This window comes from Chiloscyllium plagiosum, unplaced genomic scaffold (assembly GCF_037043375.1).
Source record: "Chiloscyllium plagiosum isolate Xiang-an unplaced genomic scaffold, Cpla_swu_hap1 HiC_scaffold_18, whole genome shotgun sequence".
NCBI lineage: Eukaryota > Metazoa > Chordata > Chondrichthyes > Orectolobiformes > Hemiscylliidae > Chiloscyllium > Chiloscyllium plagiosum.
This window is the reverse complement of record NW_028270156.1, coordinates 25,720,149-25,864,327: the sequence shown is the minus strand read 5'-3', so window position 1 is coordinate 25,864,327 and position 144,179 is coordinate 25,720,149. Positions and strand designations below refer to the sequence as shown.

At 40.7% G+C, this 144,179-nt stretch overlaps 1 protein-coding gene across 4 annotated transcripts; it reads right to left on the bottom strand.

Annotated features, from left to right (window-relative positions):
- Positions 1-34,706: 34,706 nt before the first annotated feature.
- Positions 34,707-129,285, bottom strand: LOC122557695 (Wilms tumor protein homolog). 4 transcript variants are annotated; one of them, XM_043705546.2, is made up of 9 exons: positions 128,637-129,285; positions 114,598-114,720; positions 109,677-109,779; positions 69,087-69,189; positions 64,771-64,921; positions 42,471-42,560; positions 41,278-41,370; positions 40,961-41,058; positions 34,707-36,108 (listed from the first exon to the last, which is right to left on the bottom strand). In XM_043705546.2, the coding sequence occupies exons 1-8, from the start codon at positions 129,031-129,033 to the stop codon at positions 40,964-40,966; spliced, it is 1,155 nt and encodes a 384-aa protein (XP_043561481.1). In that variant the 5' UTR covers positions 129,034-129,285; the 3' UTR covers positions 34,707-36,108; positions 40,961-40,963. The 4 variants fall into 4 exon arrangements, with proteins under 4 accessions (XP_043561481.1, XP_087852482.1, XP_043561478.1 ...); XM_087996356.1 differs by having other exon boundaries at positions 41,287-41,370; XM_043705543.2 differs by lacking the exon at positions 40,961-41,058 and having other exon boundaries at positions 128,637-129,282.
- Positions 129,286-144,179: the final 14,894 nt, after the last annotated feature.

Sequence of the window (144,179 nt, the reverse complement as noted above, 5' to 3'; positions counted from 1 at the left end):
ATGCTAAATGGACCATAGTAACAAGGGAGGTGCAAGCTAGGTGGATTGGCCATGCCAAATGGCCCACAGTGACCAGGGATGTGCAGGTTAGGTTGATTGGCAATGCTAAATGCCCATAGTGAGCAGGGATGTGCAGGCTAGGTGGATTGGCCATGCTAAATTTCCCATAGTGACCAGGGATGTGTAGCTTAGGTGGATTGGCCATTCTAAATGCCCCATATTGACCTGATATGTGCAGGCTAGATTGTTGGCCATGCTAAATTGCGCATATTGACCAGGGATGTGCAGGTTAGGTGGATTAGCCACGCTAAATCACTCATAGTGACCAGGGATGTGTAGCTTAGGTGGATTGGCCATGCTAAATCGCCCATAGGGACCAGGGATGTGTAGCTTATGTGCTTTGGCCATGCTAAATAACCCATACTGACAAGGGATGTGCAGGCTAGGTGGATTGGCCATGCTAAATGGCCCATAGTGACCAGGGATGTGCAGGTTAAGTGGATTGGCCATGCTAAATGGCACATAGTGACAAGGGATGTGTAGGCTGGGTGGCTTAGCCATTCTAAATGGCACATAGTGACAAGGGATGTGCAGGCTGGGTGGCTTGGCCATTCTAAATGGCCCATACTGACTATGGATGTGCAGGCTAGGTGGTTGGCCATGCTAAATTGCTCATAGTGACCAAGGATGTGCAGGTTTGGTGGGTTGGCCATGCTAAATTTCCCACAGTGACCAGGGATGTGTAGGTTAGGTGGATTACCCATGTGAAATTGCCCATAGAGACCAGGGAAGTGCAGGTTTGGTGGATTGGCCATGCTAAATTACCCATAGGGACCAACAGCGTGAAGGCTAGGTGGATTGGCCATGCCAAATTGTCCATAGTGACCAGGGATGTGTAGGTTAGGTGGATTGGCCATGCTAAATTGCCCATAGTGACCAGGGATGTGCAGGTTAGGTGGATTGGCCATGCTAAATCGCCCGTAATGACCAGGGATGTGCAGGTTAGGTGGATTGGCCATGCTATATTACCCATAATGACCATGGAAGTGTAGGTTAGGTGGATTGGCCATGCATGCTAAATGGCCCATAGTGACCAGGGATGTGTAGGTTAGGTGGGTTGACCATGCTAAGCTGCCCATAGTGACCAGTGATGTGCAGGTTTGGTGGATTGGCCAGGCTAAATGGCCCATATTGACATGGGATGTGCATGTTAGGTGGATTGGCCATGCTACATGGCCCATAGTGAACAGGAATGTGCAGGTTAGGTGGATTGGCCATGCTAAATGGCCCATAGTGACCAGGGATTGGCAGGTTAGGTGGATTAGACATGCTAAATGGCCCATAGTGACCAGGGATGTACAGGTTAGGTGGATTGGCCATGCTAAATTACCCATAATGACCAGGGAAGTGCAGGTTAGGTGGATTGGCCATGCATGCTAAATTACCCATAGTGACCAGGGATGTGCAGGGTAGGTGGATTGGCCATGCTAAACTAACCATAGTGACCAGGGATGTGCAGGTTAGGTGGATTGGCCATGCTAAATTACCCATAACGACCAGGGATGTGCAGGTTTGGTGGATTGGCCATGCTAAATGGACCATAGTAACAAGGGAGGTGCAAGCTAGGTGGATTGGCCATGCCAAATGGCCCACAGTGACCAGGGATGTGCAGGTTAGGTTGATTGGCAATGCTAAATGCCCATAGTGAGCAGGGATGTGCAGGCTAGGTGGATTGGCCATGCTAAATTTCCCATAGTGACCAGGGATGTGTAGCTTAGGTGGATTGGCCATTCTAAATGCCCCATATTGACCTGATATGTGCAGGCTAGATTGTTGGCCATGCTAAATTGCCCATATTGACCAGGGATGTGCAGGTTAGGTGGATTAGCCACGCTAAATCACTCATAGTGACCAGGGATGTGTAGCTTAGGTGGATTGGCCATGCTAAATCGCCCATAGGGACCAGGGATGTGTAGCTTATGTGCTTTGGCCATGCTAAATAACCCATACTGACAAGGGATGTGCAGGCTAGGTGGATTGGCCATGCTAAATGGCCCATAGTGACCAGGGATGTGCAGGTTAAGTGGATTGGCCATGCTAAATGGCACATAGTGACAGGGGATGTGCAGGCTGGGTGGCTTGGCCATTCTAAATGGCACATAGTGACAAGGGATGTGCAGGCTGGGTGGCTTGGCCATTCTAAATGGCCCATACTGACTATGGATGTGCAGGCTAGGTGGTTGGCCATGCTAAATTGCTCATAGTGACCAAGGATGTGCAGGTTTGGTGGGTTGGCCATGCTAAATTTCCCACAGTGACCAGGGATGTGTAGGTTAGGTGGATTACCCATGTGAAATTGCCCATAGAGACCAGGGAAGTGCAGGTTTGGTGGATTGGCCATGCTAAATTACCCATAGGGACCAACAGCGTGAAGGCTAGGTGGATTGGCCATGCCAAATTGTCCATAGTGACCAGGGATGTGTAGGTTAGGTGGATTGGCCATGCTAAATTGCCCATAGTGACCAGGGATGTGCAGGTTAGGTGGATTGGCCATGCTAAATCGCCCGTAATGACCAGGGATGTGCAGGTTAGGTGGATTGGCCATGCTATATTACCCATAATGACCATGGAAGTGTAGGTTAGGTGGATTGGCCATGCATGCTAAATGGCCCATAGTGACCAGGGATGTGTAGGTTAGGTGGGTTGACCATGCTAAGCTGCCCATAGTGACCAGTGATGTGCAGGTTTGGTGGATTGGCCAGGCTAAATGGCCCATATTGACATGGGATGTGCATGTTAGGTGGATTGGCCATGCTACATGGCCCATAGTGAACAGGAATGTGCAGGTTAGGTGGATTGGCCATGCTAAATGGCCCATAGTGACCAGGGATTGGCAGGTTAGGTGGATTAGACATGCTAGATGGCCCATAGTGACCAGGGATGTACAGGTTAGGTGGATTGGCCATGCTAAATTACCCATAATGACCAGGGAAGTGCAGGTTAGGTGGATTGGCCATGCATGCTAAATTACCCATAGTGACCAGGGATGTGCAGGGTAGGTGGATTGGCCATGCTAAACTAACCATAGTGACCAGGGATGTGCAGGTTAGGTGGATTGGCCATGCTAAATTACCCATAACGACCAGGGATGTGCAGGTTTGGTGGATTGGCCATGCTAAATGGACCATAGTAACAAGGGAGGTGCAAGCTAGGTGGATTGGCCATGCTAAATGGCCCATAGTGACCAGGGATGTGCAGGTTAAGTGGATTGGCCATGCTAAATGGCACATAGTGACAGGGGATGTGCAGGCTAGGTGGATTGGCCATGCTAAATGGCCCATAGTGACCAGGGATGTGCAGGTTAAGTGGATTGGCCATGCTAAATGGCACATAGTGACAGGGGATGTGCAGGCTGGGTGGCTTGGCCATTCTAAATGGCACATAGTGACAAGGGATGTGCAGGCTGGGTGGCTTGGCCATTCTAAATGGCCCATACTGACTATGGATGTGCAGGCTAGGTGGTTGGCCATGCTAAATTGCTCATAGTGACCAAGGATGTGCAGGTTTGGTGGGTTGGCCATGCTAAATTTCCCACAGTGACCAGGGATGTGTAGGTTAGGTGGATTACCCATGTGAAATTGCCCATAGAGACCAGGGAAGTGCAGGTTTGGTGGATTGGCCATGCTAAATTTCCCATAGGGACCAACAGCGTGAAGGCTAGGTGGATTGGCCATGCCAAATTGTCCATAGTGACCAGGGATGTGTAGGTTAGGTGGATTGGCCATGCTAAATTGCCCATAGTGACCAGGGATGTGCAGGTTAGGTGGATTGGCCATGCTAAATCGCCCGTAATGACCAGGGATGTGCAGGTTAGGTGGATTGGCCATGCTATATTACCCATAATGACCATGGAAGTGTAGGTTAGGTGGATTGGCCATGCATGCTAAATGGCCCATAGTGACCAGGGATGTGTAGGTTAGGTGGGTTGACCATGCTAAGCTGCCCATAGTGACTAGTGATGTGCAGGTTTGGTGGATTGGCCAGGCTAAATGGCCCATATTGACATGGGATGTGCATGTTAGGTGGATTGGCCATGCTACATGGCCCATAGTGAACAGGAATGTGCAGGTTAGGTGGATTGGCCATGCTAAATGGCCCATAGTGACCAGGGATTGGCAGGTTAGGTGGATTAGACATGCTAAATGGCCCATAGTGACCAGGGATGTACAGGTTAGGTGGATTGGCCATGCTAAATTACCCATAATGACCAGGGAAGTGCAGGTTAGGTGGATTGGCCATGCATGCTAAATTACCCATAGTGACCAGGGATGTGCAGGGTAGGTGGATTGGCCATGCTAAACTAACCATAGTGACCAGGGATGTGCAGGTTAGGTGGATTGGCCATGCTAAATGGACCATAGTAACAAGGGAGGTGCAAGCTAGGTGGATTGGCCATGCCAAATGGCCCACAGTGACCAGGGATGTGCAGGTTAGGTTGATTGGCAATGCTAAATGCCCATAGTGAGCAGGGATGTGCAGGCTAGGTGGATTGGCCATGCTAAATTTCCCATAGTGACCAGGGATGTGTAGCTTAGGTGGATTGGCCATTCTAAATGCCCCATATTGACCTGATATGTGCAGGCTAGATTGTTGGCCATGCTAAATTGCGCATATTGACCAGGGATGTGCAGGTTAGGTGGATTAGCCACGCTAAATCACTCATAGTGACCAGGGATGTGTAGCTTAGGTGGATTGGCCATGCTAAATCGCCCATAGGGACCAGGGATGTGTAGCTTATGTGCTTTGGCCATGCTAAATAACCCATACTGACAAGGGATGTGCAGGTTAGGTGGATTGGCCATGCTAAATGGCCCATAGTGACCAGGGATGTGCAGGTTAAGTGGATTGGCCATGCTAAATGGCACATAGTGACAGGGGATGTGCAGGCTGGGTGGCTTGGCCATTCTAAATGGCACATAGTGACAAGGGATGTGCAGGCTGGGTGGCTTGGCCATTCTAAATGGCCCATACTGACTATGGATGTGCAGGCTAGGTGGTTGGCCATGCTAAATTGCTCATAGTGACCAAGGATGTGCAGGTTTGGTGGGTTGGCCATGCTAAATTTCCCACAGTGACCAGGGATGTGTAGGTTAGGTGGATTACCCATGTGAAATTGCCCATAGAGACCAGGGAAGTGCAGGTTTGGTGGATTGGCCATGCTAAATTACCCATAGGGACCAACAGCGTGAAGGCTAGGTGGATTGGCCATGCCAAATTGTCCATAGTGACCAGGGATGTGTAGGTTAGGTGGATTGGCCATGCTAAATTGCCCATAGTGACCAGGGATGTGCAGGTTAGGTGGATTGGCCATGCTAAATCGCCCGTAATGACCAGGGATGTGCAGGTTAGGTGGATTGGCCATGCTATATTACCCATAATGACCATGGAAGTGTAGGTTAGGTGGATTGGCCATGCATGCTAAATGGCCCATAGTGACCAGGGATGTGTAGGTTAGGTGGGTTGACCATGCTAAGCTGCCCATAGTGACTAGTGATGTGCAGGTTTGGTGGATTGGCCAGGCTAAATGGCCCATATTGACATGGGATGTGCATGTTAGGTGGATTGGCCATGCTACATGGCCCATAGTGAACAGGAATGTGCAGGTTAGGTGGATTGGCCATGCTAAATGGCCCATAGTGACCAGGGATTGGCAGGTTAGGTGGATTAGACATGCTAAATGGCCCATAGTGACCAGGGATGTACAGGTTAGGTGGATTGGCCATGCTAAATTACCCATAATGACCAGGGAAGTGCAGGTTAGGTGGATTGGCCATGCATGCTAAATTACCCATAGTGACCAGGGATGTGCAGGGTAGGTGGATTGGCCATGCTAAACTAACCATAGTGACCAGGGATGTGCAGGTTAGGTGGATTGGCCATGCTAAATTACCCATAACGACCAGGGATGTGCAGGTTTGGTGGATTGGCCATGCTAAATGGACCATAGTAACAAGGGAGGTGCAAGCTAGGTGGATTGGCCATGCCAAATGGCCCACAGTGACCAGGGATGTGCAGGTTAGGTTGATTGGCAATGCTAAATGCCCATAGTGAGCAGGGATGTGCAGGCTAGGTGGATTGGCCATGCTAAATTTCCCATAGTGACCAGGGATGTGTAGCTTAGGTGGATTGGCCATTCTAAATGCCCCATATTGACCTGATATGTGCAGGCTAGATTGTTGGCCATGCTAAATTGCCCATATTGACCAGGGATGTGCAAGTTAGGTGGATTAGCCACGCTAAATCACTCATAGTGACCAGGGATGTGTAGCTTAGGTGGATTGGCCATGCTAAATCGCCCATAGGGACCAGGGATGTGTAGCTTATGTGCTTTGGCCATGCTAAATAACCCATACTGACAAGGGATGTGCAGGCTAGGTGGATTGGCCATGCTAAATGGCCCATAGTGACCAGGGATGTGCAGGTTAAGTGGATTGGCCATGCTAAATGGCACATAGTGACAGGGGATGTGCAGGCTGGGTGGCTTGGCCATTCTAAATGGCACATAGTGACAAGGGATGTGCAGGCTGGGTGGCTTGGCCATTCTAAATGGCCCATACTGACTATGGATGTGCAGGCTAGGTGGTTGGCCATGCTAAATTGCTCATAGTGACCAAGGATGTGCAGGTTTGGTGGGTTGGCCATGCTAAATTTCCCACAGTGACCAGGGATGTGTAGGTTAGGTGGATTACCCATGTGAAATTGCCCATAGAGACCAGGGAAGTGCAGGTTTGGTGGATTGGCCATGCTAAATTACCCATAGGGACCAACAGCGTGAAGGCTAGGTGGATTGGCCATGCCAAATTGTCCATAGTGACCAGGGATGTGTAGGTTAGGTGGATTGGCCATGCTAAATTGCCCATAGTGACCAGGGATGTGCAGGTTAGGTGGATTGGCCATGCTAAATCGCCCGTAATGACCAGGGATGTGCAGGTTAGGTGGATTGGCCATGCTATATTACCCATAATGACCATGGAAGTGTAGGTTAGGTGGATTGGCCATGCATGCTAAATGGCCCATAGTGACCAGGGATGTGTAGGTTAGGTGGGTTGACCATGCTAAGCTGCCCATAGTGACCAGTGATGTGCAGGTTTGGTGGATTGGCCAGGCTAAATGGCCCATATTGACATGGGATGTGCATGTTAGGTGGATTGGCCATGCTACATAGCCCATAGTGAACAGGAATGTGCAGGTTAGGTGGATTGGCCATGCTAAATGGCCCATAGTGACCAGGGATTGGCAGGTTAGGTGGATTAGACATGCTAAATGGCCCATAGTGACCAGGGATGTACAGGTTAGGTGGATTGGCCATGCTAAATTACCCATAATGACCAGGGAAGTGCAGGTTAGGTGGATTGGCCATGCATGCTAAATTACCCATAGTGACCAGGGATGTGCAGGGTAGGTGGATTGGCCATGCTAAACTAACCATAGTGACCAGGGATGTGCAGGTTAGGTGGATTGGCCATGCTAAATTACCCATTACGACCAGGGATGTGCAGGTTTGGTGGATTGGCCATGCTAAATGGACCATAGTAACAAGGGAGGTGCAAGCTAGGTGGATTGGCCATGCCAAATGGCCCACAGTGACCAGGGATGTGCAGGTTAGGTTGATTGGCAATGCTAAATGCCCATAGTGAGCAGGGATGTGCAGGCTAGGTGGATTGGCCATGCTAAATTTCCCATAGTGACCAGGGATGTGTAGCTTAGGTGGATTGGCCATTCTAAATGCCCCATATTGACCTGATATGTGCAGGCTAGATTGTTGGCCATGCTAAATTGCCCATATTGACCAGGGATGTGCAGGTTAGGTGGATTAGCCACGCTAAATCACTCATAGTGACCAGGGATGTGTAGCTTAGGTGGATTGGCCATGCTAAATCGCCCATAGGGACCAGGGATGTGTAGCTTATGTGCTTTGGCCATGCTAAATAACCCATACTGACAAGGGATGTGCAGGCTAGGTGGATTGGCCATGCTAAATGGCCCATAGTGACCAGGGATGTGCAGGTTAAGTGGATTGGCCATGCTAAATGGCACATAGTGACAGGGGATGTGCAGGCTGGGTGGCTTGGCCATTCTAAATGGCACATAGTGACAAGGGATGTGCAGGCTGGGTGGCTTGGCCATTCTAAATGGCCCATACTGACTATGGATGTGCAGGCTAGGTGGTTGGCCATGCTAAATTGCTCATAGTGACCAAGGATGTGCAGGTTTGGTGGGTTGGCCATGCTAAATTTCCCACAGTGACCAGGGATGTGTAGGTTAGGTGGATTACCCATGTGAAATTGCCCATAGAGACCAGGGAAGTGCAGGTTTGGTGGATTGGCCATGCTAAATTACCCATAGGGACCAACAGCGTGAAGGCTAGGTGGATTGGTCATGCCAAATTGTCCATAGTGACCAGGGATGTGTAGGTTAGGTGGATTGGCCATGCTAAATTGCCCATAGTGACCAGGGATGTGCAGGTTAGGTGGATTGGCCATGCTAAATCGCCCGTAATGACCAGGGATGTGCAGGTTAGGTGGATTGGCCATGCTATATTACCCATAATGACCATGGAAGTGTAGGTTAGGTGGATTGGCCATGCATGCTAAATGGCCCATAGTGACCAGGGATGTGTAGGTTAGGTGGGTTGACCATGCTAAGCTGCCCATAGTGACCAGTGATGTGCAGGTTTGGTGGATTGGCCAGGCTAAATGGCCCATATTGACATGGGATGTGCATGTTAGGTGGATTGGCCATGCTACATGGCCCATAGTGAACAGGAATGTGCAGGTTAGGTGGATTGGCCAGGCTAAATGGCCCATAGTGACCAGGGATTGGCAGGTTAGGTGGATTAGACATGCTAAATGGCCCATAGTGACCAGGGATGTACAGGTTAGGTGGATTGGCCATGCTAAATTACCCATAATGACCAGGGAAGTGCAGGTTAGGTGGATTAGACATGCTAAATGGCCCATAGTGACCAGGGATGTACAGGTTAGGTGGATTGGCCATGCTAAATTACCCATAATGACCAGGGAAGTGCAGGTTAGGTGGATTGGCCATGCATGCTAAATGGCCCATAGTGACCAGGGATGTGCAGGGTAGGTGGATTGGCCATGCTAAACTAACCATAGTGACCAGGGATGTGCAGGTTAGGTGGATTGACCATGCCTAATTGCCCATAGTGTCCAGGGATGTGCAGGTTAGTTGGATTGGCTATGCTAAACGGCCCATTGTGACCAGGGATGTACAGGTTAGGTGGATTGGCCATGCTAAATTACCCATAACGACCAGGGATGTGCAGGTTTGGTGGATTGGCCATGCTAAATGGACCATAGTAACAAGGGAGGTGCAAGCTAGGTGGATTGGCCATGCCAAATGGCCCACAGTGACCAGGGATGTGCAGGTTAGGTTGATTGGCAATGCTAAATGCCCATAGTGAGCAGGGATGTGCAGGCTAGGTGGATTGGCCATGCTAAATTTCCCATAGTGACCAGGGATGTGTAGCTTAGGTGGATTGGCCATTCTAAATGCCCCATATTGACCTGATATGTGCAGGCTAGATTGTTGGCCATGCTAAATTGCCCATATTGACCAGGGATGTGCAGGTTAGGTGGATTAGCCACGCTAAATCACTCATAGTGACCAGGGATGTGTAGCTTAGGTGGATTGGCCATGCTAAATTGCCCATAGGGACCAGGGATGTGTAGCTTATGTGCTTTGGCCATGCTAAATAGCCCATACTGACAAGGGATGTGCAGGCTAGGTGGATTGGCCATGCTAAATGGCCCATAGTGACCAGGGATGTGCAGGTTAAGTGGATTGGCCATGCTAAATGGCACATAGTGACAAGGGATGTGCAGGCTGGGTGGCTTGGCCATTCTAAATGGCACATAGTGACAAGGGATGTGCAGGCTGGGTGGCTTGGCCATTCTAAATGGCCCATACTGACTATGGATGTGCAGGCTAGGTGGTTGGCCATGCTAAATTGCTCATAGTGACCAAGGATGTGCAGGTTTGGTGGGTTGGCCATGCTAAATTTCCCACAGTGACCAGGGATGTGTAGGTTAGGTGGATTACCCATGTGAAATTGCCCATAGAGACCAGGGAAGTGCAGGTTTGGTGGATTGGCCATGCTAAATTACCCATAGGGACCAACAGCGTGAAGGCTAGGTGGATTGGCCATGCCAAATTGTCCATAGTGACCAGGGATGTGTAGGTTAGGTGGATTGGCCATGCTAAATTGCCCATAGTGACCAGGGATGTGTAGCTTAGGTCGATTGGCCATGCTAAATGGCCCATAGTGACCAGAGATGTGCAGGTTAGGTGGATTGGCCATGCTAAATTACCCATAATGACCAGGGATGTGCAGGTTAGGTGGATTGGCCATGCTAAATTACCCATAATGACCATGGAAGTGTAGGTTAGGTGGATTGGCCATGCATGCTAAATGGCCCATAGTGACCAGGGATGTGTAGGTTAGGTGGGTTGACCATGCTAAGCTGCCCATAGTGACCAGTGATGTGCAGGTTTGGTGCATTGGCCATGCTACATGGCCCATAGTGAACAGGAATGTGCAGGTTAGGTGGATTGGCCATGCTACATGGCCCATAGTGAACAGGAATGTGCAGGTTAGGTGGATTGGCCATGCTAAATTGCCCATAGTGACCAGGGATTGGCAGGTTAGGTGGATTAGACATGCTAAATGGCCCATAGCGACCAGGGATGTGCAGGCTAGGTGGATTGGCCAGGCTAAATGGCCCATAGTGACCAGGGATGTGTAGGTTTAGTGGATTGGCCATGCTAAATTGCCCATAGTGACCAGGGATGTGTAGGTTAAGTGGATTGGCCATGCTAAATTGCCCATAGTGACCAGGGATGTGCAAGTTAGGTGGTTTGGCCATGCTAAATAGCCCATAGTGACCAGGGATGTGCAGGGTAGGTGGACTGGCCATGCTAAACTGCCCATAGTGGCGAGGGATGTGCAGGTTAGGTGGATTGACCATGTTAAATCACCCATAGTGACCAGGGATGTGCAGGTTAGGTGGAATGGCCGTGCTAAATAGCCCATAGTGACCAGGGATGTGCAGGTCAGGTGTACTGGCCATGCTAAATGACCCATTGTGACCAGGGATGTGCATGTTAAGTGGATTGGCCATGCTAAATGGCTCATAGTGACCAGGGATGTGCAGTTTAGTTGGATAGCCCCTGCTAAATGGCCCATAGTGACCAGGGATTAGTAGGTTATGTGGATTGACCATGCTAATTTGCCCATAGTGACCAGGAATGTGTAGGTTAGTTGGATTGGCTATGCTAAATGGCCCATTGTGACCTGGGATGTGCAGGTTAGGCGGTGTGGCCATGCTAAATTACCCGTAATGACCAGGGATGTATAGGTTAGGTGGATTGTCCATGCTAAATAGCCCATAGTTACCAGGGATGTGCAGCTTTGGTGGAATGTCCATACTAAATAGCCCATAGTTACCAGGGATGTGCAGCTTTGGTGGAATGTCCATACTAAATGGCCCATAGTGACCAGGGATGTGCAGGTTATGTGGATTGGCCATGCTAAATTGCCCATAGTGACGAGGGATGAGTAGGTCAGGTGGAATGGCCATGCTAAATTTCCCATAGTGACAAGGGATGTGCAGCTTGGTTGTATTGGCCGTGCAAAATGGCCCATAGTGACCAGGGATGTGTAGGTTAAGTGGATTGACCATGCTAAATTGCCCACAGTGACCAGGGAAGTGTAGATTAGGTGGATTGGCAATGCTAAATGGCCCATAGTGACCAGGGATGTGCAAGTTTGGTGGATTGGCCATTCTAAATAGCCCATATTTACCAGGGATGTGCAGGCTAGGTGGATTGTCCATGCTAAATTGCCCATAGTGACCAGGGATGTGTAGGTTAGGTGGATTAGCCATGTTAAATTGCCCATAGAGACCAGGGATGTGCAGGTTAGGTGGATTGGCCATGCTAAATTGCCCATAGGGAGCAGCGATGTGAAGGCTAGGTGGATTGGCCATGCCAAATTGTCCATAGTGACCAGGGATGTACAGGTTAGGTGGATTGGCCATGCTAAATTACCCATAATGACCAGGGAAGTGCAGGTTAGGTGGATTGGCCATGCATGCTAAATGGCCCATAGTGACCAGGGATGTGCAGGGTAGGTTGATTGGCCATGCTAAACTAACCATAGTGACCAGGGATGTGCAGGTTAGGTGGATTGACCATGCCTAATTGCCCATAGTGACCAGGAATGTGTAGGTTAGGTGCATTGGCCATGCTAAAGGGCCCAAAGTGACCAGAGATGTGAAGGCTAGTTGGATTGGCCATGCTCAGTGGCCTATAGTGACCAGGGATGTGCAGGCTAGTTGGATTGGCCATGCTAAATGGCCGATAGTGACCAGGGATGTGTAGGTTAGGTGGATTGGACATGCTAAACTAACCATAGTGACCAAGGATGTGCAGGCTAGGAGGATTGGCCATGCTAAATCGCACATAGTGACCACGGATGTGCAGGTTAGGTAGATTGGCCATGCTAAATGCCCATAGTGACCAGGATGTGCAGGTTAGGTGGATTGGCCAGGCTAAGAAGCCAATAGTGACAAGGGATGTGTAGCTTAGTTGGATTGGCCAGGCTAAATTGCCCATAGTGACCCGGGATGTGTAGGTTAGGTGGATTGACCATGCTAAATTGCACATAGTGACCAGGGATGTGCAGGCTAGTTGGTTTGGCCATTCTAAATTGCCCATAGTGACCAGGGATGTGCAGGTTAGGTGGATTGGCCATGCTAAATGGCCCACGGTGAACAGGGATGTGTAGGTTAGGTGGATTGGCCATGCCAAATGGCCTACATTGACCAGGGATGTGTCGGTTAGGTTGACTGGCCAGGCTAAATTACCCATAGTGACCTGGGATGTGCAGGTTAGGTGGATTGGCCATGCTAAATTACCCATAGTGACCAGGGATGTGCAGGTTTGGTGGATTGGCCATTCTAAACGGCCCTTATTGACCAGGGGTGTGCAGGCTAGGTGGTTGGCCATGCTAAATTGCCCATAGTGACGAGGGATGTGCAAGTTAGGTGGACTGTCCTTGCTAAATTGCCCATTGTGACCAGGGATGTGCAGGCTAGTTGGTTTGGCCATTCTAAATTGCCCATAGTGACCAGGGATGTGCAGGTTAGGTGGATTGGCAATGCTAAATTACCCATAGTGACCAGGGATGTGTAAATTCAGTGTTTTGGCCATGCTAAATTGCTCATAGTGACCAGGGATGTGCAGTTTCAGTAGATTGGCAATGCTAAATTACCCTTAGTGACCAGGGATGTGCAGGCTAGTTGGATTGACCTTCTAAATTGCCCATAGTGACCAGGGATGTGCAGGTTAGGTGGATTGGCAATGCTAAATTACCCATAGGGACCAGCGATGCGAAGGCTAGGTGGAGTGGCCATGCCAAATTGTCCATAGTGACCAGGGATGTGTAGGTTAGGTGGATTGACCATGCTAAATTGCGCATGGTGACCAGGGAGGTACAGGTCCGATGTATTGGCCATGCTAAATAGCCCATAGTGACCAGGGATGTGCAGGTTAGGTGGATTGGCCACGCTAAATGACCATAGTGACCAGGATGTGCAAGTTAGGTGGATTGGCCAGGCTAAGTAGCCAATAGTGACAAGGGATGTGTAGCTTAGTTGGATTGGCCAGGCTAAATTGCCCATAGTGGCCCGGGATGTGTAGGTTAGGTGAATTGGCCATGCTAAATTGCACATAGTGACCAGCGATGTGTAGGTTAGTTGGATTGGCTATGCTAAATGGCCCCTAGTGAGAAGGGATGTGCAGGTTAGGGGTATTGGCCGTGCTAAATGGCCCATCGTGACCAGGGATGTGTAGGTTAAGTGGATTGACCATGCTAAACCGCCCACAGTGACCATGGAAGTGTAGATTAGGTGGATTGGCTATGCTAAATGGCCCATTGTGACCAGGGATGTGCAGGTTATGTGGACTGGCCATGTTAAATGGTCCATTATGACCAGGGATGTGTTGGCAAGGTGGATTGGCCATGCTAAGTAGCCCATAGTGACCAGGGATGTGCAGGTTTGGTGGATTGGCCATGCAAAATGGCCCATAGTGACCAGGGATGTGTAGGTTAGGTGGATTAGCTATGTTAAATTGCCCATAGAGACCAGGGAAGTGCAGGTTAGGTGGATTGGCCATGCTAAATAGCCCCTAGTGAGAAGGGATGTGCAGGTTAGGGGAATTGGCCGTGCTAAATGGCCCATAGTGACCAGGGATGTGTAGGTTAAGTGGATTGACCATGCTAAACTGCCCACAGTGACCATGGAAGTGTAGATTAGGTGGATTGGCCATGCTAAATAGCCCATAGTGACTAGGGATGTGCAGGTTTGGTGGATTGGCCATGCTAAATTGCCCATAGTGAACAGGGATGTGTAGATTAGGTGGATTAGCCATGTTAAATAGCCCATAGAGACCAGGGATGTGCAGGTTAGGTGGATTGGCCATGCTAAATTGCCCATAGGGACCAGCGATGTGAAGGACAGGTGGATTGGCCATGCCAAATTGTCCATAGTGACCAGGGACGTGTAGGTTAGGTGGTTTGACCATGCTAAATTGCCCATGCTGACCAGGGATGTACAGGTTAGGCGGATTGGCCATGCTAAATTTCCCATAATGACCAGGGATGTGCAGGTTAGGTGGATTGGCCATGCTAAATTACCCATAATGACCAGGGAAGTGCAGGTTAGGTGGATTGGCCATGCATGCTAAATGGCCCATAGTGACCAGGGATGTGCAGGTTAGGTAGATTGGCCATGCTAAATCGCCCATAGTGACGTGAGATGTGCAGGTCAGATGTATTGGCCATGCTAAATGGCCCATAGTGACCAGGGATATGCAGGTTAGGTGGATTGGCCATGCTAAATGACCATAGTGACCAGGATGTGTAGGTTAGGTGGATTGGCCAGGCTAAGTAGCCAATAGTGGCCCGGGATGTGTAGGTTAGGTGAATTGACCATGCTAAATTGCACATAATGCCCAGGGATGTGTAGGTTAGTTGGATTGGCTCTGCCAAATGGCCCATTGTGACCAGGGATGTGCAGTTAGGTGAATTGCCCATGCTAAATGGCCCATAGTGACCAGGGATGTGTAGGTTAGATGGATTGGCCATGCTAAATAGCCCATAGTGACCAGGGATGTACAGTTTAGGTGGATTGGCCATGCTAAATGGCCCATAGTGACCAGGGATGTGCAGGTTAGGTGGATTGGTCATGCTAAATTACCCATAGTGACCAGGGTTGTGTAAGTTAGGTGGATTGTCCATGCTAAATTACCCATTGTGACCAGGGATGTGTATTTTAGGTGGATTGTCCATGCTAAATGGCCCTTACTGACCAGGGATGTGTAGTTTAAGTGGATTAACCATGCTAAATAGCCCATAGTGACCAGGATGTGTAGATTCGGACGATTGGCCATGCTAAATGGCCCATAGTGATCAGGGATGTGCAGGTTTAGGTGGATTGGCCATGCTAAATTACCCATAATGACCAGGGAAGTGCAGGTTTACGTGGATTGGCCATGCTACATTACCCATAATGAGCAGGGAAGTGTAGGTTAGGTGGATTGGCCATACTAAATTACCCATAATGACCAGGGAAGTGTAGATTAAGTGGATTGGCCATGCTAAATGGCCCATAGTGACAAGGGATGTGTAGGTTAGGTGGATTGGCCATGCTAAATTGCCCATAGTGAACTCGGATGTGCAGGTAGGTGGATTGCCCCTGCTAAATGGCCCATAGTGACCAGGGATGTGTAGGTTAGATGGATTGGCCATGCTAAATAGCCCATAGTGACCAGGGATGTACAGTTTAGGTGGATTGTCCGTGCTAAATGGCCCATAGTGACCAGGGGTGTGCAGGTTAGGTGGATTGGCCATGCTAAATTTCCCATAGTGACCAGGGATGTTTGATTAGGTGGATTGGCCATGCTAAATGGCCCATAGTGACCAGGGATGTGTAGGTTAGATGGATTGGCCATGCTAAATTACCCATAGTGACCAGGGATGTACAGTTTAGGTGGATTGTCCGTGCTAAATGGCCCATAGTGACCAGGGATGTGTGCAGGTTAGGTAGATTGGCCATGCTAAATTTCCCATAGTGACAAGGGATGTGCAGGTTAGATGGATTGGCCATGCTAAATTGTCCATAATGACCAGGGATGTTTGATTAGGTGGATTGGCCATGCTAAATGGCCCATAGTGACCAGGGATGTGTAGGCTAGATGGATTGGACATGCTAAATAGCCCATAGTGACCAGGGATGTACAGTTTATGTGGATTGTCCGTGCTAAATGGCCCATAGTGTCCAGGGATGTGCAGGTTTACATGGATTGGCCATGCTAAATGGCCCATAGTGACCAGGGATGTGTAGGTTAGATGGATTGGCCATGCTAAATAGCCCATAGTGACCAGGGATGTACAGTTTAGGTGGATTGTCCGTGCTAAATGGCCCATAGTGACCAGGGGTGTGCAGGTTAGGTGGATTGGCCATGCTAAATTTCCCATAGTGACCAGGGATGTTTGATTAGGTGGATTGGCCATGCTAAATGGCCCATAGTGACCAGGGATGTGTAGGTTAGATGGATTGGCCATGCTAAATTACCCATAGTGACCAGGGATGTACAGTTTAGGTGGATTGTCCGTGCTAAATGGCCCATAGTGACCAGGGATGTGTGCAGGTTAGGTGGATTGGCCATGCTAAATTACCCATAATGACCAGGGATGTGCAGGTTAGGTGGATTGGCCATGCTAAATTACCCATAATGACCATGGAAGTGTAGGTTAGGTGGATTGGCCATGCTAAATTACCCATAATGACCAGGGATGTGCAGGTTAGGTGAATTGGCCATGCTAAATTACCCATAATGACCAGGTAAGTGTAGGTTAGTCAGATTAGTCATACTAAATTACCCATAATGACCAGGGATGTGTAGATTAAGTGGATTGGCCATGCTAAATGGCCCATAGTGACCAGTGATGTGTAGGTTAGGTGGATTGGCCATGCTAAATTGCCCATAGTGAACTCGGATGTGCAGGTAGGTGGATTTCCCATGCTAAATGGCCCATAGAGACCAGGGATGTACAGTTTAGGTGGATTGGCCATGCTAAATTGTCCATAGTGACCAGGGATATGTAGGTTATGTGGATTAGCCATGCTAAATTGCCCATAGTGACAAGGGATGTGCAGGTTAGGTGGATTAGCCAAGCTAAATTGCCCATAGTGACCAGGGATGTGCAGGTCCGTGGATTGGCCATGCTAAATTGCCCATAGTGACCAGGGATGTGTGCAGGCTAGGTTGGTTGGCCACTCGAAATGTAGGATTATAGGGATGGGGTCGACGTGGGATGCTCTTTAGAGTGTCAAAGGGCTAAATAGCCTGCTTCCATGCTGCAGAGATACTATGATTTTGCTTTTGTATGTTCAGTGCTAGAAACAGGGGGTTGCTTCTCTGTATTCTGTTTGCAAAGATGAATGTTTTCTTGTATAAAGTTTCATCAGCCACTTGTCCTCCCATTCCATACAATTGTCGATATCCTTTTACAGTCCTGCTCATGGCAGACTATACTTTCAAATTTTGTCCATCCCATGAATTTTGAAATTGTACATTGAAAACCAAGGTCTGGGAATTAATATTTTTCAGGAAGTGCAGGAATAAAGCAGTTAATGTTAAGGTTAATTATCTACTGCACTGACAAATGACCTTAAGAAATGGAATTGGATGTGTGCTACAGCGCCTGTCCTCTTTTCAACATGATTGTAGCAGAGCTTCTACTTCCACTTTACTTTCAGACTCTATCACCATAACCTTCTGTTCCCTTGGCAGTGAAATTTGAGAGCAAACTAGACTGCCATAATGGTAGTCCTAATATGGCAAGTTGTTTAGTATAGTATAGCACATAAAACGTAGAATATTATAGCGCAGTACAGGCTCTTTGGGCCTCGAGATTGCACCAATCTGTGAAACCAATCTGAAGCCTGTCTATCCTACACTATTCAATTTTCATCCATATGTTTATCCAATGACCATTTAAATGTCCTTAAAGTTGGTAAGTCTACTACTGTTGCAGGCAGGGTGTTCCACGCCCCTACTACTCTCTGACATCTGTCCTGTATCTACTACCCCTCAATTTAAAGCTATGTCTCCTCCCATGCTTGCCATCGCTGTCTGAGGAAAAAGGCTCTCACTCTCCACCCTATCTAACCCTCTGATTATCTTATATGCCTCAATTAAACCAACTCTCAACCTTCTTTTCTCTAACGAAAACAGTTTCAAGTCCCTCAGCTGTTCCTCATAAGACCTTCTCTCCATACCAAGCAATATCCTAGTAAATCTCCTCTGAGCCCTTTCCAACGCTTCCGCATCCTTCAATGATGTGGTGACCAGAACTGCACGCAATACTCCAAGTGTGGCCACATCAGACAGCTGCAGCATGAAATATGTATTTGGAGCCAAACCTTGTGAAAGGCTGTGAGATTTTCCTAGGAAGCAGCAGTTATGTTTCCAATAAGCAGAGTTAGAGATGGGTAAAAACAATAGAATGTAATTGCTGTGAACTATTCCAGTAGGAAATTATAGAGTCATAGAGCCATAGAGATGTACAGCATGGAAACAGACCCTTCGGTCCAACCCGTCAATGCCGACCAGATATCCCAACCCAATCTAGTCCCACTTGCCAGTACCCGGCCCATATCCCTCCAAACCTTTCCTATTCATATACCCATCCAAATGCCTCTTAAATGTTGTAATTGTACCAGCCTCCACCACATCCTCTGGCAGCTCATTCCATACACGTACCACCCTCTGTGTGAAAACGTTGCCCCTTAGGTCTCTTTTATATCTTTCTCCTCTCACCCTAAACCTATGCCCTCTCGTTCTGGACTCCCCGACCCCCCGTCTATTTATCCTATCCATGCCCCTCATAATTTTGTAAACCTCTATAAGGTCACCCCTTAGCCTCCGACGCTCCAGGGAAAACAGCCCCAGCCTGTTCAGCCTCTCCCTGTAGCTCAGATCCTCCAACCCTGGCAACATCCTTGTAAATCTTTTCTGAACCCTTTCAAGTTTCACAAATTAGTAACTTTTAATGTGTAAGTTAATTAATGAGTTAATGGCTGCATCTACAATTTTGTGGAAGTTCATCAACATGGGTATGCTCAGGTGGTGGTTCGAAGGGTAAGGCTGAGGAGATGAACCTGAACATGTTAATTTCAGAGACATAATGGGACTAATCCCATCAAAACAAGAGGTCTTAATTGTCTCCAGACTCAGGATGAGGTTAAAGTTAATATCAGTAATAACTGTCAGACAGAATGAAGCATTGAAGTGCATTTTTTAAAGTAAGTGTCATTGAGATTAGAAAAAGAGAGAAACATGAGCCAAAATGACCAGATTTCTCTCCAGGAAACCCTGTTGGAACAAATGGCGGAAAAGAGGATTCAAGGAAGTTATGAGAGCTTTGGCAGTTAACAAAATGAACACTATGCTGGGAAAGAGATTAGACATCAGGCTTATTTCAATAAAGTAGCATTTAATAACTGTAAAGGTGGATTTACAGAAGTTAAGAGCAGGGATAAAATTGTCTCAACTAACATCAGACTTTTTAAGACTGGAGAGGAAGCTTTGTAAGAAATGGAATGGTGGGGGAAGTTAGAGAATACTGTTGATTAGATTTGGCTATGAAAATCTGACATAGAAGAATGTATTGTAGATCCCATATTTCCTCGGATGGTAGACAGTTTGTTTAGTGTGCCAGCCAAGCGAAACCATCTTCAAATGGAGTTTCAGCTTCCAGTTTGATTTCAAGTCTTTGGAATGAAGCTTGAGTTGACAAACTTTGACTCTGAGCTCAGAGTGCTATCAATTGAATTACGGCTAACAGATCTAAAAAACCTAAGAAGGGTAAGAGGAATCAAAGTAGTGGTTTTTTAAAGATTCATGTATGGAATGTGGGCATTGCTGCCTGGCAAGCATCTATTATCCATTCCAGTTGCCCTTGACAAGATACTGGTGAGCTGCCTAATTGATATGCAGGAGTCCATGTGCTGTAGGTAAACCCCCAATACTGTTAGGGAGGGAATTCTAGGATTCCAGCAACAATGAAGGAACAGTAATATATTTCCAAAACAGGACAATAAGTGGCTTGGAGGAGAATTTTCAGGTGGTGGCATTCCCATAAGCTACTCCACATGCTGTTCTAGATAGTATGGTTGTTGTGATGAAATGTAGCTTTAAGGAATGTCCTGTCCTGTTTTAAATCAAGAGAAGTGCTATAAACCTGATGTCAAGGTGCCTACTCCATGGAAAGCTGAGTAAATTGTTTCATTTTTTTTTAATTAGACAGAAGAAGCATGATTGTGTGGACTCACTCTCACACATACCCAAGGTTTTAGTTTTACTTTCAGTTATTGAAGTTGGGGTTTTGGAGCTGAAGCTGCAAGATACAGCTGTCTCTCTTCTACTGCAAAGATCTGAGTTCTCTCTCTGCTGCTAGACTCATTCATTCAGTTTTTCCTTTTCCTGGATTGGAAGAAATGGTAAGGAATATCTGTTTTGCTGAATTTGCCTTTTCCAAGGCCATGTTTATGAGATGCTGCTGTACTGGAACAGTTGATGAGTAATATAGTTTTTGTAATAAATTATTCTGTTAGGTATTTCAAGGTAAAATAATGCAATTTTTTTGTTTGTATTTAAACAGTGGTGTAAGAACAATTGCGTTTTTCTTAAAGCCTAGTAGTTTGAGAAATTAAGTTATATCTGGAACACAGTGCCTTACACTCACCTTTAAATAAGATAAAATTTAGGGTCTGGGTTATCTCTTGAGATGTTTTGAGTGGACCTGATCTGATCCATAACTGTAGGCTTGGAAGGAATTGTCTAAGGATCTTTGGTGAATTTCTGCAGAGTATCTTATAGATCATTACACTGGTGCTACTGTGTATCAATGGTGGAGTGACCAAACATTTGTGACTGCAATGCCAATCAAGTGGGCCGCATTGTCCTGGATGGTGTCAAGTTTTCTTCAGCATTGTCAGAGCTGCACTCACCCAGGCAAGTTATGTGTATTCCAACAACCCCTGACTTGTGCCTTGTAGATTGTGGATAGGCTTTGGGGAGTAAGGAAGTGAATTACTTGCTGCAGTATTCTTAGCTTCTGACCAGTTCCTGTAACTATTGTATTTATATGGCAAGTTTAATTGAGGTTCTGGTCAATGGCAACCCCCAGGATGTTGATATTGGGGGATTCAGTGAAGGTAAAAGTATTGAGTGTTAAGGGGTAGTGGTTAGCTTATCTTTTATTGCAGATGGTCATTGCCTGGCATTTGAACGGCACTATGTTACTTAACACTTTTTAACCCAAGCCGGGATATTATCCATATCTTGTTGCATTTAAACATGAACTGCTTTAGTATCTGGGGAGTTGTGAATGGTGCAGAACATTGTACAATCATTGGTGAGCATTGCCACTTCTGACTTTAGGATGGAGGGGAGGTCATTGATTAAGCAGCTGAAAATAGTTATGCCTAGCATACTACCCTGAGGAACTTCTGCAGAGATATCCTAGAGCTGAGATGACTGACCTCCAACAACCACAACCACCTTCCCATGTGCCAAGTATGACTCAAATCAGTGGAGAGTTTTCCCTCAATTCCCATTGTTTGCAGTTTTTCTAGGGCTCTTTGGTGCAACACCCAGTTGAATGCATCCCTGATGCTAAGGGATATCACTATCACCTCACCTCTGGAATTCAGCTCCTTTGTTCATGTTTGAACCAAGACTGTAACAGGGTCAGGAGCTAAATGACCCTGGCGGAACTCAAGCTGGGTGTCACTGAGCAGGTTATTATTGAATAGCTGATGCTTTATAATGCTATTGATGACATTTTCCATCACTTTACTGATGATCAAGAGTAGACTGATGGGAGATGGCATTTGGCCAGGTCAGATTTGTCCTGCTTTTTGTGTACAGGACATACCTCGGCAAATTTCTACATTGTTGGGTAGTTGGTGATGCTGGAGATCTACTGGAACAGCTTGATTTTGAGTGCAGCAAGTTCTGGAGCGCAAGTCCGGAGAAAGCAAAGCTGGACCATTGACCTGGGCTGAAGATTATTGCAAATGCTTCAGCATTATCTTTTACACTGCTGTGCTAACCTCTTCCATCATTGAAGATGGGAATATTTGTGTCGCTTCCTCATCTAGTGAGCTATTTAATTGTCCACCATCGTTCATGACCAGATGTGGCCGGACTGCAGAATTTAAATCTGATAACATTGATTGTGGGATCGTTAACCTCTGTCTGTCTTGCTGGTTATGCTATTTGACACACAAATGTCGTCCTGTTTTGTAGCTTCACCAAGTTGACAACTTATTTTTAGGTATTCCTGGTACAGCTCCTAGTGTGCCATCCTGCACTCCACTGTTGGAAATTGGAATAAGAATCCTTAATGACCATTTCAGTTGGCTGATTTATACAGGGGATTTAAAAACAGATGGGGGTGACTGAAAGATTGTTCATTACCATATTTAAGAAATTAATCAAAAGAACCAGTTTTGAGAGTGTCAAAGGTAGAACTGAAAATGAGGACCAGCCCTGAATACATACTGAGTTAAAGAAAGAACTTCCATTTGTATAGTGCTTTTCATACTCAGGAATTTTAAAGTATTCCACAGCCAATCAAATACTTTTTATGATCTCGTCCCTGTTGTAATCCAGGAAAGGTACCAGCCAATTTGCACAGAGCAAAACAGCAATGTGATTATGAGTGTAGGAACAAATTATTGCAGATGTTGGAATCCGTACTGAAAACAACAAATGCTGGAAATCACAACCGGTCAGACAGTGTCCATGCTCCCCCCCTCATGGACGCTGTCTCACCTGCTGAGCTGTCCACCATTTGTTGTTTTCAATGTGATATGACCTGTTTCAGTAATATTGTTTGAGCGAGAAAGATACAAATATTGGCCTTTACACTGAGGGGATCTACCCTACCCATCCTTAAAAAAGAATACTCGATCATAAACTAGGACAAATAGGAGTAGGCCAATTGACAATTGAAAGTAGATGCCCACTCTATGTACATTCCACTGAAATTGATGGAATGAAAATCAGGCAGTTTCAGAGACAAGAGGTAAATGATTCTTTCTGCCAGTCATTCAGGTCAGGAGAGAACTCAGTATTAGTCTCATAAACATGACTGAGTTTTTTGAAGAAGTAACAAAGAAGATTGATGAGTACAGAACAGGAGATGTGATCTATACAGACTTCAGTAAGGTATTCAACAAGGTTCCCCATGGGACACTGATTAGCAAGGTTAGATCTCATGGATTACACGGAGAACTAGCCATTTGGATACAGAACTGGCTCAAAGGTAGAAGACCGAGGGTGGTGGTGGAGGGTTGTTTTACAGACTGGAGGCCTGTGACCAGTGGAGTGCCACAAGGATCGGTGCTGGGCCCTCTACGTTTTGTCATTTACATAAATGATTTGGATACGAACATAGGAGGTAAAGTTAGTAAGTTTGCAGATGACACCAAAATTGGAGGTGTAGTAGACAGTGAAGAGGGTTACCTCATATTACAACAGGATCTGGACCAGATGGGCCAATGGGCTGAGAAGTGGCAGATGGAGTTTAATTCAGATAGATGTGAGGTGCTGCATTTTGGGAAAGCAAATCTTAGCAGGACTTATACACTTAATGGTAAGGTCCTAGGGAGTGTCGCTGAACAAAGAAACCTTGGAGTGCAGGTTCATAGCTCCTTGAAAGTGGAGTCGCAGGTAGATAGGATAGTGAAGAAGGCGTTTGGTATGTTTTCCTTTATTGGTCAGAGTATTGAGTACCGGAGTTGGGAGGTCATGTTGCAGCTGTACAGGACATTGTTTCGGCCACTGTTGGAATATTGCGTGCAATTCTGGTCCCCTCCTATCGGAAAGATGTTGTGAAACTTGAAAGGGTTCAGAAAAGATTTACAAGGATGTTGCCAGGGTTGAAGGATCTGAGCTACAGGGAGAGGTTGAACAGGCTGGGGCTGTTTTCCCTGGAGCATTAGAAGCTGAGGGGTGACCTTATAGAGGTTTACAAAATTATGAGGGGCATGGATAGGGTAAATAGACAAAGTATTTTCCCTGGGGTCGGGGAATCCAGAACGAGAGGGCATAGGTTTAGAGTGAGAGGGGAAAGATATAAAAGAGACCTAAAGGGTAACTTTTTATGCAGAGGGTGGTACGTGTATGGAATGAGCTGCCAGAGGATGTGGTGGAGGCTAGTACAATTACAACATTTAAGAGGCATTTGGATGGGTATATGAATAGGAAAGGTTTGGAGGGATATGGGCCGGGTGCTGGCAGGTGGGACTAGATTGGGTTGGGATATCTGGTCGGCATCGATGGGTTGGACCGAAGGGTCTGTTTCCATGCTGTACATCTCTATGACTCTATGACTCTCGTGCTGTGCCAGCCAATAAAAGAGACAAGACAGATAACATTATCTCAGAAGGGGTAGGAAGAGGTGGGTTTTTTTTTAGCTACACACTGTCTTGAATACATTGGATGAACATTTGGCTGTTTCTAGATTGAAGGCTCCATGTTACATATTACATACATTTACCCGTAGTTATAGACTACTCTCATAAACAACTACATGCTCACTCTGTTCTCTGAAGTCCATTGATATCAAGCAATGTTTAGCAGCAGCCTAGGATAATGAATGGAAACACTCCCATAGCTCATTTGTATCTTGTGTCACCACATGTTCTCCCTTGTCTGCAAGAAGAAACAGAGCAACACCATTGTGGGCCTTATTTTAGATTTTACTGCCAAATGAATGTATTGACCTGTAAATGAACAGGCACATAAATAGTTGAAAACTAACATATATTTCCATACAAGTTGCTAACTTTGCTAACTGTTTGTATAGTAGAAAATAATAAATCACTTGGAGCTATGTGCTAAATTAATTGTAATCAATCTTCTTCCACAATGAATCTTTTGCCCTTTTCTCACTAGCTTTAGGAGTCAAATACCTAAACTCCTACTGTTTTTAAAGTTTTGTAATGATGTCTTCAGAGACTCCAGATAGAACATGTTGTTTTGAAAAATACAAATTATAGATACAATTACTAACACATTCTGAATTTACAGAGTTGTTCAACAGAAATCAGCAAACTCATCAATGAACATGCCTCTATCTGAAATGAATGGATTGGCTTCTCCCTCAAACCAACTGCCTAGCGATAAACAAGATATATAGGGGAAAATGGTAAATGTACCTATTGAAACCAGTGATTGTCTCTATGCATGTCATTTTAGACAGGTTTAATCACAAGAGAATGATTATGAATGAGGGAGGTAATTTGGTTCATTTTCACTACAGTATCCAGTAAATATCTGTTGTCCCTCCCCATTGCAGATTTTAATTATGCCTTAAATTATTCCTCAGAAGCTCAATCACTTGATGTTAAGACTTTTGATTTCCATAAGCCAGAAATAATCACACATTTAGACTCAAAAGGCTCCACATTGCAGCTTCATAGAGTATTTTTCTTTCAGCTCTCCATGCTGATGATAGACTGATGGATTGGTACTTGGAACATGATTGAGGGCTCAGTGAATGAGGTACCCAAGGATATGTATTGAAATAACAATTAGCTTTCAGCTCTTTATCAAAATTATAACAACAATATAATAACCCCCTACTTTTGAAAAAATAAATAATGCCTCTGCATCAATGACATTGTTCTAATCATTAACTTTTTTCCTAATCTAAAGATTAGCAATTGATATTTATAAATAAACTGAACACGCTAAGAGTTTTTTAAATAGCTTTTGTTTTGTGAAAATATTATGCTCAGCAATACTTAGTTGGTAGGGTGTTGTGCCTCCATCTAATGTATTTGGTAGATGATGCTGTCAGTGATGAATTGACACAACACATGGGCAATATTGTATCTGCTGCTTCTGGAATTAAAAAAGTTGTGCTTAATGATGACAATGTTTGGTCACTTCTCAGTGACTTGGTGTTTCAATGCTTGTTATTGATGTTGGTGATGTTGTGTCACTAATTGGTAGCACTGCTGGTGTTGATGTTGATTGAACTGAGATGCTTAAAACAATTAAAGGAATTGGTAGGGCAGATAAGATCAAACTATTATAGTCTATTTGTTATAATCACAAACAAAGAAGCATAACCTTACAATTAGATCTGGGTAGTTCAGGGGTACTAGCAGAAAACACCTCTTTACACAAAGAGTTATGGAAAGTTAGAACTCTGCCCCAAAAAGTTGTTGAGGTTAGGTGTTAATTAAACTTTTAAAATTTAAGATTTTTGTTCAACAAGAGTGTTAAGAAATAAGCAGGTCAGCTATGATTTAAATGAAAAGTAGTGCAGGCTTTAGGGGCTGACATCTATTCTTCTATTGCTACATCACAACATTAGAATTGATTTGCATGGTATACAATTAAAGCATGACTTTTTCTCTTCTCTTATATAGTTAAATATTCCATTTGCTTTGTTGACTACTGTTTCATTGTATTTGAACTAAGCTCTCAAACAAATCTAGCTTCACCTTCAACAACTCTGGAATCATCATGAAATACCCATGTCACTAATTTTTCTTCCGATGCATCACATGTAATACTTATGCATATTAAAATTTACCTATTATTATTTCATCTGCTTACATCTCTTATCTAGCTCATTGCTTAGTTCCTGAGATATCTCTGCAGATTCCATTGGCCCTCCTGGTTAGATATTGTATGAATTTGACAAGTTTGCATAAGGAGATAAATTATTCCCTTGCTGAATGAATGTCGTTAAACACAAGTTCCTTTTCAATAGCATCGTCTATGATTAAAATGACATCTAAATCACCTTAAAGCTATTAAAGTATGTTTGAAGTGTAGTCACTGTAGTAATACAGGGAAAAGCAGGAAACCCAAGAGGATCCCTGGGTACACAATACAGAACCACATAACCTAAAGATCACCTCTCAAACAAGTATGTTCTGCTTAAGTCAATTACCTTGAATCCCTGCTGCTCTCTTTAAGAAGCACTTTATCTATCAAATGCTGGCTTGAAATCAAATGGTGGACGTTCCAAGACCAAAACATTCCTGAAAAAAATGTCTAAGAGAGTGGACAGGCAAATATTTTCCTCTGGAATTTCTGCTACAATAGATTACAAAAGAGGTAATCCTCAAGTTTTCTCCTGATTACTATTTTATCTTACATAATTAGTTTGTTCATTGTTGTCAGGGCCTTCTTAAAAATGGACATTGTTTTAAACTGTTTCCAATCTGCTGCCATCTCCCAGAGTTCAGAATCTCACAAAGTCTCTCATAGAGTCATGCAGCATGGAAACAGACCCTTGAGTCCAACTCGTCCATCCAAACAGATATCCTGAACTGATCTCGTCCCATTCGCCACATTGGCTCATATTCCTCTAAACTCTTCCTATTCATATACCCACCCAGATGCCTTTTTAATGCTTTGGATTAGATCCCCTACAGTGTGGAAATAGGTCATTTGGCCCAACAGGTGCACACCAACCCTCCAAAGATTAACCCACCTAGACCCATTTCCCTCTGATTAATACACCAAACACTATGGGCAACTTAGTACGGCCAATCCACCTGACCTGCACATCTTTGGATTGTGGGAGGAAACTGGAGCACCTGGAGAAAATCTGCACAGACATGGGGAGAATGTGCAAACTCCACACAGATAGTCACCTAAGGTTGGAATTGAATCCAGGTCCCTGGCACTGTGAGGCTACCGTGCCACCCAAATATATCAATTAATTACCTACACACTTCCTCTGGCAGCTTGTTCCATTCACACATCACCCTCTGTGTGAAAAAGTTGCCACTCAGATCTCTTTTAAATCTTTCCCCCTCACCTTTAATCTATGCCCGATAGTTTTGGACTCCCTAATCTGAGAAAAAGACCTTGGCTATTTACCCTGTCTATGTCCCTCATGATTTTATAAACCTCTACAAGGTCACCCCTCAGCCATCTTTGGTCTCATTTATTATTTGGGCGATACCATTGATTTTAAATCCTGGTAGCCTCACTAGGAGTTCATTTAATGCCAACATTTTCATTTATCTTTGGATTATTGCTGTTCATGTTGCTTGAATTCTGGCCTTTCAGCATCCCTATGTTTCTTCATTTCATCACTGAAAACTGCACCTTCGCCTTCACTGCACCTTCACTGAGATCTCAATCTCTAGGGTTCTCCAACTCTCCACCTTCTTCTAATAATCTCCTTAAAACCAACTTGTTTTGACTAAACTAGTATCCCAATGTCTCTTTCTTTAATTTGACATCAGTTTGCATTTCATTTGGTTTCCATGAAATATCTTGGGACATGAGGCCAGGTTACAGATATGATATGAATGTAAGTTTTTTCTGTTGTGTATTACATAGGTCTTTGTTGATCAATACCAGAAGAAATGGTAATTTAATAATTAAAATTTAGTCTTCTGTTTCAGTACCATTAGTAGCTTTTAAAGTTGGAATTTCTTCTGTTTACTCTCTCACTGCTTTAAGACTGAGATGATTTATTCTTACTGTCATATTCAAGTTATAGAACATAGAACATAGAACATAGAACAATACAGCGCAGTACAGGCCCTTGGGCCCTCGATGTTGCGCCGATCCAAGCCCACCTAAACTACACTAACCCACTATCCTCCATATACCTATCCAATGCCCTCTTAAATGCCCATAAAGAGGGAGAGTCCACCACTGTTACTGGCAGGGCATTCCATGAACTAACGACTCGCTGAGTGAAGAACCTACCCCTAACATCAGTCCTATATCTACCCCCCCTTAATTTAAAGCTATGCCCCCTTGTAATACCCGACTCAATACGCGGGAAAAGGTTCATACTGTCGACCCTATCTAACCCCCTAATCATCTTGTACACCTCAATCAAGTCACCCCTAAACCTTCTTTTCTCTAGTGAAAACAGCCCCAAGTGCCTCAGTCTTTCCTCATACGATTTTCCTTCCATACCAGGCAACATCCTGGTAAACCTCCTCTGCACCCGTTCCAATGCCTCCACATCCTTCCTATAGTATGGCGACCAAAACTGCACACAATATTCCAGATGCGGCCGTACCAGAGTCTTATACAACTGCATCATGACCTCAGGACTCCGGAACTCAATTCCTCTACCAATAAAAGCCAGTACGCCATATGCCTTCCTCACCGCACTATTTACCTGGGTGGCAACTTTCAGAGATCTGTGTACATGGACACCAAGATCCCTCTGCTCATCCACACTACCAAGTATCCGACCATTAGCCCAGTACCCCATCTTTTTGTTATTCTTCCCAAAGTGAATCACCTCGCACTTAGCTACATTGAATTCCATCTGCCACCTTTCTGCCCAGCTCTGCAGCTTCTCTATATCCTGCTGTAACCTGCCACATGCTTCCTCACTGTCAACAACTCCTCCGACTTTCGTATCATCCGCAAACTTGCTCACCCAACCTTCTAACCCCTCTTCCAGGTCATTTATAAAAATGACAAACAGCAATGGTCCCAAAACAGATCCTTGCGGAACACCGCTAGTGACGGCACTCCATGAAGAAACTTTGCCATCAACTACTACCCTCTGTCTTCTTCCATCCAGCCAATTCCTAATCCAAACCTCCAACTCACCCTCAATGCCATATCTCCGTATTTTCTGCAGTAGCCTACCATGGGGAACCTTATCAAACGCCTTACTAAAATCCATATATACCACATCTACCGCTTTCCCCTCATCAACCTCCTTCGTCACCTTTTCAAAGAATTCAATAAGGTTTGTGAGGCACGACTTGCCCTTCACAAAACCATGCTGACTATCCTTGATCACATTATTCCTATCCAGATGTGCATAAATCCTATCCCTTACAATTCTCTCTAAGACTTTGCCCACAACAGAAGTGAGACTCACCGGCCTATAGTTACTAGGGCTATCCCTACTCCCCTTTTTGAACAAGGGAACCACATTTGCTATCCTCCAGTCTTCTGGGACTACTCCTGTAGACAAAGAGGACATAAAAATCAAGGCCAATGGCTCTGCAATCTCCTCCCTTGCTTCCCAGAGAATCCTAGGATAAATGCCATCAGGCCCAGGGGACTTATCTATTTTCACCTTTTCCAGGATTTCCAACACCTCTTCTCTACATACCTCAAAGCCATCCATTCTACTTATTTGTGACTCAGTATTCTCATCGACAACAATGCCCTGTTCTTGAGTAAATACTGAAGAAAAGTATTCATTCAGTGTCTCCCCAATCTCTTCCGCCTCCACACGCAACTTCCCCCTACTATCCTTGACTGGACCTATTCCTACCCTAGTCATTCTTTTATTCCTAACATACCTATAGAAAGCCTTAGGGTTTTCCCTAATCCTATCGACTAAGGACCTTTCATGTCCCCTCCTTGCTGCTTTTAGCTCTCTCTTCAGGTCCTTCCTGGCTACCCTATAACTCTCAATCGCCCCAATTGAACCTTCACGTCTCATCTTGAGATAGGCCGCCCTCTTCCATTTAACAAGGGATTCCAATTCCTTATTAAACCACGGCTCCCTCGCACGACCCTTTCCTTCCTGCCTGACAGGTACATAATTATCAAGGACACTCAATAGTTGCCCCTTGAACAAGTTCCACATATCATTTACACTCTTGCCTTGGAGTCTACTTTTCCAAGCCACACATCCTAAGTCATGCCTCACCGCATCATAATTTCCCTTACCCCAGCTATAATTCTTGCCCTGTAGTACACACTTATCCCTCTCCATCACGAGTGTAAAAATCACCGAATTATGGTCACTATCCCCAAAGTGCTCACCTACCTCTAATTCTAACACCTGGCCTGGTTCGTTACCCAGAACCAAATCCAGTATGGCCTCACCTCTTGTTGGCCTGTCTACATATTGTGTCAGGAAACTCTCCTGCACACATTGAACAAACACTGACCCATCTAACGAACTTGAGCTATAGCTTTCCCAATCAATATCAGGAAAGTTAAAGTCCCCCATAACAACCACCCTATTACTGTCACTCATCTCCTGAATCACCTTCCCAATCCTTTCTTCAATGATTCTAGGACTATTTGGAGGCCTGTAAAAGACTCCTAACAGGGTGACCTCACCTTTCCTATTCCTAACCTCAGCCCAAACTACCTCAGATGGCAAGTCCTCATCCATCGTCCTTTCCACCGCTGTAATACTATCTTTGACAAGCAATGCCACACCTCCCCCTCTTTTACCCCCACCTCTGACCCTACTAAAACATTTAAATCCCGGAACCTGCAACAGCCAATCCTGTCCCTGTTCTAGCCATGTCTCCGTAATAGCCACAACATCGAAGTCCCAGGTACCAACCAACTCTGCAAGTTCACCTACCTTATTTCGTATACTTCTTGCATTGAAGTATACACACTTCAAGCCACTTCCCTGTTTACAGGCACCCTCCTTGGAAATTGATGCCATGTTCCTCACCTCCCTACACTCCAGGCCCTGCACCCTGAAGCTACAATCTGGGTTCCCATGCCCCTGCCGAGTTAGTTTAAACCCCCCCCAAGAGCACTAGCAAACCTCCCCCCAAGGATACTGGTTCCCCTCAGGTTCAGGTGTAGACCATCCTGTTTATAGAGGTCCCACCGTCCCCAGAAAGAACCCCAGTTATCCAAAAACTGGAACCCCTCCCTCCTGCACCATCCCTGAAGCCACGCATTTAATTGTTCTCTCTCCCTATTCCTCGAATCTCTATCACGTGGCACGGGTAACAAACCAGAGACAACAACTCTGTTTGTTCTAACTCCGAGCTTCCAACCTAGCTCCCTGAAAGCCTGTCTAACATCCTCAGCACTCCTCCTACCTATGTCGTTGGTGCCAATGTGGACCACGACTTCGGGTTGCTCCCCCTCCCCCTCCAGGACCCAAGTTCTACAGCAATTCTTCTTTCTAATTTCCACTTTGACCTTTCATGATATTCTCCTGCTTCATGTCACCTTGTTGGGTTTCACATTTGAACATTGAATATTTTACTTTATATCTCAAAGAAAGCCTGAGATTTATTTACAATAACAGATATTTGATGATATACTGTACAGATTCTGTTTACAACTGTATGTTTTAAAAAATACAGAAACTGAGTATAATGGTTTGTTGAAGCTTTCCATCTTGCATTTATCAATTTGCTGTGAATGGTCTTGATAATTGCATGAGATACTCCACCAAATATGTTTTTTGTTTCAGCAATATTCAAATATTGAACCTAATTCAAAAGGATGCCATCTTGTCCATTTTGGCATTTGCAGCAGAATGCATACTTTGCAGTCCCAACTGGATATGAAAAGTTGCAAAGTATTGGAGTTAACTTATAATCAGTAAAACAGTGTAACTCCAGCTGCTGATATGACTTGTTGTTGGAATAGTTGTGATGCAAACAAACACAGCCTTAACAAAAAAACAGCAATTGATGCTTTTATTGTAGAGACCTTATACGTGTAGCATTGGGACTCATCAACATTTGTGCTCATCTGTACTTGCCAGCTGTGGCTTAGTTGCTGGTGCTTCTGCCTTTAAGTTCAAAGGTGTTTTCTAGTTGCTCCACTATGGGGTCAGTTACCTCAGTTGGCTGGATGGCGGGTGTGTGATGCCAATAGCCTGGGTTCAATTCTCACACCAGCTGAGGTTACCAAGAAGGATTCTCCTTCTCAACCTCTTCCCTCAACTGAGATATGGTAACCCTCAGCTTAAAACCACCAATCATCTGTGTCTGCTGACTTCCTGCTTCACTGAAGGACTACTATGCTGTCAGAGTGCCAACCTTTGAATAAGACATTAATTGAGCTTCTCAGGTGAAACTGAAAGATTCCACCAATCTATTTTGAGTAAAGTAAAATATTTTATGACTAACAATATTTCCTCAAACAACATCACTAAAACAAATTATTTGGTTGATCTCACACAGCAGTTGCCAAGAATAAATTGATATTTCTATTTCCTACATTATAATAGCGACTTCTCTTCAAAGATTGTTGCTGGTTCTCCCTTGATTCCAAGATACTCAGGATCACGAGTTTCTGCCTTGGATCCTCATGTGACTGTGAAAGCCAATTCATAGCTCAAAAAAAAAACTTCTTTGGCTGAACAGCACATGGCGACATGAAATAGTTGTCAAAGACTCTATACAAGTGCTGGTCTTTCTTAAAGAAGCATGATTTCAAACACTTACCTCTGAGCAGCTTTTTAGCGTAGGGCCAGCAGCATTCAGCAGACCCCAGCTTTTTAGTTAATAAGCCATATTCATCATAGAAGCTAAGTGACGCTGGCAAACAATGAACATTGTTGAACTTTCTATCAGATGAAGGGTGGAATCTTGTGCCCTTGACATTGGTGTGAGAGTATTTCATTAGGTGGGAGAGTTGCAGGTAAGAATTCCATCACGTTTTTGCCTCCACCTCGATTCTGTCTGTGGCCGAAGGATTTGTGAGTGGTCTTTTTTTCATTTAACCTATCTTCTAATCAACCTATTCAGTAATGTTATTACACACCTCTGAAGCAGGTGGGACACTACCATTGCACCACAAGAGAGCCCTGAAAGTCTTGGGTAGAAGCCAGAAATGTTGGCCAGTATGGAGATCAAACCTATCTGCTTGGTATTAAAAGCATCATACTCTTAACCATCTAGGTCTTGCTCACTTACCAAACAAGTCCCTAAGTGTGCAATTAATGTGCATTTAAGGACCTCATTCTACAGCCATTGGTAATAATCCAGCTGGTTCACCATGCTGGGGTTGTTTGTAGACTTCCAAGGGAGTAATTGGTCAAAGGCATTCCGTACATCAGGAAAGTAGGTGTTGGGAGCTAGATGAGAGCTATTTTTGTCTTAGATGTCAACCTTCCTACCATCTACTCCCTGCAAACCTCGCACACCATTATTCACTGCGGGACTAGAATCCAGCCACGATCCTTGGCTTTGGGTGGATGGTGTATAATCAGCAGTTACCGCCTCCCCAGTGACCATGCTGTTCAGTCAGACCTGTCAGCCCCTGACTGGCGGAAAGCACATAGTGTACGTGAGTGCCACATCCAGGGCCCTAGATACCAAAGGCAGGCCTACAATGGTCTGTCAGTTGATGAGGAGTACAAGATGTGGCAGGACCTTCCCAAAAAGCAGTGAATGTGCGGTTCTCACTGATTCTCCAGCTGTTGACTGAAACACCCTCCATCCGACCTCCCCTCCCCCACCACCTAAAATCTTTCTTACAAACATTCATTTCGTTTGTCATTGATGTTGATTTGTTTCATGTGACATAAGCAGCCTGCTGCTGAGACCAGGAGGGAGCGGAGTCGTATTAACCAGGGCTGGAAGCATTCAGCAGTACAAAGTGGCATTTAGGCAATAACAAGGGACCAAAAATAGGACATTAACCATTAAATAAAACAGCTGCTGGACTTCTATCGTTTTCTCCTTTGTGATCATCTTTAATTAAGAATGCAATGGGGGAGGGGGTATGGTGGGGAGGGAGAATGCTGCTTACATTTTCAGTGTTATCAGAGCACATAAAAGCAAACAAACCAGATCTGTGACGTACCTATTCTTCTGTTTATTCTCTACTTTTTATAACCCTCCTATTTCTGGGCACAGCAATACATTATCAGATATATACATAATAATTTCCAGCTGGTAGCAGTAAATAGATGAACAAAGAAACATTGGGTACAGTACAATCCATTACACTAAAAAGATTTCATCACATATTATACTTGAAGATTGCTGAAAGTCATTAAGTTACTTATTTTCAAGAGGAATGGTTAATGATAGTTGTGGACCAGCCTTCTTCTTTTAACTACGTCTGTTAACATTACAGCTAATCAGCCACATAACCAGCGTGGCCTTTCGATATATTGTGCACAGTTTTTTAACAGGGTCTTTGAAAAGCATTGCTGGTTAACCTTACCTCTCCTTTAACATAATCTGATTAAAGTACACTTCAAACGGACAAACAACATCATTATCCCACTTAATTGTTTCTCCGTGAATCTTCTGTAGGGTTCGAAAGACAAGTTAACCTGATAGTTTTAATGCCCACCTGCATGTTTGCCATTTTTATTTTCACTTGCTTCGTGTTACATGGTTATCTTACATTTAGATTTCCATTTCTTTAAAAAAGAACAAAGAAGATACAGTGGTATTCAATTTCAACAGGTCCCTATTTACACAATATTTACAAAGGAGTGGTATATTGCTGTACTGTCATACAACCCAAGAACAGTGACTCAGTGAGCACCACCACTGCCCAATGTGCAGTGCCTTGCTACTGATTTCCACAACAATGGCCACATGCTTTGAATCCACCTCTTCTTTCACACTCAGACCAAGGTTGCCAATTCTCCAAGATTGTCCTGGAGTTTCCAGGAATTTCTGGCTGACCCTGCTGTAAATAATCCAGGAATTGAATCATATGGGGTACTACAGAAAGTCTATACTTCCTTTCAACACCTCTGTTTCTTTCTGCTGTCAGCAGTATTTAAGATATTGTATTCAAGGAGGGCAAAAATAAGGAGACTTCATTTGATTGCGGGGGTCAAGTAAAGTTTGAAGGCAGAAGGTGACAAAACCTCTGAGTACATCCAAGCAGAGTTGGCAACCCTAGCTTGAACAATAACTGGGAAGAAGAGGTGCAGTACAACTACATTGGTGGTGTGTGTATCAGGTAGGCATAGAAATGTGGACATTGATTCTGTCCCGTTAACCTGTGAGTGGTTGAACATTTAGAGCAGGGGTGAACAGAAGAAAGTAGACTTCCCCAGCAGTGTGTGTCATCACGTTTTCTTGGAGCTTGTTGCAGTCATGTTCACCTTTTAGAGAGTAAGCTGAAGCTTGGTCAGGTTTCTCTGATGCATGTTATGGTGGCGAACCAGTTCATCGGACCTGGCAAACTTCTTCTGACAGTTTGGCCACCTACAGCTAAAGGGCTTTTCACCTGTTAAAACAGCAGCCCTAATGAACTTTTATTTTTTTTTACATTCAAGGTACCGCCGCTGATATTACTTAAACATGATCTATTAAGGATTAGATCAATTAGAATTTTGATCTACTTTTGAGATCTATATTCTCTTTGAATGTGTTACACAGGACTTTTTGTAGTGGTTTAATTCATGGGAAGCACCCTTGTAGTTTGTTTCTTTGTCAGTATATCTGTACATATTACAATAATTAAACCAAATCGCAAAATTATTGTATTACTGAAATTTCATACTTGTATCATTGGTGTCATTATTCATCAACTCTCAAGGAAAGTAAATAAGGCAAGGATCAATGTCATTATGTGTAAAACAAGAATTTAGAGCATGTACATTTTCTTTTGTTGCCACTGATATATCATTTTCTTGGAATTACAGTGTTTTCAGAAGAGAATACCAATATAGAAAAACAGTGAATAAGAAAAATGATCATTCTGGATATCAAGTCTATTCCTACCCTGTCCATTTATAATTCCCTCTTCACAAACCACATCCTACCCTTTTAACCTCCTGAGGGAATCTGAACATACTAATATAAGGTTTGTCGAACAAACACCATGTTTTTTTAAACATTCCTGCAAATTCTACAACATAATATTCATCAACTAGATATGACTGCTATTCAGTCTGACCCATTGTTTCCTACATCTGAAGCGCAGCCCCTTAGATTTTATCTTGTCCCATAGGTAATCTTAGCATCTTTGCTGATACCTAGCTTTTAAATCACAGAATAATTACAGCACAGAAGGAGAGCCATTCAGTCCACCATTTTTAAACAAGATCTTAAATGGAATTATTTATAAAGTGCTACTCCCTGGGATTATCCCTGGGTTTTCTCCAATTCTATCTTCAACCAGACATTCATATAAGATTTTGTTGACAGTGTTAATTAATTTAACCTGATTTTGCTCCATGATTGTGTCAAAGATGGGAAACTATATAAGAAGGATGACTCGCAATGCACCAGCTCTTACCATACAGCCTGGGTAGATTTTATTAAACTACTAAGGATGTTCCTTCTGATTAGGAAGTCAAAGAAAAGGGAATTCAATGGTTTAAGCACATCACTGGAATAGAGTTTGAAATCTGTTTTTTGACAGAAAATTGTGGGAGTGTGGAATGTTTAGTTCAGGGGGTGGTTGAAGCAGAAACTTCTGTACTGTTTGATAAAACTATATAAATACTTGAAGCAGAAAAATATACAAGACCATGGGCATCAATAAGACCAAGAGAGTTGTTTTGAATTCTAGCAAAGAGCCAACAGAGACATGATGGATCAAATGGACTCCTTCTATGGTTTTTAGAACTTTATGTTTTGAGACATATTGCAAAAACATTTCCTTAAAACCAGGAACTCCCAGAGTGATCTGATTCAGGTTCATAAGATGTTAGAAGGGTGTGGTAGGGAACAAATAAAGAAGCTATTCATTCTGGTAAGAGCTAAACCATATAGGAACAAATCAGAAGGTAGTTTTTCACAAAAGCATTGTGGAAATCTGGAACTCACCTTGAAATAGGTTATGGCTTGTTAGACAAGTAGAGCTAATTTGAACTGAGGTCAAGTTTGTGTTATGTAAGGCATGAAAGATAATGTAGCTAAACTGAAGTTGTGATGCCGATCAGTCAGTATCTAACTGAATGGGTTGAATGGCCTAATCCATTTATTAATGGTATTTTGAAGCCATACTATTAATTTGCAGCATATGGCCTCTACTCAATGAAAAACAATGTCTTCTCTTTTCTTTGAATTTTTAATTTTCTAAATTCTCTTTAGTTTGTATTAACAGCCCAAGTTACACCTACGTATGTCACATTGCTCAGCATTTTAAAGAATCACATCACCCCCTCAATCTGTCTTCGAGGCAAACTAAGTTCATTATTCTGAACTTGTTGTCATAGATCAGAACCCAAGATTCATGAATCATCCTTCCCCTTTGTCTGAACTACACCAGTGAGATTTTTAAAACCAGATGCTGCCGGGATTACATACCATCATTTCAGATTCAATTCCTTGACGATCCAACTTAGGCTAATAGAATGTAAATTAATTCACTGAAATTATATAGTGAGGCCTGGGACAGGGTGAAGAATAAATTTATTGGAATGGTACCAGGGATGAGGGACATTAGTTATCTTGTGTGACTGGAAAATTTGTTTTATTTTTGTCCTCACAGCAGAGAGGTGCAAGGAAAGATCTGACGAAGGGCAAATTTGTGAATGGCTCTGATCAGTAAATAAGCCCATAGGACAAAGGGACAGAAGCAAGTTACCCTGTTGCATCAATCAATGAGATCAAGTCTAACATAATATTTCTCAACTCCACTTTCCTGCCTTTTCTCAATAAGCTTCTATTCCATTACTGATTAAAATCTATCTATCTATAGTACCTCTGTCTTGAATATACTTAACTACCCAGAGTCTACAGTCCTGTCTGATGAAGACTTCCATACTTCACTACCTTCTGAGACAGAAGTAACAAGAAAATATTTTTAGGATTTGGGGGGTTGACAATGAGAGGATACGGACTTAAGGTCAAATGAACTAGAGATGAGATGAGAATGATAAAATTTATGCTGAGAGCTGTATGGAATGCACTGCTTGAAGGGTGGTAGGAGCAGACTCATTGTTAAGATTGAAAAGGGAACTGGTCAAATACTCAATGGGGAAAATTTGCAGAGCTAAAGGAATAGAGTACGAGGTCGAATTAATTGGTTAGTTCTTTCATTGAGACAAAACAGGTGTAATGGACAGGGTCTGTTTCCATACTGTAAGAATCTAATATAAAAAAAAGAGCCATCCTCTTTGTTGTAGTATCATTGACGTTCCCTGTTATACTGACCCTCACAAATGACATTTTGGCAGATTCTGAGTGCTAGAAATCTTGTTTTCAATGAATAAGTCTAAGGTATGTGAACATTCTAAGGTACATACATGATCCCTGTAAGCATCACTTTTAATGGGGAATTGGGGGCTTTGGCATCATGTCACAGCTCTATATAGATTCCAAAGCCTTTCCCTCTGCACCAACATGCTATTTCAACTGTAAGCCAGAAAGAGTACCAACATAACTGTTGTTCAATTTTCAACATCATGGCTTTTGGCCTTTCTGACTGACTCTACCAGGTATGGAGTCAAGATTTATTATAGTTAGGATGCATAAGAATATTTGATGCTTCATTAGTCTATTTTCTTGCATAATCTCAATACTACATGGTGTTTTATAACTAACTTATGGTGTAGACCATTGAAAGTAAAGAAATTGTGTTGATTATGTGATTATGTCATTGCCACTATTTTAGTATTCACCCAGTTATCATATCTTAAAGAGATTGGCACTGCCATTAAAATGTCAGCAACAGAAATTTGGCACAAAAATATTAGGCTTTCGCATAACGACAAGCAACAAGACCTTCAACTCAAAAGGAATGTTCATGAATTTTCATTCAGTTATATTTTTGTAGTCAGTTGGGAAAACATTAACTGAATATGTGGATTGAAATCCAACCAAAGAGCATTAGCTGAGATGTTAGTTTTACATCTTGCATATTATTGACTTCAATGGAGTATAATTGCAATCAATTATTACAGATCCCTCTGTTGGTGGGCCGAGTTATACTGGACACATGCCCTCTCCCAAACCCAAAGACTCTGGTATCTGTATCCATGCGTTAAGGCAATAACCATTTAATTTTGTACATTGGATGAATTTAAGTCAAGCTGCCCATGAATTACATAACTATTAAAGTCCTGCTATACTTTGATATTAAGTTTTATATATATTAGACAGAAGCTATACAGTTTACATGTGTTCATATGAAAATGCTGTCAACAAAAGGATAAGTGCAATAAAATTAAATTAAATCAAACTAAAAACATTTGTTATTTCACAAATCATTGATGCTGTGAAAGATTGGAGCAAATTTTAACCCTTTGAGGACTATGTTACTTTAACTATAATGATAGCCAAAAGTACAATTTACACAGAAAGTTTTAAAATTTTTGAAACAATAATAAAATCATGAAAAATATTTTTTCATTCCTAGGATGAATTCTAATCCCACTTGGGGAAAAGGGTGTCAGGTGGCAGATAAACTAAGCTGGGTCTTAGAATCCAAACAGCTCCAACAAGTTATACTTAGCACTGGAAGGGCACAAGAAAATCAACCCTCCATGATAAACTCGAACATTTAAAACCTAAGTTAGCTAAGTCCACAGCACTTAAAAGCACTGCTGATTTTCAAACCAATTGTGCATCTCCATAAATTCTGTGAAAGTAGTTCTACCTTCAAGGACAAGGGATTCTTTCAACTCAGTTCAGGTAATTCTGCGAAACATTAGCCAAGGGAACATGGCAGAGTGCTTCCACCAAGAGGAAGCTTGCTCACCGTTAACTAATTTAATTCCAGCACAACCTTTTAAATATTTAAAGGCTCCCTAAGCTTTGGATCTTGCCAACCATTTCCAAATTTCTCTGATCTTAGGTAAACAGAATGCCTCCTTATTGGGCAAATAGAACTTATACATGCTTATGAACTGGGTCTGGAGGTGGTGGAATCGTTACATTCTAAACAAGCATAAAAATAACATTTCAGAAAAACTCATCTTGGAGGGTTTGATGGGCTGCTCTTGAATCCTACTGGTGAAAATTTCACTTGACTTGGTTTCCAAACAAAGCATCAAAGATTATAACAAAATTCTCTTCTGTGTGCACTTTCAGGGTTGGTGGGGTGCAGATTAGGGGTGGGTATTTAAATAAAACAAAAACTGGCATATCTGTCTCTCCCCTTACTACAAACACACTTCTCTGTTGACCTTTCATGGAGTGGCATTGATGGTGGTCATGGAGAAGTCCGCAGGCCCAACCATCCTGCCCTCCCAGCTCAAGGAGGCTGCGTTTCGGCCAGCAGCTCCTGTGGGGAGAATAAAGGGAATCAATTGGTGATAAAACTCATTAGACACCTCATTTTAAGAATTATCCTCTTCTTTTTAAAAGGTTAAGTATTTAGATCCAAAAATAACATTTAGTGCTCAAAGGGTTGACGTATTACGTTAGCAGCGTGAATATTAGCTGTTAAAGTATTAAAATCCGCGGCTAAGAAAGTAAAATGTCAAAAAAAAAGTTTACGCACTTGTTTTACCTGTATGAGTTCGAGTGTGAGTCTTTAAATGGTCAGAGCGGGAGAATTTACGCTGACATGTTTTACACTGGAATGGCTTTACCCCTAAGGAAGGGAACAGAAAGCAATTCTAATCAGCTTAGAAAGTATGCATAAAGACATAGTAAGGACAAAGATGTTAAAGTGCTGAACAGGCAAGTATAAGTGCTTGTAATATGCTAACCTAAGCATATGCTTTCTTCACCACTGGTGCGCAGTGATGTATCCCGTTTACAAGATGTTCTGCAGAAACTTGTCAAAACTCCATTGACAGTATCACTCAAACCTGTTATCTTGACCGTCAATAAGAACAAGGGCAACAGATGCGTGGGGGCACCACCACCAGCAAGATCAACTCCAAGTGATGTAATAGACTGATATGAAAATATATAAATGTTCTTCATTGTTGCTGGGTCAGAATCCTGGAAATGTCTTACTCTAAGCAATTTCAAATACATAGAATACAGGCAACCAAAAAGGCAGCTTCTCAAAGGAGTTGAGAATGGACAATAACTGCTGGCATTGCCAGTCATGCTTATACCCCATGGACAAATAGATAAACACAGGTCTGTCAGAGAAAAGACAGTCAAACATTCTCATTGTAGTTAGCATTCTGCATGTAATACACATTGAGATTGACTTCTACATTCATTACCTGCAAATGTTTTCACCACTGTGTATAGTCTATGCATCAAACCTCAGTGGAGACGACCATAAACAGAAAATAGTGAGACTGTGAAATACATTGTTGCCTGCTATTTTGATCGATGATGTTCTCCTCACCTTCAAGAGGGAGTTATATCTATTCCTGACATGCATCAGATGGAAAATGTCCTTTTTATAGATAGCACTTATTCCATGTGATCTCCCAGATTGGCTTCAATACCTGAAAGGGTCAGACCAAGTTTTACAGTGTATTTTCTTTTGTTACTTGCTCTTGACTGCTTTCTCTTGTGTTGTCTCTCCCAGGAGATTACATGGTTGAGGCGGAAATGATGGGCAAGGGGATATCAGAAGAATTTAGCCATTATAATCCAGCTACCATGAAATGTGGGCAGGCCTGATTTACTAGCTGGTCTTTTCTTGCCCATCAACCATGAATGATCATTAATGATCACACAAACTCAGTGGGTTCAATTACTTTATGAATAAAAAGACATTCTTACCAGTGTGTCTTCTCTGGTGTCGTTTAAGTTGATCTGAACGGGAGAATCGTCGACCGCAGTCCTTGAAATCACACTGATAAGGCTTCTCACCTTATCAGAGATGAAAAAAAATGATTGTATGTCAGATTTGTTATTCAGTTGAAGTAGTGAAAGCATCATTTAAAGTGTTTCTTATGGTATCTTAGCTTCTACAGACAATAACAACTTATGTTATAAAGTGCTTTAACATAGTAAAAGGGGCATTAGAAGAAACTGGACACTGCAATGCAGAGACAGCATCAGGGCAAGTGGTCAAAAGTTTGATCAAAGGGACAAGCTCCAAGCAACAAAGTAAAGGAGAGAGATGTGAGATTTAACATAGGAATTTGGAATTCCAAAGTTTAGTGTCTAGAGCTAAAGAACAGCCACCATAATTGAGTAGCCAGAGCTGGAGGAATGTTTCCAAAGGGCTGTAGGACAGGTGAAAGTTATAAAGAAAGGGATGGGACATAAAACTGGTATTTGGGAATCAACTCCTCTGTCTTGAAAAGGCCTGGAGCACTGATTATATTAGAACTGAAAATTGGTCAGTTTCTGTAACAAACTGTAATAATAGTTTGATTTCTGGGCAATAAGTTCAAAGTTCATGATCTCTGGGAATAATAACTTTATTCTCTACAAAAGCTCTTTTCAAACATCTTAGTGCCAGCTGAGCACCAACATCAGATAGTATTAGTGGCTTCACATACCAGAGAACCACAGAAACATAGAATTGCTAAAGTGCAGAAGGAGGCCATAATGCCTGCACTGATTCTGTTTCTTAATACCAATCTCCTGTCTTTTCCCCACACCCCTGAACACCATTTCTATTCAAATAATCATCCATTGCCTCCTTGAATCCTGCCACCTCCTTACCCTATACATATCACTTTAAATCAATGCCCTCTTATTCTTGTTTTTGTTAACAAGCAGAAACTACTTCTCCCTCTATACTCTGTCTAGCCAACTCGATTTTGAAAACTTCTACCAAATCTCTCAGTTGCCTTCTCTCCTAAGAGGGGCACAGCAATTCAGGCAGCATCCGAGGAGCTTCGAAATCGACGTTTCGGGCAAAAGCCCTTCATCAGGAAGGGCTTTTGCCCGAAAAGTCGATTTCAAAGCTCCTCGGATGCTGCCTGAATTGCTGTGCTCTTCCAGCACCACTAATCCAGAATCTGGTTTCCAGCATCTGCAGTCATTCTTTTTACCTCCTTTTTTCTCTCCTAAGAGAACAATGCCAACTTCAATCTATCCTCATGACTGAAGTTTCTCATTCCTGGAACCATGGAGATATGCAACTTGAGGATAGAAACATGCATTGAAAGGCATATTCCTTTATCTTAGATATATCTATGTGTTTTGTAACAATTGATGTGTGACAATGATTACTGAAAAGGAATCTGCATTTGAAGTGTATTTACCTCTCAGTCAGGGGTTTGTAGCATCAAGCCTCACTCTAGAGACTTGAGCACCTGATCAAATCTGTCATGTCAATGTAGTACTGAGAGTGTTCTCCACTGTTGAAGATGATACATTTCACAAGAAACAGTAAATGGAGGGAAGATGTTGTGAAACTTGAAAGGGTTCAGAAAAGATTTACAAGGATGCTGGCAGGGTTGGCAGGTTTGACCTATAGGGGGAGGTTGAATAGGCTGGGGCTATTTTCCCTGGAGCATTGGAAGCTGAGGGGGGCGACCTTATTGAAGTTTGTAAAATCATGAAGGGTATGGATAGGGTGAATCTGTTTCCCAGGGTAGGGGAGTACAAAACTAGAGGGTACAAGTTTAAGGTGAGAGGGGAAAGATTGAAAAGGGACCAAAGGGGCAACTTTTTCATGCAGAGGGTAGTGCGTTTATGGAACAAGCTGCCAGAGGAAGTAGTGGAGGATGGTACAATTATAACACTTACAAGGCATCTGGATTGATCTGTGAATAGGAAGGTGTTAGAAGGATACGGGCCAAATGGGACTAGATTACATCTCTAAGTCTCTATGACTCTCTCTTTGATGGATGTAAACTATCCCATGGGCAATTTTTTAAGAAGAGTACAGAGGTATGTTCTGGATAATATTTAACCCTTGGCCAATGTGGAAAAAGCAGATATTACAATCATTTATTTAATTGCTCTCAAATGGACCTTGCCGTGCAGAAAATAAGCTACCATGTTTACGACATTATGACAAAGACTACACTTCAAAAGTGCGTGTTTAGTTGTAATGCAGTTCAAGCCATCCTCTGGTATTCAAAATCTTTCTATAAATGCACTTTTTTTTTAAACAGATTCATGTAGAGAACTTAAAATACGCCTGGATAACAGATCAGAAACTGCCCATTTAGCCTGATAGCCAATTCCAGCATTCATATGCAACATGAACTTGTTCCAACCTTACTTCGTCTGATGCTATCAACCTATCCCTTTTTCATTCATGCACCTATGCCACTTCCACTTAAAATCTTCCATGCGATTCAACTCAATTATTCCTTGTGGTGGTCCATTAGGAGTTAAGAGTTTAGTCAATTGCGAAAATATGCAAAATGGTCACTGTATGTTGAGGTGAATGGGGAAAATAGTTAGTAGAACTGACTACATATGAATTACCTAAGGGTTAGGGGTCATGCAACATTTCAGTGTCGATTCAGCTTAATTGATATCATGTATTTACTGCATCTGCCACTGGTGCTGAAAATGGTCGATTAAACCCTGACCACAGGGATTCCCCCAGGAATTGCAGTTCTTTGCAGGAAATGGTCTCTGGGCAGAGTTAAGTCTTTGACATTTTAAACAATTTTTTGTGGTAATGCACTACCCTAAGAAATGAAATTCTAGTTTAAAAAGCAAACTATTGTTCAAAATGTCTCTGTGCTTAAAGCAGTCTGAATTAATACGTATCATTAATAGTCCAGTATAAGGCTGCTTTTTAGCAAATCCAAATGTTTTAGATATTAGAATGAAGCAAAAGACCATTGGATTGAATTAAAATTTGCAGATAATATATGTTCTTCCTTAAAAGAATTATTTAAGTAGTCATGTTTTAAAACATCTGGCTTGGGCTGTGTCAGATGTTATGCTTGGCTATAGTTAGCTATATCTCAAATCAACCTGACGTCTGCTCGCTGCAGTCTTCATCTTCAAACAGCTTTTTCTTCAAGCTTCAGTCTTTTCTGATGAGTTTCTGCAGCAACTAAATGTCAATTGTAGGTCAATTTCATAAAAGCGACATCAGCAAGAGCCGATTTCTGTATCCCCAGGCAGAGTCAGCGGAAAGGCCATTAATACATGCATTTGGCAATACTTTTAAATTATGTTTTAGTTAAAACAAAATGAACCATGAGATTTTTGTCAGGTATGGTGTATCAAGGGACAGGAGGTTAATGCATGGAAGTGGAGTTGTGGTTCAGATTAAGCTATGATCTAAATGAATGGAGGCTTAGACCTGAGGGGCAGAATGGCCTATCTCTGTTTCTATGTACTAACGTTCCTATTTCTCCATGAGTAGCTTCACATTTATATATATTTTGGCACAATGCAACAGCTGTAAGAAAAAAAGACAGCATTTTAATTTTCATAAATCGTACTTTAGTGTTAGCCTAGTCCCAAATAAGAAGCGAGGGCATCCAAATTAGAATACTTTTGAAATTCTGCCCTCATTTCAAACATTTCAATTTATGATAGTTAATCCAAAAATAGAAAATAGGAGCAAACATAGCCATTCAGCCAACTTTGCCACTCAACATTATTGTGCCCGACCCTCTATCTCAATGTCATTCTCCCATTCTCTCCCCATACCCCTTGACGTCTTTAACTTCATGAACTTTATTTATTTATTAACTTTTTTCAGTGAATTAGCCTCCACACTGTTGCTGCACAAAGAGACCTTGGAGTGCAGATTCATAGCTCCTTGACAATGGAGTCGCAGGTAGATAGGATAGTGAAGGTGGTGTTTGATATGCTTTCCTTTATTGGTCAGAATATTAAGTACAGGAGTTGGGAGGTCATGTTGAAGCTGTACAGGACATTGGTTAGGCCACTGTTGGAATATTGCATGCAATTCTGGTCTCCTTCCTATCGGAAAGATGTTGTGAAACTTGAAAGGGTTCAGAAAAGATTTACAAAGATGTTGCCAGGGTTGGACGATCTGAGCTACAGGGAGAGGCTGAACAGGCTGGGGCTGTTTTCCCTGGAGCATTAGAAGCTGAGGGGTGACCTTATAGAGGTTTACAAAATTATGAGGGGCATGGATAGGATAAATAGACAAAGTCTTTTCCCTGGGGTCGGGGAATCCAGAACTAGAGGGCATAGGTTTAGGGTGAGAGGGAAAAGATATAAAAGAGACCTAAAGGGTAACTTTTTATGCAGAGGGTGGTACGTGTATGGAATGAGCTGCCAGAGGATGTGGTGGAGGCTGGTACAATTACAACATTTAAGAGGCATTTGGATGGGTATATGAATAGGAAAGGTTTGGAGAGATATGGTCCGGGTGCTGGCAGGTGGGACTAGATTGGGTTGGGATATCTGGTTGGCATGGACAGCTTGGACCGAAGGTTCTGTTTCCATGCTGTACATCTCTATGACTCTAAATGCCTCCTATCTCAGTCTGACTTGGCCTGTCAAATTTTCTGAGACTGTGACTCCTTGTTCAGGATCCCTCGTCAGGGGAAACATTATCGCCGCATCCAGTCTCTCCAGCCCTGTGAAAACTTGCTATGTTTCATTGAGATCTCCTCTCATTCTTCTAAAACAGTGAATACAGACTCAGTCAACAGCCATATATGACAAACCTACCATCCCAGAGATCAGTGTGGGAGCCTTCCAGAGATCAGTGTGGGAGCCTTCAGTATACTTCTTGTATGGCAAGTATATATTTTATTAAAATAAAAGACCAAAACTGTACACTATACTCTCACCCATAATGTATAGATAAATAGCAAAGAACTGCAGATGCTGGAAATCAGAAATAAAAACAGAAATTGCTGGGAAAAGTCAGCAGGTCTGGCAGCATCTGTGGAGAAAAAGCAGACTATGAGGTGGTCATTCTTACTGATACTGTCATGGACAGATGTATCTGCAGCTGGCAGATTGGTAAGGATGAGGTTGAAAATGTCTTTCCCTCTTGTTGGCTTCCTCACCAGCTGCTACAGACCCAGTCTGGCAGCTATGTTCTTTAGGACATCACCAGGTTGATCAGTAGAACTGCTGCTGAACCTTTCTTGGTGGTGGACATTGAAATCTCCCACTCAGAATACATATTGCGCCCTTGCCAACCCCTGTGCTTCCTCAACATGGAGGAGTACCGATTCATCACTGAGGGAGGACAGTACGTGGAAGTCAGCAGGAGGTTTCCTTGTTCATGTTTAACCTGAAGCCATGAGACTTGATGGGGTCCAGCGTCAATGTTGAGGACTCCCAGGCAACACCCTCCCACCCAAGTGTATACCACTGTGCTGCCATCTCTGCTGGGTCTGTCCTGCTAGTGGGACAGGACATATCCAGAGACGGTGATGGTGGTGTTAGGGACATTGTCCTAAGGTATGATTCTATGAATATGACTATGTCAGACCATTACTTGACTAGTCTGTGAGACAACTGTCCCAATTGTGGCACTTGTCTCTAGATGTTTGTCAGGATGACTTGTTGGGTCAACAGGACTGTTCTTGCCATTGTGTTTTCTGATGTCTTGGTTGATGCCAGGTGGTCCTTTCATTTTGATTTCATTGTTGAGACTTTATAGCGATTGATACAACTAAGTGGCATGCTAAGCCACTTCAGAGGACAGTTGAGAGTTAGCTACATTGCTGTGGATCAGGAGTCACACGTAGGCCAGACCAGGTGAGGATGGCAGATTTCCTTCTCTGAAGACAGTTAGTCTCTTGTTGGAGATTGGTCTTGAGCAGCATTAATACTGTTTGCCACTCATCAATCCAAGTCTGAGTGCTGTCCAAGTCTTGCTGTTTATTGACCTGGAATGTTTCAGTATTTGAGGAGTAGTTATTGGCACTGAACATTGTGTAATTGTTCGTAAACATCTCCATTACTGACCTTATGATGGAGGGAATGTCATTGATAAAGTATCTGAAGATGGTCGGGCCTAGAATGCTACCATGAGTAATTCCTGCAGAGACATCTTAGACTGAGATAATTCACCACCAACACTCACAACCAGCTTCCTTTCTGCTAGGTCCATTTTCCATTGTGTTAACTAAGGGAGAGTGTTAACACTTACTCCTATTGATTGCAGTTTTGTTAGGACTCCATGATGTTGCACTTGGTCAAATGCTACTTTGATGTCAAGGGCTGTTACACTCAACTCATCATTTGAGTTCAGCTCTTTTGCTTATTTTTGAATTAGGCCATAATGAGATCAAGAATTCAGTGTCCTGCAGAACCAAATCTCAGCTTCAGTAACCAGGTTCTGAGTAAATGCCATCTGATAGCACTGTTAATGATATCTTTCATTGTCGTAATGATCAAAAGTAATCTTATGAGGCTAGTTAGACTTTTCCTGCATTTTCTGGACAGGACCCAGCTAGCTAACATTCTAAATTGTTGAATGGATGCCAGCTTGGCGAGAAACGTTGCCAGTTGTAGAACACAGTTCTTCAATATCACTGATGAAATATTATCAGGACTAATAGTCCTTGCAGTATCAAGTGCTTTCAACCATTTCTTAATATCATGTGGAGTGAAATTAATTGGCTGAAGAGTGTCATGTGTCATGCTGGACACCTCAGGAGACTGAATCTGAGAGAGATCTCCACTGGAGTCACCAAATTGTTACAGTGCAAAGGATGATCTTTCAGTGCATCATGCCTGCACCAGCTCTTCAAGCAAGCATCATTTACCTAAAGTCAATTTTCTGCTTTTCTCCCACACCCTTACACACTATTTCTATCCAGGTAAGTAACCCATGTCCTCTTGAATGCCTCAATTGAATTTACCTCTTCTACACTTCCAGGCCGGTATTCCATATCATAACTACTCATTATACAAAAAGGCTTCTTCCACATCACCCTTGCATATTTTGCACATCACTTTAAATCTATGCCCTCTTTTTCCTGTTCTTTTTACAAGCAGAAACAACTTTTCCTAATCTACTCAATCCAGCCTACTCATAATTCTGGAAACTTCTATTAAATCCCCTCTCAGCCTTCTTTGCTCCAAAGAGGACAGTGGAGAAAGTGAGGTCTGCAGATGCTGGAGATCAAAGAAGAAGGGCCTGTGCCCGAAACGTCGAATCTCCTGTACCCTGGATGCTGCCTGACCTGCTGTGCTGTTCCAGCAATAAAGTTCCAAAGAGGACAGTGCCAATTTCTTCAATGTATCCTCATCACTAAAGTTTCTTATTCCTGGAACCATTCTTACAAATCATCTGCACACTCTACACTACATTTTCATCTTTCCTATACACTACACTGTTCACAATATTACAGCTGAGACCTAACAAAAGTCTTATACAGTCAGTTCTGCTATTATGTGATAGTTCCAATCTCGTGTAATCCTGTGTTAAAATAAAATTATGTAATAGCAGCACCATTTAAACCAATGGGACCGGAATCTCATTATAACCAACACATGCTTTAGAATTTTGCACTTGAGAAACAGTATCCCCAGTCCATCAATTGCTTTATAGTGATTTCATGTTAATAAAACACACATTATAGCAGAACGACCTGTACATGTCAACATCACCTCCTTGGTCTATGACCCCATTAATATATACAAGGACATGATGTTCTTTTTAACTGCTCTCTCCAATTGTCTTGCCACCTTCAATGATCTGTGCATATATGCACCCAGGTTCCCCTTTAGAATTTTACCGTCTATTTTACATTGTCTTTCTTCTGATCATTACCTCACACTTCTCTTCATTGAACCTCATCTATCAACTATCCACCCACTCCACCAAATTTATAGTGTCCTTTGGAGTTCCACACTGTTCCTTCACAGTTTACAATTTTTCCGAGCTTTGTGTCATCTGTAAACCTTGAAATTGTTCACCAGGATCCAGATCATTTATGTATCTGGGAAAATTAGGGTCTCAATCACTTTTTAAAAATTCACTTGACTGGCCAGATTTATTCTCATCCTTAGTTGCCCTTGAGAAGATGATGATGAGCTGCTTTCTTAAACACTGCAGTCTGTGTGCTGTAGGGAACTCACTACAAACATTTCTTCAATCTGGAAAATATCCATTGACCATTACTCCCAGTTTTCTATCACACCTAATTTTGTATCCATATTGTTACTGTCCCTTTTATACCAAGACAATAACTTTCCCCACAAGTCTGTTGTGTGGTACAATATCAAAGGACTTCTGTTGGCCCAGGTATACTACATTAGCAGTTTTAACTTCATCAAACCTTTCTGCTACTTCCTCAAAATACAGAAACATGGGAAATAGGCGCAGGAGTAGGCCATTCGACCCTATGAGCCTATGAGCCTGCCCTGCCAATCAATGTGATCATGACTGATTATGCAGCTCAGTCCCTTGTTCTCACTTTCTCCCCATAGCCTTTGGTCCCTCTAAATATAAGAGCTATATCTAATACCTTCTTGCACCCATGCAATGTTTTGACCTCAACCGCTATCTATGACAGAGAACTCCAGAGGGTCACCACCCTCAGAATTAAGAAATGTTTCCACTCATTTCAAGCGTAAATGGTCTACCTCATATCCTTAGACTGCAATGCCTGGTTCCAGACTCACCAGTCATTGGGAACATTTCTCTCGTTTGAGTTTAAACATTTTTTCAGATCACCCTTCATTCTTCTAAACTCCAGTGAATATAACCAATCAAGTCTCTCTTCATATGTCAGTCCTGTTGTTCTAGGAATCAGGATTAGTGGTGCTGGAAGAGCACAGCAGTTCAGGCAGCATCCAAAGAGCTTCGAAATCGACGTTTCAGTCTGGTAAACCTTCTTGCACTCTTTCTATAGCAAGAGCATCCTTCCTTAGAATAAGGAGACCAAAACTTCAACAATATTCCTAGTGTAGTCTCACCAAGGACACTGTACAATTGCAGCAAGCTATTCCTGTTTCTATATTCAAATTCTTCACTATGAAGGTCAACACACATATTGCCTTCTTCACAACCAGCTGCACTTGCGTGCTTACTTTCAGTGATTTGTATACAAGGACATCCAGGTCTAACTGTAACTCCCCCTTTCCCAAATTATTGCCATTCAGATAAGCGTCTTCCTCTGCATCGTCAACACAATTCACCCTTCCACACAGCTTTGCTCCATTTGCGAACTGAGAGATTACATTTAGTTGTCTGATCTAAATCATTAATAAAATTGCGAATAGCTGCAGCCCAAGCATTGATGCCACTGATTCCACACACATCCGAGCACTGCCTCCCACTCATAAAAAAACCTGTTTATTACTATTCTTTGTTTCCTGTCTGCCAAACAATTCTTCATCCATGTTAGTACATTATATTAAATCCTTTAATTTTACAAACAAAACTCTTATGTAAGACCTTACTGAAAACCTTCTGAAAGTGCAAGTAACTCACATCCACTGCTTTCCCCCTTATCAATGCTACCAGTTATATTCTTGAAAAATTCCAATTGATTTGTCAAGCATGATATCCCTTTCAAAAATCCATGTTGGATTAACTCTAGCAAATTAGTTTAAATATAATTTCCTCTTTGGAAATCCATGCTGACTCTTCCTAATCAACCCATCTTTTCGCATGTGACTACTGTTAATATCCTAAATAATTCTAGCTGAAATTCAAAATACTTCACTTTTGTTTTGTGCACTGATGTGCATTAAGATTGTGAATATTTTTGCAGCCTCTTCCTCTGGTTTATTGTTGAATGCCCAACGCCGTTCATGACTGTGTGGCAGGACAACAAAATTTTGATAATTTGTTGGGGAAATCGCTTCATACTGTCACATATTGCTTCCACTATTTGGAATGCAATGCACCTTCCGTTGTAGCTTCATTGAGTTGATGCGAGGCATGTTTTCAGCCAATACCTCATGTGCATTGTCAGCCCTACCTTGTAATGTTGTAATGTCTGTAACCAGTCACTTTTGATGCCAATTTCTAGATCAAAGATGTTTTAGCAGTAGTCAAGTCCATTTTATCCAACCAAATTACCCTTCACCCATACACATTAAATTCACTGATTAGAATTTACAAAATACCTCACTGGTTAAATAAATGTTTAGTAGTTCCAAACTTAAACATTACTAAAAGGAGACATGGAGTTGAAACCTTTTGCCTTGTACTCTGTGGGACAAGAATGCAAGATACAAGCCTTGGAAAAGGAGCATCAATTTATACAATATGAGAACAGGTAGGTTGTGCCACTATCAATGTAGAGATGCAGGAGGAATAATTTACTGAGAATCTTTTTGGGATTGAATCATATGTTTTACTGACTAAGTCAGAGTTGCACGATTTCTTTGGAGGCATTTCTGCCACAAGGCTTGGTGAATTTTCTCATTGTAATTTTACCAAACTCACCTCATTAACTGCATACCCTGCACCAATAGCATCCTTCATGTCTGATTCTGGCCCCAACTTACCCCTTTTGCCATTCCCAGAACAACTTGCCACTCAGTGGATATTAGTCAAAAAATGAGCATCCTTAAGCCTATGGCCATCCTTACAAGGCTGCTGTGCACCTGGACAAACACTGGTATTCTGAAGGTGCCCTGCAGTCAAGGACATTTGCAGACGATGTTAGTGAAAGGAAAGATGACACTCTGATTCTCCAAAAGGGATCTAGATGTCCTGCTAGACAGGATGATACAAAGGTGAGGCAGTATTGTCCAATACGATCTTTACAGTCTGGAGGAATGACTAGCAGTGTCAGAAGAAAGTCAGTGACCTTGCCTGCTACATGAGGGAATGTGTCACGTGCTTCTCTGCGCTACTGCACACACTCACTCTATCTCTGCTATCCTACCCACTGCCCAACAACACTCATGTTCTACTATTCTCACTAGTGCCTGCAATATCTCGACCTGACTCACTCTCATCTCCCATAATCTCCAACAGCACTAACCCAGCATGACTTCTGTGCGGCCTACTCACTCCCTTAGAACACTTTACCTTCTTGTACCCACCTTCAGTAACAGTGAAGTTATGTGGTCCACTTTGATCTCATTCAATTCTTCCCTTTCATTACAAGAGGAGAAAATCTATAACAGGGCAGAAAGAACCTGTATGGATGAAGGGGTGCTTGATATTAAGCTCTCACCCCATAAGAGGAGAGAATCCTAGCCCTTACAGGAGGAGACTGGAACTGGTCCAGCAGGGATGTCAAAACATCCATGTTCCACCAACAAAGTAAGCATCACTTTTTATTCAACTGAAGCTCACACAGTAACCTCACTGTCAGTGTCACTCATTGGCACATCACTTCTAAAACCACTGGTCAGAAGAAGAGTCAAACTGTGCTTGAAATGTTAACTCTGTTTCTCTCTTCACAGATGCTGCCAAATCCGCTGAGTTGCTTCCGCACTTTTTGTTTTTATTTCAGACTTTCAGTATTTTACTTTTATTTGCGGGCAATGCATTAGAATAGCCAGAGATTATGGATCCCCACATCTCTGTGTTTGTATAGTTCATGGTTCTCTCCCTTTAAAAGCCTGAACATCATTGGATCCCTGAAGTCCCACCCTCACAGGCTGAGTCACTTACCCCACCCTCTCCAACTGTGGTCACAGCCATTTCTTTCACTGTCGCCTACTTTCGATTTCCAAGATGACAGAGGGTAACTACTCTTCAGGAGGAGATAGTTTTCACCATCCATTTCTATACGTCAGTGAGGTCCCAAACTTCAATGTCCCCAGATTCCAACCCAACCTTTCTGAATATTCCTGCACTCTCTACCTTTCCCATCCAGTCCCTGCATTTGAGACAATCATGTCAAGTGTGGTGTCAAACTGTGACCTCCTTGAAGCCAGGGTGCTCCTGACAGTGAACGAAACCACCCCCTCTCACATGATTCCCCTTCTTATCCATGTTTTACTGTATCTGTCATTGCAGATACAGGTTCCACCCCTTAATATGGACCTACATGGACTTCAGCGAGGAGAACTTCCGTAAGACAATGAGACATGGCTGGCTGCTTACTACACATGCAGTGTGTTTGACATTGAAGCTACTGGCACATGATGTAGGTGTGAGATTGACTTAGTGCACTGCCATATGTTAAGATGACCACCCCCTTGACTGAGGAATGTTGACCAGAAAAGCAAAGCAACATATCTGGTTGTGTGACCACCGACCACCCCCCACCCCCACCCCCACCCCCACACCTTCCCCTCCCCCCGCCCCCGACCCAACCAAGGCGAGGCATGGATGCTGGGAACTTGCAGGTAGGTAGTAAGTGAGTGAACAGGCCAGCAGCCCAGAGATTCAGCCTGATCCAGACCTTCAGTTGGGTGTCTGTTTTGTCTGCAGCAGCCTTTCAATGTTGATGGGCAGTCTATGCTTCACAACACAAGTCTATGCTTCGAGAGCACCCTGCCAGCACCAGTGGTGCCATGATGGTCATGAGGGGTTGACAAATGCTGGATGCCAACGTCTGTGGATAGAGTGTGCATATGACTGGAGCCCCTTGATCATACCCTGAGGTGCTATTTGTCCGTATGCAACATGGAGATTCGTCAGAGCAAGCATAAAGCTGAATTTTTCAGGTACCTGCTCCGGTTTCTCCATCAAGTTTTCTTAAAGTCTAGCTAGTTTAGTACATTTGGTAAGATAGAAAGCAGAACTTTAATAAAATGAGTGTTCCTTTAAGATCCTAAGACACTAAGACTTAGGAGCAAAAGTCGGCCATTCAACCCATCAATTCAACTTGAGATCATGGTTGAACATGGTAATCACCTTTCCCATATTACACTTGATTTCCTTACAGATTGAAAATGTGTCTATTTCCGCTTTGAAATATACTCAATGATCCAGCTTCGACAGCCCCTGCAGTAAAGATTTCCACAGATTCATCTGAAAAATCTCCATATTGTGTACGAACAAACAGCACCTCAGGGTTTCAGCCACATGCACATCCTATCTACAGACATTGGCATCCAGCATTTGTCAACCCTTCATGACCATCATGGCATCTCTTTGAAACTTTTCCTCCTCATCTCTATCTAAATAGGTGACTCATCCAATTCTGCCTTCGATCTCACCTTAGCCCACTTCTCTACAACCGCTATAAGATTCCACTTTTTGTTCTCAGATCAGGCAAGTAGATACTGATTGCCTGATTAACATTCATCAGTATATGTATTCCTACAGTTCCACCTGCTACAAGATACCTCCATTCCTGATTAAGAGCTTTTGCCCGAAACATCGATTTTCCTGCTTCTCTGATGCTGCCTGACCTGCTGTGCTTTTCCAGCACCACTCTAATCTAGACTCTGGTTTCCAGCATCTGCAGTCCTCACTTTTGCCACAATGTGAAAAGGCCCTAACCATTGGAAGCTTGATGCTGAGATAAGGCAGATTAAAACCATCTTGTTTGAAAATAGCTCCTCTGATCGAATCATCGCTCATTGTATATCACAAATGCATAAAAGGACCTATATCCATCACCATTGGCCCTGAACAGTGTCTGGTCTATGCTAGATTATCTTGGAAGGTAAATATGCCTCAAAAGTTTTAGCAACACATAATCTGTCTCATATCGATACTTTGCAGTGAACACCCAGATGCTTTTCACAAAAGAAACAAGCCTTAAAGATATTTTGCCTACCACACAGATGAATAATATGATATAAAGTTTCAGTGTTAGCTTGGTGCTAGGTTCGTCAGCCATACATCCCAGTGACTGGCATATTGTATTCAAGCACATATTCCATTGAACAACAGAGAAGTCGATTGTGCTCAACTAGCCCACGTTTGCAGGTCTCGGAACACCATGTCCAACATTAGATATGCTTCTGCTAATGGACAACATTTATTAAATAATTTGGACTGTTCTAAGAATTACATTGGAAACCTATTTAAAAGGCTGACCTTGTAGTGTGGCTCATCTATATGTGCTACAGCTGAAGGGTATTAATGTGTAAAAGCCACGAGGCAAACTATGAGGCAAAAGGAATTTGTACACACATGGTAAATTTTTGTTTGGGAAAGAGATCGTGGAAACTGCTAATCTGCTGCATTCCAATCAAACCTACGTGCTTGGTCTGACAGATAATGTTCTTGCTGTAATTCTTTGACAATGATAATCTAACACTCAGCAACTTCTCATGCTGATTTCTTGTGACCTAGTCCTGATGAGTATGACAAAAAGCTTTAGGTTGGTTTTAGCAATGTTAAGCCTCATTGATTGTAAAGCATTTTGGCATTACTTGAGAGGGTGAAATGTTTTCTTTCTATTCCTAATTCTACTGAGTTGAAATCATGTTGAATAATCTTATCAAGCGAGAGTCTTTAATCTGTGTGGAGTTGTCTCAGTGGATCAGATGAGGTGATAATCCACTATTACTGCTATGGGTTAAAGGCATGGACAAGGGAAGAGCTTACAGAGTCAGTTGTTTCAGAACTAGATAAGCATATGTTTTCCTTTTCATTTTCTGGTTGTATTTTCATTTATGTTCTATAATGTCTCCAAACTAGACTTAATTTATGCTTATTTCTTTCATTGAAGCCTTGGGGGAGAAATGATGGATGAGCACAGACACAGAGAGAAAGACTGAGGCCTCAAGGTACAAAATGAAAACTCAATGGACAGTGCAAATGTGACTTGATTTCAGTGCAGGTCTTCATGTTAATAGAGAAATATGTTTTTGTTCCACAGTCAATGCAACTGGAAGGATACCAAACTTCCCCTGGAACTGTCAATACATATATTTGTCATAGATTTGAATCATCAACTAATACCTAATAGTTATATTTTACTGGATTTCCTGAAAGCAAATAATGGTGTCAATACCTTGCCATAAATTGTCGATTTTTACTTCCATTTGGCCTATCATATCTGTACTAGCTCTGTGAATAAGCTTTCTACTAAATTCCATTCCTCCTTTTTCCCCAATCTCCTTCTTTTGTTTTTCAGTTATTAGTCCACTGAGTAAAATGATTCTACTTCAAATGATGTTTCTGATAAAGTATTTAACTTTCCAAAGATTCTCAAGTAATTTCCTAACTTCTCCCTTATTTCTATAACATTCACATTAATGTATCCTCTAGATAGGGACTCACTGAGCAAGGAAAATATATTTTCTCAATTTACCTTTAATAAAATATTAAAGGTAATAAAAGCATTCATTTCACAATACATTTGAACAAATGCTTTTCGATATTATCTTTTCTAGTTCGTAAAGGTACTTACTAAAGCTATTCTAGTTACATTATTGCACAACTGAAAATTTGCAGTTTCTTCTAAAAGTTGAACCATCATAAACAGTACAAAGATTAAGTCAGTGGCCAACAGAGTATCATGTTGCAACAACTACTCTATTTGTAAGATCAGTTTTGTAAAAGAAAAATGATAACAACTTGTGCAAAGGGAGGACTAATCATCCCTTGCAGTTAAAATTAAAAATAAACATTGGCATGAGAATGGTCAAAAGTCACAAATAACTCATAGTGGAATGTTTTTCTGACAGCTTCAAGAGGAAATGCCAGTAGCGTGTGGAAAAATATTCCCATAAACTCATCACTTTCTGGAATTGGTCAAGTCTAAATCTTTCGGTGGATGGTAAAACACTTTACTGACTGTGCCCTATGCCCACGACAGTGGATAAATTAGGGAGGGACCAAGAACATCAAATTTAACTGCTATGTTATCATCCTTAGAGTCAATTGGGCAATCTCTTGCTAGCCTCTGCCATTTCTGTTTGGTTTAATTTATACTAAAAATGTTTTAATATTCCCCATAGACTCTGTTCCTGCTAGAGCCTTTCCTTCGTCTCCGCCGCATCTGCTCCCAGGAGGACCAATTCCAATACTGTACAACCCAGATGGCCTCCTTCTTCAAAGACCGCAATTTCCCCCCAGACGTGATCGACGATGCTCTCCACCGCATCTCCTCCACTTCCCGCTCCTCCGCCCTTGAGCCCCACTCCTCCAATCGCCACCAGGACAGAACCCCACTGGTCCTCACCTACCACCCCACCAACCTCCATATACATCGTATCATCCGTCGCCATTTCCGCCACCTCCAAACGGACCCCACCACCAGGGATATATTTCCCTCCCCTCCCCTATCAGTGTTCCACTCCCTCCGTGACTCCCTCGTCAGGTCCACACCCCCCACCAACCCAACCTCCACTCCCGGCACCTTCCCCTGCAACCGCAAGAAATGCAAAACTCCTCCCCCCTTACTTCCCTCCAAGGCCCCAAGGGATCTTTCCATATTCGCCATAGATTCACCTGCACCTCCACACACATCATTTACTGCATCCGCTGCACCCGATGTGGCCTCCTCTATATTGGGGAGACAGGCCGCCTACTTGCGGAACGGTTCAGAGAACACCTCTGGGACACCCGGACCAACCAACCCAACCACCCCGTGGCTCAACACATCAACCCCCCCTCCCACTCCACCAAGGACATGCAGGTCCTTAGACTCCTCCATCGCCAGACCATAGCAACACGACGGCTGGAGGAAGAGCGCCTCATCTTCCGCCTAGGAACCCTCCAACCACAAGGGATGAACTCAGACTTCTCCAGTTTCCTCATTTCCTCTCCCCCCACCTTATCTCAGTCCCAACCCTCGAACTCAGCACCGCCTTCCTAACCTGCAATCTTCTTCCTGACCTCTCCGCCCCCACCCCCACTCCGGCCTATCACCCTCACCTTAACCTCCTTCCACCTATCGCATTTCCAACGCCCCTCCCCCAAGTCCCTCCTCCCTACCTTTTGTCTTAGCCTGCTTGGCACACTTTCCTCATTCCTGAAGAAGGGCTCATACCCGAAACGTCGATTCTCCTGCTCCTTGGATGCTGCCTGACCTGCTGCGCTTTTCCAGCAACACATTTTCAGCCATGTTCAAACAAACCTATACTTAAAAAAATCTGCTGACCTCTTGCCCTTTCATTTCATTGTTCAGTGGGTGATTTTAAATTTATGGCTTCTAGTTTGTGACTCAATGATCAATGGAAATAATTATTTCAGTTTTGAAGCTGTCAGAGCCCTTCATAATGCTGAACCTCTCTATCAAATGTCTTCTTAATCTTCCCTATTCTAATAAAGAAACCTCTAATGGAATTTTTTCATCTCCAGCATCATCACAATTAATCTCTTTTGCACCTTATCAAGGGCAAAGACACAATTGAACAGATAGCCAGAACTAGACACACAGCAGCCTCCCCAGAGGTATGTAGTTTGTTAATTATAAGTCATAATTATCTTATCTGAAACATGCAGCTCGATGAAATGGAGTTTCTGCTCTGAAGGTACCTTTTTAAACCAATCTCAGCTCTAAAGTTTGCCAGATTTTTCCTTATGTTGGTGGCTGCCTCAAGGAATGTATGAACAGTTAAGAATAAAGGAGGCAGCAATTGCAGAATAATAGCGACTTCGTGGGTGGCACAGTGGCACAGTGGTTAGCACTGCTGCCTCACAGCGCCTGAGACCCGGGTTCAATTCCCGCCTCAGGCGACTGACTGTGTGGAGTTTGCACGTTCTCCCCGTGTCTGCGTGGGTTTCCTCCGGGTGCTCCGGTTTCCTCCCACAGTCCAAAGATGTGCAGGGTCAGGTGAATTGGCCATGCTAAATTGCCCGTAGTGTTAGGTAAGGGGTAAATGTAGGGGTATGGGTGGGTTTCGCTTCGGCGGGTCGGTGTGGACTTGTTGGGCCGAAGGGCCTGTTTCCACACTGTAATGTAATCTAATCTAATCTAATCTAATCTTAACAAAGAGAGTATTCAGATTTTGACTTAAAATAGATTGCATGCAAATTCACGCTCGTATCTTTCCCAATCATGTTACATAAGAACATAAGGAGTAGGAGCAGAAATAAGCCATTCAGCCCTTCAAGTCTGACCCACCATTTAACAAGGTCACGACCAATCTGCCCCAGGCCTAAATTTCTCCTTGTCCCAGTTTATGATAGCCCTAAACTCCTCATATTTAAAAAAATCTATCTACCTCTGCTTTAAATACTTTCAGTGCTAGCCTCCACAACTTTTTGAGGTCGAAAATTGCAGATACTCAGTACCCTCTGGGAGAAATTATCTTCACATCTCAATTTTAAATGGGTGTCCCCTTATGCTGTAACGATGTCTTCCAATTTGAGATCTTGTCGCTAGTGGAGACATCCACCCAATATCTATCCTGTGAAGCCCTCTCAGAATCTTGCCTGTTTCAGTCAGATTATCTTTTATTCTTCTAAACTCAACAAATAAAGGCCAACTTGTAAACCCTTCATCCCAGGAATCAATCGAATGAACCTGTTTTGAATTGCCTCTAATGTCAGAATTCAGGGTCCAGAACTATACACGGTATCCCAGGTGTGGGCTCACCAACATCATGTGCAGTTGTAATAAGACTTCAGTATTTTTAAACTCCAACCCATTACTATGAATAGCAAAATTCCATTTACCTTCTTAATTACTTGCTGCACCCAGAAACATTGGTGCTGCACTCTTTTGGAGACATAGAACATAGAACATAGAAAAATACAGCGCAGTACAGGCCCTTTGGCCCTCGATGTTGCGCCGATCCAAGCCCACCTAACCTACACTCGCCCACTATCCTCCATATGCCTATCCAATGCCCGTTTAAATGCCCATAAAGAGGGAGAGTCCACCACTGCTACTGGCAGGGCATTCCATGAACTCACGACTCGCTGAGTAAAGAATCTACCCCTAACATCTGTCCTATACCTACCACCCCTTAATTTAAAGCTATGCCCCCTCGAAATAGCTGACTCCATACGTGGAAAAAGGTTCTCATGGTCAACCCTATCTAAACCCCTAATCATCTTGTACACCTCTATCAAGACTGTTCACTTAAATTTGAGTCTGCCTTTTGATTCTTCCTAACAAAGTGCATTATCTCATTCTTTCCTACATTAAATTCCAACTGCCAAGTTTTTGTCCACTCATTCAACTAATCTACTTTCTTTTGTGTGTTCCTTATGTCCTTATCAGAACATGCCCTCCTATCTATTTTTCTATCTTTGGCAAACTTGGATTCGTTACACTGCCCCCTCCTCCACATCATGAATATAGATAATAAATATCTGAGGATATAGAACTGTTCCTGTGGCACTCCACTAGCTATGTTTTTCCAACCTGAAAAAGACCCATTAACCCAGAATCTCTCTCTTCAATGAGTTAACCAATTGTCAATCCATGCTCATACATTACTCCAAATACTGTGAACTCCAATCTTGTGCAACAATCTTTATATCATGCTATGTCAAATTCTTCTGGAAATCCAAATACTACATCGGTTGATTCCCCTTTATCAACTTGTTATATCCTCAAAGGTCTCTAGTAAATTGGTCAACATGATCTCCCTTTCACAAAACTATGTTGTCTCTGTTTGTGATTATGTTAAGTGTCCCAAGTTTTCTTCCTTTATAATGAACTCTAGCAATTTCCCAACAGCAGATATTAGATCAATTGACTTATTGTTTCTTGCTTTTTATCACTCTCCATTCTTGAACAGAGACCTTAGCAGTTTTTGTCACATTAACAGTTTTCCAATCTGTTGAAACTCTTCCAGACTTGAGTAAGTTCTGGAATATTTCATCCAATGTCTCCACTATCTCTGCATCTACTTCCTTTAAAACCCTTGGATGCAAGCCATCAGGGCCTGGTGACTTGCCTCCCTTTAGTCCCATTAGTTTATCAAATACTTTGTCCCTCATAATAGAGGCAAATTAGATTAAAAAAGAGAAAAACAAGTCTGAGTGTTGGAATGCACTTGATCATTTAGATGACATCACAAATATAATTACTGTGTGCAGTAAAATCGTAAATGTGTTTACGAATGTATTTATGATTTTATTACAGATAGTGGATAGATGAAATGCCCTTCTTATAAGTGCAAAAAACAACAAGTTATGAATATCAAAATATAAATGCATACACACCCTCACCCCAGCTATTTTCTTTTAAATTGATGTGTATAGTATTTCCAGCTTGTCAGCAAGCTTATTCCATTTGATTTTCCCACTAGAGTTCTTACTTCCTGATACTGACAGTATTCTTCATGTCCTGCCAGGACTCATCATTATTGCAGCCATTGATTCTCATCAACCAAATGGTGCTCATAACGACAAAAGATTATTTTCTTCTCTTCTGTGTGATTTTAATATTAGATTTCAGTTGTTGCTCATAGCAAAAGAGTGTTTTAACAGCTATTAAATAAACTCCATTACGTTTCTTTACAATCTTCTTGTAGCAAGTACATAAAGAACAGATCTTGGCCAGTAATATCATGCGATAAATAAAGCTGCCTTTGGGGTTAGGAGATTGGGATTTTATCCTTGGCAGGCATTTAAACCATTAATAGCCATAAGTTTTTTAGACATTTGGCAAAATTTCAAATAGGAAATTTGGATTTGAAGGTAATATGTCCCAAATCTCCCCATTTGCTGGAAACAATCCTGGATAAATATCTCCATTCATGAGGCAACAATAACTCACTTGTACCTTTGTCACTCATGAATTACTTATGGAGATATTTATCGTATTACCATAACATATTCTACTTAGAGTACTTGGGTAAATTTACAACTCAGTGTTACAGCCCAGGAATATCAGCTGAAGTTGTTTTTGATGTCACCTTGCCCTTGAGATGCTGTTTTTATGGAAATATGATTTTTATTTTTATTGGTGATTCCCCAAATACGCATTATAAATTACATCCCATCCTTTTTAGTGAGCGACAGTGGGAGAGTTCTGAGTGGAGTGCCAGGAATTGTTACTTTGTTATTCCTACTGTTTCCATTTTTGAATTACAAATAGACTGGTAAAATGTATAGATGATACTATATTAGAAAGTAGCCTTGAAACATCTAACTGGGACTTTTAAATATGTAAATGGATGATAAATTTAACATGGATTAGTGCCTAATGGATAACTAAATGAGCATTATCAGCAGTTCATAAATTATATTGAAACAGTTAGGGGTAATGTTAAAAAGAAATGTTGGGATTTTTGAAGGCCTAAATTTCAGCATCTCCAGTCACTGTGAACAAACAAACAACAAAGCAAATCACATTCAAACTATGCTGTGTCTTAATCAGAACTATCTTGAATACTGCAAAAAAAGCCCTACATTTATATGGTGCATTACACAACCTCAGGATGTCCCAAAGCACTTTACAGCAATGAAATGCTTTTGAGGTTGTAATGTCTTCAGGTAAGTAAATGTGGCAGTCAATTTACAGGCTCCCACAAACAACGTGATAATGATTAAGTAATCTATTCTCTTTACATGATCAATGCAAGATAAATATTGGTTAGGACTTCAGCAAAAATATCCCTGATCTTTTTGAAATTAATACCACTGTCATTTCCATATAAGACAGCAGTGGGGCTTTGGTTTAATTTCTTATTCATACTGCGTGAAGCATCAGCCAGGATTTCTTGTTTGCAAAACATTAACTAGAATTAGCTTTGAATCCATAGCATCCTAACTCAGAGATGACAGTGCTACCACTTCAATCATAGCTGTATGTGTCTAGGTCTAATCCCTCGTATTAGGGGAATCATCGATTTAATCATTGAATCATTTGACAGATTGCTAACACCAGAGGGCTGGATAGAATGGACAGTTTGGAGGCAAATGAGAAGTGGTTAGGAGTTGCCATGAATGATGCAGAAAGGTAAATGCAGACCCCTTTAATTGACAATAACTTAAACGACACAGGTTCAAAGCAGGAACATTTAGTTCTGATGTTCATAAATTCTTCGGTAATTAAAGAGAGTCAATGCATGTGCTATGGATTTCCAACCAATGAAGTATGCAGCTGATTGCTGTTACCTACAGTGAGAAGTTGACCATAATTGTAAGTCATCAGCCTCCTTTATATTGGGCTAGTGAGCCTCCTTACAAAAGGTCTTTCAAAGACAGGAGTGCTCGACAGAACATTGGTACTGACCATCAGCTGAAAACAGCCAAACTGAATGGAATGTAAACCAAACTGCATTCAAATTATTGGTTCTATCTTCTTTCCCTCTAGATTTTCTGACATCTCTGGCTCCCAAAATTTTGGGAACATCCTGCATCCAATAGCTGTTGATACAATTGTCACAAATGATCTACAGAAGTTATAAAATAATTACACTGCCTGTGCTGGTAAATTATAGGAATCACTTCAGTTTGCTGGTGCCACTCTGCCATTACCTGTATGTTTCCTGCTGTGCATTTGCAGGTGAGAGAGTTTGAAGTAGCGTTTATTACACCCAGGATAGGGACACATGAATGGACGCTTTTCGTTAGCCTCTGTGTTTGCTCTGACAATGGTTGGTGCAACTCCCGGGACCCTCCGAACATCCTGAAACAAGAAACACAAATAAAGATTAAACCTGATTTGGAGATGCCGGTGTTGGACTGGGATGGACAAAGTTAAAAATCACACAACACCAGGTTATAGTCCAACAGGTTTATTTGGAATCACTAGCTTTCACAGCGCTGTTTCTCCATCATGTGATTGTGGAATAGAATCATAAGACACAGATTAGACTAACTTTGGTGAAACTAACAATAGTTCATCTTTATCCTTGATGGATTGGATATAAAATCAATTAGGGTATAACTTTGCATTGTAGCTTTTAAATCTCAAAAATATTAAGCTAACCTGTTTGAGGCAAAGATTCAACAGAAGCATATCTAACCATTTCTCTTAGAGTCAGTGAATCTTACAGCACAGAGACCATTCGACCATCATGCCTGTGCCATCTCTTTGTAAGATGTACCCAATCAGTCCTACTTTCCCTGAAATATCTACACAAACCCTGCATATCTGTTTCTTTTTAAATATCTAATTCCCTTTCAAAGGTTACTGTTGAATTTGTTTCCTCCATCCTGCCATTGTGACCCCTTTCAGGCAGTGCATTCCAGACGCAACTCTTCACTGTGCGACAGTTTGACTCCTCGTATCCTTCCATTTTCCCAAGGAAACATTGTCCATAACGTGATAGAATTTGGAATTCCGGTTGAGAGGATAAACTTGAGTAGGAAATAACTGTGTGAAACTTAATTAGCAACTGGGAAAGAAGTTTAGTAGCAAAGACAGTCAAGGAACAATGGTAGATATTTAAGAAAATAGTTCATGACTAACAACAAATATACAACCCAATGAGAGAGAAGGATTCTAGTAAGGGGATAAACCAAATATGGTTAAGCTGGCAAGTTAAGGATAGCATCAAATTGCAAAAAAAACTTTGGCAAAAAATATTGGTATGTCAGAGGATTGGGAAAGTTTTAAAACCCAATCAGGTAACCAAAAAAATTGCAAAGATGGAGAAGGTAACCTTTGAGGGTAAGCTTGCAAGTTGCATCTCAAGTCGAACATTAAGAACTTCTTTAAATATATAAAAAAGAACAGAGGAGCCAAAGTTAATATGAGCTTCTTAGAAAACAAGGCTTGAGAAATAATAATGCAGAACTAGGAAATGGCAGAAGTGTTGAATAAATAGTTTGCATTAGTCTTCACAATAAACGTCACTAATAGTATTCCAAAACTGATAACTAATTAAGGGGCAAAACAAAGGGAAATTACTGTGATAACTTCAGCCAAAGAAAAAGTACTTTGGAAACTAATGGTGGTAAAGATTCATAGATTCCCTGGACATGATGGAATGCTTTCTTGGGTATTAAAAGAAGTTGCCATAGAGACAGGGGTTGCCCAGGTAGTAATCTTCCAAGAATCCTTAGGTTCTGGAAAATGCCAGAAAATTGTCAATATGACGTATTTATTTACAAAGTGAAGGAGATTAAACAAAAGATAGGCAAATATATGCCAATAAGATTAACATCTGTTATTGAGGAATTGTTAGTGTCAATTATAAAGGATGCAACAGCAGAGCGCTTAGAAACGTGTAATATGATTAAGCAGAATCAGCATGGCTTCATGAAGGGGGAAATTAGGCTTAGCAAATGTATTGGAATTCCTTAAGAAGATTGTAAGCAGGATAAATAAAAGAGAAGCAGCAGATGCAATATATTTAGATTTTCAGAAGACGTTTGATAAGTTACCACATGTTAGGCTATTTAATAGGTTAAGAGCTCATGATATTAGAGGCAGTATATTAGCATCGATAGAGGATTGGCTAACTAATAAAAAAAAGAGTTGCAACAAAGAGGGTATTTTCAGGATAACAATCTGTAAGTGGTGGAGAGCCACAGGGATCAATGCTGAGGGCACAATTATTTGCAATATACATTAGTGACTTGGATGAGGTAAGTAAATGCACTATAGCCAAGATTGCAGAAGACACAAAATGGTTGGGAATTCACTGAGGATGAGATAAAGAATCTGTAAAAGGTTATATACAGGTTTAAGGAATAGGCAAAAAACTTGGCAGATAAAATATAATGTGGGAAAATGTGAAGTCCCATTTTGGTAAGATGAATAGAAGAACTAATTATTATTGAAATGGAGAAAGACAGATTTTTAATCAGTAAGGGAATCAACAGTTATGAGAATAAGACAGGAAAGTGAAGTTGAGGATCAGCTAGGACCTCGCTGAAAGGAAAAGCAGACTTAATGGGGTGAATTGTCTCTTTCTGGTTGGCAATCATCCTAGATCCCTATTCTCTGGTTATTGCCCTCCTGGAAGTAGAAATATTTTATCCCCTTTGGTCCATAAACCCCTCAAGACATTGAACACCTCTATCAAGTCTCCCCCTAACTTTAGATAAATTATCTCAGCTTCTCTAGTCTCTCACTTTATTGAAGTCCATTTTTCCAGGTTTATGAATAGCCAGAAATATTGGACATCCTGAGACACCAGTCCTAATGAATCTTTCTTTGTTGTCATAATGTAGTCAGACATTTAAGACATCTGTAATGCCTAGAGGTAAAGCATAAAGTGCACCAGTACATGTGTTAACTTAATAGGTGAAACCCCTGCTATTCAGTATTTTTGGACCCTACTATTAGTAATTATATTACATCAGGTGTCTGTCTCTGACTTATGCCTTCACAACAGTCCAAAACACACATAATTCCTTCTTATTATCTGAACAAGGCCATTTGGAATTCAATGGTTTGCTAGTAAATTAAGATTGATGCTATGAGGCTTCACTGATGGCAGAACTTTTACATAGAATCTTAAACACACTGAGGACAATGAATAACGTGGTAAGTTCAAGCCCATACCTCTCCGCACAGTGAGTTGCTAAGTTTAGCCAAGAGTGAAGAAAACTAGATGACGTGCCAACTTTCTAAGACCAAAAAAAGCCTTCACCTTTGGTTGAAAAGTGGTATATTCCATAGGAGGCCATAGAGAAGGAATAAGATATAACTGAAAAAAATTATAGACTAGGGGAGAACAAGAGATCTTTTCTATTTTGTTAGCAATACAATTTTCATGCATAGCGTATAACGTTTGGGGTATTGAAGGAGGCCAATTGGTCCAGTGTGTCCATGCCAGCCAAAACAAGTTATTCAATGAGATCTCATCTTCCAACTCTAGTCTGTAGTCCTGTAGGTTGCATTGTGTCAACTGCACAGCCAAGAATTTTTTAATGAAATGTGAGTTCTGTCTCTGCGACCCTTTCAGGCAGTGACTTCTCTGGGTGAAAATTTACTCCTTACCTCTTTGAATTACTTTAATCTAAGTTCTCCTGCATATTGACCTCTCTGATAATGAAAATAGATTCTTCCTATCCATTCTATTCAGGTCTCATATAATTTTAAACACCTCAATTAAATCCCACTTCTGTCTCCTCTGCTCTAAGAAAACAAGGAAAAATTGTGTTTTAAAAAAATAATGCAACTTTACAACACCTTGTGTACATAATCCTTTTTTAAAAGTTATTGAGTACTCCTGTGATATTCATATTCAAGGAACTCATCTGCAGGGCCCAATATACTATCTGTTTAGAAAAGTATAGAAGGAAATTATATTATGGCATTAGGATCAACTGTTTGTCATTTCAGTTTCTATTGAAAGAAATGTCCTGCAGATGGAAGAACACTATACAGCACGAGTATTAATCATGATCTCCCTGTGTGAGAGGAAATCATAAATAATGTTTTATCAGTGTGCAATATATCAGACAGCAAGGTTTCACTGATAGGATATTATAATGATTAATATCAAGTATTACAAAGGCAGATAAAATCAACACTGATTGAAATTATTTTGCCAACTCCTCAAAAATATGCAGCAGGTAAGCTTGAAGAATGTAAACCTTCAAAATGCTGCCACCTTGATTGGTTTTCAGTCTGTGTCTTAAGTAAATGATAGAATGAGTGTTGAATCTACATTTTTTAAACCTGTTGATAGAAAACAGAATCTCCTTTGCTGCTCCTGTAGTGTTGAGAAAATCTTAAATTAGAACCATCTGTATGTACGAACAGTTTGTGTCGGCCAATCTGCTTTCACAGTGCCTACAATCAGCTTTCCCAAGGTCAGATGCAAAGGTTTAACTTTCTTGAAAGACTGTAACAGACACACATGTTGGAAGAAACAAATATTGCCATCACTCACCTGAAGCCCTCTGAACACCCCATGTGTATGTATTCTGTATTGCGTGCTACAGCTGTACAACATAGGAGCATTGTGATTGTCAGTCTCATATCCTGTCGCGTGGCTGTAAGGATAGTAAGAACAGAATGATTCTCAGTAATCATATTCTCCATCTGCTGGAATTTGGCATTGCATGCTGGCATTTATTACCTTAATAGATGAATGTACAATACAATAAGAAACCTGTAATTTTAACTTTGGACATCTCAAAATGTTTTATGGCCAAAAAAATTTTGTTTTATTTGCAGTCACTGTTGTTCTCAAAGGAAACAGCAGCCAATTGGCACACAGCAAGCTCCCTCAAACAGTAATGTGATAATTGACCAAATAATCTGTTTTAGAGATATTGGTTACTGGATAAATATTGGCCACAACACCAGGGAGAACTCCTAACTCTTCTTCAAATAGAGGGATGGAATATTTTACGTCAACGCAGCCCAAATGATTCAACAAAAATTCCAGAAGCTATTCCAGGTGTCAGTCCACAAAATATCAGATTTATTGGATTAGATTTCGTCACTTGTTTATCATTAGTTTTGAACTCCCAGTACTTATTATTCCCATAATGCACATTACACTACCATGCACAAGTAAATGCCAAAATTATCGTTTAGAGAATATGAAGGATTATTTGTGATGTGCACATAAACTTAATAAAAATCCTTAAGATGTTTCATTTGCCTTAGATGCACCTGTGCTCAGAGGGTAGCAAGTTGGCCCCGGCAAGAAAGGGTTATGGGTCAACCTGCCTCAACATCTCAAACAAAAAAAAACTGTACTAGCATTCAATATTGTCTTTTCATTGAGATATTAAACCAAGGCCCCATTCACTCTCTTAGCTAGAGGTGAAGGATCCCATAACACTGTTTCAAAGCACAGCATAGTTATATCTGGTGTTAACTGATTTTAACTTTGTAAACAGACTGGGACTACCATAGTATTAAGTGTGTGGACAGCAAGGAATTTGTTAAATATGTTCAAGAAAATGTTTTTTATCAATACATAGATGTACCTACAGAGAAGGAGCAAAACTTGAGCTTCTCCAGGGAAATAAGGCAGGACAAGTGACAAAAGTGTTAGTACGGAGCACTTTAGGACTAAGGATCATAATTCTATTATGTTTAAAATAGTTACCAAAAAGGAAAGGCCTTGTATAAAAGTTAAAGTTCTTAAATAGAGTAAGGCAAATTTTGATGGTATGAGACAGGAACTTTCAAAAGTTGATCGGGGCAGACTGTTCACAGGTAAAGGGATGACTAGTAAGTGGGAGGCTTTCAAAAGTGCAATAGCAAGAGTTCAAAAGCACTATTTTCATGTGAGAGTGAAGGGTAAGGCTGGTAAGAGGAGGGAACAAGAGATGAATAATGATGTTGAGGCTCTGCTCAAGAATAAAAAGGAAGCATACATTAGGTATAGACAACTGGAATCAGGTGAATCCTTTGAAGAGTATAACTTGTATAGGGGCATTCTTGATTTGGAGATGCCAGTGTTGGACTGGGGTGTACAAAGTTAAAAATCACACAACACCAGGTTATAGTCCAACAGGTTTAATTGGAAGCACACTAGCATTCTTGAGTGGGAAATCAGGAAGGCAAACAGGGGATACAAGATAGTCTTGGCAGTTAAGGTTAAGGATAATCCAAAGAGATTCTACAAGTACATTAGGAGCAACTATGGAGAGAGTAAAGCCCCTTAAAGTTCAACCAGGTGTTCTGTTTGTGGAACCACATGTGCTGGGACAGATACGAAACAAATATTTCACATCAGTTTTTACTATGGAGAAAGACATGGAGGCTAGGGAACTCAGGGTAATAAATATTGATGTCTTGATAACAGCCCACTTTACAGAAGGGGAGATGCTGGAGGTCTTAAAAAAGCATAAAGGTTAATAGATCACCAAGACCTAATCAAGTGTATCCCAGGATGCACTTTGTGGGAAGTTAGGGAAGAAATTGCGGGGCTCCTAGCAGAGATACCTGTTTACTTTATTGCCATGGATGAGGTGCTGGAGGACTGGAGGGTGGCTAATGTGCATTTATTTAAGAAAGGCTGTAAGGAGAAGCCTGGGGATTATAGATGGGTGAGTCTGACATCAGTGGTAGGTAAGTTGTTGGAGGGGATTCTAAGAGATAGCATGTACGTGCATTTGGAGAGGCAAGGGTTGATTAAGGATAGTCAGCATTGCTTTGTGCTTGGGAAATCATGTCTCACAAACTTCATTGAGTTTTTTGAGAATGTAACCAAAAAGCTTGATGAGGGCAAAGCAGTAAATGTTGTCAGAATGGACTTTAGTATAGCCTTTGACAAGATTCCACATAGTAGACTGATTAGTTAAGTTAGATCACATGGGATTCAGGGAGAGTTTACTAACTGGATGCAAAATTGGCTTGACAGCAGGAAACAGCATGATTTTGGAGGGTTGTTTTTCAGACTGGAGGCCTTTGATCAGTGGTTTTCCATAGGTATCATTGCTGGGTCCACTGTTATTTGTCATTTATACAAACAGTTTGGATGAAAATTTAGGAGGCATGGTTAGTAAGTTTGTGGATGATACCAAAATTGGTGGCATAGCCAACAGTGAAGAAGGTTATCTAAGATTAGAAAAGGATCTTTATCAATTAGGCCAATGGGCTGAGGCATGGCATTTTGGTAAAACAAACAAGGGCAGGACTTATACAGTTAATGGTAGGGCCCTGGATGGTGTTGTTGAACAGAGAAACCTAGGGGTTCAGGTACATAGTTCTTTGAAAGTTGTTTCACAGGAAGACAGAGTGATTAAGAAGGTACTAAGCTCGCTTGCCTTCATTGCTCAAACCATTGTATTTCAGAGTTGGTATGTCATGTCGAGGCTGTACAGGACATTGGTGAGGCACTTTTGGAGCACTGTTCTGGTTGACCTGCTATGGAAGGATATTTTTAAATTGGAGAAGGCTCAGAAAAGATTTACCAGAATATGGCCAGGAATGGAGGGTTTGAGTTATAAAAACAGACTGGATAGGCTAGGACCTTTTTTCACTGTAGCGAAGGATGTTGAGGGATGACCTTATAAAGGTTTATAAAACCATAAGGTGAATAGCAAAGGTATTTCCCTAGGTTAAGAGAGTTCAAAGCCAGAGGGCATAATTTTTTAAGGTGAGAGGAGAAAGATTTAAAAGGGAGCTGAGGGGCATCTTTTTCACACAGAGGGTGATTCATGTGTGGAATGAAATGCCAGCGGAAGTGGAGATGCATGTACAGTTACAACATTTAAAAGACATTTGGCTAAGTACATGAATAAGAACGGTTGAGAGGGATATGGGTCAAATGCAGATAAATGGGACTAGTTTAATTTTGGAAACTTGGTCAACATGGATCAAAGGGTCTGTTTCAATGCTATATGGTTATATAACTACGATTCATGGTGCCTTAGTTACCAATTATCCCTCACTCAACTGAGCAGATTATCTAATCAAAATCATTCTGCACAAATTTGGCTGCCAATTTTACCAAAACAGTAACTAAACACAAATAAGTGATGAACAAAGTAAATGGGATGTCCTGAGATTGTTAAAAAAAAAGCAAGTTTTAACTTTTTCCTTCAATAGTTTGAAAGCACCTTTTTATCTGTCATCTTTGAGCAGTTGTCCCATTAGTTTGGGAACATTAAAGCTTTGCACTTTTTTTTTAACCAGTGTGAACATTTGCACTAAGAAAAAGTACTATTTCAATTCAAAAGTTTCTTAGTTATCCATTATTTGACATGTTTGCCAATTTGGGTGGGGGTGGAATTGTGAGGACAAATGGGGGTGAAGGATGTGGAGAGAAGAGCACAGTTGAACACTACCAGCTCAGGCATAGCATAATCAGTGGCATCATGAACTTCTACATCCTGTAACAAAAAGATGTATATTTTTGGAGGGATTTAAACTAATACTATGAAATTCTTTTAAAATTCTGAAAATCATTCTGGAACAGCGATCTTTATACATCAGTTCCAAGACAACATATGACTGCAGTCATCATGCAGCCCTCTGAGGTAGGTGGCAATGAAATTAAATGGTTATATTTTTGAGTCTATGATAAGACTAAACAAAACAAATCAATTAGTTTTGCTTTGACTTCAGTTCAGAAGAAAACAAGAGTTTTCAAAGTTTGGGAGAAGATTTGTAGCTCAGGTCCTCGTTGTTGTGGTTCTGTTCGCCGAGCTGGGAATTTGTGTTGCAGACGTTTCGTCCTGTATCTAGGTGACATCCTCAGTGCTTGGGAGCCTCCTGTGAATTGCTTCTGTGATCTTTCCTCCGGCATTTGTAGTGGTTTGAATCTGCCGCTTCCGGTTGTCAGTTCCAGCTGTCTGCTGCAGTGATCGATATGTTGGGTCCAGATCGATTTGAGGACCCACTGAGGATGTCACCTAGACAGGGGACGAAACGTCTGCAACACAAATTCCCAGCTCGGCGAACAGAACCACAACAAAAACAAGAGTTTAATTTTAAAAAGAGAAAAGATTTCTGAGCAGCAAGTTTTTTTTTCATTTCAGTTCCATTTGGATGTACTAATCACTGCAGCAGCTGTGCTTTTCTTGTATGGGAAGCCTCCAAGCAATGAGAACATGGGTTGGAAGTTTCAGGATGTTAGAAGTGAAGAAGTTTAGGGTATCAGAATTGAGAAAGGTTCATGCCATCAGACTCAGAAAGGAATTATAAAATTGTCTCTACAGTTTTATAAAAGAAAATCGGAAGGAGTCAGCTAAATTGTTTTATGCCTCACTGAAGTAACACATTGAAAATTAAGCTCTGCTATTTTGAGAGTCAGCACAAAAATTAGAAATTGCAAAAAGCACGCATATCTGTCTTTGTACCTGTTTACAGAACGCATGGTTTCTGTACTTATGACAAATAAATAGATATGACATATAGATAAACAATTATGAACCATCAACATAGACCTCAACAAAGTAAAACTCTAACCACCTTATAAACATCCCCTCTGCACATGCATATAGACAGACAGAGACAGGGGGAAAAAGTGGGTGTCATGGTGAATGGAAAGATTTGGAAGGCAGTTCAGTGCTCCCTATCCACAAGGTTTGCTGAAATGATCTTATGCCAATCAAAATGCTGCTTCTTGATTTTCCTTCTCCAGAGACATAGGATAACTGATTCCCACTTATAGAGGTCTTTGACTTAGCAAATAAAAATCACAACTGATAGCAATTGGAAAAGAGGAAATAAACAGGCTATCCTCAGGCTTGAAATTATTCTTACTGCAGTTAAAAAGCATAGCCCTTTCACTTCCAGAAGTCTTTAGTGCCAAATAATTCACATCCCCAAACTATTCATCCACTGGAAGCCAATCACAAAGTGGACAGCAGGCAAAAGGCTAGTGTCATTGATAACTGGTCTCTAGTCGATAGACCAATCAGTTATTTGTTGCCAGCCAAAGCTCCATTTGTACATACCTCAGCTCCAATTCATCTGCAAATGAGGATTTCATTATTGCTTGAACAAGCTGCTATGAAAACAGTACTTACAATTTGTGTCAGATGACTTTTAAAAAGTGCAGCAATCCCTCAGCAATCCTTAGTTTTTAAAATATTGCAGAAAAATATTCAAAATTGCAGAAAAATGAAAAATATGCAATTCTTACTAAGGAAATTTAAAAGAGTTGAGATAGGAACAATAATTTCCCTGGACTTCAGTCTCTGTAACAGGTAACACTGGGAATTGGTAGAAACTTTGTTTTGCAGTTAGGATCGTTCTAAGTTGTCATGAATCTTATGTCATATGGTTGTTTTTTTTCTCTTTTGATGAAAGAACATTGCAGCATCATGTGAAAATGTTTCGGTGACAAACCATCATGTTAATTAACTAAAAATATTTAAATAAATTATCTATCAAGCCATGTTTCATTCTGGGATCTGCCTTCATCAGCATTACCATGACTGGGATGATAACAAAGTGAGGGCTCTTTGTGGGATTAGAATTCATTGAATTTAAGAGGAATTCATGTCATGTTAGGTTCATGGAGATACTGAAGATAAAACAGGAGTGAGGTTTATTGCATGAATTGCATTTTCAAAATACCTTAAATGTTACTAAGGCTTTCTGCAAATAACAAATGTAACAGTGGCTTATTTGAAATCTTGACTAGGATGAAACTAAGAGAGTTACAGATAAACTTAATGTAGAAATAAAATGGATCTTGTAAGCCTGAAACAATTGAAGTAATTACCCAGCATTCAGTATTCAATGTGGGACACCCTGAACTTTGAGTTATTGCTAGAATTAACTAAGGTTTAGCTAGAAAGGAATGCACTTAACTCAGAGATATAGAGAAAGTGAGAGAGAGAGCGAGAGAGCGAGAGAGAGAGAGAGAGAGAGAGAGAGAAAGAAAACTGAAAAGACTTGAATTGGAAGAAAAAGACAAAAGAGATGCAACGGGAGGAAAACAAAGGAAAAGGAAATAAGGAAATTTGAATTAGTCTATAAGGAGAGAGAGAAATAAAGAAAAATGAAAGAGATAACAAAAATAAAGATAGGGAGATAGAATTTAAAATGCTCAAACTCTAAAGAGATAAGAACATCAGACAACATGGTTTGGTAAGAGAAAATGTTAAAATAAAGGGAGAAAAAAGGTAGCAGGTTAGAGGTTGATTCTGATCTCAAAAAGAAATTTTATTTGACTAGAAATCTAAGTTTACAAAGGAGAATGTTGAAAGATTGGACACCTCATTTGAACAGATACCTTGACAGACAAAATGGCTAAAGATGTTTGGAACCTAAAGCTGTAACTTGTTGTAACAGGTACAACTACAAATTTGTATGCCAGGTTGTTAAAAAAAAAACAAATCTTTCAGAGGAGTTAATTAGGAGAAAATGTTATTTAGATGTGTAGATGGAGATTACAAACCAGTTCCAGTATCCTTTACAAACATGGAGGTGTCAACCAGATTTCTTGAAGTAGGGTCTCCAGGGAAAATTGTCATCAAACATTGAAGACCGTGATTCGAGGTTATTGTCAGTTACGTCCAAACATTCGGGGTAAACAATTGCTCTGTTTCTGTTTTCCATTTGGGCTGCCCCTAATGAGCCCCTAAAATTAATACTTTTGAACTGATATATGGACATGAGGTGAAGGACCCTTAAAACTGATCAAAGAGAAATCTATAACAAGGATCAGAGATTACACTTCCTGCCTGTGTTTGAGTTTCAGAGAGAAAATAACAAAAGAAAGAGAGTTGGCTAAAAAGCAGCTAAAAAGTGGTTGATGAACAATAAAAAGTAGAACAGCTAAAATGGATAAAATTCAAAATGTTATTGCTGAAGACAAGATGTTAGTAATGTTACTTATCTCTTGGAAAATATTAAAAGATTCACTGGACCTTAACAAATCAAAACAAAACTCAATGGTGTGCATTTTACAATCAATACTCCAGACAGGAAGAAAGATCAGTGAGTGTTTCATGTTAATATGTTAAAGAAATATTGTGAAAGTGAGAATGTCAGGAGAAAAGTGTTTTATGGTTATGAAAGAAATAGGGAGTGAGACTGAAAAATCAGAGGAAGTGGAAACAGTAAAACTAAAAAAATGTTATCTTCCAGTAGTCATAGAGTCACAGAGTCATAGAGCTGTACGACACGGAAACAAATGTTTCGGTCCAACTTGTTCATGCTGACCAGATATCCTAATCTAATCTAGTCCCATTTGCCAACATCCCGGCCCATTTCCCTCTAAACCCTTCTTATTCATATACCCATCCAGATACCTTTTAAATGTTGCAATTGTACTTGCTTCCACCACTTCCTCTGGCAGCTCATGCCATACATGCACCACCCTCTGTGTGAAAAATTTGCCCCTTAGGTCCCTTTTATATCTTCCCCCGATCGTAAACCTTGCCTTCTTGTTCTGGACTCCCCCAACCCAGGGAAAAGACGTTTCTATTTATCCTATCCATGCCCCTCACAATTTTATAAACCTTTATAAGGTCCCCCTGCAACTTCCAACGCTCCAGGGAAAACAGCCCCAGCCTATTCAATCTCTCCCGGTAGCTCAAATCCTCCAATCCTGGCAACATTTTTGTAAATCTTTTCTGAACCTTTCAAGTTTCACAACATCCTTCCAATAGGAAGGAGATCAGAACTGCATGCAATATTCCAAAAGTGGCCGAACCAATATCCTGTACAGCCACAACACGACCTCCCAACTCCTATAGTCAATCCTCTGACCATTAAAGGAAAGCATACCAAATGCTTCACTATCCTATCTACCTGCGACTCTACTTTCAAAGAACTATGAACCTGCATTCCAAGTTCTCTTTGTTCAGTAACACTCCCCACGACCTTATCATTAAGTGTATAAGTCCTGCTCTGATTTGCTTTTCCAAAATGCAGCACCTCACATTTATCTAAATTAATCTCCATCTGCCACTCCTTAGCCCATTGGCTCATCTGATCAAGATCCCATTGTAATCTGAGGAAATCTTCTTCACTGTCCACTACACCTCCAATTTTGATGGCATCTACAAATTTACTAACTATACGTCCTATGTTCACATCCAAATCAATTATATAAATGACGAAAAGCAGTGGACCCAGTACCAATCCTTGTGGCACACTACTGGTCACCGGCCTCCAGTCTGAAAAGTAACCCTTCCACCTTTGAGCCAGTTCTGTATCCAAATGGCTAGTTCTCCCTATATTCCATGAGATCTAACCTTGCTAACTAGTCTCCCATGGGGAACCTTGTCGAACACCTTACTGAAATCTATATAGATCACATCTACTGCTCTGCCATCATCAATCCTCTTTGTTACTTTTTCAAAAAGGAGAAAGTGAGGTCTGCAGATGCTGGAGATCAGAGATGGAAATGTGTTGCTGGAAAAGCGCAGCAGGTCAGGCAGCATCTAGGGAACAGGAGAATCGACATTTCGGGCATTAGCCTGAAGAAGGGCTAATGCCCGAAACGTCGATTCTCCTGTTCCCTAGATGCTGCCTGACCTGCTACACTTTTCCAGCAACACATTTCCATCTCTTACTTCTTCAAAAACTCAATCAAGTTCGTGAGACTGATTTTTCACACAAAAAGCCATGCTGATTATCCCTAATCAGTCCTTGCCTTTCCAAATACATATACATCCTGTCCGTCAGGATTCCCTCCAACAACTTGCTCACCACTGATGTCAAGCTCACTGGTCTATAGTTCCCTGGCTCGTCCTTACCACCTTTCTTAAATAGTGGCACCACATTAGCCAACCTCCAGTCTTCCAGCACCTCAACTGTGACTATCAATAATACAAATATCTCAGCAAGAAGCCCAGCAATCACTTCCCTAGCTTCCCACAGAGTTCTAGGATACACTTGATCAGGTCCTGGGGATTTATGCACTTTTATGCGTTTCAAGACATCCAGCACCTCCTTCTCTGTAATATGGGCATTTTTCAAGATGTCACTTTCTACTTCCCCACATTCTATATCTTCCATGTCCTTCTCCACAGTAAACACGATGGAAAATACTCATTTAATGTCTCCCCATCTCCTGCGGCTCCACACATAGGCTGCCTTACTGATCTCTCCCAAGATACCCTTTTGTCCTTAATGTATTCATAAAATTCCTTTGGATTTGTCTTAACCCCATTTGCCAAAGCTATCTCATGTCCCCTTTTTGCCCTCCTGATTTCCCTCTTAAGTGTACTCCTAATGCCTTTATACTCTTCTAAGGATTGATTCGACCTCTCCTGTCTACACCTGACATATGATTCCTTCTTTTTCTTAACCAAAACCTCAATTTCTTTAGTCATCCAGCATTCCTTACACCTACCAGCCTTTCATTTCACCCTAACAGGAATATACTGTCTCTGGACTCTATCTCATTTTTGAAGGCTTCCCATTTTCTAGCCATCCCTTTACCTACGAACATCTGCTCCCAGTCAGCTTTTGAAAGCTCTTGCCTAATACTGTCAAAATTAGCTTTCCTCCAATTTAGAACATCAACTTTTAGATCCAGTCTATCCTTTTCCATCACTGTTTTAAAACTAATACAATTATGGTCACTGGCCCCAAAGTGCCCCTCCACTGACACCTCAGTCACCTGCCCTGCCTTATTTGCCAAGAGTAGGTCAAGTTTTACACCTTCTCTAGCAGGTACATCCATATACTGAATCAGAAAATTTTCTTGTACACACTTAACAAATCCCTCTCCATCTAAACCCTTAACACAATGGCAGTCCCAGTCTATGGAGAAAGTGAGGACTGCAGATGCTGGTGATCAGAGTCAAGAGTGTGGTGCTAGAAAAGCACGGCAGGTCAGGCAGCATCCAAGGAGCAGGAGAATTGACATTTCAGACATAAGCCCTTCATTCTGCTCCTTGGATACTGCCTGACCTGCTGTGTTTTTCTAGCACCACACTCTCGACTCAGTCCCAGTCTACATTTGGAAAGTTAAAATCCCCTACCATAACCACGTTATTATTCTTACAGATAACCAAAATCTCCTTACAAATTTGTTTCTCAATTTCCCACTGACTATTAGGGGGTCTATAATACAGTCCCAACAAGGTGATCAGCCCTTTCTTGTTTCTCAGTTCCACCCAAATAACTTACTTGGATGTATTCCCAGGCATATCCTCCCTGAGTACAGCTGTAATATTATCCCTTATCAAAACCACCAATCCCCCTCCTCTCTTGCCCCCCTTTCTATCCTTCTTACAGCATTTGTATCCTGGAGCAGTAAGCTGCCAGTCCTGTCCATCCCTGAGCCACGTTTCTGTAATTGCTATGTTATCCCAATCCCATGTTCCTGACCATGCCCTGAGTTCATCTGCCTTCCCGGTTAGACATCTTGCATTGAAATAAATGCAGTTTAATTTATCAGCCCTACGTTGTTCTCTGCTTTGTTCCTGCCTGCCCTGAATGTTTGACTCACTCCTTTCCCCAACTGTACCAGTCTCAGGTTGATCTCTTTCCCCACTATTTCCCTGTGTCCCAGCATTCCCCCCCCACCCCACCTTACTAGTTTAAATCTTCCCGAGCACCTCCAGCAAATCTCCCTGCCAGTATATTAGTCCCCTTCCAATTCAGGCTCAATCCATCTTTCTTGTACAGGTCACATCTACTCCAGAAGAGTTTCCAAAGATCCAAAAATGTGAACCCTTCTCCCCTGCACCAGCTCCTCAGCCATGCATTCATCTGCTCTATCCTCTTATTCCTACTCTCATTAGCTTATAGCACCAGGAAAAATCCGGATGTTATTACCCACGAGGGCCTTCTTTTCAAATTCCTGCTTAACTTTCTATATTCTCCCTTCAGAATCTCATCCTTTTCCCATCCTCTGTCGTTAGTTCCAATGTGTACAATGACCTCTGCTGGTCTCCCTCCCCTCTGAGAACATTCTGCACCCTCACTGAGATATCCTTGATCCTGGCACCAGGGAGGCAACACACCATTCTGATTTTTTGCTGCTGACCACAGAAATGTTGATCTGTGCCTCTGACTAGAGAGTCCCCTATCATAATTGATCCTGACGTACCCTTCATTACATTAGAGTCAGTCTCAATACCAGAAACTTGGCTGTTTGTGCTACATTCCTCTGAGTGTCCATCACTCCCTACATTTCCAAAACACCATACTTGTTTGAGATAGGTATAGCCATTGAAGATTCCTGCATTACCTGCCTACCCCTCCTACCTTTCCAGGAGTTAACCCATCTGCCTGACTGTATCTGCGGCTTTTCTCCCTTCGTATAACTGCCAGTAATCAGAATGGAGATTCTGGAGGTGCTTGAAATGTGAGAGAACATAACATTCTATCTTCCAAAAAACTATCTAAGTGACCTATCTAAGTGATTTATAAATTGATTTATGTGAGTAGGCTAGAAGGTCTTTGGCTATACATGATGCCGATGTAGGGGATGCGTTACCATAAAACGATAACCTTACGTATTCAATCTGGACAGGTTAGCTCAAGTGAGGTAAGAGATTAAGTTAATGATAGATAATGGCATTATTGAATCAGAACATAGTAGCAGGAGCTTACCTATTATTATCGCACTGAAACCCCAGATGGTTCACAAGGATCTTGTATTTGTTATTGCAAATTCAATACAATTACAAAATGGACTCACATTAAATTCTTAAAAAACTCCAAAATTGACGAGTTAAAAGAATATTGTTCAATTCAATTGATGGATACAGCCAAAGAAATATCTGCTTTTGTAACACTGGATGGAATTCATCAATGTAAGATCATGAGGCTTGAAATGAAAAAATATACAAGCAACTTTTCAAATATTAACCATAGTTATTAAAGGACTACGTAACAGAAATGTTTATTTCAATGACTTGCCTGTCTTCAGGCAAACCTGGGATGAATGTTGACATCAATTGTTTGATCAGCTACAAGGAGCCAATTTGAAACAAATCCAGTAAATGTGACTCATTTGAGCCACACTGTGTGATAAGATCAGGAGATACCCAAGTGAAAATTAAAGCTATTTTGGATTTTTCCATGCCTAAGACAAATCATGGTATTTTTTATTTACTCAGGAGATTTGGGCATCTCTGGTTAGGCCAACATTTATTGTCAATCTTTAATTGCCCAGAGGGCAAATAAAAGTTTACTACATTGCTGCAGGTCGAGAGCCATGTGTAAGCCAGATCAGGTAAGGATGGCAGTTTCCTTCCCTAAAGGACATCAGTGAACCAAATGTTCTTTTTCTGACAATCAACACTAGTTTCATGGTCATCATTAGATTCTTACTTCTAGATTTTTTAATTGGGTTCAAACTCCACCACCAGCTATGGTCAGATTCAAACCCTGGTCCCCAGAAAAGTACCTTGGTCTCTGGATTAATAGTCTAGCCGTAATACCAACAGGCCTTCACCAGCCCAATTCTGCTTGAATGCAGTTTATTCTGAACTTCAGTACTCAAGTGGTTCCGTGAAGAAATTTATTGAATAAAGAAATAACTGTGCAAAAGAATGTCAGAATACATCTGACAGCTTGAAATCTGTGCTGAAAACTGAGTTGCCTTTTAGTAATACTTAAAAATGACAATCCATTTAAACTGGCTGTTCAGACCAGCGATGTTGACGTGTATGTCATTTTACTATAAGAAGATGAAATAGGGATCAAATAAGCAGTCAGAAATTATTTTTCCCCCCAGAAATTAAATGTTAGTCAATAGAAATATTCAATAGTGCAGACAGAGATATAGAGGCTGTGCTGGCTCTACAAAAATTTACAATTGAGATATTCAAGAACTACGAAGAGACTTTGTTTTATACAAACCATAACCGCATGATTTTAAGAGTCATAGAATCATAGAATCATACAGCATGGAAATACATCCTTCAGTCCAACCAGTCCATAGCAAACATAATTGAAAAATGTGTTGCTGGAAAAGCGCAGCAGGTCAGGCAGCATGAAAGGAGCAGGAGAATCGACGTTTCGGGCATAAGCCCTTCTTCAGGAATCCTGAAGAAGGGTTTATGCCCAAAACATCGATTCTCCTGCTCCTTTGATGCTGCCTGACCTGCTGCACTTTTCCAGCAACACATTTTTCAGCTCTGATCTCCAGCATCTGCAGTCCTCACTTTCTCCTAGTTGATTTTAACCTACTGCGAATCCTCTTGCAAGGATGCCTTCCTTGAAAAAGCTCTCCTCCTCCCTCTACAAGGATCTAAAGATTCCTGAAGAAGGGCTTATGCCCGAAACGCGATTCTCCTGCTCCTTTGATGCTGCCTGACCTGCTGCGCTTTTCCAGCAACACATTTTTCAGCTCTGATCTCCAGCATCTGCAATCCTCACTTTCTCATAGCAAACATAATCCCAAACTAAACTAGTTCCACCTGCCTGCTGCTGACTCATATCCTTCCAAAGCTTTCTTATTCATGATTTGGAGATGCTTTGGTGTTGGACTAGAATGTACAAAGTTAAAAATCACACAACACCAGGTATAGTTCAACAGGTTTATTAGGAAGCACTAGCTTTCAGAGCACTGCTCCTTCATCAGGTGGTTGTGGCCACAACCACCAGTGGTACGAAAGTGAGTGCTTCCAAATAAACCTGTTGGACTATAACTTGGTGTTGTGTGATTTTTAATTTTCTTATTCATGTACTTATTTGAATGTCTTTTAAGCATTGTAACTGTGCCCACATCCACCAATTCCTCAGGAAGTTCATTCCACACGCGAAGCACCCTCTCTGTAAAACATTTGCTCCTACTGTCTTTTTTAAATCTCTCTCCTCTCACCTTAAAGATAAAAATATGTCCCCTAGTCTTGAATTCCCCCATCCAAGGAAAAGACACCTACTTTTAACATGATCTACACACCTCATGATTTTATAAACCTCTATAAAGTCAGCTCTCAAACTCCTACACTCCAGTGAAAAAGATGCCAGTCTTTCTTTATAATCCAACCTTTCATACTTGGCAACTTCCTGGTACATCTCTTATGAACCCTCTTTGGTTCAATAATATCCTTCCTGTAGTAGGATGACCAGAACTGGACACAGTACTCCAGAAGAGGTCTCACCAATAGACTCCACTCTAGTCTCAGTTCATATGGTGCTGACGCTCTCATCCATTCACTTGTTTTACCTCTATATTTGACTATTCTGACACGCTCCTAGTTGGCTTCCCACATTTAACCTTCCTGTAATCTTGAGGCCCACCACCCCTGTTCACATTGGCCAATGTTCTGGGTGAAGTACCACCAGCATTTTAAAAATTCTGATCCCAGGTTTCAAATTTCCTATCTACTTCTGTAACTCCCTCCCACCTCACAACCCTCGCCATCTTTGTAAGCTCCTCCAGCCTCACAACATCCCCTTATTTCCGTAACTTCTTCCAGCCTCTGAGTTGCCTCAATTTCTCTTGTTCTGTTTTCCTCCAATTTTAATCGCTCCACCACTGGTTGTCAGTTACCAAGGCAACAAGCTCTGGAATCATCCCTAAACCTCGACTCATTTTCCTCATTTAAGATAATCCTTAAAACGTCCCTCTCTGTCCCTGATTTTGGTCACCTGCCCTAAAATCTCAATGTGATCTTGTCTCAACTGTCACCTTTAAAATGTCTATGAACCACCTTGGAATATTCTTCTATAGAATGGTGTTACATGATTTCAAATTGCTGTTCTTGTTTTATATATTCATCACTGTTCCTTCATCATCACTGCGGGCATAACCCAAACCTTCCAAACTTGGCAACATCCTGGTACATCTCTTATGAACCATCTCTAGTTCAATAATATGCTTCCTGTAGTGGGACAACCAGAACTGGACACAGTACGCTAGAAAAGGTCTCACCAATGTCCCACCGGACTCCACTTTAGTCTCAGTTCATATGGTTCAATTACCTCATAGCATTGTGGGAACACCTTCACCACACACACTGCAGGGTGCACAAACATCATCTTCTGCACTGGGGATATGTAATATTTGCTGAAATCTCTTAAAATTCTGGAGACTATGACAGAAATTCAAGACTGTTTTGTTGGAGTTTGATATCACAGTCATATAATTTAAAATCACTTATTTGGCTTGGAAAGACAATATTATAGTGAATTCTTTGACAAGAGCAAAAATGCTTAAAGCCAAATTATGCGATCAAAATTGACTTGTATAGGATATGACTGTCAGGACATGAGTTTAGATTTAATGTAAGCATGTTACTACTATTGATGTGGAGAAAGTGAGGTCTGCAGATGCTGGAGATCAGAGCTGAAAATGTGCTCTGGAAAAGCGCAGCAGGTCAGGCAGCATCCAGGGAACAGGAGAATCGACGTTTCGGCCATAAGCCCTTCTTCAGAACTACTATTGATGTAACATACAAATTGTGTTAAAATAACTTTTTGATAAAAAAATTTAAAATCCTCTTAAAGACACATTTTCATTTCTTCTTTGAAAGGAGGTGTGTACCATGCTTTTGAAGTTTGATTAGTGCTGTGACTTTGTAAAAATAAACAGAAAATCATTCTGGAACAGTGACTTACATGCAATTAGTCCCAAGAAGACATCTGACTGCCATCAAGTGCCAGCAGACCCCTGTGGCATTAGTTGAATAAAATGTTTATACATATGAGTTTATGGTAGGCTCATTAATTTTTGACTTCAGTTCAGAAGAGAGCAGTGGAGTGTAGTTCATAAGCAAGAAAGGTCTTCGCTTGGCAGATGCTTTTTCCAGTTCAGATCAGAGGAACTAGCCATTGCAACAGTAGGTTTTTTTTAACGTTTGTGAAGCTTCCAAGAAAATTTGAGATAAAAGCTGTGAGTTGTTAGAGGACTGAAAAATGTTTAGGCCATCAGAATTGTTAAAGGTTTACTCCAACAAACTCAAAAATGATTTGTCAAATTATCTCTTTAGTTCAAGATGTCAATTAAGTTGATACTTAAAGGATTGAGATAGGAGTATAATTTTTCCAGGTTTGAGTTTCTATAACAGAGAGCATTGGGAAAAAAAAATATAGAAAACTTGTTTACTGTTAATGTTAAGATCTGTCTGGACTATCTTCCATAATTATATTTCTTGCGTTCTTTGTCTCTTGTGTAATAAACTTACATTCTCTTGTTAAAGAGTCTTTGCAGCCTGATGTAAAACTGTTTCAGTGATTAACCACCATCTCACTTAAGAGAAATTAAACACATTATATATAAAGTCAAGATTCCTTCTTGGATTTAACTTGTTCTGTACTACTATTAAGTGGAATCACAATGCTTCACAATGGGCTAGATTTCATTTTGGTGTTATGTAAAGAACACGTTAAGGATATTGTTATACCAAAAACAAAAGCAACTCCTTGGACCACTGGATGGTTCCAAAAAAGAAAGCTCAGTACTTACACCACAATTCAGTCCTATTTCATTATCTCAGACCTGACAACATTTTCTGTTGGTAAAGATAATATACATATATATATAATATATTAATTATATTAAAGCATCACACTTAATGAATCACAGCAGTGATCAAACTGCTGAGAACAACCATTTGACAATGTGCAGAAAATTGACAGCAAACACTTTGAAAAGTAGCATTTTTATTTTACTGAGAGCAAATCTGACATGTAAAAGCAGCTGTACCCAGGCCAGCAGTTTGCAATCACAGTGAATGTTCAGGCACCTCTCATTTAGGCAGTAACATTCACAGGCAAACAGCTTGCATTAGTTTCTAAATCTACCACTGTCAGAATCATTCCAAGCTCCATATCATGTAGTAAAATTGAACATGAGTTATAATCAGCAACTGATTCTAATCCCCAAGGATTTATACATATGAATTAAATGATGGGCTGTCACAGAGCTTCATCCATCTATTTACACATGTAATGTAATCTGTCTGGACTAATTTTCTTTCTTTGAAAGCTGTAGCCTTACCATGACAGAATTATATTACTCGCTCTTTTGACCATTTACAGGTGTAGAATGAAAATTGTGTTTACTCAGCTTTGGTAGATTCACAAGCTTGATCGCAAAATTATAAAATTGTCATGATGCAGAACAAAGTCTTTCGGTCCTTCATACCTGCATTGGCTCTCCAATTGAGCACCTTGACTCAGTGTCATTCTCCCATCCTTTTCCCTTAACTCTGCAAAATATTTTATTCAAATAATCAGCCAGTGCCATCTTGTATTCCTCAATTGAACTGCCTCCACCACATTACTTTTCAGAACTGAACCACTCACTGCATGAAAAAATTATAATTTAAATGTGTTTAAAGTTTCTCATAGCACTTCTTTTATTAAATGAAAAGCAAAGCGTATAGAGAAATGCACAGTATTTAGAATGTTGACTGACTTGTCATAGTCATGTGACACCTACCTCTGCTATAAGTGCCTTTATGTGCAGTCTGTCACAGATATTAAATGCACATCTCTTATAATATACCATAAAGCCTACTTGTATTAACAGATCCCTGACTGCCAATCTTTCCATCACCTTTCACATTTGTTAGAAAAATCTACTCCATTTGTGATAAAGAAAGTTGACACCAAGAACTTTGTAGTGTTAATTCTATGCTTAAATGCTATCAATTCCCTTCTTAAAAGACAAATACTCCAGCTTCTGTTATTCAAGACAAGATCCAACATCCCATACATTGTAATCTTTCTGAGGTGGAACCAATCTATATTCAAGCCAGCAGATACTGCAGTCAGAAATATATCCTCTACTCCACTCCATTTTTCATACCCACAAAGTTAATGTGAGTATTAACCAGGCATTTACAGCATATCACACCACTGCAGACTTGTTCATACTGAGGAAGCAGGATACATATTTGACACAAACAATTTCAAACCTGCATTTAATACAGTGAATGAGACAAGTCAGCTATTGTCTCATATCTCACAGCTATGTACCACATCCTGTGGTTGAACTCTCAAATTATCTCACCCATCAGATCATGGCACATAAGTCACACAGGGAGGATTTAGAGATCTATCAACATCATACCATTCCACAAGACAGCAGCTTTTCCGTCTGTGACATCAGGCTATACTTTCTCAAGAAACAAAGTTGCATCCATTCTAAACAATCAACCACTTGGTAACAATAATGTTAAGGTATAGATATTTTCTAATCAACCTGTTCAGACATAATATTATACACCTATGAAGCAGGTGAGATGTAACCCAGGCCTACTGCCTCAGACACAGGGTACTACCACTACACCACATTACTAACCAATCATCAGCAAGAATGATTACATATATACTGACCAATTAGCTGCAAGAATATAAATATATAAATTGACTAATCAGCCACAAAAATATTGCCATAAACTGACCTAGTACAACCACAATGGCCTGACCAGTCAACAGTAAGATTCCTTCCCCCACAATATATAACAATCTCTCAGTTGGTCCAGCTATTCCTTTAAATCATGTGCAGTGTATACCATCTAAAATGTTCTTCTAAAGAATTCCCCTAAGATAACAACTGCTCTTTTCAGAGCAAGATTTCAGATGGTCCAACTGCTAATTCATATTCCTCAAGACTATTTGAGTGTTCATAATCTCCCATCTACTTTCTTGACCAAAAGAATCAAGTGGTCTACAGCACATGTTCATTGAGGTACAAGTGTCAAACTACTATCACTGAACACAAAGCGAAGGTCAATGATAAGACCATAAGACCATAAGATAAAAAAGCACAGACCATTCAGCCCAGTGAGTTTGCTCCACCAATCAACTATGGCTAATCTACTCGCAGACCCAGATCATTGGTCTAGCTTGTTGGCTGTGCTTCCTGAACAGAAAATGTGTTGCTGGAAAAGCACAGCAGGTCAGGCAGCATCCAAGGAACAGGAGAATCGACGTTTCGGGCATGAGCCCTTCTTCAGGAATGAGGAAAGTGTTCCAGCAGGCTAAGATAAAAGGTAGGGAGGAGGGACTTGGGGGAGGGGCGTTGGAAATGTGATAGGTGGAAGGAGGTCAAGGTGAGGGTGATAGGCCGGAGTGGGGGTGGGGGCGGAGAGGTTAAGAAGAAGGTTGCATGTTAGGAAGGCGGTGCTGAGTTCGAGGGATTTGACTGAGACAAGGTGGGGGGAAGGGAAATGAGGAAACTGGAGAAATCTGAGTTCATCCCTTGTGGTTGGAGGGTTCCTAGGCGGAAGATAAGGCCCTCTTCCTCCAGCCATCATGTTGCTATGGTCTGGCGATGGCGGAGTCCAAGAACCTGCATGTCCTTGGTGGAGTGGGAGGGGGAGTTGAAGTGTTGAGCCACGGGGTGGTTGGGTTGGTTGGTCCGGGTGCCCCAGAGGTTTCTCTGAAATGTTCCCCAATATAGAGGAGGCCACATCGGGTGCAGCGGATGCAATAAATGATGTGTGTGGAGGTGCAGGTGAGTTTGTGGCGGATATGGAAGGATCCCTTAGGGCCTTGGAAGGAAGTAAGGGGGGAGGTGTGGGCACACGTTTTGCATTTCTTGCGGTTGCAGGGGAAGGTGACGGGAGTGGAGGTTGGGTTGGTGGGGTATGTGGACCTGACAAGGGAGTCACGGAGGAAGTGGTCTTTTCGGAACGCTGATAGGGGAGGGGAGGGAAATATATCCTTGGTGGTGGGGTCCGTTTGGAGGTGGCGGAAATGACGATGGATGATACGATGTATATGGAGGTTGGTGGGGTGGTAGGTGAGGACCAGTGGGGTTCTGTCCTGGTGGCGATTGGAGGGGCGGGGCTCAAGGGCGGAGGAGCGGGAAGTGGAGGAGATGCGGTGGAGGGCATCGTCGATCACGTCTGGGGGGTAATTGCGGTCTTCCTGAAATTGTGCTTCCTGAAGTCTCCATTATTGGTAGAAGTCTTAGTCTATCTCCTTACCAACTGCAAAATTCTTAAAATCATTTGAGATAAAACATCTCCACATACATATTAGTGGAATGTGATTCATGTATGGCTGGCACAGGTGAAATGGACCAAATAGTCGCCTTCTGTGCTTTAAAATTTGAAAGTTATTTTTGATTCTGTTTCCATTTTCCTTTTTTGGAAGGCATTCCAGATCATTATTTGCTGCATCAAAATTGTTTTTCTTATTATTTTCCTAATAACCTTAGACCTGTCAAAAAACAAAAGCACAGTAATGTGGATGCTAGAAATCTTAAATAAGAACAGAAAGTTCTGGCAGCACTTAGCAGATCTGACTGGATCTGTGGAGAGAGAAAAAGAGTTCATGTATGCTGCCAGACCCATTGAGAATTTCTGCTTTGTGTTACCTTAAAGCTCTGTCCTCTGATTACTTGAACTATTAAAAATATATTCTGCTTATTTACTCTATCAAGATTGATTTTCAAGATTGCGAACAGCTCCATCAAATCATTCATCTCTAATCAAAGAGAACAGTTTAAGTGTCTTAATCTCTAGCCACTGGGACACTTTTCTGGGACACTTATTTTGAAATCAGGGGTAAACCATTTTTAAAAAGCATGTCCATGGAATATAACACATCCCAAAACCACATTTATCGCCTCTTTCTTACTTGCCTTTGATGGTATTGTCCTACTTGGATCCATTGCAGTGCTTGTTTTTATGATTCCTACTCAGCCCACTACATTTGCTGAAGCTTGGCTTTGCAACAAAACAGTGACCATTGCTTTTGTTAATTCCCTATTGTAAAATTTTGTTTGGGTTTGTCAGTGATTCAGAGAGTAATGTTCCTGCCTTGGAATCAAAAATTGGTTCAAGTTTTACTCCAGACATTTCAAAACATCATTTTGGCGGATTCTCCAGTGCAAAGTCTTTTTTTGGTAGAGGTGTTAACCTCATTGCCTGAAAATAGATGTAAAAGATCACTGTTTGAAGAGTGACAGTGCATAAAGATCAAAATGTAACCTTAACCCAAAATATCTGTTCATTTCCCTATTGCTGTTCTCTGTATAAATTGATTGTTACACTTCCTACATCACAATAGTGACTACACTTCAAAAAATATTTCATTTCCTGTCTGATACATATGTCTGATTCGTTCAGGTATATGTTTCCCCATTTTTTTGTTGTTGACATCTTTGCCTTCATTTGTTACATTACCTGCTGAAATTTGAAGTTGGCAGAGCAAATTTTCTGATTACACATTCCTGCAGCAACTCATGATATTAGCGAATGATCTCCATTATTTCAATCCAGAGCTTTCCCTTACTGTATTCATTTATGGAGCACATATATTACAATTCAGTTTTGTGATTTAAAACTAGTGTTTGACGTGGTGCAGTTTACTTCAGTCACAACGCATCATGTTTAAAACTGGTCACCTTGTCCCATCTCCTGACAACATTCAATTGCCAAATAGAGAAAAGAACAGCAAATACCCAATAGACACAGAGAATGCTGAAGAACCTCACCATGCCTGGCAGCAACTGTAGAGAGAGAAACAGAGTTAATATTTCAAGTCTGGTATGATTGTTCTTCAGAAATGGTTTCTCCTGCATTCGATCTGTTTGTTTCATATTTTAGCAAATATGTAGTATTCAAATAGAAAAACTTTATAAAGACGAAGTAAGTCAATCAACAGCTACTTACATTTATTTAGTTCCTTTGAGGGAGTAAATTATCTTTAAGGATTTTAAGACATTATCTGATATGATAGAAGATTTCAAAATCATGAGAGGTCTGGTGAGAGAAGTTAGACTAAAACTGGAGAAGCTCATAAACGGATCCAGAAGTAGGGGTACAGTTTTAAAGTGTTTTGCAAAGGAAGCAATTGCAAGGTAAGAATAGTTAAGAGTCTGGAATGCACTGCCTGGAAGTCTGATGGAGGAAGGTTCAATTGAAGCATTTAACAGGGCTTTAGATGATCATTTAAATAGAAAATGTGTAGGATTACAGGGAAAATTGATGTCAATTTGAAATGGCCAGAGAGTAGGTGCAGAAATTATGGGCCTTCTTTGGCACTGTAGCATTTCTATGATTCTGTAATTCAATGAAAATTGACACTGGTCCACATGAGGAGATATTAAGATAGTAGACCACAATCTTGCTTAGAGGAGTAGGTTTCAATGAGTAACTAAAAAATAATGAGAGAGTGGAGAGATTTAGGGAAGAAATTCCAGAGCTCTTGGGCCAAGGTAGCTAAAGACACAGCCACCAATGAAAGAATAATTTTAAAAATGGAATGCATAGGCAGATTCAACTGGCGGAGTACTGAGTTGTCAGGAAGGAAGAGATTGTGAAGCTAGAAACATCAGGTTGAATTTTATCAAAAATGGGCTACGGGTCAGTTTTAGGGAATTTCCTTCAGTATTTCTCTCCACAAACAAAGCAAGTCATCTCATTCAATTCTGTGCTACTTATCTCATTACATATGCACTTTGTATCTATGGCATTTCTCTTGCGTTATTGAGCACTCACCAGTAGCAAAAGTACTCCTCACTGCCAGAACTTGCTGGGATTTCCACTGTCTAACTTATTTTTAAAGCCCAGAAATGCACCAGGACAATTCCTGCTGACCACAAAAATAATGTCACCGTACACATAGTGGGGAGGAAATTAAAAGAAACAGTTTCTGAGGGCAACACGTGGTGTTGTTGAACTTCATTGAAAATAGAATCTCACAATTATACATGCATTACCACCTTGTATCATCACCCATCTGATTGACTTTCATTGCAGCTGCAGCCACAAAAATGAAACTACAGAGGCTACCAACATTAGCGCCAAATCATATTTGAATCCTAAGGGAGTGTTACTCTTGCCCTAATGCCCAGTATTGTATAATGTCTTGTCATCATTCAATGTTGGAGCATCACATGTTAGAAAGCCTTAGAACATTCGAAAACATTATTTTTAAGTGAACAACAGAAAAGCAAAGAAAGAAATGGCATGATTTGCTTCTGGAAGAAAACGGGGTCTGCTTGCCTTTTTAAAAATTCATCATAGAACGTCAGTGTCTCTAGTAAGGCCAGCATTTATTGCCCATTCCTCATTGAATGGCTTGCTGAGCTATTTCAGATGACCCTTGAGAATCAATCACATTCAGATTCAGAATCACATGTAGACCAGACTGGGTTAGGACAGCAAAGGACATTAGTGAACCAGACAGATTTTACAACAATTGGTAATGGTTACACAGTCATCATTAGGCAAGTTTTTATTTCCAGATTTTTACTAAGTTCAATTTCATCATCTGCCATAATGGAATTTAAACCTACAAAACATCAGTCTAGTGATCTGGGTTACTACTCCAGTGACATTACTAATATACCATGCTTCCCCATAAACAGCAAAGAATTTACATTCAATGAATGATCATTGCACCCAGCTAAAATCTTTTGGAAGTGGCTGTCAGTTACATTCTGTCTAATCTGTTGCGCATAACGCTGTGCCACTCTATCATGCTGAAGGTGATGTTCTTCCTGTTCCATGTCCTCAGCCTCCTGCTGAAGACTGATACTGTAGTTCCAGCTCTTCAACAGCCATCACAATCTGTCTATGTCTGCTCCAGTTGTGCAAAGCACAGTATACAAGCATTGTGCAGCACACTTTACCTGACCTGTACTTCGAGGCCCGCTTTCAGACCAATCCAAGCATCACAACTGATCTTCAGGAGGCTGCTCCACAATGGTCCTCGTGGATGAATGGGCTATACTGTATTTACATAGCCTCAATCAGGAACATGAGGACTCTTCAGGATATAAGCTTCTTGGCACCTTCCAGGGTGCCTGGCAAAGACTTCTTAGATGATCACAAATATTTTGCATATTGATGGAATGGAAGTCTTTTCTATTGATTAAGTCAGCTGAATTATGATATGTTGCTCTTGAAACAACGTGTGTACAGTCTTCAGTGCCCTTCACCTGGGGGAAGCCAGTTATGTTCACAAAACAGATAAAAGTTTATCGATCACCTGTGATAACTTTTGCTTCACAGAGATGGCTATGGTCAGTATGTAATGACCAATGACACCTGGTGAACATTGTTTGTCACCAGGGTTTGGAGTCCACATGGTTGGCGATTGCATGCATTTCACAAGAGGGTTTCTATGACTCAAGATATCTGTAAGCTGCGCTGTTTTAATGTCTAATTAATGTAATTGTCCCTTAAAGGGCCTCATATTGCTCACAAGTAGAGCCTGCATGTTCAGATAAAAAAAAAGTCACTTACACCACCCACCTGGAGTAAGATTACCATTTCCATTGTGCATTTCTGACTCGATCAATTCGAAGCAAACAGGTTGTACGATACAGAATGAGTGGCAGGCAGTGTGTTAATTTAGGTAAAAACAATGACTGCAGATGCTGAAAACCAGATTCTGCATTAGTGGTTCTGGAAGAGCACAGCAGTTCAGGCAGCATCCAAGAAGCAGCGAAATCGACGTTTCGGGCAAAAGCCCTTCATCAGGAATAAAGGCAGAGAGCCTGAAGCATGGAGAGATAAGCTAGAGGAGGGTGAGGGTGGGGAGAAAGTAGCATAGAGTACAATAGGTGAGTGGGGGAGGGGATGAAGGTGATAGGTCAGGGAGGAGAGGGTGGAGTGGATAGGTGGAAAAGGAGATAGGCAGGTAGGACAAGTCCGGACAAGTCATGGGGACAGTGCTGAGCTAGAAGTTTGGAACTAGGGTGAGGTGGGGGAAGGGGAAATGAGGAAACTGTTGAAGTCCGCATTGATGCCCTGGGGTTGAAGCGTTCCAAGGCGGAAGATGAGGCGTTCTTCCTCCAGGCATCTGGTGGTGAGGGAGCGGTGGTGAAGGAGGCCCAGGACCTCCATGTCCTCGGCAGAGTGGGAGGGGGAGTTGAAGTGTTGGGCCATGGGACGGTGTGGTTGATTGGTGCGGGTGTCCCGGAGATGTTCCCTAAAGCACTCTGCTAGGAGGCGCCCAGTCTCCCCAATGTAGAGGAGACTGCATCGGGAGCAACAGATACAATAAATGATATTAGTGGATGTGCAGGTAAAACTTGGATGGATGAGGGAGGAGGTGTGGGCGCAGGTTTTAGAGTTACTCCAGTGGTAGGGGAAGGTGCCAGGATGGGAGGGTGGTTTGTAGGGGGGCGTGGACCTGACCAGGTAGTCACGGAGGGAACGGTCTTTGCGGAAGGCAGAAAGGGGTGGGGAGGGAAATATATCCCTAGTGGTGGGGTCTTTTTGGAGGTGGCGGAAATGTCGGCGGATGATTTGGTTTATGCGAAGGTTGGTAGGATGGAAGGTGAGCACCAGGGGCGTTCTGTCCTTGTTACGGTTGGAGGGGTGGGGTCTCTCCCAAAACTTCATGTTTATTCTTCCTTGCATTCCTTGTTGACCTAATCAGCTCTAAGCTTCCACACATTCCCACTCTACTGTTTCATTTCAATCCTCATCTCTTATCATTGTCCCCTGGGGCCCAGATCTACAGCTTAACCATGCCAACTGTAGTTATGCACTGCTCCCTCTCCCCTCAACCCTTATTCCCCCACACCAGATGAAGCCAGGGTGGTGACCAACAATGAGCCCCTTCCTTCCACAGTAACCCATGCTCTCCAATGCACTTATATGTTGAATTGGCCCTTGTCACAATAATTGCTCTCTCTGCATCCCAGTATACTACCTCCAATGTCCTCAGTTGACTTACCCAACTTGTCTACCGCAGTGATGATCCCTGATATTTCCCATTGACTTTAGTGACAGGCCCCTTAGGCCTTACTGTGACACAGCCACTTTACTGACTTAAACAAGTAGCCCCAACTAATGAGTGACCGGACCCCAGCCTGATCTCTTTGATCCACAACTGACCTACCACAAATCTCCTAAATGGATCTGCAAAACTGACCATGGTCCACCCTGCAGACTGTAATGATATTGAACTCTTGACATCAACCTCCCCTAATGGCCAACTTACTGTGTCCAAGCCCTGGACTGAGTTCGGATACTGCCCAATACTGACTGTGGTGCGATCAAATGATTGACATCAGTTCCCCCGAGTTGATTAGACTTAAACTTTCAGACATAGCAATTTGGTTAAAGCACATTCAGTGTTGCATAAACTGTTGCCATGTATAGTAGATGTGAGATTGATGTAGCACAGTACCACACAGCAACATGTCCACCTCGCATAAAAGCAAATTGTGGAGATACTGTTAAACTGAAGCAAACACAGAGAGTGCTGAAGAATCTCAGCAGGTCTGGCAACATCTGTGGACAGACAAATAGAGTTAACATTTCGAGTCCTGTATGACTCTTCATCAGAACTGTTCTCCTCAATTCTCCTCCTTGATTGATCACTGCTGACAACCATGACAAGCTGCGTGGCTTGTGTCAGAGTGAAGCATCATGGCAAGACCGAAGTCCTGTGAGTCTGTAAGTTCTAGCTGCACAAAGGGAAGGCACAGCAAGACAAGGTAGAGATGCAGAAAGTAAGTGAAGAGACTTCATATACACCTTGCTCTGACTCATGAGAGGGGGACTGTGCACAATGTGGCAGGAGCAGCATTCCAATGAAAGGTGACAGTGTGCTCCAAAGTGCTGAAGTCTGCAGTGGTATTCTAAGCTAGTCAGAGATGTGCCATAATAATGTAGTGAAGCGGGCACAAGTACAGTGCCAAGTTCTGAGGCAAGAGCCATGTAGGTTGCCGATATCCATGAAGTTTGCCCTAAAATGTTGGGGACACTTGGTCTGCATGGGGGCCCAGAAGAGCTGCCGCAGCAAGGTACTTGTACTGACTTTTATGTGAGGAATTGTTGCCATCTAGTTTCTCTCTGCTGTATGGGAGAACAGCAAACTGCATAGAAATTAGATAAGAATAGGTAATAATGAAATGTTAGTGCATGAAAATAAGCCTCTTGCTACCCGCTTTCAAAACCCTCATCTCACATTCAAACCTTGGGTACAAAGCCACATTAGTTTTTCTCAACGTCGAAAATCTAAATTTTCTGACTTTGCCACCTTTCCGAACTGACTCCCATTGTCCACATCTTTCAGGGGCTAGGAAAATTCCACTCATGGAAACATAAAAAAAAACTAGGCCATTCAACATGATCAAGGCTGATCTTCTATCTCAACTTGATAAATCCATTGTATCCCCATACTCCTTGACACATTGTGTGTCTAGAAATGTATCTAAAGTCATAGAGTCATAGAGTCATTCCACTCAGAAACAGACCCTTCAGTCCAATAGGTCCATGCTAACCAAGTTTCCCAAACTAAACTAGTCCTAGAGTGATTTGATTTCCATTGCTTTACATGGCAGAGACTTCCGTAGGATCTCCCCTCACTGAGTGAAGAAGGTATGAATCTAGGATGGAGTAAGTCCATGGTAGGGCTTGAGTTTAAGAATGAATTGGCTTAGTTGGCCAGATAGCTGGTGTGGATCAGATTAGTGGCGACAGCATGGCGTTCAATTCTTTTTCTGGTTCAGGTGGCATCATAGAGTGACCAGATGACTCTGCTTTGCTGGACAGGAGTTATTTTTATTTAAATATCACGTTGGCCTAAAACTTTCCTAAAAATAGTTGAGAATCCACCTTTTCCCTTTTTGTCAAATATAAACTTGGCCGGGATGGAAAAAACAATCTGAAATTCCATCATTCTTCCTATAATGACCTATTATATCATACTGCATGCATTGAACATTTATCCATCTCTGTCACATCCCAGCCCACCCCCATTACTCACTTGATGTTACCACAGAAGTTGTCATGACATTTTTGCCACTGACGGTTGCGTTACTGATGATGACTTTTCAATGATCTTCATAATAATGCTGCCAACACTGGCTGGACATATTCTGGGAAATGTCATCACACGATCTCCCACCTTAAAATGCTCCCCCCACTTCAGATCCTTGAAATTGAGTGCTCAACATATCGATCGTTGTGAAACTCTATCTTCTTTTCAATGTGTTCTGTTTTTGACTTTTGAAAATCAGATCACTCTTGTAGATTTAGGACCTGTCTCCTCCCCACCTATGGAGGAAATCATGCTGTGGCTCAGACCTGCCTTCAGACAAAAGACACATGAGGGAGAGGTTTAGATCTGGAATAAAGTATTTCCTGTAATGTAAAATGGTGTTTAGAAGTCAGATAACCTTTGTTCTTGTTAATAAAAAGTCTAAAAACAATGAGCAAATTTTCATGTCTGGTCAAGTCTGGTGAAGTCATTGAAATTCAAATAACCCTTCCTGTGATAATGCACTATTTCTTCAATTGATTAAGAAAACTGGGTCCAATCAGTTACAGCTTCAGTAATTCCAAACTTGAAATAATTGGTGTTAACAGCTCTGATTTATCAACATGGTATGTGGATGAGTGGATATTCAGACACCAATGTCTGCCAATGACCTAACCATCAAAATCTATTTGAAGACAATGGAAAAATATATTTTGGTTACATGATAGAGACAAGGTTTCAGCTAAGGACTCTAAGACTTTAATAAGTCATATACCAGTCAGAGAGACAGAAACGTCTGAGCCAACAAAGGGAAAACACCCTAAGAACATGTACTTAGGCCACACGTAGGCAGAGACTCAAGTTGGTCTTGAACTCCCTACTTCAGGAATTGTACTAGAGCTTTACTATTGCACCTTAAGTAAAGCATAAGTTGAGAAATCTGCTACCATAACCACAAAATAACAGCAAATCCATCTTTCTAAGGTGCCAGCACTTCTGCCCATGAGCAAAGAGAATTCAAGGCCTGCAGTGTCTCAAGTCCTCAACACCAGGGGAAAGCAAGTACCGCAAAGAACACTTGAAAAAAATCATAAACACATGGCACTTTCATAATTCTAATCTTTTCCTCAGTATATGTTTATCTGTGTGTGGGTATATATTGAGCAATAAGCATTAATCTTTCCTTTAAAACTTACAAAAGCCAGTCACTGACAATTAAAACATTCAAGAATTGAAACATCCTTTTTTTAAAAACACGCTATCAGCGGGTAGGTGAAAAAGTGGAGCCATGCCTATCATCTTTCCCTGTCTGTAACAAAATAAAACCAGCCAAACTGTTCTTCAGATAAAAATTAATGAGCTGGAATTTGCTGAAGCCTGCCCAGTTAGTTGGATATTTTCCTGCATCCTTCAGCCCAACATTATTTTGGCCTGGAAATTGCTGCAAGAGAAGCTCAGAAGGGTGTAGTAAAGGCACACAGCTTCTGAAAGTGAACCATGATAACAACAGCATAATTGCTTGAATTCAAAGATTGAAAGGAGCTCTAGGAAACACTTTGTTTTTAAAATGCTTGTCCGTGTATATGAAAAGTGGCTGCCATATCACTCACTTAACAATATGAACCTATATGTTGGTTACATGCTCATACCTCTGTGCCACAGTGGTAGTGCCCTTGCCTCAAGTCCCACTTACTTCAGAGGTGTGTAAAAGCATTACCAAACAGATTGCATGAACCTTTATAATGTAACCATTATATAAGAAGTACTTTTGGGACATTCATCACAGCAATAATAAGGCATTTTTTTATGAATAACTAGCACACAAAGAATAAATAGATGAATATATTAACATTGGGAGCAAACAAATTTCATATTAACACATTTATCAGAGCATCCCCAGAGGAAACTTATCCCTCTCAAATTTTAAAAATATTCATCAGATTATCAGACTGCTACATTAAATTCCAAGTGAAAAAAATATCAAGTATTTGTCTGATTATGAATAGTGAAGAAAAGAACTTATATTCAAGTACTGCCCTTCTTGGCTCAGTACATTCCAAAATATTTCGAAACCAACAAAATAGTTTTTAAGTGCAGCCACTGTTGTGTGTAGAAAACACAGCAGCCAATTTGCACACAGATTCCCACAAGAGTGGTTTGATCTTACCCCATTTTAGGTGCTGGATAAGGGGCCAATATTAGAAAACCAGGGCAGACTCCTTGCTCCACTTTAAAATATTGCAAGGGGATATTTTAAATCCTGGGAGAGCAATGAGGGTCTTGGTTTACTGTCCAATCCGAAAGATGGCAATTTTGATATTGCAGATTTCGCTCAGTATTACATTAGGAGTGTCAGCTTAGATTTAATTCTCAAGTAGCTAGAGTGGCCATCTTGCAAAATTCAGAAATAGATAATGCTTTGATATCATAGTAATAGTGTAGATGAGCAGAACTAATTTGAGCTTTCTTCCCGAACTCGAAGAGCTTTTGTTGGTTAGCATACTTGCGCTGCAATGACTAATCCTCATGGCGAGACTACAAGTCCACCAACACAAGTCCAATGTCTACTCATCAACACAGGATGATCTGCTCCAGATGGATTACAGTACAAAACTTGTTGACATCTGGTGGACAAGCTCCTACACTCAGCAGAAAGGGAACTGCATTTTTCCTGTGGGTCTGCCAAGTACGATAGGATACATTGCTCATAAAATGCAATTACAGTCATACTGCTTTTAAAACACTTTCCCTCAAGATTGGGAGATTGCCTTTAGTGGTTATTCTCTGATTAACATGCCAAAGACATTTTTAATAAACATATCATCGCTCTGTCAGATAAAATGCCCGGCAACAAGTTGTGGTGGTGGTGGCAATTGTATATTTTAAACATCAGTTTAAGAAAGCAGCTAAATACCTTGGCTTCACTTTTTAATAATGAGGATATGTCTAGAACTGATTTTCCACTGGTTCCTCATTATTGGCTTGAAGAAACTGTGGAATCCTATTTGCCACAGATTGCTCAGCTTGTGTTCAGACTTTTCTGTCAAAATGTAACTCGCAAAAGATTAAATTCTTTAAAGGGGTAAGTAAAATGCTATTTGGGACTGTTTGTAGATACTTGGAGCACATTTAGTCTTATGGTGCAATACATTAATGCTGTCTCATGTCCAATTTTCTCACAGTTCCCTGGAGATGACCTCTTCCTTTATTTTATATCTTGGAACTCTGTCAAGGTTGATGTACTTCTTTCTTACAGAACAGACATAACAGTGTCTAACATTACATTAAGAACTCAAGAGTATAAACCCAGTAGTTTTGAAAAATAGAGTTTTTTTGGCTGACATGTTTTTGAAAGGCAACTGGAGTTAATGCAGTCATGCTGTCAGTGCGTGTGTATGTTTGTGTGTGTGCGTGCGTGTGCTGTCTGTCTGCCCCTTTGTCTGCTTGCAGAGAAGATATATTTTGGGGGAAGAGCTTCAGTGGGGAGTATAGCAGCTTTCCAAAACCAACAATCATCAAACTCCACTGATGTGTCAAAAAGTAATAGATAAGGTTTTGCAGCAAAAATCCATTGCAAACGTTTGAATGCAGCTCTTTGCAACAAGTGAAACAGTGATTTTTTAATGGCTTAAAACATTAATATTGCTTCTTTCATGACCTCAAGATATTCCAAACTTCTGCTAATGAATATGTTTAAAATGTAGTCACTATTGTAATGTAAGAACTGCAGCAGCAACTTGTACATAACTACCTCTTACAAACTGCAACATGACAACTAACCAGATCATATGATACAGTTCTGCTAGTGGAGGGATAAATGTTAGAGATAAATGAGGGCAGGCAAGAGTTCAGTTTAATGCTTTATCTAAACAACAGCATTTCTGACAATATGCTCCTCAATACTATATTAAGAATGTCATCCAGCTTGTGCCCTCAAATGCCAGCAGTGAAGCTTGAAACTCTCAGGTACCTTCTGACTAGAGGTGAGGGTAATATCCACTTAGGTAAGATTGTCTTTGTCAAAACAAATGAGCCAGACATGTGTGATTCTTTTGTGGAACAGAAGAACATGGAACTGTATATTTAAAGGAAACAACTAATGGGAATGCATTAAAAAGTTGTAATTTAGACTGTTGACTTGAATTTAAATGGGAAAGACATATGGACACCGGCCTGTTTGTATTGCCGTTTATACCATTACATGAAAAACACTACAAATTGTTCTTTCAGTTCTGGTTTCAAAACTAACCCATGATTATGGGATAACATTCTTCACTTTCTCTCAGCTATAAAAAGTCCTAAAGTGAGATGATTTTTTTTTTGCCGGTCTTTATCTAATTCCTTGTGGGTATGGACCCATGGCACAAAATCTCATCATTCAACACAATTCAATGCTGAACTGTCAAGTTTGCTGAGAAAATACACAGGGAGGGAATAGTGTCAAGAAATAGAAAAATGATGCCAATTAAGTTCAGGAGTTGTTGGTCCGAGGTTCAGTCACAATACTGAGAGCTTAACCCTTCGTCTAGAATGTGATTGGGGATAACTGGATTTTGGAAAACTTCATTTAAACCAGGAAACCATTTCATTTACTTGGATCTACTTTGATGTCACAAAATAAAGATGACTCTAAATTCATTTGATTTAATCTCATCCCTGCAAACAAGAAAACATTTTGCACAAATCCCCAGATTTTAAAATTGGAAGGGGGTTCAGAAGCAATGCTAGATTCTGGAACACAAGTATAAGGCTAATACTCCAGTGCAGCACTGAGAAAAAAATGAACTGTGCATTGATGGTGTTGTTATTTCAGATAAGCTGTTAAACTTGGACCCTGCCTGTTCTCTCAAGATCATGCTGCAACATTTTAAAGAGCAAGGAAGTTATCATAAGTCTCCTGATCAAAATGTATCCCTCAATCAACATCACAAAAAAAATCATATTGTTTCTTATGAAGGTTTGCTGTGTGCAAATGGGCTGATGCATTTACCAAAACAATCACTACATTTGAAAATTATTTCATTGTCTCTAAAGGACTTTGAGATGTTCAGTGATTTTAACAATCAAAATGGACAATGGGGATCCTATAGATGTGTATATGGATTTACAAAAGGCATTCAATAAGATGTTGAATAGAAAAAAAGTTACTGCATAAGGTAAGATCACAGGGGGTTGGGGTAATTTATTAGCTTGGTTAGAGGATTGGCTAACCGACACAAAGCAGAAAGTTGAGATAAATTAGTCTTTTTCTGATTGGCAAGATGGAACTAGTGGAGTGTCACAGGGTTCTGTCCTCAGGCCCCAAATATTTATATTATATATTAATGATTTGGATGTGGGGATAGAAAGTACTACAGCCAAAATTGCAGATGATACTAAAATATTTGGGAAAATAAGTTGCAATGAAGAAATAAGACATTTGGAAATAGATATGTATAGGTTCAATGAATGGGCCTAAATTTGGTAGATAGAGTTTAATGTGGATAAATGTGTCAGAAGAATAGAAAGGCAGCTTATTATCTAAATTGAGAGAAATTTCAGAGTGCTTCAGTGCAGAGGGATCTGGATGCCCTTGCACATGAACCATTGACAACCAGTATGCAGGTGCAGGAAGTAATAAGGAAAACAAATGGATTTGTGGCATTTATTGTTGAAGGAATAGTGAATAAAAGAAGGTAAATGTTGTTGCAACTACACAAGACATTAGTGAGACCGCACCTGGAGTACTGTGTACACTTTTGGTCTGTTTACTTAAAGAGGTTGTAATTGCAGTGGAGGAAATTCAGAGGAGGTTCACTAGATTGATTCTAGAGATATGGAGTTTGTCTTATGAAGAATGATTGAGCAGTTTAGGCCATTACTCTCTAGAGTTTAGAAGAATGAGAGGAGACCTAGTTGAGGTAGAGAAGATGCTAAAGGAGATTGACATAGAAAGGATGTTTCCTCTTGTGGGGCAATCTAGAATGAGAGGTCATGGTTTTAGGACAAGGGGTAGCAGATTTAAAACTGAGATGAGGAGAAATTACTTCTCTCAATAGGGCAGGAATCCATTGAATTTACTACCCCAGATTGCTATGAATCCCAGGATGCTGAGTAAATTTAAGGAAGCAATAGACAGATTTTTAATTAGTAATGGGTTGAAAGGTTACAGAGTGCAGCAGGAAAGTGGAACTGAACACAATTGAGTTCAGCCAATGGTGGAGTAGACTTAAGGGGTAATTGCCTCCTCCTGCTCTTAGTTCTTAGGTTCTTGTGTGATCCTATGAAGCACTATATAAATGTACATTTGTCTTTTCAGAGACTAGTTTAATTTGCCCTCGAGGGTGGCCTAAGGTTCGTCACAGCCACTTTAATATAGACAGGCCCATTTTAACATTTATATCACTGCACAGGATTTACAAGTGATACCTAACAAAATTTTTAAAAAGTAATCTGTTCAAGGAATCCACTATTTAGAAGGGGGGGGAAGGGAAATGCGGACTGACATAAAAATATGGAAGAGGCAGGACAAATGAACTAACCCATGAGAAATGTAAGTGCAAAAAGTGCTGATAGTTTTCAACTCGTGAACTGAAAACTCCAAGGTGGCTGGTGATGGATGATCAAGCTCTGTGTGGCTTGACAAAAGAAGAGAAATGCGACAGAGGTGTGATGAATGAAACCAGTACCTTCTATTTTCATAGCCGAAGACTCTACCCATTCCATCATTAGTTAAAAAGAATTTTCAATTTTAACTCCAGCAGGACACACTTCACTAAAGAACAGAAGAGATCAGCTGGAATTCAGTGTACCTCTCTGCTGCCGTTCACCTTTAATGATCTAGCACTAAAACAGACCCCACCTCGCATATATATCAGTATCTTTCGACAGCGTTATCCATTATCCTGACTACATTTCTTTTATGCTGCCTTCATATCTGTTTTGGAAATTATTAAACTCTCCTGGAGTTTTTCCCCATTAGCAGCTGCCTCCTCGTGCTGGTCTGTGCCACATGCTTTGCAATTCCACAAATTCTTCCTGTAATACTCATGTAATTAATTCCTTCAGGACTTTTGATTCCTTTTCTTATTGGGAGGTACCAGCCCAATACATTTGCTGCAGGAGATTTTTTTCTTCACTCTCTTTTTGACACTTCATTTATAAAGGTCTCCCCACAATCTCGACTTTTTTTTGTTCTCTCTAGCCTTTTCTCATCAACCTAGTATATTTACTTATCATTTATCCATGCCCTGATTATAGACTTGTATTCTTGTGGTTATTCCAACGACAGTAACTTACTAGAGCTGTAGCTAACAGCATGCATGTCTATAGCATAGATAGAATTATCTCACCAGGAGGTTTTCACCCAAGCTACTGCAAATCCTGTTTTTCATGTCATATCATAAAAACATTTAGAACAGTTGTACACCATAAGGAGTGTCTGCTTGCTTATTGCTTTGTTCATGCAACATTCACCGTCAGTCCAGAAACAGGAAGAGGCTATTCAACCTCTCAAACTGGTCGTGTCATTTAATTACATCAAGACAAATGTGTATCTTAACTAGGCGAAAGTGAAGACTGCAGATGCTGGAGATTAGAGTCAAGAGTGTGGTGTTGGAAAAGCTCTTCAGGTCAGGCAACATCCGGGGAGCAGGAGAATCAATGTTTCGGGCAAAAGCCCTTCACCATTCCTGAGCATCACACTCTCGACTCTGTATCTTAACTCCACCTATTCACCTTGGTTTCATAATCTTTAATAACCTTCTCTATCTAAAAATCTTCAAATTTTAGTTTTAAAATGTTCAATTGGCCCATGGTCTCATTAACTTTACTTGTGGGAGTCAGAGGTTTTCACCACACTTTGTATGAAGAAATGCTTCCTGATATTACCCCTTAAATGGCCTACCTCTGACTCTAAGTTCATGCCTCCTTGACTTGAAGTCACCCCCAACAACCTGTCTGCTATGAGGACTAAGACAGAAAGTAGTGGAAATATTCAGCTGGTCAGGCAGCACCTGTGGAGAGAGAAACACAGTTAACGTTTCATTGCGATTGAGTCTAGTCCTAGAATCTAGCCGACCTAATTTGTAGATGAAAGTCCAAGTGTGATCTCTTGAATCTATTTTTTTAAATTTCAGAACCAGTATGTAGAAACAGTATTCATTTGGATACAGTTTAAAATGGCAGGATCTTCCTGAGCAAGACTTACTGCTTATACCTTGGATGTGCCCAGTCAAATAGCTGCAACAAAGTTAGAATGGTTTTTGTTTGTTGTGGGAGAGGGTGAGGACATTATGTAGTGCAAGATTTATAAATACTATATCATTCAATCAACCACATAAGTTATTTACAATCATACATTCACACATACAAATACAGAAGGAAGCTATTCAACCCATCATACCTCTATCAACTCTTTGATAGAGCTATCCGATTAGACCCATTCTTCTGATGTTTCTCATTCCTCTCTAATTTTTTGCTCCTTCAGATGTTTACCTGCTTTCCATTCAAAAGTTACAATTGAATATTACAATATTGTAACCCTTCACAAGGCAAAAAGTATTTCATTAATTCTGAACAATTAAATCGAGTAAGGGCGCTGATTGTGATCATTACATTGCACAGAGAGACAAAGGAATAAAGCAATTTTTAAAACTAGCTTCAAGTTTAACTACAGTAAATGTCTAATCCCCAAAAGTAACCTGAGCTCTAATGATATTGTTACAGAACAATTAATATATTTTCAACTCTGATCCTAATCCTGTAACAGTTCATTAAAAAGCCAGAGCCAAATTCAGCAGAATTCCTCCATGTAATGGAGGTGGGGGATGGTGGGTGAAGGGGGTGTATGAAATAACTTTCAAACTTTTGAGTAAAAACAAGTAGAGAAGGCATAATTAACTCTGAGTTTTTTTTTAAATCTGGATTTACTGTTACAAGCAAGCATTCTCTTATTTTTCTTTAGCATGAACTTTTCCACAAGACTAACAATACATTGTTACTTTCTTTTTTATAAAAAGGCAGTGACATAAATTCTTATTTTAATTTCCATTGTGATTTCCAGTGTTATTTCTTCCTTGGCCACAATCCACAACGAGCATTAACAAAAATGCTTTTCCCTTGTTGCCCAGGTATTACTGTCTGTATCCTGCACGGAAGGTCATCCAAGCCAGCACTTGGATGAAATGTTGTGCTCAAAACTGCATCACAAATCATATTTATAGATTCTGTGCACTCTGAACGAATGCTGGCTTTCAGATTCTCGCGGTCAATAAAGTACCATACATCACCCATCTTGATAAGCTCCTTTCCTTCCTCTATTACATCATTACCTCCTTCCCTTGACGTAAACTGAAGTATGTATTCAAAGTATTTTTGGATGCATGTGTGTCTTATTAACCTTTCTTAATTTTATCTTATTTTTCTGAATGTACTCCCATTAAATACATTCACTGTTCATTACATATTCATGTGTTCGCTGTGAATAATTCCCAGATCCTCAATATATGACCAGTCAGATTTTTTTGCCCTCACAATTCAACATAAAAACATCTTGTGGCGTAAATTGTTCAATACGCAATCCAATATAAGGACATCTGGGATCTTAGTGGAGGACGGAACTATTAGTCCATCTTTATAACTGGTGAGATTTAAGGATTGTGAAAAAAAGGAAATGGAATGAATGAGAGTCAAAGCAGGCATAGAAAAGTAATAAATAAAGGGAAAGGAAGATTGATGAGGAGAGAGAAAACATATGGAAAAGTAAGACAAAAAATTACATTTATTGTTTCTATAATATCAATCTCCTTACTGCCTGTAGAAAGTAAATTATATAGTTTAATTTGTCCTGGCCTGATAGACTGATTGGCATTTTACAAATATAAATCTTACTTGTAATAAAGGAATTAATTTGTTTGATTTCAAACCTAAATATCTCCAATTAGTTCACTGGACACTTTATGCAGCAATTTCCTTGGTGAGCTCTCATTCTCAAAAAAATAGTGATGGGTCTCTATAAACATTTTCGGATATTAGTCACTCATGGGGTATAACTTTCTCACCACATACTGGACAATTCTACATTAATAGCTGTATGTCTTTAAACTTGCCATTATTTTAGTTTCAAAATTTGAGCAAATGTTTTCATGGGGAGTAAGCAACAACTTTGAAGTTACAATCTCTCCATTTTAACAATAACGATTCAAACAACAGATTGCAAAGAAAGTCACAAATATGGTCAAGAAATTCAGATGACATTATCAATCCTGAAGAGGAAGTTTGTGTGTATTATGCAAGGGTCAACTGATCCCTGCGATTCTGGTATAGCCTTGAACCGCTTGTTGTTTTATATGGTAACACATACAGATGTACTCTTTTTTCAACATAAAATCTTGAACTAACAGGAGAAAATGTACAAATTAATTAAAATGGAATGTAAAATCAGAGGTGGCTAGCAAGTGGCTCAAGAATGCAGCAGTTCTGACCGAAGCATGCTATTAGTATAATGGATTGAGAAAATTTGTACTTGTCCTTGGCTACTATCAGTTCTCACTGTACAAATCAGCTAACTATTACAGTTCAATAGTAAAATAATTTCCTGCGTCTAATTAATTATGGCTCATTGGGTAGCAACATCACCAATGAATAGAACAGGTATGGGTTCTCTAGAAACTTGAAAATAATAGTTAAGATAGTATTTCAGTGCTGTACATGAATTTGATGCTGCACTATCAAAGGTGCCTTTGCTCAAATGAAACATTACATTAAGACTGTACTTATGCATAAAAAATTCCACGGCATTATTTTGAAAAGTAGTAAGGGATTTCTTCCCCATTACACTGAGCCAAAATTGATCCCTCAATCAACCTCGCTAAAGTAGATGGTTTGGTCAGTATTAGGTTGCAGTCTGTATGAGCTTGCTTTGTGCAGATTGGCTGCATGTTTCCTACATTAAATTCCAAATCAGTATTAGTTATTAGCTGTGGGGTATCATGATATTCTGAAAAGTAGTACAGAAATTCAGGTTCTTTGTTCATATGAGTAACATAGAACTCAGTACTAGGCTAAATTTTGTGCTTGAAGTTTTTGGCTTAAATGACAACAAATGATAGATTATACGAAAAGAATTTGAATCATATTCAACTCTATTACTTACAAACACTGCATCATTCAACATTCAACAACTGGTAGAAAAGTAGCCTATTTTTCTTAATTCATCAGTTCTTCATCTTTTATCCTATGAATGTGACATTCTGCTTCATTTCTGCAAGTTATTTGGTCAGTTTCTGTTAATGGTTATTTTGACATTGTTCCAAATGACAATTATGTCCATAATTCAGAGGAGTGGGAGTTCAAATGCCAGTCTGAGTTGGCAATAGAAATCATCTAGCAATGTTTCAAAAGCTAATAAACAGACTTTCTGATGAGTCCAAGAAGAGCCAATGAGGTTCCTATTCATTCCACTAAATACTAACACACAGCTTGGAGATCATGCACTCATGTTTGACTGGAGGATCCATGGGCTAGCCAATTGCAGTCCAACAATTAATAGGGAAAACATTGAGCTAAGGGAACCTTGGTAGGTATCTCCAGCAGAAATGGGTAACTAATAGCTTTTATTTGTTTTTACCAAACATTGTGTGAAACTTTCAACATTGGAAGGAGAGTAAAACAGAGAGAAGTAGATAGGCTGGCTGCAACATATCCAGCTGAAGGTAAGAATGAAAATGGGTGTGCAAGAATGAACTGTCATCAATTATGCAATGCCAAGAGCAGATAGCTGGCAATACTTACTTGTGTTTAGAAAGCCTTCAACATTCCAAGACACTTACAGAAATGTTATCAAACAAAATTTGGTACCAGCCACATAAGGGGGAAGTACTGACTGTTGACATCAGTCCTCAAGATTAGAGACCTGAGAGCCCATTCAACTGCTCATTCAGTCGTGGCACAGATACACATCAATATTTCAAAATGTAATTGTGCCACCCTGGACATCTGGTCAATGAGTTTAATTTAAATGAGTGTTTTAAAAGACGAGAAAGAAGTAGAGAGTTAAAAAGATTTGGATGGGAAGAGGTGTGGGTGGAGGCAAGGTGGGAAATTCCAGAACATACGGGATGAGTAGAATGCCAGAATTTGGAAGGTTATTGAGATGTAGTATGTTATAAAAACTGTGGTCTAACGAAACAGATTCATGGAGAGATTCAAAGAGAAGATGAGAATTTTAAACTTGAGAAATTTCCCAACTGGGATATACATATCAATGAGTACAGTCAACTTGGGTAAACAAGATCTACTGTAGATCTTTCAATGAAAGAGCTGGTCAACAATAAGTGAGCAATGGTAATCAGCTGGTTACTTTTTGCCAGACAATAGAGCCCCTTAGCAAACTGTGAGAATTTTGACTGAGGTATACCACAGGAAGAATAAATAACTTGAACCCCACCTTTCTCCAATAATGAACAGCATTAATAAATAAATGACCAATGTCTTATCAATGTGAACTCAGCATTGTGCAGTGCAGAGATGTTACCTGTTATATGGGGATCTTAACAGCAGAGCCTGACTCCCAGCACAACTGTCTGTAGAGTTGTGGCAGCCATACACTGGCGGAGGGACCGGGTACTGTTGCTCTCCTGCAGAATAAATTACAGATGAAAAATTATTCCTAAACCTGCCAAGAAATTGTAAATCATGAGCTGCTAATGCTGTGATGTAATGACAGTATTCAGTAGCACAAATGTGCTCCAGATATCTCATGACTTTGGGTTTCATTCTGTTGGAGCATAAGAGATGTTTAACCCACACACAAACTTTTGTTCTTAATTATCATTACCATCAATTGTAAACAAACTTTACCAAGCCTGAACAACATATTGCATTTTACTCTCTTGAAGATTCTGCCAAAATAGATGTATTTGTGTATACTTTCACAAAGACAAACAACTTAACTAGTCACTAACTATCAAGTGAAAATTCGTCCTGATTAATGATGTGTGAATATATGTTTCAATGTATGGAACCACCTTTTATTTGGATTTTATTCAGCTCTGCTCCAGTGTATTTTTGTTTTCAAAATGATTACTCGAAAATACATGCAAATCGCTGATCTAACTGGTACACAAATTTCTGATGTCTGCATATCTGAAACTCCCCAAATTAAAGTATCATCTTATGTCACTTGTGATTTTATTGAGAATTCAACCGGGTACACACAAAAGAATTATTGTTTTACAAAAAGATTGCAAAATCTGCCTTGATTTAAATCAACTTAACGCAGTTTGGGAATAAGAGGACGTTCATTTAAAATAAAGATTGAGGAAGATTTGCTTTTCTCTCTCAGTGAGTTGGTAGTCTTTGGAAGTCTTTTCCAAAGCAGGGAGGCAGGTCAAGTCGGAGTGATTTTTAATCGGCAATATTGTCAAAGTTTGTGGATGAGCAGGAAAAGGCCATAATCAGATGAGCCATAATTTTATTGAATAGTGGAGCAGGCGATTGGCGAATTGTTTCTGCTTCTATGAACCAATGAGGAAATGAATGCTGATTACCAACAGCCACCTATGAGTAGTATGTCAGTCAGTTAATTCCCACATAGATTCAAGCATTGTAAAAGTAATTTTAACTTGTTAAATGTGAACTTGTTAAGCGCTTTTACTTTCCTGCTTTCAAATCAGTTCAGGCTGTTTTCTGAAAATAGTTGATATATGTTCAACTGTCTCCCGTCCCCAAGAGTTGTAATCATAGTTACAACATCGCTTGGAGAATTAGCATATGCCTTGAAATTACATTATCTTTAACTAATATATGGCACACAAGCACGATCTTGATTTAATTCTGTCAGTGCGTGAGGACTGAATGAGTTAAAATCGGACGGATAATAATATTCTGACAGCTGTGAAGATGGAAGTGAATGTCAATTTAGATGTGCCCAATTTGTTTTTACAAAGATAATATTTGTTTACGTAAAATTGCGATTTTAATTGTCAATCACGAACTTCAATTAAGATGTGAAGTGTTATCCGGAAGGAAATACAGACGCAATGGATGACTTACGGTCGGAGGAGGTTCGTGTGGATCATAAATTTATGACGAGCAGTTAACGGGATGCTCTACATCTGTGCCGGACAATCGATGTATTTTTTTGTACAAAGTCACCAATACCGCTCGTTAATCCCATAACGCCGTTAAAAATTTAGATTTCCTTTTATAGCTTCGCCTAGCTTTGCCACGTTTCTTTTTTATTCAATTACTTGTGACTTTAGTTTAAAGTGTTGAATGTTCAAGGTAACAGTTAAAAATCACACAACACTAAATTATAGTCCAACAGGTTTAATTGGAAGCACACTAGCTTTCGGAGCGACGCCCTTTCATCAGGTAATAGTGGAGGGCTCAATCCTATAGTAAATTTAATTTATAGCAAAAATTTACAGTGTGATGTGACTGAAATTATAGATTGAAAAATTGATTGTCTGTTAAGCCTTTCATCTGTTAGAATACAGTGATAGTTTCACTTCTTCCATGTGTAAAACACAGGGGGCCAACACCTTCAACATATTGTCTAGCTATCACCATTGTTAACAGCGAGAATGCAACTTTTTTTAAAAAAGGTTTTGTGATTTACACATGAAAGAAGTGAAACTATCACTGTATACTAACAGATGAAAGGCTTAACAGACAATCAATTTTTCAATCTATAATTTCAGTTACATCACACTGTAAATTTTTGCTATAAATTCTGTTAGGATTGAGCCCTCCACTATCACCTGATGAAGGGGCGTCGCTCCGAAAGCTAGTGTGCTTCCAATTAAACCTGTTGGACTATAACCTGGTGTTGTGTGAATTTTAACTTTGTACACCCCAATCCAACACCGGCATCTCCAAATCAAGGTAACAGTGTAATGGAAGCCCTGAGAAATAATTTTATAGTTTGACTTCGTGGCTGTAACATGTCCAATTATTATAATAAACAAAGGTGCTTCTTAAGATAGTAACCTCAACACAAAGTTGTCATTTTCGTGCGACAGGAAATCATTCATTTATCCCGTGTGACGATAATGAAGCAGAACTTGATTCTTCCAGTTACATACACATAATGCTGCTTTACCTCTGTCTAAAAGGGATAAGCTGAATATGTCAACAAATAAATGTTTTCTTTATAGTAATGTGTAACCTGCATTTGGAACATGCGATATCATAAAAATTTAGTTAAGTTTATACGGTGCTTTGCACTGTTGCTGTAGTTTAACACGCGATTTAGTTATAGTACTGATACAAAGCACGACTGTATATGCCTTTCACATTTATAACAGACACTCTCGCTTTCCGAGATACGGGCTATCCTTACTGGAAGCGAATGTAAACATGCACAGACGAGTTAGAGAATGTTCAGCAGCTGCAGTTTGTGTTGATTTGAGATTGTTATAACAGGTGTAAAATAAAAGATAAAACGTGGAACTTTTGGATTCAGCGGATGGCAAATATTGTTCTATCTGAGCCTACTTTCCTATCATAGATTTCAGAGATCGCCCACTTTACAGGCCTGCCTTGCAGTTCTGCCCATGGCAATGCTGATTGGATTTAAAATTACAGCTCATACTATTTTGGGACAGTTGTTAGCCAGTATCCTAATAAACATGTAATTTTCTGAAAATGTTCCTTTCAGTGAACATGAGTGTTTTGTGGGTGACCAGTTGCATAACTGGGTGTAATTGTACTAGCTGGGAGCAGAAGGGTTTTGTGACGCAGTAGTATTGTCCTTATCTCTGGGCTGGAAGGTCCAGCTTCAAATTCCACCTGCCCCTGACGTGAGTCACACAGCATGTCGGAACAGGTTGCTTAAAAACAAATTAACAAGAACATTTTCCGGCAGAATGGCAAAGTGGTTAGCCCTGCTGCCTCACAGTCCTAGGTTCGATTCCAGCCTCGGCCGACTGTCTGTGTGGAGTTTGCACATTCTCCCCGTGTCTGTGTGGGTTTCCTTCCGCAGGTCAGGTGAATTGCCCATAGTGGTAGGTACATTAGTGAGAGGGAAATGGGTCTGGGTGGGTTACTCACCGGATGGTCGTTGTGGACTGGTTGGGCTAAAAGGCCTGCTTCCGCACTGTAGGGAATCTAATTTAACCTGAAATCATGGAGTTTTAAATCCTCACTTAGATCTGCAGGTATGCCAAACCTGACCTTGACTGGATAACTGAGAAAGCGAGAAGGTTCCCTCTGGGACATTTAGCAACTAAGTGCAGAGGTTTTTCAATAACCTGCTCTTCCTTAACACCTGCAGCAATTCAATGTAGACAAAAATGTTTAAATCAATATGAAAAGTCTATTGTATCTACAGGACAATCAATTCGACCCCACCACCGATTTCATTGATCAGGCTCTTACTGATTAATTACATCTCACAAATGTTTTCTCACATTCAATAGACATTTTAAATTGGGTCGCCTCAGTGTTTTTCATTGAACATTTAGTATTAGTAAGTGCAACAAGAGCTCTCTGGTGTTTTTTTTAAGTGTTACAGTAAAAACGTTTTGAAAAAATCAGATGTCTCCTTGTTCGCCACTGTGTTAGACTCTTAATGCATGTTTTGAAAGCGTACGTGTAAGACAATGGAATATGAATATCTAACAATTTCTTCTGACATACCTCTCAGTTAACACGGCCTCGCCTACTTAAATAACATCTTAACTAAGGTTCAGTACAGTCATTTCAGACAAGCTCAGTGACGTTTACCTGCCAATATCCCAAAAGACAAGTTGACAAGGAGAAACGTATCGATCTAAGCTAAAATACAGGGTGTATGGCATTTTATAGCGCTTTAATTAACACGGCGTAGTATGATTACATTCGTGCCTGCACAGGCTCTTCAAACGAGCATCATTACTTAATGCCAATCTCCTACATTTTCCCCCAGTACTTTTGCCCGCTATCTTTATACAAATGGTCCGATCATCCAATGTCCCAGTCATTAAATCCTACAAAGACCGCTGCCTATGATGGACTGAATGTGGGGGCGTAAAAATACCAGGCAATTTTTACGAAGATATCCATTTGTAATCCAACAAACCATTTGTTTGGTGTTGCTCCCAATGTCACAGTAGTGATGGCATTGATATGTAGAATCGCCATCAGTAAAGTGCATTTGATGGGATTCTTTTTACAACTTTGAAAAGCGTTTATTATTCATTCCACCTTTCAACTATGGCGTCTCCACAAAATTGTCAAACACGTTTCATGTTCATGTTAGCGAAAAGAGTTTACAGGAACTTTGTTTTTTTTTTAAATGTGATGCTATTTTCCGTCCAAACTGCGCTAAAAGATTTTAAAATGGAACTGGTTATTGTTGCAATGACAATGATTATTATTCAGTAGCTCAACAGTTACATTAGAGAAACATTGTGGGTTTTGTTTTGTCGTGAGTAAACGTTGCTTTGTCCTCTGAGGTACTGAATTTTTACCTATACTGTTCTGTTGGTTGATGGGTTCCTCATGTTTAAAGGCGTGATTCGAGAACTGAGGAGTGTGATGACTCGGAGTGTGACCGTAACCTGGAGTCCCGTCGAAAGCCACAGCGCTGTAACCTGAAACAAACACAAAAGTCGCGTCAGAACCTGATAAAATGGTTTGGATTGAACAACCACCTGTTGAAGGAGCAGCGCATCTAAAGCTAGTGCTTCCAGATCAACTTATTGGACTGTAAGCTGATGTTGTGTGATTTTTAACCTGGTAAAGTGGGATTGACTTAAATGGACCTAATTAAGGATCCAGCATTTATATGGAGCTTTCCACTTCCTCGGGGAGTCCCAACCAGTTTGCATGCAATCAAGAACTTGATTGCTGATGTCGTGTAAATGCAATAGCTTTTGTTTTTTACACAGCAAGCAACTTTCATGGATTCGGCCCAAGGAAGGATCTTGACCAGAATACAAGGGACCTTCCCGGGACATTTTCCAATCGAGCCATAGGATCGATTATGCTCAAGGAACCAGTGGCAGACATCAAGAATTATAATTCAACTTTAACCAAAATGCAAAGAGGCTACATTGTGGCAAGGTCGCCAGTTAAAAGTCCCACGGGGATAGATCTTGACTTGGTGCAATGGTGTTAAATGGGTGGGGAGATGTAACGAGTCCGCAACACATTTCCATCGATCCCATTGAAATCAAAAAGATAGCGAGAGCTGCAAACCACAGTGTTCTACTGGCTATTTTACACTATAGTGTAAATGCAAACTCTACAACATTTTAAAGGCACCTGGATGGGTATATGAATAGGAAGGGTTTGCAGAGATATGGACCGGGTGCTGGCAGGTGGGACTAGATTGGGTTGGGGTATCTTGTCGGCATGGACGGGTTGGACTGAAGGGTCTGTTTCCGTACTGTACATCTCTATGACTCTACCTCAATCAACACTGCACTGCAGTCGCCATGGCGAACTCAACCGCATTGTGCCCAGAAGACTAATTTCGTCCCCACAAAATAATTCTCACTGTCAATCAAAGCAACTCAGAGCAGAGAAGGCTTCGGATATTTGATACCTATGACGAGGCGCTGTGTAAATGCTTTGCTACATAAAGTTGCATTAGTAATCACATTTCGCCCATAAAAATCCACTGGTTGGAAAGCATATTTAAAAATATGTTTGATTTGTATTACACGCTGCATGTCAATTACCTTGACCGCATGGCAATGGAAATGGTTGAATAGCTTTTCCTCCAATGTACAAAAACACAAAGCTGGTTCAGAATGAGGAAGCTGGGGAAGGTGGAGACCGATGGATTCTGGATGTCGGACCAATGCAGTTAAGGCAAATAGTGCGCTGTTGCTAATACAGGCGCTATGAGTCATGGAAGGAAACCTCAAACGGCAGAAACCAGTTTAAAAAATAAAAGGCGGAAGGAAGTTGAAACTGAATATAATAAGATCGAAGTGTGAAAAAAGAGTACAGTGGATAAAGCTCTCAAAAATGTGAATCGAAATGTTTCTGTTCAGTTTCGGAATTGACGTTCAAACATAAGGAAACATATATGGACAGAAAGACTGATTGGACAACGACAGCTAACTGAAACGAGAGGATTTAAATCATAGTCATCCAGTAATCAGTGTTCGAGCAAGCAGAAAGCTGTCTTAAGTCTTAGGTGTTAATCGGTACTCGCACAACTATTGATGGATATTCGTTGCAGAAATTATTTGGGGTCCTACAGTGTTTGAGGGGAGTAAACGAGTATATGCAAAAATGTTTGTGCAAACAAAGAGGGTTACACGAAGTTGACGCCCCACGACAAATAAGTACAATTGGAAGAATCGATATGCAGCTGGAAAAGCGCTTTTCCAGCAACACATTTTTAAGCTCTGATCCCCAGCATCTGCAGTCCTCACTTTCTCCTAGAATCGATATGCAGCCAAAGTGTAACTTGTGAATCATTGCAACCGATCGAGGAACAATCTCAGCTTTTGCTTTGAGGCAATGCGTTTAATTTGGGGCCATGGGATTGTTTCACCTTGAATAGTCGCAAAGTACTGATTGGCGAGAATGAACGCAAAACAGAAAAATACCAGAACTCATCATTAACAAAGTAGAAATAAGCAAATGATAATTTTCTGTAATTTAGAAGGAAGCGATAATAAAACTGTGAGGTGAAATACCGCTTTAACTACATCTCAAAAGATTTAAATCCAAATCGTTAAACAGGTAGTGTATGGTTAAAGATTATTGCATGGTTAAATAACGATTTTTTCCCCCTAGATCCATTGTAAATAAAGGCTGTTTTTCTCTTTTCTCAATAGCACTTCTTTCATTATATTTAGCATTGTGTGACTTTTAACTCTGTATACCCCAGTCCCACACTGGCATCTCCAAATCAGCATTATAAGAGTTTGTGAGTTGCAGGTAAACTATCCTGAGTAAGGAAAACGATAATAGAGCTGTGTGACAGGCTATTTTCTCAGATAAGAAGCAGTAGCGAGGACACATTTGTGTACAGCGAGGAATCCAATTCAAACCTAATCCTGTAAAGGTTTGTTGATAGAATAGGGGCATTTGTGTGTCGCAGATACAATAGGAAGACAAAACACTTGAGGAGCTGAGAGTAACAGTTATGGGAGATTTCCTTCTTGGCTTTACAGCAGAGATGTCTGGAGACCTGACATCATCAGATGAAATAGCATACGATGATAAATTAAGAGTAAATAAAATATTTTGTACATTTAACAGTGTTGGGGGGAGGGCTAGAATAAAAGCAAAATAATTAATTTGAATTGAGACAGTACCGTGCACAACTTCAAGACATCCTAACTTAAGTTTCAACCAATGAATTACTTCTGAAGTATAGCCCTATTGTAGTCTAGAGTGAGAACATTTTGAAGGAGCTAAAGAGAAAAGCATGTTGAAAGAAATAGAAAATACATATTTATACATGTCCATTCATTAAGTAATCAAAGCTGAATGATGGACAGATCAATTTCCTTGTAAGTTCCTGGATAGCCAACATCTTAAGTTTAATTTAGTTTTACTTTCACATCAGAATTAAAAGTCATATTTCACATTTTCACAATATAAATTGGAAATGTCTCTAACTGTCAAAGCATTAAGTCCAGGAGAACATCATGAATGTTGAATAAATAAAAAGCAACAAGAAATGGAATGATTTTTGATAAGATCTCTTATCATTAAGAAAAGAGTAAATATCAAAGTATTATGAAATAATCCACCAAACCTTGCCTATGATATGACACAGATAAAGATTAAGCCACAAAAAAGGTCGCCGAGCTAAAGATTTGGTTCCCCATCCACAGCTATGGTCTGGTCTGCTGAGTATTCCCAATATTTTCTGTTTTTATTATGCAATATATCAAAATTAATTATAAAGCCTCCCTGGTGGATTATTGTTGAAGAATCTGGTTTACAGAAATGGCAGTTTATCTAATCTCTGACTAAAATATTTAATTATCTGGTCTCATCTGGGCCAATGAATTGCATGCAAAAGCTTTAGCACATCAGGCAAGGAACAAAATCTCAGCCTGTTGCTAATCCCTGTCCAGTGGCTAAGAAAAATCAATTTATATAATGTAATATAAATGCATCAAGGTGGATTTGGAATCACTAAACTGAGCTATCTTTTGGTTAAAAGATCCATTAAAACTTACCATTAAGACATAAAATAAACCCTACTTGGTTAATAAATTTAAATACTTTAATACCACCTCAGCATGAGTAATTATTTTCAAGAGGTCAAAACAGAAGAGTACAAAAAGAATGAACATAAAGCTATAAAGAATAATCCATGCCTTATAACTGTTCATTTTATATGATTATAAAAACAACACCAAAGAAATAAACTACAGGAAATTTTAAGCATTTCAATATTATTTCTTTCATTATGTACCTGGTAAGGTCCCTCGAAAGATAATTAATGTTAATCTGCAGTTTAAGCATATCTACTGAAATTATTGACCTCTTTGGAGCTTGATAAATATACTTGTGAGTTTTGCCAACATGATGAAAAATGAGATGGTCCCACTTGCTCCTTTGTATCAATATTTTTTTAAATTACCAGCTAGGGAAAGGAGCTTCATATGCCTTTCTTACATGCAAGTGCAGAATTCCCTTTTGGTTGAGCTCAGTGCAAGGTTCAGAGTATAATATGACTGTAAACTGCTACTCGAGGATTGCATACAACAGAGACAGCTCTGTGATTTGTTATTGGGAACTCCAACTTTACAGAAGGCTACTCATTAATACATGAGTAGAACTAGAAACTGGATAGAAAATAACTAGAAATACAGTTTACATATAATGTAAATTCGGATGCTTATAACTGCCAGCTTTAAAATATTCACATCCACAAGCACAGAACACAGCATTTTTATGTAGGAATATGATTCTTGGAGTTTTGCAGAGATCAATTCTCCATTAATTCGCTTTCCAACTTTCAAAATCATCTTCAAGTTCATACAAATTGGATACCTACAATATTTAAACCAAATACGTAAGTAATCAAATTATATGTTGCAGAAGTTGGTATTAATAAGAATTGAGAGAAGCTTGGCATTTTACTAAGGGAAATAGTCTGTTATGTTCAAATTCTAAATACTTTTCAAATATTAGAAGCACAACTATACTTGACAAGGTAAAAATTCAAGCACCATCTTGGAAGAAATTTAAAATAATTTGCAAATGAATGTCAAGAGAAATTAAAGGAAATTGTAATGATCTGGAATGCATTGCCAGAAATATGTCGGAACTGCATTGAAAGAGGAATTGAATTAATAAAATTAATAAACGTCAGATTAATAAAATGCCTATCTGGAAATAGCCATGGCATAGTATTAATTGCAAAACAATTTGAATGATCCAGCTAGACTGGTATGATGGGCTGAATGGCATTGTTTCTGTCACATTATTTCATGTCTGTGAACCAAACTTTACAAAATGCTCAGATCTTCAGGTGATGTTAAGTGTTTGTGTCTTTTAAATTTGATGATGTCAGGATCATATTCATGTTGTTTTCTACATTATATTCTCTATTCCCTTTGATATCTGTGTTATAGTTTCAGTTTCAATCTCTCATCAACTTCAAAATATCTTGGCCTTGAAAGTAGAACACAAGAATCCATCTTATGACAATAAGTAGAAATAAGAACCCAATCAACTCAAATAATAAAATTTGATGACAGCATGAGGAGCTTAAAACAAGTATGCGAAAACTCAATTGAAGTAACATAGCTATGGTAAAACTATGTGAAGTCCAATAAATAAGTGCAATTGCAAAATAGGGAAAATTTATTATAGTATAAGTCAGAAACGTATCAGTGAATGAAGTGGCTCTATTCCAGGTCATGGGTTACTTATTAATACTGCATAAAATTAATTTAAGTGGAAGACTATCTAAAAATTACAGGTCCACATAATAGAAATACTATTTGAAACAAAATAATCTAGTGATGATTTATAGTATGTCCATGGACACTTCAAGCACCAGTTAGTTTGTGTATTGTGTACATGAGCATTTCTGCTCAGATAGTTCTTGTGCCAAAAGAACCATTTGTCCTATAACCTTGTGTTCCTGCTCTACAATGACTCTTCATATGTTTATGCTACAGGAGATTTGTACCTATGCTACCTGTAAATGTATCAGACACAAATAGTCTAGGAATATGCTACGAGATGTAATATAATAATTGGATTTTGATGAATTTATACAGCATTGTTAGTTGGGGTGAACTCATGTCTTCACTGATGTCAGAGGCATTCAGTTGTGTTACAGCTTTCAGCTCCAATCTTAAAGCACTCTGTTTTTCTTTACTTAGTAGAAACTCAATGGTTCACTAGGCAGTATATAAATCACTTTATTTCACGCAAAAAAAATCCAATTTTGTCTCTAGGTATTTGATGAGAAAAGGAAAAACTGATAAGACCATACATTACTTTGGATCAACATGTCAACTTGCCCCATTGATGCATACTAATAAAATGTTACATTAGGCATGAAGCAAATATTTGCAAACAGCATAAAAGGAAAATAATTTAGGAATGGTAGCTGACCCTTTCACTAAAATCTTTCCTGCAGTGTAGCAAGGCAATTAATAATACAAATAAAATGATAGTGTTTGGCTAGAAACATTGATTATTATTCCAAGTTAGTAATATTAGTTTACTGTAACAGTCTTCAGTAGCATGTGTATGTTTTAAAGTAGTAGACAGAAAGGTAACTAATAATTAATAATCATGCAATTCCACATTATGAAAGTGGGTTGTGGGAGCTTGGGTTTTCTTAATATAAACAGTGTGGCATGATAGAAATATTAAAACAGCTAATAAAATTGAAATTAATTTGATGTTCCAATTATTCTCCACAACCTCAACATAGAGATCATCTCCAAATTTGGACAGAAAGCCAAGAGCTATCAATGAGCTCCAGATTGACGTATCAAAATGGTTACAGACCTGGTAAAGTGTTTCCTAGTGCAGTGATAGCTCCCCCAAAATCCAACTCATAATTTGAAAAGTGCATTGACAAGAAAGAATACAGCATTTCAAGCCCGAATGTAGTATGAATCAATGATCCAGGTGTTGATTTTGCACAGGCTTTATACCCCAGATTTGGACTCAATGGGTGGAAATAACAAAATGTTAATGCAATATTTGGCATTGCTGGCATCCGAATATTGGGATGATATTCAGAAGAATAAAATAGCATATAGACTTCTGAAGATAACCTTTAATCTTTCTTTTTTTAATAAAAGAAATCAGATGGTCTTAAATGATCAATATCTACATATTAATATTGACAGTATCCGTTATGAAGTATCGAAACCTTGACACAATAGAGAATTATTCCTCTCCATTAGTAAACTCTGATATTTAGTTAAATACTTTCAATAATTCCTTGAAGCAAACTCCAATATAGGCATGTGTTCAGTAAATTCAGTAAATTCAGTAAACTGGAGGACAGTTTTGTTTTTGCTCTCTGCTTTCTTATGAAGTAGTTTCTGATAATCATTACAGTTGTTTAATGTCATCCCAGGAGTTCGACAAGATTCGTTTGGGAATTCCACAAAGCATAGCCCATCTGTCCTAATGAGTCGGAAGCTCCCGTTCACCCACCCACCACCCACCCTCCAACAACAATGGGTTAAATAATATATATGTATATCATGGGTGGTAAATCAGTTCCCACAAGAGTTTGCAATTAATTCAAAGGTTTAACCACTTCCCAGTGATTTGTACCTTCATTGCTTGCTTCAAGTTGCTCTCCTTTAAATAGGTGGGCATACTGAGGTTCAGTAACTGCTTAAAAACACATTTGCTAAAAATACAACTTTATCACTGAAATAAAAGTTACGAACCCAGGGACAGGGTAAAGGTACAAATCTTTTACATTTCCTTATCGCTCAGCTCTGAATTCTGAGTTTTGAAATGGCCGATTACTTTATTTGGAATCGACATCAATACAAAAATGTTGCGATTAAATTGACAACCAAAAAAAAATCTAAAAGAAAACACAGTTGAATTCACACCACGTTTTGAAAACCGAAGCTCGGAGACTCGCCCTAGCTAACCAGGACAACAAGTGCGCCATAGGGTTTCAGAAAGCATGAATGGCGCAGTTCAAAACGCCAAGTTGTAAATGGTTGTCACTGTTTCAATGTATTTTGGTGTTGGTCTTTCTTGGTTGCTGCTGGAATTCCCAACGCTATCTGCTAGAACCCACTTTCTACTGAACTGGTGGACTGAATCCCATTGAATTGTTCAGCAAAGATGCCACTACAATACTTTAAAAGGCACCTTTAGGTTGTCACCCTACATTAACAACGAAAATCCTGAAGCAATAGACACGCGACTTCTATAATTTGTAGTAAACCATTATAAATAAACTTTTCCAGTGGTTATACAGTACCTTTATCATCATCGTCTTTCAAACCCAAGTTTCAGTCCTCCCAGCGTAACCATGTGCCTGTATTTCGGAATTTGTTTCTTTGCGAATGAATTGTGAATATACTGCTCATTAATATCACCCAGTCTACTCTTTACATTTCCCCATAAAAGAATAAAGATTGTACAAAAAAAACCTAAAACTTCATTTTAGAAATTTGTAAAAGTTCCGATTCTGACCTAGTGAACTGATACTGAGAGTTGTGAAACTGGAATTTTATTTCAAAAAGCGTTCTAAACCCAAGTTTCAGTAGCTACAAGTGAAATTGAAGAAATTTGCAGTGTTTCTTTGCTCACGAAACTTGAATTAAAAATCAGATTGTTCAAAGGGACGAGTTCCTTTTATGGAAACCATAATTATTTTATTTGAAAGTATCCCTAAAGCAAGTCAGATTGGTCATCGGCAAATTTCAAAACGTGCAGGTTCAATTTTCCGCAGCATTTAAATTGATGATGCCAAATAAAAAATAAAATGCGATGATCGAGTAAAACAGATTGTATTGCGCGGAAATCGGACAGGGGAATATTTCCAGACAGTGAAATAATTTCCATGCGAAGGCAACCTTTCCTTCTTGAAATTCCTAGTATTAAATTTTAAATCTCGATTTCTAATCGCTTCTGTAAAATCTTCACGGGCGCGGTCGAGTTTCTATCTTATTATTTGGTGGGTGAGTTTAGGAATGGGGAGAGGGGGGCACCTGCTCCATGCATAAGCATTACGATCGTAACGTAAGGAACTTCCACTCTACACCTTACAACTCTTTAATTTGGTGGTACTGAAATTCTTGAGCTCTTTATCTTAAGGTCTTATGTACGTTGGAAGTCTGGAACACTATAAAACGCCTTTGCAACATAAAAACCCTCCCCAGAAAACTGACGCATCGTTTTACTCCAGTTATAAGCTAAAACAAAATCAGTTTCATATTTTGAAATGCTGGAAGTCGAGTGGTTTGGTCAGTGCTTTCAACTAACAATCAAAAAGGGGGCCATGGATTCTAAATGTATATATAGAAGGAAGACTTGGCTTGTGTTGTTTTGATAGGAATGTAAGTAGAGTGCTTATAGTTTGTTGTTATAATAATATTTATCCGGAGAAAGACAGCCTCCATCTGTCCAGCAGATGACAATTCTCTGCTCCCGTTTCCGTGTCTTGATACTGCTGATCCTGACAAATTAATACCAAATCTAAAAGGGACCTCCGCCGCACAGGTTCCACATTTCCATCAAATTAAACAGCCTCCCACCACAGAAAGCTAATTGTCTTGATCAATAAATAAATAAACAAGCCGGAGTGCGAAACCTGAAAGTGACAGAAAAAGACCCGCGTCTGCATTTGACCCCTCCAGGATACCCCGCTGTAAATCAACCTTTCCAGCACCCACTTTCAATTAACTAGACGTTTTAAAAAAAACACACGTACCGGATTCCTGCTTTAATTAAAACGCATAATTTTTTGCTTAAATAAACCCCTTTGGTTGATAAGATCAGCTGTCGTGCCATTTGTGGCGTCTTCTGCATTGAGTCAAAGATGGTGCAAAGTCACAATGGACAATTTTTAAAAATACCTCGACTGTCCAGAGAGCTTGATCTCTTTGAGATACCATACACCTCAAAGACTCTACATGCAGCGAATTGCATGAAGTAATTATGCTGATATTATGTGGACAAACGTATAATTAGAATAGAATTTGCTTTAGCGGAATAAGTGGACATTTGAAAAGTTAACTCAGTGTTTTAAAAGGTCTGAGTTTCTCCTTTTAGTCTCAACCGGGAGACCATGGAACATGTCTTGTTACAGGCCAGGTTCCCATAAATCGAAACTATTGTCACTTTCAATTCTCCATTCCCAATTCGCTCTAACCCAGTCGCCTATTGGGGAAACGTGGACTGTGAAGACAGTGCATTCGCCTGAAAACAGTCCTGTTATTAATGAACCGCGTTTCCGGGTTCGATATATGTATTTTGAAATCTTAGGCTGTTAAGTCCTTGCGGTAAATTGGCATATTACGCGGGAAGATTGAGTTCGTCCGTCTACTGGCGTTACCTGCAAAAGCCTGTTGAAGAGCAAATTGTCCCTGTTACTCATTACACCTTGAATTCATTTGTCACTTTAACAGCAGTACATTAAAAACTAAATTCAGCATCTCCACATCCTCCAAATCTACGGCCACAAGATTAAAGTTGTTTTCCCAAAGGATACGCAATTACACATATTGCAAATTTATGCCGAAGATTCTGTTTTGTGACCAAGATTTGTGTGTGTGAGTGGGAGGAAGGTGCACCTTTCAAATACAGGTATGCCGAGTCTGCGCGGTCTCACAACAAAACGGAGATCAGTGCCTGAAGCAGAGCTGCCGACATTCTAACTAATCATTCATTCTCTGCTGCTGCTGGTTTGTCTCGCAGTATTGACAGTCTCTCCTCAAAACTGAGAATATAATGGGATGGAAAAACATACAGTTAAGTTCGCTCAGACTGACTGATGAATTTGTGAGCAGCATCTCACAGTATTGCGTCGACGGACAAAATTCTATCAGGGCACACACGCTACATTCACAGTAACTCGCTTGGGTGAAAATTGACCGAATTTATTTCCACGAAACCTTCCCGTGAGAAACATTAAATGTAGCTCTCTTCATTTAATTCTGAATGTACCACGTCCTTTGCGGGGGGAAACAATGGCGCGCTTTACAACAAAATCAACTTATTCTAATTCAAGGAGTAAACGCAATATTTCTCAATAGGCTTTGTCAACGAGTGGGTTCGATCTTTTACAATTACTTCAAACTCCAATTGAAAATTTGAAATCGAAAGTACGCCCAGTATTAAAAGCGAGCTCTAATTTGCAAAGCAGTTGTTCAGAATTATATTGCTAATTAATCCTTAAAGAGCCATCCATCATTTCGTTCGCCAGTACAGCAAAACAAAACGGGAAACTTCTTTTCCAGATATCTTCTCCGGTTGTAATGTTAAAGTTTCATGTGTACTTTTATCTTTAGGTAAGAATTGCAAGGATTTTAAACGAGATTTTGAACAGTATTAATGTTCCTAAGCAATAATTTTTTCAACAAATAACGGAGTCAGAGATATACAGTTTAGAAACACCGTGCATTCCAATTTGTCCATGCCGGCCAGATACCCTAAATTAATTTTGTCCCGTTTGCCAGCATTTGGCCCATATCCCTCTAAACCCTTCATGACCGAATAGACAACACACCTTCATTTAATGGCTTTGCGTGCGTGTGTGTATGCGCGTGTGTACTTCCCCAATGATCTAGTCCTTATTTTGGGGAACAGTTGTAGCATCCCTTTCCTCTGCCCAGTGTATTGGAAAATGCAGCACATTATACACGGAGGTTATACAGTGGCGTTGGCCAATCAACCGATGACCTTCCCGTTTGTTAAAAACCCAAAGCTTTATGTTTTGAGGTTGGGGACCTTCCCTCATCAGCCTGACCTACAGCTTTGGAGTGTGGTAGTTCCTCTTCCTCCCCCCAAGCTTTTCTGGGTGCTGAATAAGATATTTGAAGGCAAGATCTCTTTTATTTGAGGGTCTTGCCAGAATGTCAAAAAAGTGCCCAAAAATGAAACAACTGGAATGTGCTGGCAAAGAATTAGTCACTTTCCCTGTTCCATCTTTTGTGCAAAACTTGGGAGACTGTCTTTCAAAGGGTTTCAACTGGTCCCTGAGTCAGTGATGCCCCCGTTTGATCATTTCACGGCTTAGACTTGGCAGAAAACAATCTTCGAGCCAAGGTAGCGCCTTTCCCACGATCATAAAGCTCGTCAGACTGCTAAACGTGCAGCCTTGAGATAGTTTACACCGAGTCCCCTCCTCCGTCCAACAAGCTGCAGTCTGCCCCTGTACCTGGCTGAATAAATAGAAAACAGAAACAGGCCATTCTGCCCAACTGGTCGATGCCGGCGTTAATGGACTCCTCCAGCCCATTTCATCTTGTTATTCACTAGCACATTGTGGGGATATCAGGAAACAAAAGCGCACTATCTACCATTCAAGAATCCCAACTAAAAACCATAGAAACGCCCCAATTTGTCAATAAACGCAGTTAGACAGAAATAATCCAGGCATCCCACGTTCAGGGCAGATGAATTCTACCTTGCTGTCCAGGCGCCGGATTCAGCAAATAGACGGTCACTGTATCCTCTCGTTTCAAATTCGTTCGCATTCCTGTCGATTTGCTGTTTATACCAGACCCTCCAAAGGAGGAATTCTCAATCGATTTCACAGCAATATCCACGGGGAAGGGAAACATTATTTATTAATTCTGAACTTGTTTCCCCCAGGGAGCTGTAAGCAGAGGGCACTGAACCCATTATTATATTTCAGGAAAATAAAACCGGCGGATTTGTAAAAGTCTGTGAAATTTCTGTAAGAGTAATATTTGTAAAATTGATTGTGTAAAAGGGATATATTGCAAGCGGTATCAGAATTGGAAGAAAAATCCAGCAGGATTTCGTCTGAGACCCCCAATGCACAAAAAAACACTGTACAAAGGATGGCAGTGAAAATATCTCAAACACTTAGAAACAATATATAGCTCGTTTTAATCTCTCCTGCGCTGCCCTTTTCTGTATTGCGTAGAAGAGCTTTCTAAATGGCAATGACTGCAACACAGCAGCAGCAACGGGTGATGAGAGATTTTCGACACATGGGGATTCAGATTATTGTATTAAAACAAATACCTTGCATTTTTAAATCGTCTGCCAGCGCCTTTCTTTCCCCGTTCTGTTTTTATTTCGCAGTTTCCAATCCGCTCAGTTTACTGACCAGTAACTACAAACTGCTCTGCATTTGTTTCCCTTTCAAAAATGACTTGCCTTTAAACTAATAATCTCATTCGAGCTTTGTCAGAAGACAGTGCGTGTATTAAATTGAAAGTGCCTCAGATGTTTCATTTCAACCTCAATGTAAAACATGAGTTATCGCACAACAAAAAATGTTTCTTCCCAACGCAATCCTCCAAGTATCATTTGAGGGGAACACTATTCCAGCCCCCAACCCCCACACCCCTTCCCACCCATGAATGAGAAATGAGTTTCTACAAAGCAACTCTTTAATACAACACAACAAAGAATCATCTGTAATTAATCACAACCACTGGCACCTCAATCTGCAGAAAGCACTCACAATTACATATTGCACCCCGCTTTATATATACGAGCGTTAAGGTCGATAAATTCACTTTTGTCGATTCCTGTGGGCATCAACTGCTTTTATACCTCTGTGAGCACCTAATTGACGTTTACAACCACATAAACACTCTTCTTTCTAGTAATTATATTTCAGTTTCATTTTAAATTACATGCACTCAATCCAATTTTCCGTTACCAAATGGAACACAGTTTTAAACTGTATGCAACAAAGAACTGTGATTTATAAAAGGTTAGACATATCTAACCCGAGTGCCGGAATTAAAAAGGTGCACAACCTTGAGAACGTCTTTAAAAAAAAAACAAAGTGCTCAGGTCTGGTTTTAAAAATGTATACCGCGCCTGATCAGTGAAAGTCGCGCCGCTTCTGAAAGTAACTTGGGTGCGTGAGGCCTTTTGGGAGAGGCGAGCTGGAAACGCAAAATACAGAAGTGGGAACATGCTGTATCCTACCGATAGAATTTTTAAACGCCTTTGCATTTTAGCCATAAACGCGTGTTGCGACGGGTGTCCCAATCTACGTCGTACTGATCCCAACTTTATTTTAAGAATGTGTCCTGGAACACATACCATTAACCGTTACATTGGTGCAGTGAAGCCCCCGCCAGCAATAGGACACAAGGCATCACTCCCTTTTTGAATAAAACTTTTAAATTCTGATTTAAGTTCTACATTGTCACATCCATGGTGGCGATTAAGAGAAACCAATTTAACAAATAAAATCGCCCGAACTGAATACTTTTAGGATTTTCTTTTTGTTGAGACACTCACTGTTAATATCCAGTTCTGCTGCTCTTTCTGAATTTTACCCCGGATTTAATTGACAGTTTGTGGGGGCGGAGGGGAGGAGGAAATGGTAAAATCTTTTCCTTGTCTGCTGCTGTTTTCTTACCCTGGTTCCTGGCTGGCGGTTGCGTGTCCATGCAATGGTTGAGGTAGCCTCCGTTGGTGAACATTCTCGCCTGACTCGGAGGCGCCTGACTGGGCGGTGGAGCGCCGAACGCTCCGTAACGACAGGCCCCGGCCGTGCCGGTGAACTGACCGGAGAAGTGAACAGTGAAAGCGCTGAGGCAGTGGTCGTCGTGGGGCTCGCTGGCGCTCCAGCTCGGCTCTTGCTTGATGAAGGACGGGTGGCCGATCGGAGCGCTGTAAGAAGCCCCCGGGTGAAAGTCCAGCACCGGCGCCCATTGGGGAGCGCTGCTCACCGGCATGGTACAACTGCTGTTCCCCGGGGTCAGAGTGGAGACTGCCGGCAGCAAAGCGTTCAGGTCCCGCACATCGGAACCCATGGTGTCCAAACAATCTTTTAACCAAAACGAATCAATCGTTTATTTCTTGTTCTCCTCTCTAAATGAATCCGTTCCACCCTCCACCCCCTCCAACACAATATTCCCAGGGCTGGGATCTCCTCTTGTTGGTCAAACTTCCAGGCTCTTCACACAGTCTGCAACGCTATTGTATTGAGGCTGTCAAATGGTATGTATGATAGGATGGCGAGTTGTGCGTGTTTAGTAGCAGCAACACTATGGCACATGTGTCGGATTGGATTGGTGACTCCGAGCCTCAAATACTGAGGAGAGGTGGAGCCTGGAAACTGTCTGATCGAGATCCGTCCTCCCTGGTTACATGGACCAGTTTCCCTGTCCACATAGTGTGTGTGTTTCTCCCTCTCTCTCTCTCTCTGTGCTGTAATCTGTCGATTAGTTGGCGAGAAAGGAGCAATCTGGGCGAGGGAGTGGGTGCAGGGAGGGAGAGATGGGGGCGAGGGTGTGTGTGTGTGTGTGTTTCTGGGTGGGGTGGATGTGGGGGTAATTCATCCCTAATTCCGAAAGGCGCTATCATTCGACTCAACTCTGTGGTGAACCTAACCAAACTTGTCCTCTATTTTTCTGAAGAGCTTGTTCTGCAATAATGGAGGCAGTGGATCAGATCAGTAAGTCGAACAAAAATATAGAATAAGGCGCTCCATATTTTTGATATCTGTATACATGAACATAATAGCACATGTACACCTGAATACTGGATGGGGGCGAAATTGACTCCCTGGAATAATCAGGCAATTGTAATATGTCAAGCAAAAACGAAAAGTCACAGAATTTCATGTTATTTTTGCTTTGCTATCATTGCATTTGTCGGAGATTTCAGATTCACGATATCTGCTGGTGGGACCTCAAAGAACGATCTAAACTGTTGCTTGATTTTTTTTAAAAAAAGCACAAAACATTCTGCTTCTGGGCAAACCAGCTGCTTCGTTTATTATGTTTGCAATATTTGAAATCACCGAAAATAATCGAAATCTTTGCATATATTTTTTAATCAAAAAACATTTTTGTTTTATATAATTCGACTATCATTATACTGCTCCGACCTGGAAAATGTATTTTAGTTTAATGTCAGTTGGCTGTTGTTTTGTCGATGGATTGATGTATAATATCCTCACTAGAGTGTTCGAAAATGTGAACCAGCAACTTACCACCTAATGTTTTATTTGAGAACGCACAATACGGGGTTGTTGACGGATGTGTAGAGAATTTGCGATTGAAAATATATTATAAACTATTAGCTTTAAAAAAAAAGCGCAAGAGAACAGAAGAGACGCATCAGTTCCACAGTGACAGACCACAATCCATTAAAGAAGCGAGCAGTACATAAACGGCCATTTAAACGTTAATGAACTTTCCCCTCGCAGCCAATTACTTTTTGCCTGACATGTTTTCCTTTTAATTTTCACACGGTCCAGGAATCCGACGGTCAGTTAAACAGCGATCTCCTTAATTTGCTTTCTTTTTTTAAAAAAAAAGCTCTGGGATAACTGAGATCTGTTTTCATACAAGCAGGTGAAAGCTAAATCGAATGCCCGGAAGATAGCCTTCCAGCGCAAGTTTGATGCGAACAATTGTCAAAAGTGCAGTTATGCAGTGCACTTCCACCGAGATTAAACGTCTTAATTTACCAAATGATATAACCGACTAAACAGTGGAGGTGATGACCTTATTGCACAGAATACTTCCTAAGTAATGGAACGCAGTTACTGTGCAGTGAAAATGCTGTGCCAGTAACTGAATGAGTTTGCTTGTACTGTACAAAGTGAAATATAGTGAAGTGTGAAATTACACAGGTCACACGCCTTTATTTCCAAGGCGCAACATTAGGAAAACAAACACCGCGTGATTACAAGCGTACAGCATAATACTATTAATTATTCACCTCAAACTACTTTGTGGAAAGCATGGACATTCATTATTCTTGTAGGTTCCTAAATAATAATCTCGGGATGGAAAAGAACAATTCGCAATTGCTGAAATGGCTTGCGATTGTGAACCTCTGACGTTTGAACTTTCCCCCTGTCTAATTGCATCACTATGATTTGTTAAGTATCAGTGTCTACGTGGAAGTGAAAAAAAAGGTGGAAATCACTTGCTTTGAGCAAAATTAAATCCTCTCCCCAAGCAGCTCCCAACACCTTCATGCAAACGCGTTGTTATCTCGGTAAATTTAAGCAAAATCGTTTCATGACATTACAGCAGGTCCAGTAATATGACGCATTATTTTTTTCTTAAAGCTTATAGTTGCATCTTTTTTTCTTAAACTTTACGGCTATATCTGAAGATCAGTACATTTATGTGAAGGGGTTTGGCGGGGGAAACGTCTATTAATAAATAGGCATGAAGAATAGTTAGTGAAAAATATCAGTCATTTGAGACAAAATCGTCTATTTGCAATATACTAATTATATTACTGTGCTATATAAAATAGGTTCCTCTAATTTTCACCAGAAGATTTTACAAAAAAAAACGCATTATATTTGAGGTAATTTTACATGATTTTAAGACAGTCATTATGTTTTCTCCGAAATGACTACCAGGAAAAAAGATAAGTTGTTCCAGTCATTATCTACTGTGGCAGGTAGTCTTAACTTTAAATCCAGTTAGGTATTGTCAATATGAAAGGAAAATGCCTGTTACTTTAAAAATAATAGTATTGATTTTTCCTCCGGCCAGTTACACCGCACGTTTCTTCATTAAATTCCTCCAGGGTGTGACTGGACTCGATATTAGGTCACTGTTAGAAAGAGCCTAGAACCAACCGAAGACTGGGAGTTGTTATATTTTACAAACTGTTAACTTGCCCGAATATATAAATGTCAGTTTTTTTTAAAATTTAGTTTCCCCTCAAAAGCTGGAAGCGCTTGGAACAAAAAGTTTAATAGAACTTTTCGAATGTAACAACAAAAATGAACAAAAAGTTAGAAATTTCATCTATATATAAATATATGGATGTTTATTTTGAAAATGATTTCGAAATAATTTTAGGCGATTTGTTCAAAAGTGAATAAAACTGAAGATTAAGACCGGAACTTAACAGAGAGTTTAAGTTGATGCTTCAGATTTAGTTGAAGGATATTGAAACAGCAGGACAGCTTGACTTGAAAAACTTGCACATTTAAAAGTAATCATTCTTCAAAAAGAACCTGGCGAAATAATTCGCCTCGATAGAGAGGAATAATGACAAAGCTAGCCATTTTCCCACGTCACAATTCACTTTGAACGCTGGTGTAAAGCTACAGTTTGGTTGCACATTTGCTGTAAGCAACGACAACGAAGACAATGTTCACCCCTTTTTCGCTGGGAAAGGGCCCTGGTTTTGCCATTAGTTGATTGTCAGAATTTGCGAATTTCGTGGAGACATCCAAAAGTGCGCGAAACCATTGGAAGAGGTGTGTCCATTGTGAATTCCTTGCGGATTTACTGTCAAACTGGAAGTTTTTATTTTAAATGTAGTCAATTGATTTTAGGGTCGTTAATGAAACGGCGCGATTCACAGAATGAAGGTTATGATTCAGTTTGGTGTTAAAGAACGTCATTCATTTAATTTCACAGTCCCACATGCAGTGTAAGGATTAGCGAGGACCGACTATCTATTACCTTCACAATATGTCCCTATCCCTGGGACTCACGATCACTGCAACTGAACGTGCCTTCTTCGACCAGAGAGAAGGGCAATTTCCCTTTAAACTGGAAAATATCCAATTAACTACCCTATTTTTTACACTTAAACCCCCATTTCGGCTGTCGAGCTTTTTTGTGTGTGAATAGATACGTTTGAACGACTATCTTTGACATTCTAAACTTTCACAGAAATGAAAAGTAAATAGTTTTTATTAAGAAACACGAAAACGTCAATTGGTGCAGTTAAATAATTTTTTCACATGCCCACCTCGGTGAATTGAGCCTACTCTGTACTGACTGGGGTGCTTTTCCTTGATGGTTTGAACTTTGATCACATTTCACTAGTTTTTCCATTTTGAAATAATGACAAATTTGTTCATTTTGGTTTGCGGTTCGGTTTTTGCAATTGGTTCTGTCACTTTATTTTAGTAGTTCCAGTGGGTCAGGTAAGTGATTACGGTCAGGGTGTCTCCGTGGTCAGGTAAGTGATTACGGTCAGGGTGTCTCCATCGGACCGGACTCTCATTTTGTGCAGCTCCCAAAGCGGATCAGCAACCAATGGACGCGCAACACGCCAAAGGTAAAGGTTGAGATTAGTCTCTTACGCTCTGGCACTGGAAGTGGAAGATGATCTTGTCCGTGAAAGATCACAAGTGATCATCTTACTTTTCTGTTCGTTGTTAACACAGCAGACGGATCAGTTCACTCGGGATGTTTGGTATATAATCAGGGGTTCTTCTGAAGCACAGGAGGTGAAGTGACGTCTGAGCCAAGACAACCGGGTTCAAACCTCACTTGCTCCAGAGGTGTGTCATAACTTATCCAAATGGGTTTATGAAAAATACCTGTAACTGAGATCGCACTAGCACGTGTATGCTAGGCATATATATAGGCGAAAGTGAGGACTGCAGACGCTGGAGATCAGAGTCAAGATTAGAGTAGTACTGGAAAAGCACAGCAGGTCAGTCAGCATCTGAGGAGCAGGAAAATCGACGTTTCGGGCAGGAGCCCTGCATCAGGAATGACATATCAGGAATGGTATACATATAGATGGATCCTTAACCCTCTGATCAGCAAGTGTGGCGCAAAGTTGCTCAGTGTACCAAGCTGCACCATGCTGCAAAATTGACATGTCCCTATTTCAATATGTGATGATATAGAGTTGGTACTTCCAGTGCTGCTGCAATGTAGCATCATCCCAACAAGGAATAAGATAGGTACAGGTACAACGTGCAGTGAAATTTATGTCTGAAGTTTCTCACCGGCTTTCAGTCAAGCATTTAGAGTGCGAGGACTCCAGCCAGACAGTCCTTCATGTATGTTGTTAAAAAAAGAGCAAATGCTGAAACATTCAGCAGGTTAGGCAGCATCATCGGAGCAAGAATCAGCGTTAACATTTCAGGAATTTTTTTTGGTGATTTCCAAATTTCACAGCCTTTTTATTTTGTTCACTTTGAATTCTATCTGGCTTGAAGTTCATTTATCCAGCCCAGCAGAGGGAATTGGGAACTTGTGGAGTCCGTGACTGAGTAGCTACTATTCAATTGTTCATATGGATGGGAGATTTCAATCTTTACATACCGGTGCTAAGATATCTCCAATCTTTGCATTTATCTCCACTTAATTTCAGGGCCATATTAATGGTTGAGAATCTTGAATTATCATAACTGTCAAAAGCACATTACACTTTCGATAAATTATCAGAACAAAGTTGGCTTTGCACCAACAATACAGCTAGGAGAAAGTGAGGACTGCAGATGCTGGAGATCGGAGTCAAAAAGTGTGGCGCTGCAAAAGCACAACCGGTCAGGCTGCATTCGAGGAGCAGGAGAGCCACCAACATTACAGCAGAGATTTAGGGATACTGGAGGGGGTAAGTGGATTGAATTTCCCTAAGGACCAGTCCTTCTCCAGAGAGAAGTTGAGTATTAATACTTGATTTAAACTAGGTAAGTCCAATATCAATGTGAAAGGATACCTTCTGACTCAGATAGAAAACATATTTGCACAGGATTAGCACCTTTCAGCACCTCCAGCTCTGGACTAGTAATCCAGAGGACCAAGCTAATATCCTGGGGTGATGGGTGTAAATCCCACCAAGCAAAACCACCGTGTTACTGTCCAAGCCAATTATAACTTTGACTTGGAAATATATCATGTTCCTTCAATGTTGTGGGGTCAACGTTCTGGGTTCCATCCTTACCAAAATGTGTGTGAACCTACACTGTATGGATTGTAGCAGTTAAAGGCAAATTAGAGATGAACAATACATGTTCGCCCAATCGGTAATGCTAAATCCTAAGAGTGGATATTTTAAAAATATGGAATTTGAATTTAATTAATAAAATTCTAGAACTGAGTAAATCAACCTCAGTAATAGTGTCACAAAGCTATCATGGACAAAAAACATCTTCTTCTCTCATGCACTGTAAGGAAGGAAATCTGCCATCTTTATATAGTCTGACCGAGTTAGACATGACTCCAGAACCACAGTAATATGGTTGACTCTTAACTGCCTTCGGAGATGGCTGAGGAAACCATTCAGTTTGAGGGCAATTAGGGATAGGAATAAATACTGGCCTTGCTAGCAATATCCCATCAAACAATAAAAAATAAATTATGAAATGGCTGACCCGAATGTTAACACAAACTATCCACACCTTTGTTCTATAAACCTTGATATCAAGGCCTAGTAGAAGAAGGAGACAAAATTATTCCAGCAATGAAGCTGAAAGTTGAGAATTCTGGGGCTTAATAAAAGAGTCAGTAGCTGCAAATTTTTTAATGGTTTCTTGTTCATTCACAATTTATCTCAAAAACAATTTTAATTTTGCAGTTTCTCTGTGACAATAAGGAATTTGAATGTATATGAATGAAGTTGCACTTGATTCTTAAGCCACCATTATCCTATTTCCTCCATATCGTATTGGCACTACCACAGGACCAGCATATCTGGGAATCTCTTGGTAGGTGGATCCTTTCCCAGAACTTTGGGAATTGAGATAGTCAGATCAGGATAATGCAAGGAAGATTGAGTTTCACAGAGATGAGTGCAATAAATGAACTAAGAAGCTCAAGAGGACAGGGGTATCAGAATGTAGCATATTGCCTCAATCTGAACTTGGATGCTAGAGGTAAATAAAAAAATCCCACCAGCCAGGGACTCCTGCTTTAACAGTTCTTCATTTCCTCATAATTGGTTAAAGTCTCAAATGAAAAAAAAAACTGGGATTTGGGTATCAGAACTTTAAAACATACACTTTCTTCTTAATACGGGTACCATGCAAGTGAGGGAATACATAGTCACAATTGTAACCTTAGGTATAATAGTACTCACTAAAAGTAGTAAAGACTTACATTTATATAGCACCTTTCATTATCTTAGAAAGGTCCAAAGCACTTTACAGCCATTAATCGTGATAAATCATTGCTGATGTAATGTAGGAAACATAAGAACAATTTGCATGTAGCAAAGTTCCATTGTTTTTCAATGGCGTATGTTGAAGGATAAACACTGGCAACTGCTATTCTGCTCATCTTCAACATGGTGCCATGAGATCTCTTACATCACTTCAAGAACAGACTGAGCCTTGGTTAAACTTCCTTAATGAAAAGATTACATCTCTAACACCACAGGACTCCCTCTGTATTGTACTGGGATATTTATCTAATTTTTCACTCTTTATCCACTAAAGTGGAGCTTGAATCTACAGCATACCGATTCTGCTGAGAGTTTTACTGCTGAGCTATAGTTTACACAGATAAAAAGCAGTTTGAATTTAAATAAAAATCTTGTGATTTAAAATAAATTTAGTTTTGAACTGCTCAGAAGTTATGATGTATTGGATTTGAAGTATTTCTGAGCTGAATCCAGTCTGCTACTTGTGGTAGATTGTATCACATTACATGTAAGTTTTTCTCACAGCCACTCTCCACTTCTTTTTCCCTTAATGTGTGTAGAATATGTTCAGTGTTCTTCAATGGTCTATGAGATTAAATTAAATCGTTATGGTGGAATCTTTACTTTTGATAATAAATACAAACATCAATTTATTTACTGAAAAAACAGCAATTTTGTTACAAGGTTTTAAGTCATGACTTTGTTACACAACAACTTTTAAAAAATGAATTAGTGCTTATTGGTCTGGCAGATTTCAGTGATGAATAGATACATCTTACAACACTTGACCTGGAGATGAGCTTCTGACCACATTTCTGAACCATCACTAAAGCGACACACTTTGAATTACTGCTAATTTGTTTCAACTTTGGCTCAGTAGTAGAATGCTCAGCTCTGAGTCAATAAGCTTGTAGCTTTGAATCCCACTCTAGGTGCTTGACAACAAAAAATCTACATGGACACTCTAGTATAGCACAGAGGGAGCAATGAAGGATTGGAGATGCAGCCATTTGCACGGAGAAATTAACCAAGTTCAATCTGTTCTTGCATAAAATATCTCAACACTATTTTGAAGAAAAGCAGAGGAGGAGTGGCCAATATTTATCCCACAACCAACATCTTTAAAAACAGACTATCTGTAACATTGTTTAATGGGCCACTACCTCCATTCCCTCCAGAATCATCTCTCCAAACCCTCATTGATACATGAAATCTAACTCTGACTTATGGCATAGAGTCATAAAGCATGGAAAAAGACCCTTCAGTCTATCCTGACCATGCTGGCCAACCTGCCTGGTCTTGGGGTCCATATCCCTCCAAACATTTCTAATTCATGTACGTATCTATATGTCTTTTAGACATTGTAGTTATACACACATCCACCACTTCCTCTGGAAGTTCATTCTACACATGAACTCTGTGTAAAAAAATTGCCCCTCATGTCTATTTTAAATCTCTTTCCTCTCACCTTAAAATATGCCCCCCTAATCTTGAAATCCCCTACTCTAGGGAAAAGACACCCACCATTAGTTTATAAACATATAGACATTTTTAGAAACTTCTCCAAAACTCCCTTGATTGGACTTCCATTTTATATCCAATGAACACTTAAATTCATCCAAAACTCTCTTAACTGCATCCAAACTTGAGCAAGTTCCCATTCACCCATCACCCTTGTGCTCACTGACATATATTGGCTCCAGTAAAGTTATGTTCACAGACACATCAGTATCTATGTTAAAGTTAAACGAGTAAATTACACAAAGCAGCATGCTTTCAATAAAATGTCATGATTCAAGTGATCCCAAGTGAAATGGCCTCAAGTCACATGGTATAATATAGTAATTATGGCCATGAGATATAATACAACATTCATCCTGTATTCACTGACATACACTGGCTCCCATTTGAGTAATGTTTTGATTTTAATAGGTTAATCTGGTTTTCAAATCTCTCCATGTCCCAGTGAGATAGTGAGGAAAGATTACAATCTGAGACTGGTACAGTTGAGAACAAAGGCGAATCAAACAGTCAGGGCAGGCATGGACAAAACAGTGAACAAGGTACAATTGATAAATTAAACTGCATTTATTTCAATGCAAGAGGCCTAACAGAGAAGGCAGATGATCTCAGGGCATGGTTAGGAACATGGGACTGGGATATCATAGCAATTACAGAAACATGGCTCAGCGATGGACAGGACTGGCAGCTTAATGTTCCAGGATACAAATGCTACAGGAAGGATAGAAAGGGAGGCAAGAGAGGAAGAGGAGTGGCGTTTTTGATAAGGGATAGCATGACAGCTGTACTGAGGGAGGATATTCCCAGAAATACATCCAGGGAAGTTATTTGGGTGGAACTGAGATATAAATAAGGGATGATCACCTTACTGGGATTGTATTATTGATTCCTGAATAGTCAGTGGGGAAGCACTTTGGGGCCAGCAACCATAATTCTAATAGATTTAAAATAGTGATGGAAAAGGATAGACCAGATCTAAAAGTTGAAGTTCTAAATTGGAGGAAGGCTAATTTTGACGGTATTAGACAAGAAATTTCGAAAGCTGATTGGGTACAGATGTTCGCAGGTAAAGGGATGTCTGGAAAATGGGAAGCCTTCAGAAATGAGATAACAAGAGTACAGGGTCAGCACGGTACGGTGGCACAGTGGTTAGCACTGCTGCCTCACAGTGCCAGAGACCTGGGTTCAATTCCCGCCTCAGGCAACTGTCTATGTAGGGTTTGCACATTCTCCCGGTGTCTGCGTGGGTTTCCTCCTGCAGTCCAAAAGTGTGCAGGTTAGGTGAATTGGCCTTGCTAAATTTCCCATCATGTTAGATGTAGGGGAATGGGTCTGGGTGGGTTGCTCTTCGGAGGGTCAGTGTGGACTTGCTGGGCCGAAGGGCCTGTTTCCACATTGTAAGTAAGTAATCTAATCTTATCTGAGATATTCCTGTTAGGGTGAAATGAAAGGCTGGTAGGTATAGGGAATGCTGGATGACAAAAGTAATTGAGGTTTTGGTTAACAAAAAGAAGGAAGCATATGCCAGGTATAGACAGGATAGATCAAGTGAATCCTCAGAAAAATATAAAGGCGGTAGGTGTATATTTAAGAGAAAAATAAGGAGGGCAAAAAGGGGACATGAGATAGCTTTGGCAAATAGAATTAAGGAGAATCCAATGGGTTTTTACAAATATATTAAGAACAAAAGGGTAACTAGGGGGAGAGTAGGGCCCCTCAAAGATCAACAAGGTGGCCTTTGTGTGGAGCCGCAGGAGATGGGGGAGAAACTAAACGAATATTTTGCATCAGTATTTACTGTGGAAAAGGATATGGAAGATATAGACTGCAGGGAAATAGATGGTGACATCTTGCAAAATATCCAGATTACAGAGGAGGAAGTGCTGGATGTCTTGAAATGGTTAAAGGTGGATAAATCCCCAGGACCTGATCAGGTGTACCTGAGAACTTTGTGGGAAGCTAGGAAAGTGATTGTTGGGCCTCTTACTGACATATTTGTATCATCAATAGTCACAGGTGAGGTGTGGGAAGACTGGAGGTTGGCTAATATGATGCCACTATTTAAGAAAGGTGTTAAGGACAAGCCAAGCAACTATAGAACAGTGAGCCTGACGTCAGTGTTGGGAAAGTTGTTGGAGGGAATCCTGAGGGACAGGATGTACATGTTTTTGGAAAGGCAAGGATTGCTCAGGGATAATCAGCATGGCTTTGTGCTTGGGAAATCATGTCTCATAAACTAGATTGAATTTTTTTGAAGAAGTACCAAAGAGGATTGATGAGGCAGAACAGCGGATGTGATCTATATGGACTTCAGTAAGGCATTCGACAAGGTTCCCCATGGGAGACTAAAATATTGGCCAGGATACTTGGGAGACAGGTTAGCAAGGTTAGAGCTCATGGGGTACTGGGAGAACTAGCCATTTGGATGCAGAACTGGCTCAAAGGTAGAAGACAACGGGTGATGATGGAGGGTTGCTTTTCAGACTGGAGGCCTGTGACCAGGGGAGTGCCACAAGGATTGGTGCTGGGCCTACTACTTTTTGTCATTTATATAAATGATTTGGATGTGAGCATAAGAGGTATAGTTCGTAAGTTTGCAGATGACACCAAAATTGGAGGTGTAGTGGACAGTGAAGAAGGTTATCTCAGATGGGCCAATGGGCTGAGAAATGGCAAGTTGAGTTTAATTTAGATAAATGCGAGATTCTGCATTATGGGAAAGCAAAAGTTAGCAGGACGTCTACACTTAATGGTAAGGTCCTGGGGAGTGTTGCTGAACAAAGAGACTTGGAGTGCAGGTTCACAGCTTCTTGAAAGTGGAGTCACAGGTAGATAGGATAGTGAAGAAGGCATTTGGTATGCTTTCCTTTATTGGTCAGAGTATTGAGTACAGGGGTTGGGAGGTCATGTTGTGGAGGTCAGGTTAGGCCTCTGTTGGAATATTGCGTGCAATTCTGGTCTCCTTCCTCTCGGAAAGATGTTGTGAAACTTGAAAGGGTTCAGAAAAGATTTACAAGGATGTTGCCAGAGGTGGAGAATTTGAGCTATAGGGAGAGGTTGAACAGGCTGGGGCTGTTTTCCCTGGAGCGGCGGAGGCTGAAGGGTGACCTTCTTGAGGTATATAAAATCATGAGGGGCGTGGATAGGATAGGATAAATAGACAAAGTCTTCCTCTGGGGTGGGGGAGTCCAGTACTAAAGGGCATAGGTTTAGGGTGAGAGGGGACAGATATAAAAGAGAACTAAGGGGCAACTTTTTCACGCAGAGGGTGATACGTGTGTGGAATAGTCTGCCAGAGGAAGCAGTGGAGGCTGGTACAATTGCAACATTTAAAAGGCATCTAGATGGGTATATGAATAGGAAGGGTTCAGATGCTGGTTCATGTGGGACTAGATTGGGTTGGGATATCTGGTCGGTATGGACGAGTTGGACCAAAGTGTCTGTTTCCATACTGTACATCTCTATGACTCTATGTTTCTAAGTCTTAATTTTGAATGAACCCAGCATAGCACAATTCTGCTGTGTGATATAAATAAGATAAACAGCCTATAAAAGTACTAGGAACTAATTTAAGAATTATTTCATGTTTAGTTCAGGATTGGAATTTAGTACTAATGCAACTCAAACAGAATCATAATTAGCCCTTAGTTAGCATTCTATTTGTTAGGAAAAATGAACAAGAAAAAATATAGGCCACTCAGCCTTTCAAGCCTGCTCTGCCTTTCAGTAACACCATGGCTGACCTGATTTTAACCTCAACTCTACATTCCTGCAGATCCTCAAGAATCTACCTACCTCTGCATTAAAAGTATTTAAAGATTTTGTATCCCCTATATTTTCTGGAAGGAAATTCCAAAGACTCTCAATCCTCTGAGAGAGAAAAATATTTCCTTGTCTCTGTTTTAAATGAGTGCCCCCTTAATTTTCAAATCGGAACACTTCGTTCTAGATTCTCCCACAAGTGGAAAATTGCTTTCACCATCCATCAGATCAAGTTCTCTCAAGATCTTATATGTTTCAATTAACTAGAGGACATAGTTTTAAGGTGAGAGGGTGAAGATTTAAAAGGGACCTAAGGGACAACTTTTCATGCAGAGTGTGGTGCAGGTATGGAATGAGCTGTCAGAGGAAATGATGGAGGCTGGTACGATTACAACATTTAAAAGGCATCTGAATGGGTATATGAACAAGAAGGATTTAGAGAGATATGGACCAAATGCTGGCAAATGGGACTAAATTAATTTAGGATATCTGGTCGGCAAGGGCAAGTTGGACTGAAGGGTCTGTTTCCTTGCTGTACAGCTCTATGACTCTATGACTCTAAGTTACCTCTGACTATTCTAAACTTCTGAGGGTACAGGCCTAGCTTGTCTAGCCTTTCCTCATAAAGCAATCAGCTCATTCCAGATATGTCTGGTTAGCGTTCTCTGAACTGCTTCCAATACATTAACATCCTTCCATAAGTATGGTAGTCATCCTTACCTGGTCAGGCCTACATATGACTCCAGACCCACAGCAAGGTAGTTGATTTAACAATTAGGGATGGGGCAGCGATACTCTCACCATGTGAATTAATAAATAAAATCCATCAAATTTATTATCTTCTGATGATGCCACTGCATAACTAGCAATAATGTTACACCTTTCACAACATTGGGACATCTTAAGGAATTTCCAACAAATTAAACAGCTTTAAAGTAGAGTCACTGTTGTGATGTAGAAACACAACAGCTAATTTGCACACAGCGTGCTCCCACAAACCTCAGTATAAAAGCAGGAAATCTTCTTTAAAGTTATTGTTTGAGACTAAAATATTGGCCAGGATACTTCGGAGAACTTTCTTTTTCTTCCTCAAATATTGCCATGACATTTTATGTCCTGGGAGAACAGACAAGGTTTAAGATCTCATCCAAAAGATGGCACACCCAACAATGCACTTCTCTATCAGTACTTAGATCTAGTTGGGTCAAAGTCCTAGAATTTCATCTCTATCAGCATTGGAGTCTATGTAAGCACATGAACTCCAACAGTTCAAGAAGACAGCTCACTACCACTTTCTCAAGGATACTGGACAGGCAATAAATATTAGTCCAGCCAGCAATGTCCATGTCCCCCAAGTAAATAAAAGCTTCTCCAGCAGAATGGTTAACTTTCATTATCTGCACAAATCTCTGGAATAAGGCCCAACCCCACAACCTTCTGATTCAAATGGCAGAGAACTACTTCATCAAGCTATAGCTGACATTGTTGCAGTAGAACCCAAAACTTATTTAACTTATACCTATTGACAATTAAATGCTATCTGAGTGTATATCTTCATCAGATTTCAAAGCTGCTTGTTTTCAAATTAGTCTGCTTTGGACAGGGACTATTACTTAAAATTCAAATTGAGTGTAGGTTAGGTGTTATTCAGGGCATCATTGAAATTCACAGCTTTATAAAACCACTCTGATCTTCCCATTCTCACTGGTCATTTTGTGCAATACGTTAAATAATCTTTTGACTGAAGTGTTTTCATGGTATTGTTACAACTATCAGGCATGTCCTCCACAATATCAGTGAACTGTATATTACGATAACTTGTGTTAACTTGTAATGATGCAAACAAAAGCAGGTAAAAGTTTACATATAGTTGTTTGGTAGTGCGGAACTGAGTATTGCTGAAACAATACACATTTCGGCAAAATTTTTCATCTTGTACTCATAAGGAAATCAGTTCAAGAGAAATATCAATACTGAAACTGCATAAAAGTGCTGATCGGTGAATACTTCGCCAAGGAGAAAGCGCCAATTAGTTATCGCTAACATTTATCTGCCAGACTTTGTTCAAATTTTAATACGGACACGTTAAGTGCACCACTGGGTCTTTTGCCCAGTTCTCTGTTGCTGGAATAAAGATTTGACGTTCAATCAATTGGCTGTGAAAGCTTCTGTAGTTAGATGGTTAGTGTTTTCCTATTTCCTGGATGAGCAGGAATGCAGACTTTCAGAGGGAGAGAGTTTTGTTGATCTTCAGTAGTTTTGTGGTTATGGCACTTTCACACTGCTTGACTTTCCTTCAACAGTATCTGGTTTTTGTATATCTTTTCTCTTTGTCCTCCCTTGGCTAAAACTCCCTGTCTGAGGATGGTTCTCAAAGCCTTCTTATTGGAAATCTGTATGCTAGCTGGCCTTACCCAGTTTTTTACATACAGTTCAAAACTCTAAAAGATGGTTTGTTAATTTTGAGGAATTAAGGATTCTACCAAACAAGAAAGTCAATTATGCTGAGTCCCTTTGAAATTCTTCCTCCCATCTGCTTTTTGTCTCTGAAGCTTGAATTCTCACACTTCCATTATCTATTTACAAACTCATTGGAAGAGCCTTTACATATCCGGGCATGTTCCTCCGTATTTCGTTTACATCTTGCATCTTGGAGCAGCCTTTTCTTTTAGCCTCTTGTGTTTGGTTTAAATCAGATATTTTGAAAATAAAAATCTGTAATGTCATAAAGCTCCCTTGTTGATGATAGCATCTAGATTTGAGTTTAGCATAATGTTTGAAATCGATTAACATAAGCTAAACC

What these genes read in the sequence shown, in the direction of transcription:
- LOC122557695 (XM_043705543.2), bottom strand. Translation starts at nt 129,033, where the DNA reads ATGGGTTCCGATGTGCGGGACCTGAACGCTTTGCTGCCGGCAGTCTCC. An exon ending in ACCGCCAGCCAGGAACCAGG is followed by an intron (nt 114,721 to 128,636) that starts GTAAGAAAACAG and finishes TGTTTGTTTCAG; the next exon opens with GTTACAGCGCTGTGGCTTTC. An exon ending in GGGTGTTCAGAGGGCTTCAG is followed by an intron (nt 64,922 to 69,086) that starts GTGAGTGATGGC and finishes TTCTTGTTTCAG; the next exon opens with GATGTTCGGAGGGTCCCGGG.